Source organism: Myotis yumanensis, unplaced genomic scaffold (genome assembly GCF_028538775.1).
Source record: "Myotis yumanensis isolate MYYU_CA2020_CCGP unplaced genomic scaffold, mMyoYum1.0.hap1 SCAF_6, whole genome shotgun sequence".
Classification (NCBI taxonomy): Eukaryota; Metazoa; Chordata; class Mammalia; order Chiroptera; family Vespertilionidae; genus Myotis; species Myotis yumanensis.
In genome coordinates this window covers 92826614-92967602 of record NW_027223757.1, presented here as the reverse complement: position 1 = coordinate 92967602, position 140989 = coordinate 92826614, and the positions used below count along the sequence as shown (strand labels likewise).

The 140989-nt window shown below is 59.7% G+C and overlaps 1 protein-coding gene across 4 annotated transcripts; it reads right to left on the bottom strand.

The window, feature by feature from the left end:
- Window positions 1-32473: 32473 nt before the first annotated feature.
- Window positions 32474-140174, bottom strand: GRM4 (glutamate metabotropic receptor 4). 4 transcript variants are annotated; one of them, XM_070418739.1, is made up of 11 exons: window positions 140087-140174; window positions 128682-129568; window positions 90118-90334; window positions 66608-66743; window positions 63079-63233; window positions 60934-61074; window positions 51666-51866; window positions 51310-51446; window positions 45359-46294; window positions 39243-39489; window positions 32474-33371 (listed from the first exon to the last, which is right to left on the bottom strand). In XM_070418739.1, the coding sequence occupies exons 2-11, from the start codon at window positions 129528-129530 to the stop codon at window positions 33322-33324; spliced, it is 3069 nt and encodes a 1022-aa protein (XP_070274840.1). In that variant the 5' UTR covers window positions 129531-129568; window positions 140087-140174; the 3' UTR covers window positions 32474-33321. The 4 variants fall into 4 exon arrangements, with proteins under 4 accessions (XP_070274840.1, XP_070274843.1, XP_070274842.1 ...); XM_070418742.1 differs by having other exon boundaries at window positions 39243-39378; XM_070418741.1 differs by lacking the exon at window positions 140087-140174 and adding an exon at window positions 139060-139135.
- Between the last annotated feature and the right edge of the window lie 815 nt (window positions 140175-140989).

The following is a 140989-nucleotide window of genomic DNA, read 5'->3' as shown; positions in this document are numbered from 1 at the left end:
ACGCCTCTACCCCACCCACGGTCCATCCGTCCGTCCGTAGCGTGGGTTAAACCGCTGGGACGCCAGCCTTTAGCCCCGCTACAGGCCACGGGTATCGAGCACGGGGAATCCAAATTCTGAAACACGGGGCCTGTCCCGGACCTGCGTCCTTTTCATGGCCTCAGTCTGAAAACGGGACCCTGACTTTACTGTAATTTCTGCCAGCAAACTGGGAAATGTGACCACATCTCTCTCTCTCAGTCTCTCTCTCTCAACCTCTCTCCATCTCTCTGCGTTCCCCGTCCCTCCCCCAAAGGTCCTTCCGCCATCTCTCCTCGCTCTGTCCGTCCTCCTCCCTCCGGGCTGTCCCTGCGCTTCCCCCACCGTGCACCACCGAGCCCACGGTGTGTGTGGTGTATGTGTGTGGGGGTGGGTTCATGTGCTGTGTGTGGGTGGCGGCGCCGGCGCCGTCACCGTCACCATCATCATCGTTGTCTCCGTGTTCTCCCATTCCCCTTCACCAGACCACCGCGAACTTCCCCCGGCAAAAGCCGCCCATTCTCCTGCCGGCCTTGTGCCCCTGTCCGTCCACACTCTCCCCTCCTCCCTCCCTGCTGGACTCTCCTCCAGCCGCGCCTTCTCCACCGCCTCCGGATCCCGCCTCCCCTCTTCCGCCCGCCCCGCGGCAGCCAGAAACTCAAACCGCCTTTTACAACCCCGTGCCCCTGTACGCTGCGCCGCCAATGCCACTGCTGCCACCGCGCGCACTGTGCCCCATTCCCCGTTCCACCGCCGCGCGGTCTGTCCGTCTGCCTGCTCTGCCCCCACCGCCGCCGCTAACGCTGTAGCCGCTGCGGGAGCCGGAAACTCAAGTCCCCTGCCGTCCCGCTCCTGCCTCCCTCCCCAGTAGGCACACAGGCGTCCACAGGCTCCACCTTCCTTCTGTCCCTGAGCCTTCGTTCTGCCCCGCCCCTGGGAGGTTGCGACTTTAAACCGCAATTGAGAAGCACCGGGTGTCTTTCTCCGCCAACCCCACTGTGTGCATCAAAGAATCCCAGTGCCTCTCCCACGCCCACCCAGGCCACCTCTCCTGCGCTCTCCCCTCCCCTTACAGGCCTGCCTTAGTAACCTGTACCCCACGCAGTACCCTCTCTAAGTTCTAACTGCCCGCCTTCCACTGCGCTCTGCCGAATCTCCTTCCCCATGACTGCCAACACTTTAAATTCACAACTGTCCGGCCAGTTCCCTTTGCAAGAAATTGCAGTTCAGCTCTCTTCAGACCCTTTTAACAAGCAGCTTCCTTCTCCCCTAGAGCCCAAATCCTGAGAACGTTAGCTCCAGAACAGCCTCTTCCATTTCTGCGCCCATTCTACCCCTGAGGGAGGCAGCAGGGATTGAGGGCATAGTCTGCCCCCACTCTCTAAACCCGACCTTTAAGGTCTTTATTGGTCCTCAAACCCAGGTCCGAGATCTAGTGAAAAATGGCCTTGAAAGTTCTTAATGCCCGTGAGGAGAAGGCAGAATCAGAACGGGAGGCCCGCCTTAGACAGAAGGTAGACCTGCAGACGCAAGCCTTGGTTGCAGCCCTGAGGCCGGCAGCAGCTGCGCATGGTCCCAAGAGGGCCGTGCGCAGTGGGAGTGCAACGAAAGGACGCACACCGCCTGGACAATGCTTCAAATGCGGAGATGAAGGCCACTGGGCAAAGCAGTGCCCCCGGCCCCGGGCTCCAGGCAAGCCCTGCCCGGCGCGAGGTCAAAACTGCCCCTGGAAAAGTGGCGGGCCTTCTATGCCTCAGCATGGGGGGGGCCGCCCTTCCAGGCCGTGACCGCTGGCCATGTTGGAACTGGCTGAAGACTGAAGAAGCCCAGCCTCGATGACTCCAATCACCCTCTCACCCTCGCTGAGCCTCGGGTCACAATGAAGGTAGTGGGTCACCTTCCCGGTCGATACGGGGGCTGCCTTCTCTGTCCTGCCCTCCTTTTTAGGGCCCCTTTATCCTTCCAAAATCTCGGACATGGGTATTGACGGCAAATCCACCTGCCCTCTGGCCACCGGACCCCTTCCTGGCCTCCATCATAGCCCTATAACCCACTCGTTCTTAGTCATGCCTTCATGCCCCGTGCCCCTGTTAGGACGAGATATCCTCACCATCCTAGCGGCCACTCTGCCCTTCAGCCTCCCCACTCCAGCTTCCCTGCTCCTTCCACTCCTGGCCCCCTCCCTTTACAGGGACACCGATCCTCCACTGCCATGCGTCCTGTCATGGGGCCCAGTTGTCCCAGACCACAGTCGCCTAGCTCAGTCTCTCAGTCTCCGCCGTGAATGCCTTATCTCTTTATCTCCTCCACACTGTCTCCTCCTTTGAACTGAAAACTGCTCTGATCTCGACCCATCCCCCGCCACCCTTCCCAAAGGAAAAAATGTGGCAGTTTTAAAATCCAAGCGGCTAGAGGCCTGGGAACAGGCTGCGCGACCTGCTCCCTCCCTCCCAGCCTTTTCTCCAGCCTCCAGGTCCCTGGCTTCCACTGCTCCTTCCATTTTCCCTTGGATAACAGCGCATTCTAACATTTCCTCTCACCGAGTGCCTCCCACCATCCCCGAAGAAGATTCTCCGACACCATCCAGGACCGGATGACTCATCATTCCTCACAGGCTCTTACCTGGCAATCAACCCTCCAATTTTTCTCAGGTTTTTCATATTTTCAGGGGAAACAGATACGGAATGATGAGGGAGTCATCGATTCTACTGTTTGGGATGGGAAATCCTCTAGTGTCACTCTCTATTTATGAATCCTGGACCTACTCCTATGCCCACACTCATCAACACAACTTTCCATCTACTCTCTAACATCAATCCCTTCTCTACATCCTGCTGGATTTGTCTGTCACTGGCTCGAACTCTTATCATAGCCACTCAATTCCAACCTATTGGACCGTCTAACTAAACACTCTCTAGAAATTCGCAGCTCCTGGACCGGACCTCCTGCCCATGGCCCCAACCAGAAGTCCGGGCCACACCAAGGAGTCCCACCTTCTTGAGCCCTTTTGACCCTTCTTGCTCAACCACCGTCTCCTTACTGATCCCCCTCCCCTGGGTACGTATCTCCCATATCTGTCTTTACCCAGGCAAGTGCTCCGAGAACATGAGAACAGGTTTCTGCCCAAGCCAGAGCCAACCGACCAGGACTCCCAGGACCAGCCCTTCACCCTGGTGACTCGGTCCTCCTTAAGAACCTAATTGTAAGCCTTGGAGCCTACGTGGACGGGACCTCATGCTGTAATCCTCACAGCCCCCACCGCGGCCAAGCTGCTTGGCGACCTGTCCTGGCACCGCCTCTCCAGACTCAAGAGGACCCCGGAGCAGCATGACTTCTATAAATGTGATGTATTGGGCCCCACTAACATCTGCCTTAACCGCCCTCCCCTCCTCCTTCTCCTCCAGGCTCTGAGCAACCTACACACACCCCCATCCTCTTGTGTGGAGGTTCAAGGTCCCTGAAACCCACTACCAGAACGGCAAACAAGTCACCCGGCAGCGAAACCCAGACAGGTCTTTGCTGGCTGCCGTCCCACTCATGACTTCTCCAAGAACCCAAGGGAAAGGTGAATGTCAGCCTCCCATGGCTGGCATTCCCCTTTGGGAACCTGAAACTCCAGAGCCCACCCTGCCCCCACGGATATGCTACCAGACCAGTAATCCGGTAACTGGGGGACGAGTCACGTGGGACTGCACCCAGAACTACACTGCATCCAGCCTCACCAAGGCCAGTCCGGGTACCTTCTTTTGGTGCAATGGCACCTTAAGTAACTGCATAAACTCCTCTGACCCCGGGCCCTGCTTCATCGTCATAGTAGTTCCCCAACTAACCTTATATGGAGAGTCAGAGCTCGCCTGGCTGCTCCCTCCGTCCCGCCGCCGGACTCGCCGGGCAGCTTTCCTCCCTGTCATGTTAGGGGTGAGTATCGCTACCTCGATAGGCCTTGCGGGGGGGGCCCTCGGGAACAGTCTGGTCACTGCTCAGGACTTTAATGACAAGCTCCAGTTAGCCCTGGAGTCCACTACTGCTTCTTTAGCTTCCTTACAGCGACAGATAACATCAATAGCCCAAGTAGCCCTGCAGAACCGGCGCGCCTTAGACCTTCTGACTGCAGAAAGAGGAGGAACCTGCATATTCCTTCAGGAGGAATGCTGTTATTACATCAATGAGTCTGGAGTAGTGGAGCAAAATGTACAGACCCTGACTAAGCTGAGTGAAGAACTACGTGCAGGACACTTCCAGGACAACTCTCCTTCCGGCTGGTTCCAAAGCCCCTTAGCTACCTGGGTCCTGCCCATGATAGGGCCCCTGATTCTCATCTGTGTCTTTTTTCTCTTAGCCCCCGTGCCTCCTCAAGTTCATCCGCTCCCGGATCGCAGAGATGTCACGGGTGACTGTGAATCAGCTCCTGCTCCATCCCTACACTCGGCTCCCCTCCGACCTGCCTCTGCCTAACCCTGGCCTTTAACCACCACCCCCCCTCGTCGTCCCTGTTCAGCTGGAAGCAGTCAGAGAGTCGCCGTCCCTTATCACCAAAAGGCCGGGATGTTAGGTCGGAGAGAGCCCAGGATCAGATACATAGATACATACAGACATGGGATGAGACAATGGACTTCCTCTGGAATTTCTCACAGATCTGGGATTTCTCACAGGTCAACGTGCCAGACACAGATACCTGCTTCTTCTCCCTGAATCCACATATTCCCCTGCAGCTGAAGCCTCCTCAACTGAATACCTCAGCTCATGTCCCCGCCCCTCACCCAACCACAGTATAAAAAAAGCGCCCCCCTCCATGTTGGTGTGAATCCACGTGCCCTGTCTTTGGGGGTACGTGGGTCTCCCGGGGACGCAGAATAAACTTTCCTTTCCTTTCTTTTCTGATTCACTGAACTCTATTTCTTGCGCCGCCTCCTGAGCCACCTAACCTAACAAGAATGTCCTCATAGCCCTTACGAAGGAAAAGCAAAGTGGTGGAGAGAGGCCTGCAGAGTGTGTGCTACTTGAGACGGGGTGTTCAGGGGGCCCTCTGTGAGGAGACAGCATGGAGCAGAGACCAAAAGGATGTGAAAGCATGAGCCAATGGATATCTGGAGAAAGAGTGGTCCTGGCAGCAGTGACAGCAGGTGCAAAGGCCCTGGGGCAGAGGCTAATTGGCACGTGGTGTGCTCCCTGCATGCTGAAGCGGGAACCAACATAGGTCTCTCTCGCTCTCACTCTGCTCTCCCTCTCTCCAGCAGCGAGGAAGAAACACAGTATTGGATCAGACTCAAGGGGAGTGAATCAGGCAGGCGGCCCTGGGGCCTCCTCTGTGAGTCTCCCCCCCACCCCCACCCCTCCCCCCGGCAGTCCTGGACCCCCTCTGCCAGCCCTGGCCGCCCTCCCGAGTTAACAGGTAGCCACATGGCTGCTTCATGCCAGGACTCCAGAGCACTGCCTTATTATCACGCCAAGTCCCCTGATTCTTTACTCAAAGCCAAAAGGCATAAAGCCTAACTGCCTGTAACAGGCTCCCCAGCCTGGATGCCCTGGGCCAGGAACCGGCCTGGGGCCAGTCCTGTTCCTTAGTGTCCGGGTGTGGGCGGGAGGAGAGGACTCAGAAGTAAGGGCCCTGCCCCAGCCCCTAGGACCAGCTGGTTAAGGAGGCTGCTGCAGGACTGGAGCTTGTCCCTAAAGGCCCAGGGTAGGTTACAGGAGAGGAAGCCCAGGTGCTTCTACAATGATGCCCCTCTGAGGCAGCCATCCAGAAAGGAGACTCCGGGCAGCCGCCAGGACTAGAGGTGGCCCTCGAGGCCGTGGAGCCGGGCCGCCTGGGCTCCATCCCCTCTGCCCCCCCGGCTGCCCACCACGAGCAGGTCAGTTACCCTGCAGGTGCCTCTCACCTGCACAATGGGGGCCAGGGCTAAATGAGATCGATCTGTAAGGTTCTTAGCTCATGACAAGTGCTATAAAAGTGTTTCAGTGCTTTTTTCTTTTTACGTTAATAGGCAAGTGCTTAGCAAAGTATATCTTAAAATCACTCTCTTTCATGTAATTATATTTAAAATGTTCAGAAGGAAAAGGAGTTGCCCCCTTTAAGATTAATCTGGGAAGAAAGTCAGTCAGCACAAAGTTGGTGATTAGGAAACAAAGCAGGAGTTGCCAGCGGTTGAATTCCTTCCTTTTAGCACTCAGGGCGAGGCCTTCAGGCCTGTGCAGGTGGGAGTGGTGACCAGCCCAGGGAGGGCAGCAGGCCCGGAGTTCAGTGACGTGAGCTGTGAAAGAATTCACCACCATCAGAAGAGATGCAGAGAGGAAGTTTATTCTACTGTCCGTGAGCGGAAAGGGCCAGTGCTTTGCTAATCAATACAGGGCAGGGAACAAAGGGCGGCTTCCCCTTTGAAGCCTTGGCTGTTGCTAAGTGACCAGGAAGGGAAGAGGAGTTGGGGCTGAAGTTGAGTTTGTTTGTTTTTCAGGAGACAGTCCAGGCAGATGTCCTAGGGAGGTGTCTTATCAATATTTTCCCCAAGCCTGTAAAACTTGCTTAGGGGAAAAGTTATGAAGAGTTCAAAAGAGGCTTGTTAGGGGCGGGGGGAGGGTGGGGGCGGGGAGAGGAGGGCACTTTCCACTAAATAGAGAGTCCTTGGTTCGAATTACCCCTGAGTTGTAAAAACAGCAGGGAGGAGGAGGATGCAAGAATGTAACCTCGAGGGTAGCTTATCTTGTCTTGCAGTTTGAACAGAGAGGCTGTTTGAATCAGAGGAGCTAACAATCTTCGGGCTTAATTACCAGGTGCTTCTCATAAATTGTGGAAGGCCACAGCAAAAAAAAAAAAGGTCTTTTTTGTGTTGTCCTTACAGCCCCCGACCCCAGCCTTGGCCAATGGGCTGAGCTGTATTGGCAGAGCTGGGGACCTAAGGTCCAGGGTCTCAGGCTGTAGGAATCTGACCCCCAACAGCCAGCGGCTTGGGCAAGGTGAGGGGAACGGCAGTCCAGGGCCTGGAAGCTGGACGGGTGAATAAACTACAAGCAGGTTGTGAGAATGGAAAGCCCAGTGGGGACAAGAGGAGCTTAAAGTCAGCAAGACGCTTGGGTCAGCCCTCCCTAGTCTATTCATCCTTTCTCGGTGGGTATCCTCTTTCCCTCTCCATCTCTTTGATTGCTAAGGTGCACTTTGAGTTTACCCTTAAAGGCGAAAAGCATGGCTGGCAGGGAGGTGGGCATGAGCCTGGTCCTTTCCAGGTCTGTGTCCATATTGGTGGCATCAGACTTCTCTTGAGAACAAAAGCCAACACCAATGTCATCCACTGAGCCCCTAATAAGTGCCTTGCAATGTATGTTCGTCACTCCTGAAAACTGCTCTTTCAAACTGGGACCACACACCCATTTCACAGACAGGAAAACTGAGGTTAAATGACTGATTTCTCTGCAAAATTGCCAAGCTCAGAGCTCTCCTCCCACAGAGCAGATTTTCCTCGGAAGGAGTGCTCAATGGTCAGGACCATGGCTGGGGTCCTGCCTGCCCCCCTTTCCCTCCTCAGCTCTCTTTACCTGCCCCCTCCCTCCGTCGGGGACTCTCCCTCAGTGACCTTTAGAAGGACTGCAGCCAGATAACAAACTCCCTTCAAACAACAGCAATTACAGGGAAGGAAGTTAACTCCCACCAAGTGCCAGAAGACAGCGGGGTTAAAGAGAGGCCGGGAAGCGAGGAGAAATGAAGGCAGACATTCACAAATGGAGAGATATACAGTTTCCCTGGCCCGGAAGACTCAATATGGTAGAGTGTCAATTTGCCCCCAAATGATCTGTAGATTCATTACAATTCCAATCCAAGTCCCAACAGCTTTTATGTGAAAATAGACAAGTCTATTCTAAAAAATATATGAAAATACAAAAGACCTAAAATAGTCAAGACAATGATGAAGAACAAAGACGAATGACCTAAAAGTATCCGATTTTAAAACTTTCTATGCAGACCTCCAAGTAAAGCTACAAAATTAGGACCCTTGATAAAAAGGTAGACAAATAGACCATCTAAAAGAATAGAGAGAATCCAAAAATAGACCTACATGCATATGGTCAATTGATTTATGACAAAGACACCAGTACAGTTCAGTGGAGAAAGGATTCTCTTTTCAGTAAATGGTGCTGGGCCAGTTGGATCAATTGGATCATATAGAAAGAACTGAAGCTTGACTCCTACCTCACCCTAGAAACAAAAATTAATTCCAAGTGGATCATAGATCTTAATGCGGAAAGCAAAACAATAAAGCTTCTGGAACAGCGGTTCTCAACCTGTGGGTCTCGACCCCTTTGGGGGTCGAACGACCCTTTCACAGGGGTCACCTAAGACCATCGGAAAACACATATATAATTACATATTGTTTTGTGATTAATCACTATGCTTTAATTATGTTCAATTTGTAACAATGAAAATACATCCTGCATGTCAGATATTTACATTACGATTCATAACAGTAGCAAAATTACAATTATGAAGTAGCAACGAAAATAATTTTATGGTTGGGGGTCACCACAACATGAGGAACTGTATTAAAGGGACGCGGCATTAGGAAGGTTGAGAACCACTGTTCTAGACAGAAATAGAAGAGAATACTTTCATGACCTTGGCATAGACAAAGACTACTTAAACACAACACCAAAAACCACTACTATAAAGGAAACAGTGATGTCACTGAAATTTAAAACACCTGCTCTTCAAAAGGCAGCCATTCGGGCAGTGAAAAGGTAGGCCAGGAGCAGAAGAAGCTCTCCGCCCCTTCATATGTCCCAGCCGGAACTCATCCATGGAACGTAAGGCGGTCCCTGCACATCAAAAACAAAAAGGCAAACACCCAATTAAAAATGGCCAAAACCTTACCAGCCACTTCACAAAGAAGACGTCCAGATATTCAATAAGCTACAAAAATCACCAGGAAAATGCAAATTAAAGCCCAAAGAAGATACACCCACTAGAATGGCTAAAATGAAGGTCGTCTGGTCGCACCCGTGTTGGTGATAGAGGGGAGCAACTGGGACACACGCACTGCTGGTGGGAACACACTCCGGTACAACCCTCTGAAAACTATTCGCTCCACGTCCCAAACCTATGACCCAGCCATTCCACGCCGAGGCATTTACTCTAGAAAAATATATCAAAATATATGTCTGCAAGAAGACATATGTAAGAATGTACGTAGCAGCTTTATTCAGAACAACCCAAAACTGGAATGTAAAAGTGCGTCAAAGGGAGAAAGAACAGACAAGTCGTGGTGTCATCATTCAATGGAATTCGATTCAACAAAGACAAGGAACAAGCTACCAAAGCATTCAACATGGAGGAATCTCACAAATACTACAGTGAGAAATAGTCCAGACACAAAAGAGCACATGCTGGATGATTCCATGTATTCAAAGTTCAGAAATGCAAGACTAATCTCTGGGATAGAACAGTAGGGGCATGAGGAAGCTCTGAAGTTCTGGAAATAGTCTATTCCGTGACTTGAATAGTGGTTGCATGGCTGTACACATGTGTAAAAGTTCATCACTTAATGTTTATTCAATTTATTGTAAGTTTGATCAAATTTTAAAAATAATAAAAAGAAAGAGAAGCTCTGGGTGCTAGGGCTAACAGGGGCCCCGCTCTCTCCCCTGAGGGCCCCAAAGCCACTGGAGGCCCGGGAGGCCCGGGAGGCTTGCAAGCCCAGGAAGTTGGAAGGAGGTGCCTGCCTTTGCTGAGTCCTTAGCCCTGCCCTGGGGCTCCACGCTCATTGCCCGCCCCCCACCCCCATAGAAAGTGTGGAAAGGCTTTGAAGGTATTGCATAGCCCCGGGCTATCTGATTCCATTGGGCCTCCGCCTTTCCTTGCCTGTAAGCTGTTTTTAAACCTTTGGAAATTGCACAGAGCTGCTGGTTAAGCAAATGAATCTTGTCCTGGAGGTACAAATGACTATTGACCTGTGGCTATTGACCAGCTTCTCCTGCATTTGTAAATGCCTTTCCTGGTGGCCTGTATCTGGATCTGCTCTTCGGGTTCTCCTCGGAACCAGTTGTAACATCTTACTGGTTCCCACTTTAAATGGTAATTTAAAGTCTTTGACGCGCATTTATTTTATATTTATGTGAAAGCAGTATTTTTAATATCCTCTTGGCCCAACCCCCTCTCTATCAGCTGCCCCTCTGGGTGAAACATCTGGGCTTCTCTTCGCATCTCCCGTAAGTTCAGGCCTGGGCTCCCTGGAGCCTCTGGTTTTTCAAGCCCCCCCACATTTGTCGAGAGCCTGCTGTGTGCTGGGCTCTGCAGACCCACAGGCAGGGAGACCCAGCTCTGCCTCCCAGGCCGGGGGAGGAGGCCTGACCAGCTGTGGACGTTGTTAGGTGACCCAGGAAAGCGGCGGCGAGGAAAGCAAAGAGAATCGAGTGAATCAGAAAGAAAAAGGAGAAGTTTATTTGCGTTCTCGGGCGAGACCCACCGGCCCAAAAGGTGGGGCCAGTGAATTTCGCGACTTCAGGGAGGGAGGGACATCTCTTTATTCAGGTGTTTGGTGAGGGCGGGGGCCTGAACTGAGGAAGTGCCCGCAGCAGGGATCATCACACATTCAACTGAGGGAGTCTCGGCCGCAGGGGGTGGGCGGCACATTCAGGAATGGGTCAGTATCTTGTGCGGGGATCTCTGTGAACTTCAAGGAGAAGCAGGTATCTGTGTCTGGCACGCTGACCCGTGAGAGATTCCAGATCTGTGAGAAATTCCAGAGGAAGTCCATTGTCTCATCCCATGTCCGCATGTATCCGATCCCGGGCTCCCTCCGACCTAACAGACGTTTTCAGGGCCTCATCTGAGCCTTGCAACAACCTTCGGGGCAGCAGTCATCCTACTGAGGTTGCTGTTAACATCTCCACGTCACAGGCAGGAACACTGAGGCCCAAGAAGTGGACCCAGGACTCAGAGCAGGCCTTCAAGTCCATTGGAGCCACTGGGTGCCTAAATGTCCCTTTCACACAGGTCAGCAACTCACACCCCGCACTGGGGACCCTGTGCCCGTTCCAACACCTCGTCCATGTGGGCATTGCTGAGCTGAGAGCTGGGGGGCTGGGGAGTGCTGGCCAGCTGGGGAGACCCTGCCATCAGAGCCCCTTCCTGAGCCTTCAAAGGCGGTTTTCCCGAGAGGGACACTGGGTGGTTGCCTTGCCAGGCCGAGCCACACAAATCAATGGTCTCGCTAGGGAGGAGCGGCTGCCGCCACAGGTGTCCTGTTCTCCAAAGACTAGATCACAGCAGGAAAAACACTAGAGACGTCTGCCGCCTGGGGCTCCGGCCAAGGAGATCTGTGACTATAGCCACAGGTCAATAGTCATTTGCACCTCCAGGACAAAATTCATTTGCTTTGGCCTGGGGCTGCTCCCAGCAGACAGAGGGGGCAGGAGCCGAGCGGGGCACAGACCTCTTCCGCTTAAAACCGTGGCTCCAAGTCTGGGGAGTACGCGCTGACACTGGAGGACTTACCGTGCGCCACCCCAGTTCTAAGCACTTTACATACTGAATCATTTAATCCCACACAGCACACTGAGGCCAGCACCATTAGTATCTCCATTTCACAGATGAGATATGTGGACACAAAGGGGCCACGTGCTAACCTGACAAGCCAGGGAGGCCTGCGTGGCGGCCTTGCAAACTCAGAGGCCTAAAGTCACCACAAAGGATGGTCTGAAATTAAAACTATTTTTTAACTAAAAAGCCGCTATGGTGGGTAGTCATGTCCTAGGCTGGGACCTTCCCTGACAACGGTCAATCTTTACCTTAACTGAGCCTGTCTATTGTCTTTTTGCATCTAGAACAACATCGTTGGAATGTCAATGTAATTGGCCTTTTTCCATTTTCCGGACCCTCAAAGCACAGACACCCTCTGCGGAGACCACGAGTCCCCTCGTTGTCATTGAGTTGATTGTTGACTGTTAGCTATGCTGCACCCACCTCAGTAAAGGAAGTGTGTGTCTGTCCTTTTACTTTTCACCCAATCCCAGAGGTTTCCCCACTTTGCTTCCCCGCCTCCTAATCAATCATCAATGGCTTTCATGCAACCCACTTACGCCTCCTCCTCTGATTGTCATGTATAAACAAGGTGCAAAACCTCCCTTCTCTGAGCGTTATCTCAATCCCTTGAGATTCTGCTTCCCGCCATTTGTCAACAGTTTGACTCAAATAGACACAAAAATTCTTCACAGGTTTGAATGCTTCCTGTGTTAACAGATAACGGAGGCTCAGAGATAACGTGCCCAAGACCTCGGGGTAAGCGGTGGTGGAGACGGCATCAGAGCTGGCCCAGCTGGCCTGCTCTGCAGCTCCCATCACGCCACAGTGGGGTCCCCTTCATCGCTGAGCATTCAACAGGCGCATGGGGAAGACCCGCTCGATGCAGTGTCCTCAGGCTCGGGACACAGTACCCAGCAGACAAGGCCGCTCCCCTGGTCACATCACAGTCAGGGGCTCCCCAGCACCGGTGGGCCGCCTTACCTCCTGTGCGAACGTGCCTTGTCCCCCGAGCAACACAGGTTGACAATATATTCCTCTGCCGTCACAAACCCATTCCTCCTCGCCCAATCTTGCCCGAAGCCTAGTACTGGCCTTACAGAGGGAAGCGCTGGCCCAGGTCTCCCAGCTGGCGGGCGGAGCGGATGGAGGCCCCGCACTATGGGCCTCTCACACTCCGGCCTACTGGGTTCCAAGAGTTAAACCATCACCACAGGTGGACAGTGGGTGGGAATACAGTTTGAGGTGCAGTTTAATTGATAAACTCTCCTCCCCTCCCCCCCCCCCCCCCCCCCCCCCCCGCCCCCGCAACACACACTCCAGTTTGCACCTTTGCCCTGGCCAGGGATCGGCGGGTTTCTGAGCTCTCGGAAGGGGTCATGTGGTGGGTGTGGACGACCTATATCTCGAGGGTGTGGACAACAGCGGGGAAGAGAGGCGGGGGCGCTGGGAGGATGCTGGGGAACAGAGCCACCCCAACAGGCCAGCCAGAGTCGAGTTAGGCAGGGTGGCTTCCCGGTCTCCATGGCGACGTAAGGGGGAACAGAGGCCGGGGAGGCGGGAGGAGAAGCCTCTGCTCATTGATCTCACTCCAGTCAGATTCAATCCCGACTGAAATGGATTTTTTAATGCGTCTATTAGCTGCTTTGAACACGCAAATTGAGTTCAGGAGAAATGGAGGCCGCCATCAGAAAACAATTTGGCGTCTGAGGCCCTGGGGGAGTCTGGGATGCCTGGGCACAGGATACCCCACCCCCACCCCGGGAGGAGTTTAGCCCTTGGTGAGGGGCGGGAGGTGCCTGGGGACCTGACTCCCCCCCAGCCCCCAGGGTACAGAGAAGTAGGCCAGCTCTTCCTCAGAAGTGAGCAATCGGGGCCCAGAGGGAGCCATTTTCTGTGAAGGGCACAATCCCACCGGATTCCAAGGGCTCTTTGAAGATTAAGAAAGAATGCCCAGCCTGGACCGGTTTGGCTCAGTGGATGGAGCGTCGGCCTGCGGACTCAAGGGTCCCAGGTTCAATTCCGGTCAAGGGCATGTACCTTGGTTGCAGGCACATCCCCAGTAGGGAGTGTGCAGGAGGCAGCTGATCGATGTTCCTCTCTCATCGATGTTTCTAACTCTCTATCCCTCTCCTTTCCTCTCTGTAAAAAATCAATAAAATATATTTAAAAGAAAGAAAGGAAGGATGCCCAGCCAGCCTTGGCCCTGCACCTCACAATTTATCCCTCGCTTGCTCTTAGTTCAGGCCTCTTAGAGACTATAGACAGCAGATTGTGAGTCCATTTTACAGTCAAGGAAATCGAGGCTGGAAGGCGCCTTGCCAAGTCCCTCAGGCGGGGCCAAAGCTATAAGGCCAGTCCCTCTATAAGAGACTCCCCTCTCTGGGAGGGAAAAGCTGCAGGCGCCCTGGGCAGGAGGGCCTGGGGCAGGAGGTCCTGGGGGCAGGAGGGCCTGGGGGCAGGAGGGCCTGGGGGCAGGAGGGCCTGGGGCAGGAGAGCCCATGCCTGGCTGTGGGTGGGGAAGAGGCTGCCTGTCAGTCAGTTTTCAAGAGAGGCTAAGGAGCCTGGCCCTGTGGCTCAGCTGGTTGAGCATCGTCCCCTGCACCAAAAGGTCGCCAGTTCCATTCCCGGTCAGGGCACATGCCAGGTTGTGGGCTCCATCCCCAGGAGGGGCGTGTGCAGGAGGCACAGGAGGCAGGCGATGTTTCCCTCCCTCTCTCCCTCTGCCTTCCCCTCTCTCTAAAATCAGTAAAAACATAGTTAAACAAGAGAGAGGGAGGCTAAGGAAGGGGTGGAGGAGGCAGGAGGTGGAAGGGAGAGATGTTAGGATTTGGGTCAGATGCACAATTACTTCTCTCTCTTGTCATTCGCTGTGTGTGGAGCCTCCTTTGCATATGCAAATGAGTTCATCCTCCCACAATTACACAGTAATCAGGAACAAATTACCTTCTTGCTGTTTACTTTCAGCATCCTTAATTAATCTGGTTATTAGACAATTAATGAAGCTTGTTTGGCAAGAAATTCATAGCAAGAATGGAGAAGGGTGTCTGTGTGTGTGTGTGTGTGTGTGTGTGTGTGTGTGTGTGTGTGAGAGAGAGAGAGAGAGAGAGAGAGGCTGCACTTATCCAGAAAGCGGAGTCCCTGGGTCTCCCCTCGCCGCCCCTCAGCCTCTCTCTGCCCTGCAGTTCCCTTACACACCCCAGCCTGCTTTTCCTTCCCCCATCCCTCCATCCCCAGCCTCCTCTTATAGCCCATCCCCTCCTCCTGGAGCCTTTGTGGGTTGGGAAGGTGGCCCCAGTGCTCTACTGAGTCCTTCGAGGGCAGAGGCCCCAAACAGAACTGGAGGTCGGGAGTCAGTTCCGAAGCCTCTACGGCCCCAGGGCCCACTCCAGGTGCCCAGCTCTCACACTGCCTCATGCTCACTGCCCGCCCCCCACCTGTGTCCAGGGGCTCCACAGGTGGCCCCTCCTCTCTCAAGGAACCTCCTCCAGCCTGTGGGGCACGCCTCTGTCCAGATGTTACTGAGTCTCTCTCTCTCTCTCTCTCTCTCTCTCTCTCTCTCTCTCACACACACACTGGGCCTGAGACCACCAGAGCCCAGCTCCAGGAAACATTAAAACCATATTTCTTTTAATATTTTGTAGATGAAAAGAGGCCACATGCTAACCTGACAAGCTCAGGGAAGGCCTGCATGGCAGCCTTGCAAACTCAGAGACCAAAAATAACCACAAAGGATGGTCTGAAATTAAAACTTTTTAAACTAAAAGCAGTTTATGGTGGGTAGTCATGTCCTAAGCCGGTACCTTCCCTGAGAAGCCTGTCTGTTGTCTTCTGCAATCTACCAACTTGTTCTTTGGAATATCTGGGTAACTCCCCTTTTCCCAGGCCCCACAGGGCACAACCAGTGCACCAGGGCAGAGACCATAAATCCTCTCATGGTTTTCTCATGTTAACTGTTGACTGTGAACCATCCTGTACCCACCTATGTAAAGGATGTATGTGTCTATCATTTTGCTTTTCATCCAATCCCAGAGGTTTCCCCACTTTGCTTTCTCCCGCCCCCCAATCTATCACCAGTGGACTTCATGCAACCCACTCACGTCTCCTCTCCTTAGTGAATGTATAAAACAAGGTGCAAAACCGCCATTCTCCGGAGCGTATCTCAGTCCATTGAGATTCTGCTTCCTGACAATTGTCGACAGTTTGGCTCAAATAAACGCACAAAAATTCCTCACGGGTTTGAATGTTTCTTACGTGACAATTTTAACAGTGACAGCTGGGGCTCCACCTGCTCGTGCTGGCGATTCTCCTGAGACACGTCCCGAGTAATTTCCAGGCATCCCGAGGACAACTGAGCCATCCTGGGAAAGTCATTTGTAGTCTGACTTTCTAGCTAGCTGCTTTTAAGATCTTCTCTTTGGATTTCTGCTGTTTCACTATAGTGTTTCTGGGTCTCTCTTTATTTACTCTTCTTGAATTCTTCAAACTTCCTTCCCAGGATTTATCATTTGTCTTTTTCATCACTTCTGGAAAACTCCTAATCAACAACTAATGTTGAAAACTCCTAATCAACAATCAATATCTTTAGATATTGCCTCCCCCAATTCTCTCAACTGTCTCTTCTGGAATTCCTAGCTGACGTTTACTAAATTCCTCATTCTATATCCCATGTCCTTTTCCCTTTTGTTTCTGTTTTTCTCTGTGCTGAATTATGGCTAATGATTTCTTCAAATCTATTTTCCAGTTCACTAACGGTCTCTTCGACTGTATCTAATCTGCTGTTTAACCCGTCCATTGGGTTTTTAATTTCAACATTATCATTATCCGTTCCTAGTCTGTTTGTTCATTTTCTATTTGCCTGGTTTTCTTGGGGGCATCTTGATTTCTCTAAACAAGCCAGTTTTTAAACATATTCTGGATCTGATCCTCCCAGTATTTGAAGTGCTGAAGGTCTAATTCTGTCATTTGTTGTTTTTACTCACTCGGGCGGATTGTCTCCCCGCGTGCGTTGTCATTCCGTGCAGTAGACCCGAGCTCAGCCAGGCCATCCGTGGGAATTCCGTACAGTAGGCATTGAGGGTGTGTTCTCCAAACACAGTCTGCTTTTGCCTCCGCCAGGCGCCCCGGGGGCTACCGGAATTCCCTGGAACGCCAGGTAATGCACACGTTGTCCTAAATCCCTTGTGGACAAGCTTGTGGTTTCAGATGTAAAGGCTATTCTTTCTACCTAAAGCAACAACTGAAACAGGCACATATTCTTATCCTTTCTCTTTGCCATGGATGGATTTTTTTCTCCATCCTTTCACAAAGGGTGTAGCCTTTGAGAACCCTGGGTTTTTGTAGAGGCCAATTACAACTCCCCACTGTACAGTGCCCACACCTGCCTCCTCTGCCCCCTGGGACCCTTAACACCCAACGCTCTAGGGCAGTGATGGCGAACCTATGACACACGTGTCAGAGATGACACGCAAACTCATTTTTTTGGTTGATTTTTCTTTGTTAAATGGCATTTAAATATATAAAATAAATATCAAAAATATAAATCTTTGTTTTACTATGGTTGCAAAGATCAAAAAATTTCTATATGTGACACGGCGCCAGAGTTAAGTTAGGGTTTTTCAAAATGCTGACACGCTGAGCTCAAAAGGTTTTCCATCACTGCTCTAGGCCTTTGATTCTGGACCTGGACAACATTGTCCCCCAGGGGACATTTCTGGCTGTCAAGCACTGGAGGAGGGAAGTGCGACGGGCATCTAGTGGGTAGAAGCCAAGGTTATTGCCAAACTTACAAGGCACAGGACAGCGCACCTCAACAAGAAATCATCTGGCCCAAAGTGTCAATAGTGCTGCTGCAAGGTCATGGAGATGTCTGTGCAAATGTCCTGGGGTCTCCCTGCAGCTTCAGAGGCCCCTAGCACTCAGGCCTCCAGGATTCTCTAAGGTTGTTCTTGCAGTCACTCACTCATTCATTCATTTTACAAACAATTATGTATTTGACGAAAGAGTTGTGTTTTGTGGCGCACTCTGGGTGTTCTGTGGTGGGAGGCTTCTCAGGTGTCCACCTGTCACTCCTGCCTGTGTTCACCTCGCTAAGATTTGCTTCCCAGCATCTCCCCCTTCTTATAACCCTTCCTCTATCTCATGCCCCCCCCCCAACCCCCTACCCCCCACCCCCCGCACCAATGCACATCTGCAAGCCTAGAGAGTGGGTTACTGAATGTTTGGGAAAGAATCCAGAGCTCTATAAAGGTGTGACATTCCCACCAGCAGCTCTTAGGCTCACAAAGGTGAAAACCCCACCCTCGTAGGCCCTGCCTGATGCCACATCCTCCCTCCACCCAGGCCTCCAGGTCTCTTCACCTCCTGGCCACAGCCTCAAAGAGTGTCCCTCCTCCCCGCAGCCCGAGCCCAAGCAGCTCCTGCAGCAGGACTGTTCACCCTGGCCCTTGGGGTCTGCGTCAGCCTTGTCCACCTGGTGTCCATGCCTGGGCCACAGGAGGGGCTCGGTACTGACTTGCTGAGTGATGAGTGGATGATGAATGAGTGGTGACTGGATGGTGAATGAGTGATGAGTGGATGATGAATGAGTGATGAATGAGTGATGAGAGGATGATGAATGAGGCCTGGCTTCTGGGCCCAGGCAAGGCAATCTTCCGGGTTATTCATCTTCCAAGTGGCACCATGCGGGGACGTCACAGTGCAGCCTAGAGACTCACATGTAGGGAAGAGGTTTCTCTCCTGCTCCTGGGGCAGGCGCTGGAGAGGCTCCCTATCTCCCCGGCTAAACAGCGCACTCGCCTTGCAAACGGCAACACCTGCACTTCGATTGTGGGACGTTACCGTTTCCTCCAGAACGTGGCGTGGGCTTCTGCGGGGACAAGGCAAAGCGGGCCTGTTCCACCTCCAGAAACCACCTGCCCGCAACCCCAGCTGGCGTCTCCCCAGAAAGAACAAAACAAGGTCTCTGTCCTCCCAGCAGCCCTGGAGTCCCAAGGCCATTCACTCACTCGCTCACTCAGTATGTGCGGTCCATGTGCGGGCTGTGTCAGGCGTTGGAAGTTTAGTGGAAAACAGAGAGGTCCCTGCGGCCCAGGGCTTCGGTCCTGGGGAGAGACGCAGGCAGTGTGTGTGCTGTCGGGTGAGGAGGAGGAAGAGGAACCGAAGTGGGCAGTGGCCACCGACGCAGGCCGGTGATGTGCCCTGTGAGGGCGGTCAGAACCCGCCTCTCCGTGGAGACCACGTAGTGACCAAAATTAGGGGAGAAGAAGGTTCCGGGTGAAAGAACAGGACTGGAGTGGCGGGCGGAGTGGGAGGCCCGGTGGCTGCGTGGGGCAGGGAGGGAAGGCGGGAAGGGATGGGCTGGAGGATTGTGAGGCCCGAGGCCAGAGGTCTGCGGTCTATTCTGAGTGAGATGGGAAACCTGAAGGGTCTTTACAAGGCTGTGCAAGAATCCGACCTACGTGTCTACAGATCCCTCTGGCTGCTGGGGAGCTGTGAGGGGCTCGCACCGAGGCAGGGCCGCCGGGAGGGGTCTGCACAGCCCGGGACGGCGGGTTGGCACGGTGGGAAGGAGCAGCTGGATTCTGAGACATCCAAAGGCGAGCCGCCAGGATTGGCTGCCACATTGGATGAGGGTGGCAGGTAGGGGTCAGGGTTGATCCCAAGCTTTCTGGCCTTGAGGATCCCGGAGCCTTTCATCGATGGGGCAGCAGCGGGGGGGTGGGGGGGGGGTGGGGGGGTGGTCAAGAGTCTGGATCTGCACCAGGTGGAGGTGCCCGGTGATGGGGCCCAGGACGCGCTGCCCCAAATGCGGCACCTTGGCCGTCCCCACCAGCCCTTCTCCCTGAAAAGGCTCTTACCCCCCTGTAAGAGGCGCCCTCCCCGGGCCGGGACAAGAGAGGCTTCCTTCTCTCTGGAGACAAAGGGACCCCGACAAGAACCCTCAGAAACAGCCCTGCCAAGACCCTGCAGTCGATACACCCACACTCTCTAAGCTCCCAGTCCTACGAATGCCTGCTCTGCGTCACGCCCTCCTGACATGCTCGGGCCTAACAGGTCTTCATTGCCTCCTGAGGGCCCCAGGTCACGTGAACTTACCGTAAATACATGTGTGTGCTTCTCTCCTCTGCTCTGTCCTTGTCAGTTTCACTTCCAGACCCCGCCCGGGGCCCTCAGAGGGTGGAGGGACCATTCCCTCCCCGACAGTGGGGAGTGGGCAGGACCACAGGCCATGTCCAGGTGCCAGGACAGAGGTGCAAGGACAGGCTGCAGATGCACATCTGAAGTCAAAGCCGCAGGACCCTCTGAGAGCCCGGAGGGGGCGAGCACCCAGAGAAGCTCAGGAGCCTGCGCCCAGCCCAGGACGTACACGCAGGTCAGAGGTCATTCCGGGTCATGTCACACCCATCCTACTTAATGAAAGCTTTCCAGGGCCTCCTGGCTGCGTGCTGCCGGGTCCAGGGCGGCCTCCCGTCTGGGCCTCTCTGCCCTCGCTTCCCCCACAATCACTGGGCTCCAGCCTCAGCCTCCTTCAGCTTCTTAAACTTGCCAAACCCTTTCCCGCTCTGTGCCTTTGCACATACTGTTCCCTTTGCCTAAAAAGCTCTTCTCTCTCCCCTCCCCCTGACTTTTTCCTTTTCTTTGCTTCTCATCTCAAAGGCAGCCTCCTCAGAGAGGCCTTCCCTGACTCCCCATTTCAATGGAGTCACACACACACACACACACACACACCCTTGTTCTCCTTCACGGGACCCTGGTCTTCCCTTTCAGAGCACTTATTACAATATGTAAGTTTTATGTATGAATGTGTGGGTTTGAGAAACGTCTGCCCTCTCCCCCACTTGACCATAAGCTCCAGGAGACGAGGAGGGGGGCCTGCGTCTCACACTGTGTGCAGTGAAGGCGGTGAGTGATGGGCGGCTGGGACAGAAACACACGGGTGGACATGAGCTGCGTTCTCACTATCGTGCCAGACCTGTACACACCCGACGTGGCGGACTCACCCCGGCGGACCAACGTTTCCAGCTCCCTCTCCCCGAGGCGAACAGGATGGCGGGGCCCCATCTCCTTGAAGTTGGGTCGGGTTGGAGCACTAGTTTGGGCCGATGCAATACGAGCAGAAAGGATGTGTGTTCTCCCAGGTGGAGGCATTTCAGAGCTGCTGTGCGACTGCCTGCTCTCCTCCCCTTCCCGGGGCCCTGCCAGGGAGGCCTGTGCACGTGACGTGGTGACCTCATACGATGGAGGGGCCTCCGTCCTCCGTGGTCCCTGAGCAGCTGAGAGGGCAGAGCTCTCTCCCCCGGGCCCGTGAGGGACAGACAGTGCGAGAAGAGAACAAAAATCTGTGTGGGTTGAAGCCACTGAGATTTGTGGTCATTTGTTACACAGCACAGCACAGCTAAGCCACCTGACTCGTGCAGTGAGCTCATTGGATTCTCCCAGCGGGCCCCGCAGCTGCTCTCCATGCCCACTGATCAGAAGCATTCCATTGGCCAACAAAGAAGAATAAGCTGTGGCCAGCCCCTGAAAAGCCTGCAGAAATGGCCAAGAAAACTCAAAAACCTGGAGTGGAGTGGAGTGGAGTGGAGTGGAGGCCCAACAGAAGGACTGGTCCTGGAGGAAGGAATGCCAAGGTAGAATCCTGACTTGATGGTGCCCAGGGTCCAAGCAGGAGCGGGTGGAGGTGCCTGAAGAGATGGCATCCCTGGTACAGGGACCACTGTAGACAAAGGTCAAGAGTGGGGGGTGGGGGGTAGAAGGGCCCGAACAGCAGAGTGGAGAATCTGTGCATCAGTAGGGGTGCATTCATGCAAGTACATCCCAAGCTGCTCTTACAGAGACTGTAAGCTGCAATGACTTAAACAAGATACAAGTTGAGTTCTCCCACCACAACAGCCCAGAGCAGCTACTCTAGGCCGGAACGCGGCTCTGCCATCCCTGAAACGTGGCTGCAAGCCCTGAGTTCAGTATGGCTACCCAGCTCCTGCCATCACATCTGCATCCCAGCCAGAGGGAAGGGGAAGCACTAAATGGAGCACATGCCCATTCCTTTTAAAGACACAACGGAGAAGTCAAGTCTTCACTCTCCCCTCCCAGCAACTCCAGTATCCAGTCATCCACGCCAGCCTCATCCCGTCTTTCCCCTCCATTCCTCTCTCCATCCAACCACATCCCTCCCCCCAGGTCTTCACCCCTGTCAGGCCCATGGCCGTGGCCTCCTAGCAGGTCTCCCAGCCTCCTGTCCAGGCCCTTCTGCTCAGTCATCCACCGAGGGACTGTCCCAGTTACAGCTGTGAGCAGACCACTCCCTCCTTAGAAGCAAGCCAGGCCCTGGGCCCTCCTCCCTCGTCCTGGCCACCTCTCCAGCTTCAGCTCCCCTCTGAGTGCTCACCTCCCTCTTCCCAAGGTTCCTCCTCAGCCCCTCCCAGATATTGTGTTGTCTATCACCTGTCCCTTTGCTTGTCCTTCACCTTCCAGACTTCACCTTCCAGAACCCTTCAGGTGTTGCTCCTTCAGGAAATGGACTCAGAGAAACTGCTCTGAGCTGCTGGTACATGGACTCACTTCCCCATTATTTTATGACTAGAGGCCTGGTGCACGAAATTCATGCACGGGTGTGGTCCCTAGGCCTGGCCGGCAATTGTAGCATGAGTATCTGATGTGGAAGGGCAGGTCCCAGCTGACTCTGGGCCTGGGCAGCACCTGGGTCCCCACGCACCCACCTCTACCTAAGTCATTGGGCCCTGCCAGTTCCCTCAGCACCTGGGAGCTGGACAGCAGCCCCACCCCCACCCCCATCACTCTCTGTTGGATCGGGACCTGCTCACACCCACCTTCGCCTGGCATCACCTGCTCACCTATTCCACCATCCTGGCGCGGTCCTCCTACCATTGGGGGCTGGCACCTCCACTGCCACCAGCTGCCAGCCTGGTGTTGCCGACGCCTGCCATGGTTTTTGCCGCCCCCTGGTGGTCAGCACATGTTATAGTGAGCAGTTGAACTCCTGGTGGAGGGGACAATTTGCATATTAGGCTTTTATTATATAGGATTATTTCTTAATGCTAGTTGCTCCGCCTTGCTAGTAACTACTGGTGGGCCTGGGCACAGCCGTGCTCGGAAAACAAATGGTAGAGAAACAAATGGTGGAGGCAGAGGCCAATGGGAGCATCTCAGAGAGAGGAGTGGAGGCTAAGGACAAGCACTGTAGCCAATGACATGGCTTCAGATCCCGCGCCCCCCCCCCCCCCCCCCCCCGGCCCCACCGCCCGCTTCCTGGCTGTGTGCACCTGAGCGGCCTAATTAACCTCTCTGAGCTCCGTGTCCACATCTGTACAATGAGAGCAAAACCAGCACTTCCCTCGCAGGCTGGAAAGATGAAACCACCCAACGCCAGTTGAGCGTAGAGCTGGCCTTTCTTGGACCAAGCAAGGTCCCTGGGGAGCTTCTGTGGAAAGTGAGCAGAGAATAACCTGCATGGACGTGCAACTTAGAAAGACAGAAGCTTCCACTTCCAACCACAACCAAGCAGCAGGCAGCCGACTCCTTCCTCCCAAACAACAGCACAACATGACAGAACCCAGGAAGCCGCATTCGCAGGACACTGGGCGTTAAGCAGGGAGTGATGGTCCCGGAGACATGGTGCCCCTCACAGTGTCCAGGGAGAGCTCCCAGGCTGTGCACGGGGAGGGGGATCCAGGCGAAGCCCGAGTCTCCTGTAGTTGAGGAGACAGAGCTGCAGTCCAGGGAGGCCAAGGCGGGCAGAGTTCACAGGTCAGAGGTCAGAGAAGAGAGAGCTGCACAGACAGAGACCCCAGAAGGGCCGTCCCTGAGCATCAGCTGAATGCGGAGCAGCTTCCACTGGGAAACGAGCTGAGCCTGGTTGGGGGGAACAGTCCGGGGCCACACAAGATCCATCAGCAGAGCAGATACCAAAGGTCACAGAGCGTAGGCAGGGGACGCCTAGAGGTTTGCCTCACTGGGGGCCTAATGGGCCTAAATGCTGCTCAGGCCCATCCAACAAGGCTTGAAAGCGACACTAAAAGGATCCACCCTCCCACGTAGCTTAACCGCAGCTGGACGAAGCTCAGGGTGTTCCGTGTGCATGAAGCAGCCCGAGCCCTGTGAGGTCACACACAGCCGCGTCCCATGAGAAGTTGCCAGGCCCACAAAGAAGGAGGGGAATGAGAAGGCAGGTACAATGATTGCAACCAACCCAGAAATCACACGGATGGCAGAATTAGTCGACAAGATATTCAAATGGCTATTATAACTGTATCCCATTGTTCCAGAAGCTAGAGAGAAGATTAAACATTTTACTGGAGACACAGAAGATTAAAAAATAAAAGACCCAAGCAAGCTTCTAGAGACAAAGCTACAAGGCTGAGATGAGAAACGCACCGGCCACAATAGCAGCAGATTGGATGTCACAGAAGAAAAGGTTAGTGGGACTTGAAGACGTAGCAACAGAAACCTTACAAAATGAAACACAAAGAGAAAAATGAAAAGACCAGCACAGCAGTGAGTTACCGGACAGCGTAAGGTTAATGTGTGTGTAATAGAAGTTCCCACAGGAGAGAAGAGAGAGAGGCAGACGGAAGCATCTTTAAAGAAATAATGGCCACATTTTTCCAAATATAACAACAACCACAAACCCACAGATCCAAGAAGCTCAACAAAACCCAGTACAAGAAACGTGACGAAACTCCGGCAAGGCATGTCATAATCAAGTCGCTTAACACAGGTGACAAAGAGAAAACCGTAAAGCAGCAGAGGAAAGAGACACAGACACACGGACAAAGGCGAGGATGGTGGCAGACTGCACCTGGGAGAGAGCAGCCAGAGACCGGGAGCCACGTGTGTCAAGAGCTGAGATGAACGAAGGCTGGCGCTGAAGAGGAGCTGGGGAGCGTGCCTGCGTCCAGGGGGAGGCGTGGCAGCGCGCCCAGAGGCGGCAGCGGGCGTGGAAGAGGGCGTTTGGGGGCTCCTGGTCACTAATGGAGACCACGGAAGAGGAACAAGTTTAGGAGAAGACTGTGGGCTCCATGTGGACGATGGCGCAGCCAGCGGCGTGGGCAGGAGGCTGGGAGAGATGCGTCCACTTGGCAGCTAGCTGCTGATTCATTAGTCAGGATAGGGAAGGCTCTAACTTACAAACAAACCCTGAAACAGCATCGTGGCCTTAAAGTTCACTTCTTGTTCACACAGAGTTCATGGTGGGTTGGCAGAGGGTCTCCTCCACCCAGTGACTAGGACCAGGTGCCCTGCATCTTATGAGCCACCATCTCAATACGTGACACCCAGGGCACCATCGCTCGAGGAGAAAGGCCTGGAGGACACCGCGCCTCGGTTGGGAGGTGACGGATTGTTGCTCCCACTGCTCATTGGCCAGATCTGGCCACATGGCCTCCACCCAACTGCAGGGGTGGCTGGGACACACGGGGGTGGGGGCGGGGGGAGGACATGGAATATCAGGAAGGCACTGAAGCCAGCGGTTTAGATGAGGGTCATGGAACTTTTGAGGTGGAAGAAGAAAACGGTGAATGGACACAGGCCTGGAGCCCCGAGGGAGCCCCCGCATTGGAGGAACGGGTGAAGAAAGAAGCCCACGCCCACGGAGGAGGGCACGCGGGATCGGGGGAGAGGGGAGCACACCGTCCAGGGAAGGCGGCCAAGGCTCCAGTCCCCGCCTGACTGTCTTACGAGGCTTTCACCGTCTTGACATCACCTTCAGTAAACAGTATTCTCTCTCTCCCACAGAAACTGAAGTGGGGGGGCTGACGCTCCAGCGTCTGAGCCACAGACCTGCAGAGACCACCACCCCTGCCGGTGCCTGCAGCTGTCCAGCTGCACCGGGCACACAGACTGGCCCTCCCTCCAAGCTGGGCTCCCTGCCTCCCCACTCAGCTCAGAAGGCCATGCCTACCAGGATAAGTGTTCACGGGGCCTCTAAGAACCATGCCCCCAACTTTCAAGGTTGATCCAAATGGGGGGGAGGGTTTTTCAGGGCCCCTCCAAGCCTGTTTCCTCCGCTACTGTGTGTGGGGGGGGGGGGGCGGGGGGGGCGGGGCGGGGCGGGGTGTCAGTGCATGGTCCTGGGGTCCCATCCAGCTTAGACGTCTAGCTCTACACTTTCTTCATACACAAGCTCATCTACCACATGGCAGAGTGCAGGGCTGGCTCACCCCGCAACCCCACCATCTCTCCATCCTCTCCGACAACCCCAAAACATTAATAAAGCTTGTTCCTCTGATCACAGAGCCTGGGTCCGGGAGGAAGGGCCTTATTTGCATCTCAAGCCCCTCCCCCAATCTTAGTGTGTGCACAGTTGCCATAGCAACTGGCCCCAAAAGACTCTTCTTTGCAGTCACCTCCCCCTCTGTACTGCTGTGATGCTGGCTGCTCACCCAGGTTCTGAGGGCTCAGAGCTCCAACCTTCATTTTACAGGTGAAGAAACTAAGGCCCAGAGAGGGAAAGCAACTTGCCCAAGGGCGCACAGCGAGCTAGCAGCAGAGCCTACCTAGAATCCAGATCTCCTGATTCCAGCTCCAGGGCTGGGGAGGGCAAGCGGGGGTCTGTTCCCTACTCACTGACAAGCGGGCGGTATCCATGCACTCCTCTGGCCTCTGGGGAGGACCTTGGGAAGCCACAGTGAAGAAATGACATTTGGCTTTGGGCAGACTCAGAGACAGAGCTGAGGCCGGGCGAGTGCAGGAGGAGATAAAGCTAGATAGCATGGGTCCTTCTCGGTCTCCAGGCCCTCCCCCATTCGTTCATTCAACAAACATCTCTTATATGCCCTCTGTGTGCCAGGCACTGTTCCAGGCCCCGGGGATCCAGCTGTGATAAAACAGGCAGAAACCCGGGCCCTGGCGGCTGGCACTCTGGCAGGAGGATGAAGATAATGAACGTGACGTCTGCGGCTGGGTGGTATTCAGAAAGTGGTGGGGGAGGGCGACTACTTGCTACTTGAACTAAGGTAACCTCCAAGTTCTTTCTAAGTCAGATCTTTCAAAACTTACCTGCCCCGTCTCACGCCTGGAGGGTCCCAGGTCACCTGACTCCAATAGGCTGCAAGCTGGTGGGCGTGTTTGCTGGTGGAGAGCGTGCCTGTGCCCGGAGCCCCAGGCGGTCACAGCAGGGTTGTAGGCAGCAGAGATGGCGTGAGGAAGGTGTTTGGGGCAGCGGCCTCCCTGAAACATGTGGGCAGCTGCCTGCCTGTTCCCAGCAGGGCCCACAGGCTCAGAGGGTCTCATTGCAGATGCCTAGGGCCACCCACCACCAGGCACCGGCACCCAGCCGTACTGAAATGCAGTGCCTGGTGCACAAAGACAGCCCTTCTCCTCGGAGTCAGAAGCATCAAATCACAAGTGCCCCTGAGAGCGGACACCGGGTGCCGGGCTGTAGCCGACCCTTTCCCGGGAGGGGTTCCTATCTAACCATTTATTATGGCAATTTTCAAACCTGTGTCACAGTACAACAGCACAGGGACTCCCGGGTGGCCGTGCACAGCTCAAGAATTGCCAGCCCCCACCCCTTCCTGCCCACGGGAATACTCTGAAGCCAACTGAGGCTGAAAAGGGCTTCCTCCCACCCAGGCCTGGACGCGGAGGGCCCAGGAGGGAGTCAGCCAGGAGGGGGTCTATGGGCAGAAAGGGCCCTGAGGTTCAGAAGGCCCTGAGCCAGCTGCCCCAGAGCAGGCTCCTGGTTCCTGCCCTGGCTCCACCTCTCTCTGCTTTCTGTCCTCCTCTTCCCCCTCACTCGCGATAAAAACATAATTACCAGCTTTCTGTTTAAAAAAGGGCAAATTATGGTGACATGTTTTAATTATCTGCTGAGCAATGGCGGGCTGAATTACACAGGCAGGGCCTTGGAGGTTACCTAAAAATAAAGCAAGAAGCCTCATTAATGCTAATTGCTGCTTTAGCAGCTGAAGTGAGATCTTGGCGCTGTGTGCCATTCAGTGCTGTGGTACCTTCAGGGCGGTCCAGGCCTGTGAAGCTCAGAGGGCCCATGCCCTGTCCTATGGGACAGCCAGGCAGTGCCGGGAGGCGGGAAGGCAGGGAGAGCCCCTGTATGCGCTCGCTGCTCAGTGGGCAGATGGAGACCAGGCTGGGAGGAGGGTGCAGTGGGCCCCAGGGAGACCACCAAAACCAAGGGGCTGTCCTCTGGCTGGAGGGCCACACAGACCCGGAAGCTCAGCATCCTCCTGCGGCTGCGAGGCCCTTCCTGGGCCTGCAGGCTGAGGCGGGCAGGCACAGGCTTGGTCACAGGCACGGCATGGTCAGGGCTTGGTGCTACTGGCCACTCCCTGGCCCCATTTGCCTCTGCCTCAGGGCCTGAGAGGCGGAAGGGAGAACCAGATGGGGGATGCTGGCACTCAGAGCCGGCGCCTGAGCTAGAAGGGGCCTGAGTTTGTGTCTTCCTCCAAAAGCTGAGTCCCCAGGGTCCTAGGGTTCCACAAGATGTCCACGTCCAGCACACCTGGGAGCTCGGGGGCTCCTGCTCAGTCTTGGTTTTGAGCCCCAACAAGCTCTGGAGTGGATGTTGTTCCCTTTTAATACACACACACACACACACACACACACACACACACACATAAACTAGAGGCCCGTTGCATGAATTTGTGCACCAGTGGGGTCCCTCGGCCTTGCTTGGGGGTTGGGCTGAAACCGGCTCTCTGACATCCCCTGAGGAGTCCCAGATGCGAGAGGGTGCAGGCCAGGCCAAGGGACCCCACAGGTGCATGATCAGGGCCAGGAAGGGAGTGGGAGGTTGGCCAGCCGGGGAGGGCTCCAGGGCATATCCAGCCCATCTTGCTCAGTCTGATTGGCCAGACCCCAGCAGCAAGCTAACCTACCAGTTGGAGCGTCTGCCCTCTGGTGATCAGTGCATGTCATAGCAACTGGTCGACCAGTTGACTGCCTCCTGGTGGTCAGTGCACGTCATAGAGAGTGGTTGAGCAGCCTTAGCATATCATTAGCATATTACACTTTGGTTGAATGGATGACTGGACACTTAGATAGTAGGCTTTTATTATATAGGAGACCATATATATATATATATATATATATATATATATATATATATATATATATATTATTTCAGAGAGGAAGAGAGAGATAGAAACATCAATGATGAGAGAGAATCACTGATCGGCTGCCTCCTGCGTGCCCCACGCTGGGGATCGAGCTAGCCTGCAACCAGGGGATGGGCCCTGACTGGGAAATCGGACCATGATCTCCTGGTTCAAAGGTCAACACTCAACCACTGAGCCACACAGGCCCGGCAGTGTTGTTCCCTTTTGATGCAGAAGCCCAAGGTCAGGTACCACACCTGGGACCTGGCCGCAGTTGGAGGGATGGGTAAAGAAGGGGGCTGGCCGGTGGCCAATGTGTCTAGTTTTCTGGGACTTTCCTGGTTTCAGCTCTGTCAGTACTGTGTCCCAGGAACTCCACCTGTCTGGTAACCCTAGACCTGGACTCCCCCTCTTCCTCCTCAGACATAGTTCAATCACATGCCTTGGCCTTTTGACAAGGCTAGTTTTTAGGTGGCGGTTCTCACACTCAGGCTGGCATGGCAGCGCCCTGGAGGCCTGGGAGACAGATGGCAGGAGCCACCCCAGAGCTCCGGATCCAGCAGCCAGGAGCAAGCCCATATCTGCTTTTCTAACAAGTGCCCAGAGATGCCACTCGGACTTAAAGAAAGGGTTCTGCTGCTGGACCTCCTGGTGCACAGCGGGTCCTGGGTGCACAGTGGGCCCTGGGAGCACAGCGGGCCCTGGGAGCACAGCGGGCCCTGGGAGCACAGTGGGTCCTGGGTGCACAGTGGGCCCTGGGAGCACAGTGGGCCCTGGGAGCACAGTGGGCCCTGGGTGCACAGTGGGCCCTGGGTGCACAGCGCAGCCTGGGTGCACAGTGGGCCCTGGCTGCTCAGCGGGGCCCTGGGAGCACAGTGGGCCCTGGGTGCACAGTGGGCCCTGGGAGCACAGTGGGCCCTGGGAGCACAGCGCAGCCTGGGTGCACAGTGGGCCCTGGCTGCTCAGCGGGGCCCTGGGAGCACAGTGGGCCCTGGGTGCACAGTGGGCCCTGGGAGCACAGTGGGCCCTGGGAGCACAGCGCAGCCTGGGTGCACAGTGGGCCCTGGCTGCTCAGCGGGGCCCTGGAAGCACAGTGGGCCCTGGGAGCACAGTGGGCCCTGGGTGCACAGCAGGGCCCTGGGAGCACAGTGGGCCCTGGGTGCACAGTGGGCCCTGGGAGCACAGTGGGCCCTGGGTGCACAGCGGGGCCCTGGGAGCACAGGGGGCCCTGGGTGCACAGCAGACCCCCTAGGTGCACAACGGGGGCCCTGGGAACTTGTAAAACACACTCCAGCAGGCCCCACCCACAGAGCTCAGGTCCAGTCCTGGGGAGGCCAGCACTGGCTCATCTGACCTGGGATGTGACAGTGTAGGGCGCAGGCAGAATATCCTGCATTCCGCCCTGAGACCAGCCTGGGGGCTGCCACTGAGCTCACCTTGGGCCTCTCACAGGGAGGTGAGATGGGGGGCAGGGGGCACAGAGCCTGTGGAGACCCATCGCCCTACCACAGAGCAAAGGTCTCTGGGGGCCACCAGCTCTGTCCAGGGAGCAGGGACACTGAACCCTCCCAACTTATTAAAATACTAGAGGCCAGGAGCACGAAATTTGTGCACAGGGGTCGGGGGGGTCCCCTTAGCCCAGCCTGCACCCTCTCCAATCCAGGACCCCTTGGGATCGGGCCTAAACCAGCAGTCAGACATCCCTGTCACAATCCTGGACCACTGGCTCCTAATCACTCACCTGCCTGTCTGCCTGGTTGCCCCTAACTGCCTCTGTGTGCCAGCCTAATTGCTCCTTACTGCCCCCCCCCCCCCGCCCGCTGGCCTGGTCACCCCTAACTGCCCCCCCTCCTGCCAGCCTGGTTGCCCCACACAGCCTGCTTGTTCAGTCATAGGCAGCCATCTTGTGAGGGTGTGAGGGTTAATTTGCAATTACCTCTTTATTATATAGGATGCCATTCTGAAGATACTGAGCTCAGTCCTCCTTTCATGTGCCCATATGAGCCCAGGGAATTGATAATAAGGGGCAGAGAGCAAAGGTGAGCAGCCAGCTGGCCCAGGAAGGGCATCAGAGCAGGACTGACTTCCAAAAGGCCTGCTGGGATGGCCCCTGCTCCCAGCCTCGGGCCCACGGAGCCCAAGCTCCTCCCTACCCCACGCTCAGCTCAGGGCTCATACCCACCCAAGGCTTCCCCACCTGCCCTGCCCATTCCCAACCATGTTGCTTTGGCTGTTTGGCTGCAAGGCCTGTGTCTCCCCCGCAGACTGGATGCCCCTCCCCACCTGCACCTCTGAGCCCCGGGCAGGCTGACTAAGCCAGTCTCAGGGATGCCCACTGACCTAAGCCCATCAGGCGCCCACCCTGCTCAGCCCCGGCCTCCCCCTTGGTCCCCACGGGCCTCCCCTGAGTGCTGAGGGGAGGGGAAGGGACAGCACCCCTTGGGAAGGTGACTCCCCCAGAACCCAGATGGAGCTCCACAGGCGTGCGAGTCACCTGAAAAGTCCTGGGCTGAGCATCAAACCCAGTTCCAGGCCCGGCCTGCAGCCTGGCCTTGTGCCCCTGCGAGGCAATCGCCTTGCCAGGGAAATGAGCCAGAGAGGGGGCGAGGTGCAGGCTGGGGGTGTTGTCAGGGAACCCCCGGCAGGGAGAGCTGGCCACACTCCCCTTGTACACACACACAGGCACACACACACACACACACAAGTGCGCGTGCACACACACAGTGCCGAATGGGCCCAGGAGCTTCTGGCAAACGGCCTTGGCCTGACAACCTAGTTCTCCTGATTAGCCTGGGACACTGGGTAGGACCTACTTGGGCCTTAGGGTCCGTCCTGCGAAGGCAAGGCCATCAGTGAGACCCGCCTCCCCTCCTTCCCTCGCACCAGCGTCTGTGAGTGAACACACGGCAGGCCTCCTGAGCGCAGGCGTGCTCACATGTGACCGGCCTCCCCCAGTGAAAGGCTTCTCCAGAGGGCACTGACGCCTGGCACAACGCACTGCTGCCCCCTCACCTCCACACACCCCTCCACACCCAGTCCCTGCCTGAGTCCCGCCCAGGGTCCCCCGGCCCTCAGCCACAGCGCCCACACCCCTCAGCTTAGGAGGTGGCTGGTGGGGAGGCAGCACAGGCGGCCGGGCTCCAGCTGCTGCCTGTGGCCTCACTGTGTCGCTGGCCCTATGATTCAGCCCGGACAGGGCCCGTCCCTAGGCCACACCCAGCCCCCCACCTCCCCACCTGCCAAGGAAGCCAGGCTGTGAACACACACTCGCACCCACTTGGGCCTAAAGAGTCAGAGAAATAAGCATGGAGGTGGCAGGAGCACAACACACACATGCAGCCAGAACAGACACATACATGTGCACCCACCTAGCCCACCTGGACACACACCCATCATCATACACCTGTGGCCTGAAGACAGGCCAAGCAGGAGGGGGGACTGTGGCGGCTGGAAGCCAAATGCTCAAGAGGAGAGCTGCCTGGGAGGAGGGGAGGCTCAGGTTACGGGCTGGGGCTGGGGTCCCAGGGCGCAGGATGTGAGCCAGAGGAGAGGAAGGAAGGGCAGAAATGGTACCTGCCTTGGGGGCTGCAGGGCAGTGGACAGGAACAGATCCTGCCCCCTACCAGCAGGGCTGACTTCTGGAATCTTCCACAATGTCCTGGCCCCTCTCTGCCCAAGGCCTCCCCATGCCCCCACTCGATGCAGCCCAGGGAGCAGCCCACCCACCCCCAGCCTAGTCTCATCACCCAGTTCCTCCTTCCCACTGCCTCCGGCCCTGCGGCTGAGGGCGGAGCCTGGGGTCCCACTGCCGGACCTTCAGTGGACGTGGAGCCAGGGTGCAAAACCATGTGTTTATTTTTATTAGAAATGTTCTTAGTATAAAAAACAATCATGCGCTACACATGTCATCAATAACCACCACCAAACACTCAGGCACTGAACTCCGTGTCATCGGCAGGAGGGGCAGGCGGGCAGGCGGGCAGGCCGCGCAGCGGGCGCGGGGGCAGGCGGGCAGGCTGCGGGCCACGGGACACACAGAGGCCACCAGGAGACGCAGCACTTTGCAACAGACTCAGGGTTTGTTTTTGTTTGGCTTTTTTGTGTTTTGATTTTTTTTCCCTTTTTTCTCTTTTGTGACATGGAAGATTTAGTGACTTGGGAGAAGGTGGCAGGGAGGGGAGAGCAGAGCTGGTCATAAATGAAGGTGGGAGGACAGGCAAGAAAAATGCACGAGAGGGGAGGCCCGGGAGGAGCACAAGAGAAAAACAGAAGAGACCTGGAGACGAGCTCATGAGCGAGAGACGCAGAGGCAGAAGGAAGATGCGGGGAAGCAGAGCACACGGATGGAGACGGACAGCAGAGATAAGAGAAAATAAGGAGAGGATGGAGACAAACGGAGAAGGTCGCCCCCAGGACAGGCAGAGACAGAGGAACTGGCACCGGGGCCCCTGTGATTGGGGGCTAGGAGGGGCCCTGGTCCAGACAGGCTCCCGGAGTGGCAGAAGCTGCCCAGCCCCCGGCCCTCCTCCTGGCGCCCGCCCGGCTTGCCCAGGCTACCCAGCAGGGACCGCTGGGGCTCTGCTGTCCTCAGCACCAAGCCACATCCGCGGGTGTCCACGGGCAGGCAGGACGTCAGCTGGGCCCCGGAGTGGCCCTGGCTCGACGCACCATCACGAGGGTCTCGGGGGGTCCTCCTCCTCCTCCGGTTCGGCTCTGGCAGCCTCGCTAGAGTGCGTGGTTGGTGTAGGTGACGTAGGTCTGTTTGGTGGCCAGCACTGGAAGGAGAGACCGGGGTACGCAGGAGGCAAAGGCTAGCTTCTTCACACCGCCTGCTGCGCCAGCACTGCCCTGCCAGGGCACCAAGTCCAGACCCCAGAGCAGAGCATCCACCTTCCCCGGCCTGGGCACCAACTCCCTGCCCTGGGCCGCCTGCAGCTCCTCCTCCCACCTTCATGCCTTCGCTTGGGCTGGGCTTCCTGCTGGGAGTGCCCGCCCCTTCACCTGCTGCTCTAGGTGTGGCCCCTCTTTGGGCGCTCCCTCCCAACACCGCCACCCCCCCCACCCCTCCCACCCCCCACCCCCGGCGCCCTGAGGATCTTCCCCGGGAGCCCCTGCCACCTCCGGACTCCACCACACTTTAAAAGAATCACTTTTATCAGCGATATATTGTATATTTTTAAAGCTTCGTTGACCCTTAACACGCATTTGAACTTCGAGGGCCCACTAATATTCAGCTGGTTTTCTTGCTTTTGTCTTGTTTTGTTTTGAGTAAATACCTGGTGTTTTCGATCCGCGGTTGGGAGTGTGCGGATGCGGGGAACCTGCTGTACGCCCTGTCCTCAGCAGTGTATGTGGGGGCGGAGCATCTGCGGGGCTGGTGCCCACAGAGGTCCTGGACCAAGTCCCTGAGGATGCCCAGGGGCAACTTAAGTTTTGGGGGGTCAAAGTTATAGATATATTTTCCGACTGCACGGGCGTTGGCACCCCAAAGCCCCTGCTATTCAAAGGTCAACAACATCATCAAGGGAAGTTTTCAGAAGCCCCACCGCACATTCGGGAAGAGCCCAGGCCCAGAATATACAGGGGCTGGCAGCCGACGGGAAGGGAGTGGAGCAGGGACAGAGGAATAAATAATGGAGCCAGAGCAGGCCTTGGCTGAGCTAGGCATTGAGGCATCTGACTGGCTCGGCCTCTCCCCACGCTCGAGGGAAGGGGAAGTTCTTAGGTCCCCTCGGCTCTCCAGGTAGCCACCCTCCCCATTTCTGGGTGCCCCTGTCTCGCCTCAGCCTTGGCCTCCCTTATCTGCACCCATCACTCTGGCCCTCGCCCGCCCACCCCTGGGCCCCAGAGGAGGCCCCATATCTGGGTAGCTCCCATTTCCTGGCCACAGCCTTCACGGGCGACATCAGCTGTCTCGGCAGCATGAGCACTCCCCCAGGGCTGGCCTCACAGCAGCCAGTGAGGAGCTGAGGCCCGAGGGGTGGGCTGGCCAGGTCCTTGGTTTTGTCCTGTCCTGCCAGCGTTCAGGGTCTCCCTCCGTCGCCTGGGGACACCCAGAGGACAGCAATCAAGGGCGGAACTGCCGCCTGGGGAAGGAGGCTGCACCGGAGAAAATGACGGTATCGCTTGTCATAAAGCTGCCCTGACCCTCAGCAGGACCCTGTCGTCAGGAAAGGAGGCACACCCCGCAGGTGCGGCCATGGCGTCTGGCCTGGAGAAGAGGACACTGAGGGCAGCGGTGTGGTGAGCTGGACACTGTCCCCGCGATCCTCTTTCCCATTTTTGTTGGACTCCCAACTGCCAAAGTTAAGGACTACACTGCCAGCCTCCCTTGCAGCAGTGTGGCCCTGCATGGCGACATTCCCGCTGACAGGTGAGGGGAAGGGCCATGTGCGACTTCCATGTCATTTGATTAAAACCGGTTGTTTCCCCTGGACCTCCTCTCTTTTGCCTCCCATGGGCGGAACAGACAGGGAAAGCCACCAGCCTCAGCCATGAGGACAAGGACAGCCCTCCCAGAGCTGATGGAGCAACAAGATGGAAGGAACCTGGGTCCCTGCTCCTGCCGCCACCAGGTACTATTATATCATGTCAGACAGAAACAAACAGTCTGACTGAGCCACTCTGTTCGGGGGCCTTCTTGTCACGGCAGTGTAACTGGAAGCCCGCTGATACAGGCAGGACCGCCGAGTCCCACTCTCAGGGGTCCACTGAGTGTGGGCAGAACCGGTGTTGGGGCAGAGTGAGCAGAGGGGCACACCGGGGACCAGTGGGGGGGCGAGGATCAGCTGAAGGAGGAACTTTCTCCTGGCCAGAGCTGAGAGGAGTGGATGCCCTTCAGTGGTGGTTGGGCTCCCTGTCAGCAGAAATGTGAAAGCAGAAATGTGAAAGCAGAAGATGAACGATCGCTAGGCTGAGCCCCAGAGCAGTTTCAAGTTTTAGGTGCCACCCAGACAGGTGCTAAGGGAAGGAAACGGTGCCCATGGCATCCAGGAAGCGAATAAGAACACGGCACAGCACCTGCTAGTTTACAAAGAATTCCCACCTTCCCCTGTGAAATGTACACCCCGCTCCAGGGAGGGCCACAGGATGAGTCCGTTTCAATGGAGCCCAGTCCAGGGGGGGCCTGGGTGGGTGCCCCTGGGGAAGGGAGCTGAGGGACTAGAGGCTGGAGCCCTGACATGGCCGTGTTGCTGAGAGGGAGGTGGTGGGGGGACTAGCAGATCAGCACTCCCGAGACAGCCTCGAACTCCTCTGGGACCCCAGCTGCTCCTTTCCTGACCTGCTAGGCCTCAGTTTCTTCCCCACCTGTAACAGAGCGGAGGCCGTGTTTGCCTGGGCTTCTCTTCCTGAGGGGAACCCCCCCCCCACCCCATCTCCACCCACCCTGTCCCTCACCAGCAGAAAAAGAGCCGCAGCCAGCTCTGAATCAGCCCTGAAGGCCAGCCGGTGAGAACCAGCTCCCCAGGCTCCGTCGCCCTCGGGGTGAACTGAGAAAATTGTTTCCGAAACTGCGAGCTGCCAGCAGCTCCGGCTCCCAGGGGAGGAGAACCCAGCAGCAGCAGCAGCACCATCTCCACAGGCTGCAGAAAAACGGGAGCCTGAGGCAGCTGATGGCCGGGGGCGGGGGGGGGGAGGGGGGGGAGTGAAAGTGGCCGGGAGCTGTTGTCTCTCTAAGACCACAGCTGTCCCCAGCAGAAAAGCCAGCCCATGGCTTCCAGAACCTGGAAGTGCATTTAGCCCTCAGTTACAAGCCAGGGACCCAAGTCCTTCAGTGGAGCCTGTTTCACCATCAGGAAAATGGGAGCAATGATCTGCCCAGGAGGGTCCCCCAGGAGCTAACTGTGAGGAACAAAAGGAAGAGTCTGGCCAGGACTCGGGAGACTTGGGGGCCAATCCTGCCCTGACCAGTACGGGACCTCAGCACCTGCCGTGTGGCCCTTCCAACACACCGAGCCTCTGGGAGCCTCGATTCCCTCGCCTGTGAAATGGGATGATACCCTTAGTGGCTCTCAGCCGCAGGGTGGATGGAAATACTCTGAAACCTTGCAATATGATGGGCAAAGGGGCAGGGCTGAAATCACTACAGCGATGAGGGGGGAGGGGTGGGGAGAGGGACCCCCAGTCCATCCTCTGGGTCGGGGAAGGGACGAGGGTGTGGGCAGAGGCCCCGAGCCCATCCAGCCCTTGCTGGTGACAGACCGCTGGTGGCTGCTGGTCTACAGGCTCCGCCGCCTCTGATAACAGTTAGCTGGGCAGTGGCGGCCGGAGCTGACAGCCCCATTGCCGTCCCCATGTCTCCGCACCCAATCTGCCTGCAATCAGCCCTGAATTATTTATTCTATTGTTTGTTTAAAGATACGTGGCCTGCCAGCGACAGCGTGAAAAATGTCCCTGTTCCACAGGAGTGACACCTCCCCACTCCTCCTGCTCACACGCCGCTGTCGGGCTGTCCCAGAATTAATCACCCGGCTCCTGCCCGGCCCGCATGGCCCCTGTTGTCACCGAGCTGAGAGACAGGGGGGCAAAGGGTGGGGCCTCTGGCCTCACTGCGGGGTGGGGGTGAGTGGGCAGCTCTCATCCTTCCCTTGCAGGGAGCAGGGAGCTGGAAGCAAGGTCTTCCCTTGCCCACCCTCCTTGTTGGGGGGAAGGAGGGGGGTGACTGTCCCCACCCCCAGGTGACCAGCTGAGCAGAGGCAGAGGTGTGATCAGAGCTCTCCGTGAAGCCTGCCTGCCCTCTGTGGCCCCTAGGATGTCACAGCACCATGAGTGCCACCCTCCGGGCGGGCTGAGCCCCACTCTCCCAGGAGCCCTGGAGCAGAGCAGGGCATGGCCGGGATGGAGGGGCCCGGGAGGGAGGGGCAGGGAACAGGCAGGGGCCCTGCTTGGACAGGAGGGCCAGGTGAGGGGCTGCATTGGGTAGACACGGAAGGCCAGAGGTGGGGAGTTCTGAGGACACTCCGCCCTCCCCCTCTTCGCGTGGGGGCCCCGGCGCAATGAAAGCACCTCCCGGGCTGCAGGCGCAGGGATGCTGGCCTCTGGGAGGAGCAGGACTGGCGAGAACCAGTCATTTGGTGGAGGTGGGTGGCGATCAAGGTACACTACTCTGCAGAGAATGGGGACCCCAGAGACAGGGAGGCCATATGAAGTGAGGGTCATGGGGCCAGCCAGCCACCACCTAGCTGTGTGACTTCAGGAAAGTTACTCACCCTCTCTGAGCCTCAGCTGGGATCAAACCTCCAGCCCTAACCAGGCCTCACAGGACTGCTGTGAAGTTCACAAGTGAAAAATCCTGCATGGATGTGGGGAGGGATGTGGGCCGGTGCTGAGAACGGAGGGACGACACTCCACCCGGAGCCCCAGGCAGGGCCTGTAAGAAGCGCTGCCCCAGCCCAGACACACGGGAGGGAAATCTGTTTCCCCTGAGTTAGCCTGCGTCCCTCCTGCTGCCCTCGATGCTGTCCCCTCCGGCCTCCTCGAGCGCCAGAGGAGGAACAGTGCTCACTCCCAGTCCCACCAGGACCTGATGTCCCCCAGACTTCAAGGGAGTGGGAGGCAGGAGGAGCGGCCACTTCACAGGGCGTCCAGGGAGGGGGCCAAGGTCTGCGGTGGCGGGGTGACCACAGCGACCCCTCGACCCTCCTACCCTGAAGCAAGGCCCATGGAGGCCCCGCCCCACAAGTTGAGGCTGTCCCAGGAGACAGCGGGCAGCGGGGATAGTGGGAGGTCAGGGCCAGCCGCCACTTGGGGCTTGTGACCTGGGTCGTCCCTCTCTCCTCCTCTGTATTACACAAAGGACAAAAATATCTGTCTTTCAAGACGGCTGTGGGGATGAACACTGGTACCTGATAGGTGTGGCACACAGGGTTCAGGAGATGGTCACCGCTGTTACTGGCCCCCGGGGCCTAACCTGTCCCTCCACGGCCCTGCCCTCTGGCCTTCTCCCACCTCGTCTCCTCACACAGGGCTGGCTGCAGGGACCAGGGCAGCTGGCAAAGAAGGTGCCCTGCTCCCTCCCACGCACATGCCTTACCAGCCTGAAGGGCCTGTCCCCAGACGCTATGTTCTCTGCCTCCCTCCCTCCCCTGAGCCCTCAAAGGACCCTCTGCAGCTGAGGTGCCTGCACAACCCCCAGGGCCGCCTGCTCCCTGAGAACGTTGGCCTCTGGAGGCCCCTGCCCCACCCACACCCCACTTACCCATCAGGGCCCGTGTCCCGAGCCCCCATCTCTAGGGTCCTGCTAGGAGGTGGCAGGGCTGGTGCCAGGGCCACGGCCCCCCGGTTCCCAAAGGGCCAGGGATCAGGGGCCATCTATACCACCTGACCCCCAAGAGATGAAGGTCACAGGGCAGAGAAATGGGTCCTCACATCACAGTGTGTGAATCAGGCCCTCATGGCCTCCCTCCCAGTGAGGGGGCGGGGCAGAGATCCCTGGAAGGGCAAGGACAGGGTGGGCATGGGCTGGGGCCTGGGGGTCCTCTCAGCTCCCAGGACTGGCAGGCAGGACGGAGGGTACTAACCTGCAGCCTGGGGTTCTCCCAGGCCCCAACATGACCTGGCTGAGGGGGGAGGGGGGCTGGCCCTCCCCAGGAAGGGGGCGGGGCCTGGGCAGGTCCAGAGGGAGAAGGGCGGGGCCAGGCACTCACCGGGGGCCTCGAGGTTCTCGCAGAGCTCAGACTTGGCCTCCCCGTTGGGCCGGAAGCTGCCCTTCTGCGTGAACTTGTTGGACATGGTGGCGGCGGTGACCACGGCTTTGAGGCTGCGCTTGCGCTTGGGCACGTTCTGCTCCGGGTGGAAGAGGATGATGTAGACCTTGGGCATGTAGAGCATCCCCAGGGACACCGAGGCGCTCAGGCTCACCGACACCGTCAGCGTGGTCGTCTGGATGTACAGCTGGGGCGGGCGGGGAGGCGTCAGAGCGGCTCGCCCGGACCTCGCGGCCTGACCCTCCGCCCTCCCCAGGGGCAGACGCAGCGGGGACAGACTGATCCAAGGGAGCATGGGGGAGAGCCAGGACTTCGGACCAGAAGCCCTGGATTCAAGTCCTGACCAAGTCCGTCCTCCAGCCTCCGCATCCTCAGGTGAAATGCAGGCGTGATGATTACAGTCCTGCACTTACCTGGCAGGGCTGTGAGGAGGAAAGACGGGGCCATGGTAACAGCATGCAGGACAATGCCCAGCTGGGAGCTTGTGGAAGTGTCCCCACTGATATGCGCTGTTTGGAGGGGCCGCCCGCCGTGGGGACCACAGCTGACCCTGCTCAGGAGGGTGTCCCAGCCCCTCAGCCAGGCCCCCCATTCAGCGGCTGCCCCCACGGGCCACCCTGTGCAGAGCAGCCACTGGCACGGGAGCCGCAGCGCCCAGCGCGACGCGCAGGGCAGCACAGTCGAAGCTCATTTCACGCTCGCTCGCCAGCACTAACAGTGACAGATGTTTGGCGAAATGAAAGCCCATTAATTTGGGTGCCGGGTAGTCCATTCTTCACTAGTGGGGGCTTCCAGGCAGGCCTGACGATTCCCACCGCCCCCAGCTGGGATCCCCTCCCCGCCTGCTCCCTCCGGGTCCCCCAGGCCCAGCTGCCCCTCTGGCTGCCCGCGGTCAGGGGAGGCCCCGGCTGTGGCCCCCAGATCTGGCCTGGGAGTCCTGCTCCCTAAATCTGCTGTTTCTGGGCCTGGGCCCCTCCCTCCCCTGGGGCCTGGCTGACATGCCACCTCTTCCAGGAACCTTTCCCTGGCCCCAGCTCTACCCAATCCCCCAACGCCCTTCATTCCTTGTACCCGACCCAGCAGTGGACATCACGGGTCTGGGTTTGCTTCCTGAGGTCCCCAGAGCCCTGGCCTCATCCGGGAGCCCTGGGGGCGCGTCTTTCTGTTCTCATGTCCTCGCCATCTGCCCAGCTCCATAAACACCTCGCGCCCTGAATCTAAAGGCCTTCCTTCCAGCCCTTCCCCCAGAGGAGAGAGCTGAGTGACCCTGGGGAGCCTCATCCCTCTCCGGCCCTCGGTGTTCTCATCAGTGCGATGGGCTGAAAGTGCCTGCCTCACCCGAACCACGAGGCTCCTCCCCAAGCGCAGCTGTGAAGCCGCATGAAACCTGCAGCACGTGGGACAGAGGCTGCCCCATGGCCCACTGATCCCCGGAGCACACACCCTGCAGACGGCCCGCCCTTCCCGTCCTCACATGCACCCACACTCTCAGCCACGCACGGAGCTGTCTCCAGCGTGGGGGCGGGGAGGTCGTGACAGGCCAGTGGGAGGGGACTCGTGGCCGCAGGGAGGAAGGGGGACAGGCTCCAGAGACTCACAAGAGCTCCTTGGAGGAACAGTGGAGGCCCGGGAATCAAGAACAGGCCTGTCTTCCCCACTGGACTGGGGGTGCCCTGGGGATGGGGCGTGTCTCTCTCAGTACATGGGGGTTCCCTGAGGGAGGGGCTGTCTCTCCTTTCACACTGGGGGTTCTTGGGAACAGGAATGGGTTCTAGGTCAGACACCCATCTTAGGCCCTTTGCCCCCACCTTGTTATGGGGGTACAGTGGGCCCATATGGAGGTGGTGGCCAGGGTAGAGGCCCCCTCTCTGGGCAGAGTGAGCCCTGCAGTGGACAGACCTGTGGTAGGGCCAGGGGCCTAGGCCCCAGATCCCACCCTGCCCTGCCCCAGTGTGGCTGCTGAGGCCCCTAACACGAGCGGAGTCGGCAGCATGGCAGGTGGCCTGGGCAGCCACACCGGTGCCGGCGCCTGGCTTAATGCCTGCGGCCCAGTCTTGAATCCTAATAAGTTTTGAACGAGGCCCCTCATTCTCATTTTTCCCTGGCCCTGGAAACTGGAGCCAGCCCTGAGCTCAGTGCGGGCTTCCCAGCCCCGGAGCCTTTCTGTAAACAAAATACAAGGAGGGGTGTGAAGCGAGGAAAGCGATGCCCATCTGCCGGCCCAGTCCCTCCCAGCCTGGGCCCTGGGGGCTCCTCTCGCCATCCCAGGCTGGGTGGCTGCTGTGTGCACAGCACAAGTGGGCCGGCCGCCCCAGGCCCCTCCTTGCCCCAGGCTCTGGGATTCCCACCCCCCACAGCTCGGGCACTGCTCTGAGCCCCCGTGTGAGGGCGCACGCTGTCACCTGGAGGCGGTCGCGTGTTGACCCCAGCAGAGAAGCAGTGGTCTCTACAACCTCTAGAACCAGCGGGCACTCCCACGGAGACGGGCCTGGCACAGAGGCAGGTCTTAAAGCCAGGCAGCGTGAGAGGCCCGTCTCTCTCTTCCACACGTGTCCCAGCCCAGAGGGTCTGAGCGGCCCATTCCTGCTCCCCCTTGGCCAGGCCCTCGCTCCGCTCGCTCGTCCTCTAAGGAAGCAGGAATCCCGCACGAAGCCTCCCAAGTCAGTGCCCTCCAGCGGGAAGGAGGCTGTCAGACCTGGGGCTGGTGGGGGAGGGCAGAGGTCACCTTGGGGTGGGCAAAGGGCACAGTGGAGCTACTTGGCTGTGGGCGGTGGATTTCCTGTTTTGTATGAGGCCTGGTGGGTACAGAATGCGAGGGGCTGGTGGGGGCACCGAGGAGTTCTGCCCGCTCGGCCCTTCTGCCCAGACTGACCCTGTGGCCACTGGGACCCTCAGCACCTGTTCACCGGACAAACTTCACATCCTGGCCGCCTCCGCGGCCGCGTCCTGGCCAAGCCTGGCTGAGCAGTAACCCCACACGGCACAGAAGCTCTGGTCGGCTCGGTTAATGCTGCCGGCTGCGTGGTAAACCCTGGAAATCCAGGCTAATGCTGGGAAATCCAGCCGCCGGCTCACCAGAGCGGCACAGCATGGCTCCACGCCACCAGCACCCGCACCTGCACCCACACCAGCACCCTGGGCGAGCAGGCGCAGCAGAGCACCTGCAAATTGGTTTGCACACAGGCATGCCCACAAACACACACACCTGTGCACTCCTGCGTCTCTGCATTCACACACACCTGAGCTCACAACCACACACTCCCTGACTCACACACACCTGGGTCACACACACGCACCCCTCATGTACCTGGTGCACAGTCGAGTGTGCACATACACAAAGATGCATTCACACATCTGCACACACACCTGACCACACACGTCACCTGCATACTCCACTCACCCTCACACATTTGCACATAATCTGCACACCCTCATACACACACCAGCAGCAATGAACCCCTGGGCACACACACTGCCTCTCCCACTCCCTGGGCACGCACATGCACACACGTGCACGCACATGGCAGCCAGGCCTGCAGCTCCCAGGGGCGTTTTGTAGCTGCCACCTGACAACGCATAGGCGGCCCCAGAGTGTCTGTGCTCTCAGAAGCCTGGTGGTCTGAACCCACAGGACTGGGGAGCTCATCTCCTCACCCCTCCTCATGCAGAAGCCCAGGGGAGGGGCGCAACCCAGGCCCCACGCCATCAGGGGTCGAGCTGGGTGTTGTGGGCACACACTGTGGGAAGCCAGCCTGCTGGGTGACCTGGGGCAAGGCCCTCTCCTCTCTGGGCCTCAGAACAGACCCTCTCAGAGGCTCCTTTTCATAATCAGTGCTGAGGGGAGCCTCCTAAAAAGGGAGAGGCGGGGGGCTGGGGGGGAGGAGGTCACCGGAGAGATGGTGGTATTATTGAGGGAATTCCTCAGGCTGCCAGCTTCCTGGAGTGTGGGGCGCCACCCCCCCACCCCAACCCCGCTGGCTTTGTGGGGCTCCCTAGTGCTGCAGGGCATGGGCCATCGCCTGAACCTGCTCTCAGCACGGAGGGCCTCCCGCAGGCCTGGTGGGAGCTGGAGACCTGGGTCTCAGCACGAGTGAGGCCTGGTGGCTGCGCCGGCTCTGGAGCACCTGGCACCAGGCCTGGCCTCAGACCTCGGGGCACTCACTACCAGCCCCGGTCTGCTACTTGGAACCCCAGCCCGTGGGCCACCCCTGGAAGACAGGCCACAGGCTTCCCTGGGCCTGGCCCCGGCATCGGAATGGAGCTGTTGGAGAAGAGGAGGCCCCTAGGCAGAGAAGGTGTCCCAGAGCTGCAGGGGGCCATGGCAGGCTGGGGACACCTGAGTTAGAGTAGGGTCATGTCCAGCTGTGCCACCCCTGGCTGTGTGACCTCAGACACGTCACTCTGCCTCTCTGTGCCTCCATGTTTTCGTGTATGAATGGGGTGGGGATATCTACCCTCACCTGCGGTTGCAGGGTGAGCCAATCAGTAGGTAAGGCACCTGGCAGATGACAAGCACCCGCCTGCCAGGCCTTTGGCGGCAGCCGCACTGAAGCCACACCCTCCCCGGGCTGACACCAGGCTCACAGCCCTAATGCCATCCACGGGCTGACGACTCCCCCAGTTACGTCCAGCCTGGGCCTCGCCCCCGAGCTCCAGGCTCACCTATTCAGCCGTTGACGTGACAGTGGCACTTGGGCATCGAACGGGCACCCCAAACAGCACATCCAAAGGACCCCGATGTCCGCCCACATCGGCTCCTTATCATCTCCCCCACTCAGTGCACGACACCCCCCCTTCCCAGCCTCACACCAAAAGCCACCGAGTCATCCCTGACTCCTCTGTGTCTCCCACCCACATGCACCCATCAGAGACAGGCCAGCCCCGCTCCCGCCCCCGCCAGACACAGCCAGAAGCCCGCCTCCCCGCCAGCCTGCCGTGCAGCCCCTGTCGGGACTATTCCATAACCTCCTCCCGGGAGCCCTGATCCGGGCCCCACCCAGCAGCCAGCGGGATCCTTTTAACCCTACGCAGCAACGCCTCCCTCCCACTCACACCCCACAGCAGCTCCCTTCTCACTCACAGCAAAAGCCAACAGCCTTCCCACTGGGTCCCATGCCGTCCGCCCTGTGCCCACCACCCTCCTCAGGCCCAGACCCGCACAGCGGGTCACTGCGTCTACACCATCACGCCGTGTGGTTGTCACAACGCCTGTAGGGTGAGGAGGAGGATCACGGCCCTAATGCACGATGAAGAAACTGAGGCAGAGGCCAGCCGGCTTGCCTAGGACGCCACAGTTAGACACAGAGCTCCGACCAGGAGCTGGGGGCTGGGGTCCCCAGGATCGTCCATGTCTCTGGCCTCTAATTCACTGACACCCAACTCTTCAGGATAATCCCCCAGTGCTGTGCTGGGGCGTGGGTAGAGCCCCCGGGGCCTGGGGGTGGGTCCAGGGGGTGGGTCCAGGATGGCCTACAGAGCCTGCAGGAGGCGCAGGAGGGAAGGGCCCCCGGGCTGACGCTGCCAGGCCGGCTCCTGGGCCTCAGAGCAGCTTGGGGCTGGGAGAGGGGAAAGGTGCCTGACCCACCTCCCACCTCAGGGGCCCGGGGTCCTGTGAGGGCAGAGACAGGGTGGGCGGAGGAGGAAGAAGAGAGGGATGGACAGAAAGGACGGTGGGCTGAGTGGAGAGGGAGGTAATGGACCGTCTAGAAAAGAATGAAGAACGAAAGACGGTGCAGCCTCCCAGGCTCAGAGAGGAGAGAGAGAACGAGGAAAGGGGGGGAGAGGAAGAGAGGAGGCGGGAAAGGCAGGGGTGGAGAGACGAGGAAAGAGGAGGAGGCTAGGAAAGGGAAAGAGAGAGGAGGGGAGAGATGAGACAGAGAAAACGAGAGGAGACAGGAAAAGAGAAAGGGAGGGAGGAGGGAAAGCCCAGGACCTGGAGAAAAAACTCACAATGAAGAGAGAAGACGGGGTAAAGCGTGAAAGAAGCACTTCCAAGCCGGGTGGAGGCTGACCCTACTCGGCCCTCCCCCCCACCCCACCCTCCATCCCCCACTCACCTTGTCCGCCGACTGTGAGGTGCCAAAGAAGATGGGGATGAAGGCCAGCCAGACGATGCAGGTGGTGTACATGGTGAAGCCGATGGGCTTGGCCTCGTTGAAGGTCTCGGGCACGCCGCGCGTCTTGATGGCATACACCGTGCAGGTGACCATGAGCAGCATGCTGTAGCCCAGCAGGCAGATGAGCGACAGGTCCGAGATGTCGCACTTGAGCACCCCCCGGGCGAAGCGGGGGTCCAGCGTCCGCTGGTCCTGGAAGTCCACCACCGAGTGGGAGGGGTCCACCACGAACCACACACAGATGCCCAGCAGCTGCAGGGAGATGAGGCTGAAGGTGATGGCCAGCTGCGAGGCGGGGCTGATGAACCGCGGGGCGCTGACCGACCGTTTGCCTTGCTCGAAGATGCGATAGATGCGGTTGGTCTTGGTGAGCAGGGCTGCGTAGCTGATGCTCATGCCAAGCCCCAGGAAGATGCGGCGCAGCGAGCAGGTGCCCAGGTCGGGCTCCGCGATCATGAGGAAGGTGGTGGCATAGCACAGGAAGATGCCCGCCAGCAGCACGTAGCTCAGCTCGCGGCCCGAGGCCTTGACAATGGGTGTGTCGTTGTAGCGCATGAAGGTGACGACCACAAAGAGCGTGGCCGCGATGCCCACTATGGCCAGGAAGAGGGGCAGCACGGCCCAGGGCGAGGCCCACTCCAGCTTGATGATGGGGATGGGCCGGCAGCCCGTGCGGTTCTCGGTGGGCCGCATGTCGTACGGGCACGTCTTGCAGGTGTAGCGGTCCACTTGGTACTGGTACCCAGTGCAGGGCTCGCAGTGCCAGCAGCAGGGCATGCCCTTCACTGTCTTCTTCCGCTCCCCCGGCTGGCAGGGCAGGCTGCAGATGGAGCGGGGCAGCTGCTGCCCACTCCCCGGCCACAGCATCCGCTCCATCTGGCAACGACAGCGCGGAGGAGTGGGCCTCAGGATGTGCCCCAGTGCCCTGTGCCACCCCACGCTGGCACCCTGTAGCCCCACACCTGAATCACCCACTTAGTTGGCTACAAACCCAGTTGCCTGGGCCCTCCCGATCCGCTGAGTCCAACAGCTGGATTTAAACAAGCTCCCCCTGATTCAGACACACTGGCCTATGACAAATCCTGATCGAGTCTAAAACTCCAGGGTTGTAGAGGGGACAGCAGAGAGCAGCCTAGAGCAAGCATGTCAAACTCGCGGCCCATGGGCCACATGTGGCCCCCAACAAATATTTTTGCGGCCCAGCCAATATAACGGTATGTAAGAAACATTTTAATAAAAATCCCATAACTTAATTTTTACAATATCCTGTTATGCATAACTAGAGGCCCAGTGCATGAAATTCATGCATAGATAGGGTCCCTAGGCCTGGCCAGCAGCCCTGATCAGGGTCTTCCAGCTGCTGGCTGGGGCCTTCCTTTGTTCTGTGCCGCCCCCTGGTGGTTAGCGTACATCGTAGCGAGCAGTTGAACTCCCGGTCAGTCAAAGATGAACTCCCAAGGGGACAATTTGCATATTAGCCTTTTATTATATAGGACTAGAGACCCGGTGCACAAAATTTGTGCACTCGTTGGGGGGGGGGGGGTGGTGTGCGGCCCTCAGCCCGGCCTGCGCCCATTTGCAGTCCAGGACCCCTTGGGGGATGTCCACCTGTTGACTTAGGCCCACTCCCTGGGGAATCAGGCTTAAGCTTGCAGTCAGACATCCTTCTGGTAGCCAGGGAGCCCTCGGGGGATGTCCAACTAAAGGCTTAGGCCCCCAAGGGATCGGGCCTAAACTGTTAGTTAGACATTCTTAGTGCTGCCATGGAGGTGGGAGAGGCTCCTGCCACCACCTCCGCCCTGGCCAGCCATGAGCCAGCTTCTGGCTGAGTGGCACTACTCCTTGGTCTGACCTAAACCCTAGAGATTAGTACTTCATTTTACAACTTTTTCTCGGTTTATCAAACTCAGACCACACAGTCAGGTGAGCGCCTGGGCCTTCCCTCCCTCCGATCACCATGGGGATCACTCTGCGCAGGCCAGCCCGCAACCCCGGCCCCAGTGGGGTCTGGGGTTGCCGCCTGGCCTGCGCCCGGGCCCTCCCGCCCTCCGATGCCATTGTGATCCTGGACGCAGGCCAGCCGGCAACCCCGGCCCCAGTGGGGTCTGGGGTTGCCGCCTGGCCTGCGCCCCAGCCCTCCCGCCCTCCGATGCCATGGCAATCCTGGGCGCAGGCCAGCTGGCAACCCCAGCCCCTGGGGGTCGGGTTTGCTGCCTGGCTTTCCAATGGCGATCACCGGCTGGGGGTTGGGGAAAGGCGGCCTTTGCCCACCCCCTAGCTCTTGCCTGCCACCTGGGTTGCCAATCACCATTCTTCAGTCCTTCCCCTTTGCCTCCCATCATTGGGTGTATGCAAATTAGCCGCCATCTTAGTTGGCAGTTGATTTGCATAAGGATATGCTGATTAGCCAATGGGAAGGGTAGCGGTCGTACGCTAATTACCATGTTTCTCTTTTATTAGTGTAGATTATTAATAACTACAATGTCTACTAATTACTGATTACTATAATCGTGTTGCATTCATTTCCCTTACACATCTTACACACCATTTCTCTCCACTAATACCAGCAGCGAATATTTTAGCAGCAGATGGCCACGTCATTGGTCTTGGACTGACTTGTTTGGTGTGCGCGACAGGAAATATTTCACTTTCAGAGAACTAGGAAAATGGGATTACTTGCATTACACTTATTAATTTGTGCAGTTATTCAGTGTCTGGTAAGTTAATCTTCAAGAAAAAATATCAATTTTTATTAAAATAATCTATTATTTAATGTTAATGATTACTCATTTATTTCAGACCTTTGTATTCAGCATGTCTCTATTGAAATAAACCTACGTTTCTATGAAAATCGAAGCTTTTGTTTTTTTGCGGCCACATAAGCTTACACCTTGTTTATTTGGCCCGTGTTAGCCTGTGAGTTTGACATGCTTGGCCTAGAGCAGTGGTCGGCAAACTGCGGCTCACAGGCCACATGCGGCTCTTTGGCCCCTTGAGTGTGGCTCTTCCACAAAATACCAACTTCTGCGCATGTGCCACGAAGTTTCAATCGCACTGTACGTGCGCGCCCGCACGTGGTATTTTGTGGAAGAGCCACACTCAAGGGGACAAAGAGCCGCACGTGGCTCGCGAGCCGCAGTTTGCCGACCACTGGCCTAGAGGCACAGGGCAGAGCAGAGCACGCTCAGGAGGCCTTGCTGCTCAGCCGCGGCCCCCAGACCAGCAGCAGCAGCTCCAGCCAGGAGCCTGCTGGGAAAGCAAAAACTTTGGTCCACCGCAGACCCACGGACTCAGAGCCTGAGTTTCCAGGAGATCCGGGTGCACACAGGCGGGGAGGAGTGCAGCTGATGGCTCGGCCCATGGCCTCCTCCGGCACCACATGGAGCGGGGACCAGCGGAGAGCAACGAACAAAGTTTCCTCACAGGACAGCCACTGCGTGCCCAGGGTCAGTGTTCACATCTCGCTCTAAACTAGTGCTAGTCACCATCCCACGTCTCCAAAGGCAGTCACTGTGAGCGAGCGAGCCACGGAGTGTGGGCACCGCTCTGAGTGTGACAGAATTCTGGAAAGAGAGAGGCCCTGGGAGCTCCAGGCGCTGGGCAAAGGGAGCTGACCACTTGGGAGCCGGATTCACAGCGTCTGCTCTACAGGAAGTGACTCTAAGGAAGAGCCGATGCTTAGAGAGCAGCGGGCCTGCCCGCACCGGGGCCACGCGGGTGCTGGGTGCTTACTCCTGGAGAACAACCAGCTGGCCCCGGAGCGAGGGGCGGGTTTCAGAGCTGAGGAACAAAGCCGGGGAGGGGGAGGGGGGGCGCGGGGGGGGGGGGGGGAGGGCGACAAAGACCGGTGGGAGGAAAACCAGGAGGAAGAAGCTTGTCCTGTGGCCCTGGCACGACAGGGCTGTGTGGTCCCCAGTAGCCAAGGAGCACAGCAATGGCCGGCCAGGGGCCTGCGGGGATGCCAGGCCGGACAACCCCCGAGCCCCGGAGCTAGGAGACTGCGGGGAGGGACCTTTCCCAGAGGACACGGGTGACGGCAGGTGTTCTGGAAAATTCTGGCTCCAGTGGAAAACGCAGTGAATGTGGTCACGGTTCTGCTGCCAGCTGGCTGTGTGCCCTGGAGCAGACACTGCAGCCTCTGAGCCGTGTTGTCCATCTGCTCCAATGATCGCGGACATGAAGCCACTTGCCCTTTGGCACTTAGGGGGTTTCCGCTCAGAAGTCATAATGGAAATGCTTTATTTCACCAGAACGTCCGCCCCACAAGGGCAGGGTCTTGATGTTTGCTTCCCTGCCCCACATCCAGTCCCCAGACAGGGCTGACACCGGGGCATCCAGTCCCCAGACAGGGCTGACACCGGGGGGGGGGGGGGGGGGGGGGGGGGGGGGTGACGGGGCGGGGGGGGCAGTGAGTCTCTGTGGAATCTACAGGAGAAGTCATGAGATCCGGACACTGGCAGGAGAGGCCTCCTCCTCGGCCCCCTGAGCCCTGCCCACTCTGTGGCCCCCACAGCGCAGCCCCAAGTGAGCGCTCAGGGAGAAAGTGGGAAGGTGTGGTCACCTCCTCCCACCCCAACTCCAGGGGGGTGGGGGGGCACGTACAGTGGGAGGGGACCTTCACTTCGCACACCTGCAGCATGGGGAACACCCTGCCTGCCTGCCTGCCTGCTTCTCGGGCTGTCGTCCTCACAGTGAGGGCACATGCTGGAACGGAGCTGTGCACAGCAGGTCTCAGCCAGGGTGAGCTGCTCTGCTGCTGCTGCTGCTGCTGCTGCTGCTGCTGCTGCAGGACCTGGGTCACTGGCCCCCTGCCCCACCCACTGCACCCGAATGAGGCCCGGCTCCATGTGGGGCATGGTCCCACGTTGCCAAGTGCGCCCACCTGCCCTGTTCTGCCAGCCTGCCTGTCTGTCTCCGCTCGGCACTCAGGAGCATCACCATAGCAATGAGCTCCGTCCCGCCGTGCGGTGCGGCCCTCGGCTCGCCCTGGGGCTGGGTTTCCTCAGATCTCTCCTCTGACTTAGAAGATGTGGGGCTAAGTGAGGTCATGGGCAGAAACTGCTCTTCAGGGCTCCAGGGGCTGGTCACCAGGGAGATCATTACAAGAGGGGACGCGGACGCGCTGCGGCTCTCCCAGGACGCGGAAGAAGCATGAGGAGGCCAGGTGTGGACCTGGGCCCCGGGGCCTCTCCGGTCCATCCAGACGTCACACTGTGCCCACCAGAGCACACTCACCTTCACCTTGCAGGTCAGGGACCAAGTCCACGGGCCTTTCCTTGGGGACAAACCACAGGTCCTTTCCCTCTGAAAACACTGCTCCCTGTCACGGCGGGGACCGAGACCAGAGAGAAAGCCACCATGTCCCCACACCCCCGGGAACAACTGTGAGCTGGAAAGCGTGGCTGGGAGGACCCAGGAAAAAGGCGGCCTTCCCGGGGGGTTGCCAACGCTGGAGACCGACTCTCAAACAGCTCCCCACCTGCTACTGACTGCGCCCTTTGCCTTAAACACTGTCCTCTGTCCAAACACAGCCCCCCTGCTCACCCCCGCTGCCCGCACCAGCAAGCCTCGAGCCATTTCACTCCACGTGCGCCTCTCTCCAGAGCTTTGGCCCTGCGAGGGGGCGGCAGGCAGAAAGGCCCAGGCAAGGGAGAGGCAGGGGCAGACACAGCAGGGGCCCAGCGGCCCTGTCCTTCCGTCTCCGCTGGGGGTCGGGGCCCTCTGATGTCTGGGCGGGGGCACGGAACAAAATCCCGACTGGCAGCAACAATCCCAGAGATCGGGGCTACTCAGGGGCTGCCCCCCTTACCCCCCCCCCCACTGAGCTGGGATGGGCCAAGTGACTCTCCACCCAGGCGCCCCCCCCCTCCCGCCCTCCTGCAGGCGCTTACTCGCAGGTGCAGGTGGTCAGTCCAGGAGCCGATGACCTTATACTCAGCAGAGCCGTTGCGCAGCTGGTACTGGTAGATGTCATAGCGGCCGGGCGCGTCTCCGTTCTCGTTGAAGGTCACGGGGTTCCCGGCAATGCCTGTGGGGACAGTGGGAGTCGCACACTCAGTCTCCTTGCTGAGCCTGCACCCAGAGGCTGGAGGACTATGAGCCCGGGGCAGAGACGCCTCCAGGGAGGCCCCTGCATGGAGATTGGGGAGGCTTCACCCTCGACCCCACCCCCGGGGCCCAGGACCCCTTCCCCTGGCTGCACGGCCCAGGACCCCCGGTTGGCAGGTACCACGCACCGCGCTCCCACCTGAGAAGTTGACGCTGCGGATGTACTTGAGCAGCTGGGTGCCGTCCACGGGGTCCATGCGTGGGCAGAGCCCCACGCGGCCCGGACACAGGTCCCGGTGCATCGCGTGCAGCGCGTGGCCCATGGCGTACACGGCGTCAATCACAAACTGCACCTTCCCCTCCTGCTCGTACGCTGAATCCTGCCCAATGCGCTCGCGGTCTGCAACCAAACACCGGAGTGGGCACCCGCCACGCCCGCCACCCTCGCAGGCCGCGCAGTGGGAAGCAGAGGTGCACAGCGTCCAGGCGGCCCAGCTCTCCTGGCTCCTAGCCCACTGCTTGCTCTGCTCCCCAGGAATCAGTCTGGTGGAGGCAGCTGGGGGCCCCGAGGGGTGAAGGGGAGGGCCTGCTGTTCTCCCCACTGTACCCCTGGACCCTGTGCCCCGGGGCCCCAGACCAGCCAGGGCAGGGGGGGCAGGAACTTCGAGGTGAGGACACGGGGCAGGGTGGAGGGACAGGATGGACAGACCACCACGGAAGCCGGGTTCCCCTCCTGAGGCCACAGCCCCTGCGCACAGCATGGCCGCAGCCTCCTCCCTCAAGGCCAGGACAAGGAATGAACCCTCATAAGCCACCCCCACCCATGCCACCTGCTGGAAGGCCTTAGACACCTTCCCAGGCACTTCCCAGCCCCAGGAGCCACCCGCCTGAGCCTCCAGGATCCGTTGTGTGGGGGCCAGGTTGGGCGGGTCAGCACCAGCCCTGACCCCTGGGAGCTCTGAAGTCACTGTCCACCCCCCTCCGCCCACACCGGAGACAGACATGAGTGCCGGGGGCACCCTGCTGCCTGTGGTCTGCTCCACCATCCAATCCCCACACCCAGAGGCTCAGTCACCACCCAACGGCCACCCTTCTCAGCCTGGCTCAGGACAGAGCCCCAGGGACTGCTGAGTGGCAGCCAGAAACCACGGGATCGCGGTGCTGGGTGGCAGGCCCGTGGAATCATCTGCTCCAATTCTGTCATTTACAGATAAGAAACCTGAAGCCCAGAGAGGCGGCCGCAGGTCCAGCGCCAGCCTCGCGGGGACTGGATGAGCACTCCCAGCTCCAGCCTCCCCGCCCCCCCCACTCCCCCCCCACCCCCGGCCTCCACCCCAGACTGCACTTGACCTCCGGCCCCAAGACCCCAGCTCACCCCGGGGGAGGGGGGCCCTGCGTTTTTACACAGTGAGGTCACCGTGCCTGCCTGCCAGGGCTCCTACCCCTGCCTCAGCCGCCGAGACCCCGTGACCCAGGGTGAGCCTGGCTCCCGTTTCCCCCACCTCGGGGTCAGAGCCGAGAGTCATTACTCAGACTGGACAGTTTGGGGCAGATGACCAGTGGCTCTACGGGGGCAGTTTGCTTCAGACAGAGCCCGCCACTCTACGGTGTGGCCTCGGGGCTAGAGATGGGCGGCCCGAGGCTGCCGCCCGGGCCCTCGCAGTCAGCTAAGCCCCTCACCACCCGCCATGCTGCACTGCATGGGCACCAGACTGTCTGGGCTGGAACCCCAGCTCCGCCCACGCCTCTAGCTGTGTGACCTTGAACCCATCACTCGTCTCTCGGCTTCAGTTCCGGGCCAGGATCGGGACCCTGTGGGGACTAATGGTCTAATATTCACAGCGGCATGGAGGCCTGGTGCTTGCCAAGTGCCACAGAAGTTTGTTAAACTCCAGGTACAAGGACGTGGAGGCCCTGCCTGCCTCGGGCTCCGCACAGCAGAGCGTTGCTAACAGGCAAAGCTATTTCTAGGCCAAGGCACGAACAGAGACAGGATGGACGTGAAAGGCAAACCTCCCAGCTTCCGCAGCGCAGCCTGCCTCTGTCCGAGGCCTCTGATCACAAGCTGCTAAAAGCGGAGCTGGGAGAAAAATGCAAGGAACAATCCTGTCCTCAGAGGGCGACAGAGGGGGCTGGGCCGGGGCGGCCTGGGAAGCCCCGCCCTGGACCCCACTCAGCCCCGGGGCCTGCCCTCTGCAGCCTGAAGGAGGTAAAACTCAGCTCCTGCAGCTCCCTCCCCGGTTCAAAGGGACAAGAGACTGAATGCTTAACAAGGAGGCAGGGGAGGAGGCTGTGGCCTCGCAGAAAGGAGGCCCTCCCAAGGCCACGAGCACTGGCCAATGGACCCCAGTGGCCCTCAGCTCTGCTCTCCCGTCTCCCCAGGGGCCCCTCCTCAGCTTCCCGCTGAAGCAGCCATTCCCCACAGGGCACCTCACACTGGGGAGCCTGTCTCTGCCTGGCTGCTGTGCCCCCCCCCTCCCAAATCTCCACCCCAAAGCTGCCAGGGACTTCTAGAAACTTCTCAGCACACTTTCACATCCTTGACTTCTGCTCAAGTCTAGCCCCAAGTACAGATGAGAAAACAGGTGCAGTGAGTGGCCTGCAAAGGACCTTTACCTTCGAGAGCGCAGCAGGCCTGAGCGAGCCACACACACACACACACACACCTCCAACCCCGAGGAAGCCCAGGGACAGAGCCCAGGTGCTCGTGGTTGGTGGGGACGCAGGAGTCACACACAGTCACACAGGACCAGGTGCTCCGTCCAAGCTGTGCCCATAACCAGCTGGCTCTCCTCGCAGCCCGGCTCTCCCCCGAGCCCGGCTCCTCAGCTAATGAGCCCTCCCGAGCCTGTGATGAGCTCTTCCCGGGGCTCAGCTCAGGTGGGAGGTTGCACGGCCCCCCTCCGGAGGAGGGAACCAGGGTTTGCAGATGGCACCCAGTAGGTGTTCATACATCCCTGGGGGTTGGCCTGGCTGGGATTTGAACCCAGATCACTCTGGTTCCAAAAGAGTTTGTCTACCCTGAACTGTCCCTCCCCTTCTCCCTGATCTGCCTCTTCCCCCTTCTGGGGCCCAGGCCCTGTGCCAACTGTCAGGCCAGGCCTAGCTGGGAGGTAAGGCTTGTCTGCAGGGCTAGGAGGTAGGTGGCCGTGGAGGGAAAGGGGTCAGAAAATCCCCTCTCACGGGGGGTAGGAGCCCCAGGCCCAGGCAGGGGCGCCGCGGTTCTGGGAGGAGGCAAGACACAATTCTGCGAGTTAGTGGAAGAGATAAATCCCAGACATACAGCAGCAGTGACAGCAGCAACAGTTTGAAGATGTCCTAATTGTGTCCCGGGGCACAATGAGCCGGAGATGCGCTTGGCTCCTCCGCCGCTGACAGCCAGCCAGGGAACCAGCGGAGAGGATTTCTCCTCAATCCCCACAGCTGTGGTTACTACGGTGACTGCAGCCTTTGTCTGCAGGTTGTAAATTGTAATTGAAATGTGTTTTCAAGGTTGAAATAATAAGGGCTCCTCCTTGACTCCCCCTCACCTCTCCACAACTCACCCGCCCAGCACAACCCTCCTGAGTTACACACACACACACACACACACACACACACACACGCACACCCATGATGCTCACACAGGACACAAAAACAACCAGATATACCCCACATGCTTTCATATCTGCACATATAGACTAGCAACACACAAACCGGCACGCATCTGAACACATCTGTATGCATGTCCATGTACACAATGTACAAATAAACACACAAAATATGTGTGACACACCATTAGCATGACATTCAAACAAGCATATGGTCATTCAGATTAACCCCGCCCTCCTTCAAACTCCGCAATGGCCTGTTCTCAGTCTGTATGAGACAGAATCCTTACAAACTGTCTACAAGGCCCACAAAATCTGCCGCCCCCCCCCCCCCCAATCTACCTGCTGCTCTCTCTTCACCCGCAGGGGCCTCCTCGCTGCCCCTAACCTGCCAGGCATGAGCCTACCTCAGGGCCTTTGCACAAGCTGTGTCTTCTGCCTGGCACCATCTTCCCCAGGTCTCCACATGCCTCACTCGCTCGTGCCTTTAGGTCTTTGCTCAAGTCTCACCTCTCAGTGAGGACTTCTGGCCTCAGTATAAAGGTGCGAGTCCCCAGCACTCTCCATCCCCTCCAAGAGGCCCCTGGTCCTGCCCCCTCTGGCCTCACTGTTAGTTCCTCCCAGGAGGCCCACGGCTCTGACTCCTGGGAGGCCCGGTGTACCCCACCTGTCTGCAAGGTCGCATTGTCCCCCACCTGCAGGGGGAGCTCCGGGGCAGGTCTGGCCCCATCCCCAAGCCCAGCACAGGGCTGGCCACACAGCCTCTTAGCAAACGCTGGTTGAACAAGTGAGAAGCAGCAATGAGGGGAAGGGCCTGGAGGGGAAGCCGTCTGGCTGGTGGCTTGAGTAACTGTGAGTTCCTCTCATAGGCGGCACAGCCTGGCACACAGTACGTAATTCCAAATGTGGTGTCCCTTCCCTTCCCCTCGGGTTCCTTTGGGAATGTGGAGGTGGAAAGGCCCTGCAAAGCCGCTGGAATAGCCAGGCGGGCCCTGGGGACAGGACATCCGCTGGCCCAAGGCAAAACATCTCTGGAGTCAGACAGCTTGGGTTCAACTCTCAGCTCTGCTACTGATTACCTTGTACCCTTGGGAAAGTCTTTAACTTCTCTATGCCTCAGTTTCCTCATCTGTAAAATGGGTTGCTGTGAGGATTCAATGCGAAGCGCTGGAGCAGAGCTCGACAAGTGATAAATGCTATACAAGCATTAGCCGCTGCTCTTATTGCTGTTATCACAGGCTGGGTGATGGGCATCGTCCTCACATCCTCAGCTGCCACGCAGCCGCCCTCCCGCTCCGAGCTCCTGGCCCCCGGGAGCAGCGAGCAGTAAATTCCTCCTATTTCCTCATAAACCGGGCCTTCCTCCGCTCAGCCATCACCTGGCTGGCAGTGCTGTCAAAAAGATGGATGCCACATCTGCCCTGTTTACAGCTTTACCTCCAAACCCGGCTCTGTACTCCCGGGGAGGAGGCGGGAGAGGGGGGGGCAGGCGCTGCCTTCCACAGGCCTTGACAGCTGCAGAGCTGCCCGCTGGGTGACCCCTAGCTCGCTCGGTGCCAGGTGCGGTGGTCGCTGGGCCATCTGCCACGCTTCCTGCAGATCACCTCCATCTTCTCCGGGACCCGTGAGGCCAGCTCTGCTGGGGCCGGGCTCCGGGGGATGAGGACACGGAGGCCACAGGGGTGAACAGACCTGCCCGCAGCCACTTGGCACATGGCACACGGCACACGCCTAGGGAGCCACAGCACCAGACTCACACCCAAGTCTGCAGTACTCTCCCGGCTGAATGCCTGAGGAAGAATGGGTGCCCACCCATACCCCCACCCTTACCACTTCCAGGCACGCCAGCCTGTCTCCAGCTGCCAGCACCTGCCACTCTCCTGAGGCTTCCTCTGGTCACAGACGCCTCATTGCCCAGGCCTGCAGCAGGCGGGGAACTGAGCAATTCCCCCTCCAGGAGAGCTCCCAGTGGTTGATGGGGGTAGTGTCTCCCTTCTGCCCCTCCCCACCCCCCGCTGCCTCACACCTCCAGGGGTGACTGAGAGGCATGCCCCTCTGTCCCCAGAGCCCAGGGATGTGGAGCTCCAGCTCTCAAAGGGAACCTGCTTGGTACCACTGCCTCCCCTCCCCTTCCCGTGTTTCCTGGGGTCCCCCTTCTCCCCTCCCCCAATGAACTGCTCGCTCTCTAATCTTTGTCTCAGAGGGAAATGAACTGAAGACAGCCTTGAAGCTTGGATCCAGTCTCCCCAGCTGGAACACCCCAGGACCAGAGGGTCCACCATCCTCTCAGCAGGGGCGCTGACAGGAGCCAGGGTGGCGCTTGCTCACTGGGAGACCTCGGGCAGGGCAGGCAGGGCCTGGGGCAGAGGCCGAATGTTCGCATCGAGGGGACCAGGGTGGGCCAACCTGAGGCCGGCAGTGAGGGTGGGGCAGGAATCCCGGAGGAGGTGAGGGGGCAAGTGGAGAACACAGAGCTGGCTGAGGACAAGAGGGAGGGGGCCCTGAGGAGCGGGAGGGAAGGCACCAGCCGGCCGGGCAGGGCACCAGCTCTGGAGCCAGGCTCGCTGGGGGGTGCCTCCAGCTCCGCCAATTCTCCAGCGCTGTCGTGTTCACAAACTGCCTCAGTCTCCTCGCCTATAGCGGGTGCAGCTCCAGTGACAGCCTAGACCCCCACCCTCAGGATCCAGGATCCCATAGCCAATACACGTGGGCTGGTCAATTACCCAACTGCCTGCGCATCCCACCTCTCACTCGCTCTCTGTCAACAACAACAGGTCATCAGCACCTCTCGCTGGCATCGTGTTCAGCCAGCTTCTCAGACACTTCATCTCCAACCCTCACAACACCCACCGATGGGTGTGATCTTCCTTGTTCCACAGACAAACATCTGAGACTCAGAGGTTAAATACCTTGTCCAAGGCCACACGGCAGGGAGAAGGCAGAGTCAGATCCAGACCTGGGGGGGAGCCCTCCCCGACCCCTCCCAGGTGCCCGGTCCAGAGCCAGCACTCCATGGGTGTCACCCTGGTCCTCCTGGCCACAGACATTCTCCCCAGGGACCGGCTTGGGAAGGCCATGGGAAGCCAGAGCTGGGTCTCAGGGGGTCTCAGGCCCCACGAACATTCCCATGCTCCTCCGCTCCTCACCTCACCCAGAGATGGACGGGCTCGCCGCACCTGACCTGGGAACACGCAAGGACTCTCCCCAGCCGCTGCTGCGGCTTCAGATGCAGCAAGGATCCAGGTGGCTGCCAGGTGCTGTCCTTCCACTCCTCCCGCCACCCGTGTTCACCCCACTCTGCTCCTTTGCTCATGCCCCCCCTCCAGCCCAGGGTGCATGCTGTCCTCCCTCCCAGCACCCCCCTTCCCTCTGAGCCACCCACGCTTTGCTGCACAGTAGAACACCTGGGGCACTTCCTGCAAATCCCGATGCCCTGGTTGCATCCAGTACCCATTCAATCAGAATGTCTGGGGGTGGGAGTCAGGCCTCAGTCGTTTTAAAAGGTCCCCAGCTGATTCGGTGTGAACAGGCTGGGGGAGCACTGCTCCTACTCAAGGCTCCCAGCCCTGAACATACACACACTCACGTGGGGAGCTTGACGAACTACCGCGGCCCAGGTGGCACCCCCGGCTCTGTGCAGTGGGCCCGGCACGGTGTCCGAGCTCCCAGGTGACCCCAGTGCACAGCCAGGCTGGGAGCCCCGTGACACCGTTCTCACCGTGGCTCCACGAACGCTTCCTCACTCCCCGAGACACCCTCGGGCCGGCTCACCACCAACCCCATTTCTCAGATGAGAAAGCAAAGGCCCAGAGAGGCCTCCGAGCTGGCCTCGGGCTCACAGTGAAGGAGACCCTCCTCTGAATCCTGCTGACGGCCAGCCCAGACCCCCCTGGGGCTGCCCGAGGCGGCCCTCTCCCCTTCACCAGCCCAGGTGGGAGATGGTGGCGAGTCCTGACCTGAGGACTGAGTCTGGACAGAGCCCCCATGGACTGACCAAGGCCTTGTCCCCGCCTGCCTCTCCCAGGCCAACAGGCGACTCCAGAAAGCCCCTCGCCCTGGGCAGGTGCATGTCCAGTCTCACCCATCTCCGCCCCGAGTCACATCTGATGACCTATAATCAGGGTGACCATCCAATTCTCCTTCCCCACTCGGGCACTTGTGAGAATAAATTGGGATGCTTTTATGCTTACACACACGCTCGCACACACCCACTCACACACACACACACACACCACACACACACACAATACACACTCACACACACACACATTCATACATACTCACACCCACTCACACACACACTCACACACACACCACACACACACACAATACACACTCACACACACACACACACATTCACACATACTCACACACACTCACACACACACACACACACACACACACACAGAATAAGCAGGATGCACGGTCACCCTGCCCACACCCAGACACATTGGGACTCCTGGCACCTCTGCCGTGACTACTGCCCGATGAAGCATTTGCTGTGCAGCCCTGGACACGGTGCCTGGGCTCGCCGACTCTCCATATTCTCCTCCATGATGCGGGGATCATAAAAGTCCCTAGAGCTACTGTGAGGGTGACATGAGATGATGGCTTTAAAGTTCCAAAACATAGCAGATGCGCTGTAAAGGGGTGTGCGTGGTTATTAGCTCACCGAGGAACACAGCACCCACACGCCTCTTTTCCCTTAGACACACCGACTCGTGCACACACAGTCACACACACACGTGTGCAAGCACACACCCTGCCACCTCCACCCGCATAGGAACCTGCCCGGGCCCTGGGGGATATCCAGTCCTAAGTGGCCGCGATTCCCTGAGCCCTGGCCACCAGAGGGCAGCATGCTCCCCACCTGCTGCTCATGTCATCATCCCCTCCTCTCCTGGCACTCGTGTGCCACCCCCTGCCTGGGATTCATGCATGTCCCTGTGGCCTTCCTGCCCCCCCCCCCCCCCCCCGGTCACCTGGCCCCTCCCAGCCACACCGACCAGTCCAGGAGGAAAGGGAGGGAGTCCGCCATCCTTGCACAGGCACCTCTCAGGGAGGGCACCAGGGCCTCCCAACGTCACTGTGCCCAGCTGCCCAGACCAGGAGCACACAAGGACCCACATCCAAACCACGAGGGCAACCCCAGGGGGCTGAGGGCCTCGAGCACACAGCTGAGTTCAAATCCTGCTCTACCACCTTCTGCCTGGGAAACAGCCTGTGAGACGGCCCGTTGTCCTGTCCGCCCGGGTTCACTCCGTCCTGAATCCTCAGCATCTGCCCATGCGCTACCTTTGCTGGGAGGCGTACTCTTTCTTATGTTTTTTTGTTTCTACTGCACGGTATCCTCTGGCATAGTCTGTATTTACTTACTGGTCTTGTTGGCTGTCAGTCTCCCCGTTAGATTAAAAACGCCAAGAGGTTTCTGACTCGTGTTTACCACTCTATCCACCTGCTTAGACAGAGCCAGGCACTCCTGGGGGTCCAACCGGAGGCCACAGGGCAGCTGGGGTCGGTTCAGTCTGCGGCTCCAGATGAACCCCAAGGCAGCCACAGGCCGAGAACTAGGAGCCCCTTCCCCCACTCAGCCACGTCACTGATGGCTTGTCTGGGAGAGACCACAGAGGTTTCTACCATCCAAGCCCTCAAACCTTCTGGGACCGAACCCTAAATTAGCTCAGTCCCACCCCCTGGAGACCCCAACTCCCCGCCCAGGCGCCAGCCCATCTTCTCCCCCAGTGGCCTGGACCCGGGAGACTCCGCCCCTGCAGATCTGCCACCTGCTGGGCACTAGTGCCTTTCCCCCTCAGCGCCCCCTGGGGACCCACGGGGGGTTGGGGGGGGGGCCCAGGTCCCGCCCGCCCGCGTGCTCACTGGTGCACTTCTTGACGTGGCTGCCCTTCTTGAGCGCGTGGCGGCTCAGCTTGCAGTGGAAGTTGTCCTCCCAGAACTCGGCAAACCAGATGTTGCGCCGGTTGTTGTCCAGCGTGCGGCTGGAGAAGTAGCGGTCGAAGCCTGGCCGGGAAGCAGGACGTCAGGCCTGGGAACCCCTTCTCCACCGCCCCGCCCTCCTGCTCCCCCCTTCCCCCTCCGCTTAGAGACGGCCCAGGCAGAGGGAGGGAAGAAGGGAAAGCCAGGGCCCAGGTGGAAAAAAACACAAAATGTGGAGCATTTCATTTCACTCTAAATGAAAAGAGCTTATGAGGTCCCAGGGGGAGCATGTGTAATCTTACAAGCGCTGCCTTTACGGCAGGGAAGTAGGATGGGATGCTCCTGCCGCCTCCTTCCTGCCTAATGCCAATGCCAGGCGTCTTTGAGGAGCCACCTGCCGGTCCTGAGATTGGAGTGAGGAGGGTGGGGGAGACGGTGGGGGCGGGGGGCGGGGGGCAAACCTGGAAACACCCGAGCTCTCTGTTCTGAAGAGGAGCCCAAACCAGAGAGGCGGGGGTGACCCGGGCCACAGCGAGATCAGGAGCTGGTCTTCTCCCTTCAAGTCCAGAACTGCCCGCCACTGGCCATGCGCCTCCCCCTCTGCCTGCTCCTGGGAGCTCACCAACTCTGCTCTGAGCCCAGACACCCTGCCCCGGAGGCAGGCTGGCGGAGAGCAATGCCCTGCTCCCCCGATGCCCCGTCTACGCCGATGCCTGTTCCGTGTCATGCGCACAGTGACTCCGCGGCTTGGGAGAGGCCAGAGGCCTGGAAGCTCAAGGGGCCACACAAATGGCGAGCCCCCTGGGTGCCAGGCCCCGGTGGAGGCCCAGGGACTGCCTGCCAGAGCCGGGCGGCCAGCCTGGGCAGGGTTCTCCGCCCGGCACTGTGCCGCTCAGTGCACTGCGGGTGTTGAACTACATTCCTGGCCTCTACCTGCTGGGTGCCAGGAGCATCACCCACCACGTGTGACAAGCAAAGCTGTCTCCAGGCATCGCCAAATGTCCTTCAGGGTCACAGGAGAGTCACTGCCCTAGAGGCTTCTCTAATGCCCAGAAAGGGGGGCTTGTCAGGCCAGTCCGGGGCTCACAGCCCAGCTCTGCCACGTGACGGCCACTGGATGTCACCTAACCTCTCCGGGCCTCAGTGCATCCACCTCCACGAGGCTAGTGGTTGAGGGGGGAGACCAGCACTGCAGGTACCAATAGCCGCGGTTACTGTTGTTTTGTGTTCACTGTGGCTGAGGCTACGGGGGGGGGGGGGGGGGGGGATGTTGTTGTGTGTTCACTATGGCTGAGACGGGGGGGGGGGGGGGGGGGGGGGGAGGGGGGCGGTGGAAATGGCTGCCTGTGCTCCGGTCTGCCTCAGGGAGAGTAGAGGGCACGGCTCTGTGACCTGCCGCAGGTCCCTCCCTGCTCAGGCCTCGGTCTCTGGGACAGCTTGGCGGAGGCAGATGTCCGCAGGCCTTTCCATCAAGCGGAGTGAGAGCAGAGGAGAAGCCCTGGAAGCCTCCCCCATGGTGAGGACAGCAAGGTCCCTGGCAAATCAGGCCGTTAATGGGACGCCACCCCTCACCCACAGCGAGGGTCCAGCACCGCCGGCTGGTCCTGCCCAGGGTGACCAAGAAGGGGTGCTGAGCAGGGCAGGCCCAGCCCCAGGACCACCCAGGACCTGCCCGCCCAGGCCGGTTGCAGGGCGTCCCTGCCCCTCCCAGCGCCCTCTCCTGTGGCCTGCGGGCAGCTCAGGGCCCTTCCCGCAGAGATCCCTCCAGGCAGGGCCAGGGCCTGTTCCAGACGGAAAGGGGATGAAAGAGAGAGCTTGACAAATGAGCCTCTGTATGTGTCCCACGTCTCCCGCACCCAAAAATATCGAGAAGGGAGAGAAAAGCCCTGACTCTTGATTGAGGGCTTGAGTGGGGCCAGAAAGGCCAGCCCAGAGCAGAGAGGCTGCGGGCCAAGAAGAGGGTGGACAGGGTGTGGAAAGGTAGGGAGGGGGAGAGGAAGGGAGGGGACAGTGAGAGGCACAGTGAGGGGCGAGCTGGCGGTGGTGGCGGTGAGAGTGGCGGGCGCGCCTCGGGCCTGCTGGGCCTACCTCGCACCGACATCCTCTTGGGGAGCACGGTGACAGCGCCCTCGGCCACCTCCTCCAGGTGCAGCACGGGCGCGATCTTGGAGCCCCAGCTGTCCGAGCCCATCCAGAAGAAGTGGCCTGTCTGGTTGGCCTTCCGCGCCGCCTGCAGCACACGCCTGTGGGAACACACACCAGCCCGGCCCAGCCATGTCTGTCCATGCTGTCCCCACCCTGGCCACTGGCTGACACCCCCCCGGCCCCCAGGCACACTCCTGGCACAGCCCATGGTGTCCCCCAGGCTATGCCTGGATCCCCCGCCCCCCTCCACCACTGACCCACATGAGCCCAGAGCCCACAGCTGCCCCAGCACCCATGCTTGTCCCCCTATCAATGGTCATCAAACTGCGGCTCGAGAGCCACATGCGGCTCTTTGGCCCCTTCAGTGTGGCGCTTCCACAAAATACCACGTGTGGGCGCGCATGTACAGTGTGATTGAAACTTTGTGGCCCATGCGCAGAAGTCCGTATTTTGTGGAAGAGCCACACTCAAGGGGCCAAAGAGCCTCATGTGACTCGCAAGCCACAGTTTGCCAACCACTGCCCTAGACCATAGTTCCCTCTGCCGCTGACCCACACCTACCCACAGGTACCCCTCTCACCCATCCCACACATGTACCCCCTAGATCTGGCCTATCCCCTAGGCCAGTGGTCAGCAAACTTGTGGCTCGGCAAACCGAAGCTCGTGAGCCACATGCGGCTCTTTGACCCCTTGAGTGTGGTGGTATTTTGTGGAAGACCCACACTCAAGGGGCCAAAGAGCCACATGTGGCTCGCGAGCCACAGTTTGCCGACCACGGCCCTAGGCCCACGCCTGCCTACAGGCCCCATGTGCTCCCCCAGTCCCACTCCTGTCCCCTAGGGCTAACCTGTCCCTGCAAAGTCCAGGCCTGTTTCCCTAGGCATGTACCTGCCCCATGTCTGACCCAGGCTCCCAGACCCACATCTGCCCAACCCCTGTCCTCTCAGGTTCAAGCCACCCTTACCCTAAACCCACACCCACATCTCTTGACGGCTTCTCACATTTACATGCACACACATGCACACAGGCATGCACGCACACGCATGCACACAGACACCCCTCTGCACCTGCTGCTCCCCGTCACCCCCCTCCTTCTGTGCCAGAGTCCAGGTCCTGCACAGAGCTGCTCCCCGCCCCCGGGCTGTGCTTGTCCCCTGCCCTGGCAGTGGTTTTAATCAAGTCAGGGACCCTGAACCCAGCACAGGGCCGAGACCCCACAGGCTTAACAGATGCAGACTAAGTGGCCCCTCAAACACATGTTCAAGGAGAAGAACAGGGAGGCCGGGAGGAATCCCCCAACCGGCTCCTTCCACTGGCGCTCAGAGGGGGCAAGCAACTTGTTCAAGACCACACAGCAAGTCGGAGGCCAGGACCCAGCCCCAGACTCGGGTGCTGCTGGGCCTGTACAGAGGCCACCTACTGGGAGGGACAGCTGGGGAGAAAGCCGTCTCCAGGCCCCAGAGCCCACACCTTCCCCCCTCCCATCTCCTGACTCTGGGCATTTGCGGACCCCCAAGCCTGCTGCTGCGCCTCAGGTTATTAATACCCGCTCGCATCCTGCCAGCCAGAAATGACCGAGCCTCCGGCCCTGCAAAGTCACCTGGGTTATTTTTACTTCTGTTTGCTTCTAGAAATGCATGTGGATTTCCAGAAATGCCCCCACCTCCCACCACACTTCCCCTCCCCCAGGGGCCTCTTCCCTGGGATACATGGCTCAGCGCCCTCACCCGCCCTCCCAGCGCAGGGCCCATCTGAGCTGAGCAGGAGGCCGGAGGGGCCCTGTCTGGGTGGGCATGAGCCCTGACTGGTGCTGGGCTGTGGGCTGGGAGTGGGAGGCAGGAGTGCAGGGACTGTGACTGAAGCGAGGACAAGGAGCTCAGAAGGTGTCCCCTCCCGTCCCCCGCATCCCCTGTCCCTGCCCCGAGACTGGCTGACCCGAGGGCAGCAGGAACCTCCAGAGCCAGAAGTAAGGCGCCTACAAGCTTTGAGGGGCCGTGAGCAACCTCTGTGCTCACCCAGAGGCGTCAGGTGGACTCCGAGGACGCCCCTGGCCCTTCACCGCCAGTGTTGCCTCCCTTCGAGATGGCCCTTGGGTTTTGAGGCCTGAATGATGTTCCAGAACTTAGGGACCCAGCAATGTCTACTGGGGAAATCTGCTTCCTGTCACTCAGGAGTCCAGGGCGGGCTCTTCACCAGGTGGGGAAAGTATGGGAAAGAAGGGGGCCCAGAGGGGACGCTGGTTAGCAATGGGAGGGAGGCAACTCAGCCAGCTCCCTAAGGGCAGGGCCTGGGGAGGCCAGGGCTGCTGCCCCACCCTACTCTGCAAATGCAGGGGCGCTTCCCCCCCCCAGACTCTGAGCAGGGGCTGTGGCCTCCCTCTGACTGGGGCTCCCCGAGGGCAGGGCTGTGTCTCCCCCTCAGACTAGGGAATCACAGAGGCCTGGCCCATCTTGGCCCTGAGGTCCAGTCTCCGAGAGGTGGGAACAGGAAAAAGGCAGGAAGGAGGGAAAGAGGTTAGGAGGGGTTCAGGGGTTATCTTTTTTTTTTAAATATATTTTATTGATTTTTTTACAGAGAGGAAGGGAGAGGGATAGAGAGTTAGAAACATCGATGAGAGAGAAACATTGATCAGCTGCCTCCTGCACGCCCTCCACTGGGGATGTGCCTGCAACCCAGGTACATGCCCTTGACTGGAATCGCACCTGGGGCCCTTCAGTCCGCAGGTCGACGCTCTATCCACTGAGCCAAACCGGTCAGGACCAGGGGTTATCTTTTAAAGGCACCGAGTTTGGGACCTATGCCTCGGGCACCACCGGGGGCAGGTGTGCAAGCTGTGGGCTGGCCCAGGGTTGCTGCACGGCATGGTCCTGGCACCTGGAGTCCACCTGCTCCCATTCTCCAGATGCAAAAACTGAGGCCCAGGAAGGGGACAATACTGCCCACAGTGAGTGTGTCCCCAAGCCAGGACTAGAACCACAGGCCAGGCCTTTCCCCACCACCCTGAGCTCACCAAGAAAGGAGGGGGGGTACTGAGAAATGGCCACCATGCATTAGGCACCTACTGCGCGCCAGCCGCTCTAAGCCGTTGACGCCATTCCGGTATGCAATTTCAAACACCACCAGCAGGCGTCCTTAGCCCAGAGAGGTTGAAAAACTTGCCTGGGCCACAGAGCCAGCAGGAGCGAGAGCAGGATTAGCGAGTAGGTGCTCTGGCCCTAACCCAGGGCCGTAGCCCCTCCATTACAGTACCTGCTTCCCAGCCCTGGCTGGTAGAAGGGATGCAGGACACAGGGAGGGGGGAGAACAGGGGCACCCACTAGCACTAACCCGTGGCCCTGCCTGAGGGGTGTCCCAGCCCCACACTCACTCACCCACCCGACCCCTCTGGATCCCTGTCTGGGGTCAGACTTATACAGGAAGGTCACCAGCAGGGATCCCTGGCTCCCCACCCCTGCCCCGCTGCCCCCCTCACCTGATGTCATCCTCATTGGCAAAGATGATGATCCCCCTGGCGTTCGAGGTCTCCAGCAGGCGCCGGATGATCTTGTCAAACTCCCCCGGCTTGGGCTCCCGCGGTATCTTCACCGACTGGGCGATGCACACGCCCCCTGCGGGAAGGGGGCCGGTCAGCCTGGGCGGACAGGAGAGCTGAGTCTCTCTTCCCCTTTTCCCCCAACTCATACTCCCCCCCCCCCCCCCCCCCCCAGGAGAACAAGGCTGGGAGCGCCCAAGTTCCAATACTCACCCACTGGGTGACCCTGGACATGTCACCTAAGTTCTCTGTGCCTCAGTTTCCCCATTATAAAGTCAGCAAGAGGCAATACAGCATTGTGTTTAGGAGCTAGTCTGCCTGGGCTCAAATCTGGGCTCTGCTACTTACTACTGTGTGACCTGAGGGCGGTTACTGAACCTCTCTGTGCCTCCAATACATCGTCTGTAAAGTGAAGATAATAACACCACTGCTTCATAGGGTTGTTGTACAGCTGAGTTAATGCGTGGAAATAAAATAATATCTGTCAAAACCGGTTTGGCTCAGTGGATGGAGCGTCGGCCTGTGGACTGAGGGGTCCCGGGTTCGATTCCGGTCAAGGGCATGTACCTGGGTTGCAGGCACATCCCCAGTGGGGGGTGTGCAGGAGGCAGCTGATCGATGTTTCTCTCTCATCGATGTTTCTAACTCTCTATCTCTCTCCCTTCCTCTCTGTGGAAAATCAATAAAATATATTTTTTTTAAAAAATAATAATAATATCTGGCACAGGGTAAGTGCTGAGTAAACGCTATCTTCATTGTAACCACACCGTAAGGATCTTAGGAGTGAATCTGAGCATGAGAGCAAAGCGCCCACCGTGGGCCCTCAGTGCCCCCCACGCCCACACCCACACCCTCCTCCCAGGCCTCTGTCCCAGGCCCCATGCTCACCAGCAGGCCCCTCAGAAAGCAGTGGGCAAGGCTGCTGGCTGGTGCCGCACACCTGGGCAGCGCTGCTGCAACCCAGCTCCGTTATCGTCCTGGCTCCAGGCTCCTTTCTGACTCACAGGCCCTGCACTATGTAGGCCCTTGGGCTCCAACTCTGGCCTGGCTGGTGCCTTGACACCACAGCCTCCCTCTCCCCCACCCCACCCTCTACCCCCCACCCCTCCACCACCACCCCACCCCACCACCACACCACACACACACACCTGTGCTCAGATTCCCAGCAGGGAGCTCTTGGGAAGGCCGTTCAGGGCGGTGCTGCAGGAGGGGTGGTGCTGCACAGACAGGGGAGCTGACTGGGGTCAGGGGGTCTTTGGGGGCCCTCCTGTCAGTCCGCCCCACTGCCTGCCAGCTGGGTCCTGGGGAGGGGACCAGGGCCAGCCTGCCTCTTGCTCACTCCTCTGCAAGAAGCCGGACTCACCAGGCTGGCGGCTTACAGAAACCCTGGGAGCCTGTACACCTCACCCAGCCGGTTCCCAGCCCCAGACTGTGCCCAGCGCTGGCGAGGATAGGTATTACCCACGCATTTAACCCCCAGATCTCCTGGTACAAAAGCACCGGTGGGCCTGTGTTTCTAGCATCAACCGCATTTGACAGACGAGGAAACTGAGGCTCAGAGAAGAGAAGCGGCTGGCTCAAAGCTACAGAGTTCCCCCCACCCCCTGGCTGGGGTACAGAGGGTGTTCCCCTCCAGGGAATAAGACCCCAGGGCCTCTGGTGGCAGAGTCAGGGCTCCGTTGATGGAAAAGCATGAGGGATTGTTCTACTGAAGCCAGACCCTTTATTAAGACCATCACCCACCTCTGAGCCCCACTCAGGGGTCTTGGCCCAGCCCCACCTCAAACAGGGGCCCTTCGGGGCCCAGCCAATGCCTCAAGCCATCCACCGTGGCCGGGCACCCCTGGGCCTCCAAATGGCTCCCGGTCGGCTCGGGCAACCTGAGGCCTCCGCACAGGCTCCTCCAGGCCTGGGCTGCAAGGGGCGCACTGTGCCGGGGGACACCCACCCACCAGCCCCATGGGAAAGGGGCCAACACCCAGCTCCACCCAAGAAGAGATTCTACCCATGGGCAGAGTTGGTAAGCAGGGAAGGCTGCCCAGAGGCGGTGACCCTGAGCTGGGTCTTAGAGGGAGGAGGCGTAAGCAGCCAGGCGGGGGCATTTGGGGAGAACAAGGTACAGGGAGTAGAGGGGGCAGCTCCGCGTCAGGTGCCTGCCAGGCCTGGGGCCACATGACACACACACTGTCACATCCCTGTCCCTGGGAAGGGCACCCCTGCTCCTCTGCAGCAGGCACGGCAGCATGCCCCTGCCCCCCTGCCCCTGACCAGCACGCACCTCCCTTCCTGCCTCCTCCAGGCAGACAGAGCACCTCCCTTCTCTCCTGAGACACCCACAGAACTCCCATCCCATGGTCAGGAGCTCACGGGGAAGGAGAGGGGAGAAGGAAAGAGGGTCCTTGGCAGGACCGGGCCCCTCAGTCCTGGTCCCCAGGGAGAGCCGAAGGGCCCCAGTCCGCTGCCCGCAGCGCTGCCCGGCGCTAATGGCAGCCAGGCAGACACGGCTCCAGCTAAACCCTCCATATGGTTGCTTTCCAGTTAGAAAGTGGGCCAATTGCAACATGTCTGCCCCAGCTGGGGAGACAGATGGACAAGAGGAGGAGGCTGGATGGGGTGAGGGAGCCACCTGGCTGCAGGAGGGAGGGGCCCAGGGCCCGGGGAGGGAGGCAGGATGGAGTCAATTGTTCTCCAACAGGGAGAAACTCTTAGCTTAAGGAATCCCTCTGGGCAGCCCCTACGAGAGGCCTGGAAGCCCCGCCTGCCGCCCAGGCGTGTCTTGCAGGCTTCGTTTTGCCGGTGAAGGAAGAACTAGGTGACCACAGCTCTGTCAGCAAGAATGTGAGTCACAGGCACTTGAGATGAGAGCATGGCCTGAGCCACAAGGCGGGAGGGGGGTGGGGGGGGCTGGGTGTGTGTGGGGGTTATGCAGAGCTCAGTGAACTATGGAGCATCTGACCCACATTGAATATCTCCCTGCAGATGTTACATTACTCATCTGAGGGCGGCATCGTCAGCACAGCTCCAATATACAGATGAGGAAACTGAGGCACAGAGGCTCAGTGGCTTCCCCAAGGTCACACACAGTCACAGCAGAGCAGGGGTTGGCGACAGGCCGCCTGACTCCCTCAGCCACCCCTTCAGCCTGTCCACTGTGTCATGACCAAGGCCACGTGGGGAAGGGGTTGGGGTGTGGAGTCAGGGGGGCACCTGGGGGCCGTAAACCTGGGCGTGTCTGGGGACAGCACCCGGCCTGGGGTTAGGGCCCACTGCTGTCCCTGCCCCGGGGTGAGACCCAGTGCCAATGGGGCCCCTTTGCATTGCTGCCCAATTGTCAGCACGGCTGCTCAGGGGACCCCAGAGCAGGCACACGGGGCTGGCTCAGCAGGCTCTTCCCTGGGGGGACACAAGCCCCCAGGAGTGGGTGGCCCAGCATCTGCCTCAACTGCCCTCCTGGCCCCCTTCCCTAGCTAGCGAGGACGGGAGTGGCCCGGAGCGCACCCACTGCATGCTGGCACTCCATGATCCTCACACACAGGGGGGCAGGTGCTAACAGCCCATCCTACAGATGGGGAAACTGAGGCTCAGAGGAAATAAGTCACCTGACAGAGCTCACACAGCGGAAGTGGGACTGCAATGCAGTTTGTGTGCAGAGCCCCAGGGAAGGGAAGGCCTGGGTCCCTGAGTCTGCTAACCCCCATCTCCGGCAGCGCCTCCCCAGCTCTGGAAACACCCTGAGTCACACACCAAGCCCGCCAGCCCTCCTGTGTCAGCCCCTGCAGCGTGGCTCCGTCACCATGGAGACCGTGGCTCACATTCCCCTCAGCACCCTCTTCCAACCTCTGCACCAAGAAGGGGCACTTCTTCACACCCTTCTCCTCCTCCTGGTCTCTCATTGGACAAAATAAGAACCGTGAGTCCACTTGATAGTAAATATGATCCCATCAAACCCGTGCAGCAAGGAGGGAACCTGTCTCCGGGCAGGGCTGGAACCCTCCAGTGTCCCGGCTCCAGCACAGGATCACAGGAGGGGGGCAGGGAGGAGCCTGGGTTCCCCATCGCCTCCAGCCCTCCTGGGTCCCCCTTGGCCAGGCCCTCACTCTACACGCCAGGCACCAGCCCCCTGGCGAGCACCCGGCTGCCATGTGCCAGCTTCAAGCTGCCGCCCGCCAAGCCAGTGCTCCCACTGCAGGGCCAGGGCAGGAAGCCACAGCCACCTGCCAAGAACAGCTGAGCACACGGAGGTGGCAGGGACCTTGGAGACCCCCGGGCCCACGCTGGGTGTGGAGGGAGGAGACTGAGGCCAGAGGAGGGCGGTGCCCACTCCGGGTGAGGCTCTCACCGGCACCCGGGGTCAGCATCCAGGCCAGCCCTCTGACTGCTTCCCACCTGCTTGTCACTGTTACCGAGCCGCAGGACTAAAGCCCGCAGTGAGGCAGGGCACCCCGAACCTCCCAGGCCCCAATCCCCTCTCCCCGCTCCCCGACTCCCACTCCCGCCCTCCCCCAGCCCTGCAGTGAGAGCCCAGCACGCCTACCCCGCCCCACCCCACCCTACCCTGCCCCACCCTACCCCGCCCCACCCCACCCTACCCTGCCCCACCCCACCCTACCCCCGCCCCACCCCACCCTACCCCGCCCCACCCTACCCCCGCCCCACCCCACCCTACCCCCGCCCCACCCCACCCTACCCTACCCCACCCTACCCTGCCCCACCCTACCCCGCCCCACCCCACCCTACCCCGCCCCACCCCACCCTACCCCGCCCCACCCCACCCCGCCCAGCCCCACCCCACCCGGCTGCGGTGGCCTGAGCCCACCCTGGCTCCACACCTTGCTCTCGCCCGGTGCTGCCCACCAGTCAACACTGCCTTGTCCTTGGTCCCACCCCTCAAGGCCCTGCCTCTGCTACAAGAAGGCTGGACAGTGAGATGGACGGTGTCACTGGAAGGCTGACCGCAGAGGGGAGGGGTGTCCTGTGAAGCTGAGTGTGCCGAGTGCCTTCAGCCAGCACATCCCCTCCTCACTCCGGCCCAGAGAAACGCGCCCGGGACGTGAGGACGGTGCACAGACAAGCGCACCGCATGTGAAACAGCAGCATGGAGACAGCAGCACAGGCAAGCTGTGGGATCTGGACACGGGCTGATACGGAGTCTCGGTTAATGAGACAGCTCTCGGGAATCCGCAGGACGGCATCCTGACAACGAAGCTGACTGAAGAGCAAACTGCAGCAGGATCGTCCCTTTCCTGTAGTTTGAGAACCACACGCATTGAGCGTCACCTATGGCCACGCACACATATGAGCAACAGCTACATGAAGGCAGGAGCCTCTGTCTGTTGGAGTCGCTGCCATCTCCCCAATGCCTAGACAGTGCCTGCACATACCAGGTGCTCAGCAAATGCTCCCGGAGTGGCTGACGAGGGCCAGAGGGATCCCACCACCTTCAGGGTCATGGTGGCCTCAGGAAGCGAAGGACAGGACAGGGCTCCACAGGAGGCTTCCAGGCAGAAGTCAGGAGCAAATATGGCAAAATGTACAAGCTTGGTAAATGTGGGCTCCAGGACCCAGGCCAGACACAGCGCTCAGACACGAGTGACAGCGAAGGTGTCCCAGTCCTCACGTTGCTGCCTGATGGAGAAGCCCCAGGTCCTCCCTTTGTCCCTTCATGAAATGGGGCCACTCGGCCACTCCTGGCCCCGTGGCATCCGAAGTAGCCGGGAGCGGAGAGGGGCCTGCCAGGAGCTGCTCTTACCCTGCCAGCCAGCCGGTTCCTGAAATCCTAGCTTCCCCGAGGTGGCTCAGACCTGGCCAGCCCCCTCCCCCAGGTGCACCTCCCCCGGCTCCAGCCACCTATCCTGACGCGAATGTGACATAGACTCCACTACCAAACTTGATCTTGGTTTCCTATCGTATTTGTGGTCTCTGCGACCTTTCCATTTGCGGTCTGGCGACCTTTCCCGGTGTCCTCTGGTCCGGCCGATGAATCTGCCCCAGCGTCTGCCCCCCTGCACTCCCCAAGGCCAGGGCTGGGTCTGTGTGTGCGCTCGTTCATTCATTCAGTAGACAAGTGCCCTGCTCAGTGCCTGGCACAATGGACCTTAGGAAATGACAGCAACTAAGACCCCTCCCGTGGGAACCAGGAGGGAGTCAGCCCGAGGAGACCCCCTGCCCCGCGGGGCACACCTTGGCAGGGAAGGCCCACTGGGCACCAGGCCGCCCCAGCCTCCCCAGACACCGAGCCAGCGTTCAACCACACGCCTGCCCCACCTCACCTCTGCTCTCCTCCACTGGGGCAGCACGCATTTCCTGAAGCCCAGTATGTTTCCGCCGGTCAGACGCTGGGAGGCAGCCGTCAGGACACCCGGCTCCTCCCATGTCACCACGTCACAGGGCAGGAGGGAAGGACACGGTCTTGGCGTCGGGGCAGGGGTGGAAGCAAGCGGGGTGAAGTGAAGCAGGGGCTGGGGAACACCGCCTGGAGGACAGGGCAGTCGGACAGGGCCAGCCGCTGGAGGCAGAGGCAGACCTGCACGCTCTGACGCTCAGACGCTAGGACGTTCCCGAGGAGCTGCCTTGCCTGAGAGCCGGGGACTGGGAACGCTCCGGACTTGGGAAGCCCGCCCTCGGCGAGGCTCTCTGCTGAGTGGCCGCGTCTCCCCGGCCTGGACTGTCCGCAGTGGCCGTCCATCAGCACAGGTGACCCAGGCAGCCTGCGAGGGCGCTCTCCTTCAGGCTCCTTCCAACTCCGTCATTCTCCCTCTCGCCAGGGGACCCACCTTGCCAGGCCCCACGGCAAGGTTTGGGCCTTCCCAGGCAGGAGCTAAACGGCCAGCCTGCAGGAGTGAGGCGGCCCAGGTGACACCATAGGGCACCGCATCCACAGCGCCCAGGGCACGGGGCGCCCACCTCCTTGCTCCAGCGCCCAGGGCCTGGGGCCGCATTCTGTAACCCAGGCTGCTCACTCTGCCCGAGCAGCCCTGGTCTCTGGGCTCAGACAGGGAGGAAAAATCCTCCTCTAGAGCATCGAGCAATTTCCCTGAGGCCCAACCTCACAGGGGGAACCAGGTTTGTCCCATCCCTTCACAGTCTGAGCAAGTGACCTTTAAATTTAAAAAAGGGAGAAAAACAACGAAAAGACAAATTGTAGGAAATCAAGTGGAAAAATCTACATTACAGCAAAATGTGAAGGCAGCATATTGCAATGTGGAGAGAAAGCGGGGAGCTACACAACCCAAGGGGGAGCCCCAGGCTCCCCTAGGTTCCCAGCAGAGAGGAAGGTGAGGGGAAGGCATGAGGGAGTCACTCTGGACCGTGTGGCCTCACACACATGCACACGAATGCACACACATGCATGCACGCACCAACACACGTGCTCACACCGCCCTTCCTTCCTCCCCTCCCACTCCAAAACCAGGCCTTCTCCCCAAATTTGCACTCAGAAAAGGGAGCTATTCAGAGGGGCCAGTGACTAATAAGGTGCTACTTCTTTTTAATATGTTTTTATTTAATTTTTTTAGAGAAAGAGGAAGGTAGAGGGAGAGAGAGAGAGAAACATTGATGAGAGAGAAACAGCGACCAGCTGCCTCCGGCAAGCCCCCTCCTAGGCATGGAGCCTGCAACATCGGGCATGCGCCCTGACCAGGAATCGAACCAGCGACCTCTTGGTGCATGGGACAGCGCCCAACCAACCAAGGCCCACCAGCCTGGCATAAGGTGCTACTGTTGTTTCCACGGGAAAGGAGGCCTGTGCCTAAGTAAACGGAGCTCTATGGTGGGTTCCAGGCACCAGCACTGTGGCCAGGGGGCGAGGGGGGGTAGGAAGCACCCAGGCCCGGAGCGAGTGCCCCTAACCTGAGGCTATTCCGTGGTGAGCAGGACTGTGCAGGACAGTGAGGGGAGGTACAGAGCTCCACAGGGGGCTAGAGGCGGGGCCAGGGTGCAGGCCTGGTTCCTGGCACCGTCCCTTTCTGCTCCTGCTCCAGCCCCACTCCCCACCATCCAGTCTCACTCCAGACTCGTTCTAAAGCACAAGTCTGACATGTGGCTCCCTGCCTCGGTGGCTCCCAGTGTGTGCGCATGTGAGCGTGTGTGTGTGTATGTGTGTGTGAGAATGTGTGTATGTGTATGTGTGTGTGAGAATGTGCGTGTGTGTATGTATGTGCAAGAGAGAGAGAGAGAGAGACCCTCGAGGCCAACATTTCCTCCTCAGGCCTGCAGCATCCATCGCACCCTGGCCCCTAGCAGAATGCACCGCCTTACCACATCTGCTCCCCAACAGGCTTGCAGAAGCTGCTCCCTCAGCAGGAGGGCCGGGGCTGGTCACTGCGACCCTGCCCTCGCTGGGCCTCAGTCACCTCCTCGGCGTCTGCCTCTCCACTTGGGGCCCCGCGGGACCCAGCACGCATGCTGTGCCTGCTCGGTCCCTGCTTCCTGGATGAATTAGCTGCTGAGCGCCCAGCTGGCAGGGCTGGGAGGGCAGCGTAGGAGGAGCTGCGAGCACGGGCGTGGGCAGAGGCTCTGCAGGAACCCAGGACGGGCACCTGCTCAAACCCTCCCACCTCCTCTGCGGCCTCCCTAACCCCACGGCCCACTGCGCCCTCCCGTGTCACCACCTGGCCACGCTGAGTGCCCAGACGGCTGTGTGCACACCCACTGGGCACCCACTTCGCACTTAGCACCTCCTTCATGCCAGGCTCTGGGCTACAAAGATAGTGCACCCAGTGTCTGCCCTGGCAGGACCCACCCAGGAGGTCCTTGCACACACGTGGGCTGGGCCTCACGAACACCTGGGCACCTCTGAGTCCAGCCTTCTCTCGGGATTTTACTTCTCCGTCTACATGTGAACTCCTTGCTGTCAGCGCTGAGGAAATACACATGGGAAGCAGAACAGTGAAGTATAGGGTAGCTGAGCGAACTGGTGGAGCCCCACGGGTCCCTGCCTGGCACCAGCTGGGCCAGCAGAGAAAGGCATGAATGCCAGAGGCAGTGGCCCCAGGGGGAGGGGCAGACACTGTTTCCCACCTGGCCCTGTCCCCCATGCACTCCTTCGAAGGACTGCGCAAAGCATCAATGCGCACGCGTACAGCTCCCCGCCACCCACTGAGGCAGAGGAGGGGGGCGGGGCTCCTTGATGTGAGACTTCACAGCTATTTAGCCTCTTTGGGCATCAGGCTTTCCACCTGCAGGGGAAGGACTTGAAGGAACCCCACCTTGTGAAGCTGGAGTGCGGGTTAAATGTGATGGCGTTTGTGAAGGCCTGGGTCTGCCTCCTGGAGCCTGTGCCTTCGGGGAGTGGGCACAGCCTGGTGGGCGGGGCTGGAACGACAGGGACCTCACCACCCAGTTGGGGTCAGGACCAGGGATGTGGGTGCATGTGTCTGGGGACCAGAGGGACGGGTTGGCCATAGCTTGAGGGCCTGGGAATTGTTCTGGGCAGGACACACATCCTTTCTTTCCTGAACAATCTCAGCACACCCCCAACACACACACACACACACACACACACACACACACACACGGCGACTCACACCCTCACAAATCAAATCACATACCTCACACAACCTCACAGTCACAACCCTTCACACAGAGACCCACGGCCCCACCCATCGCGAGCATAAACCCAGAGACAACCTCCTACAGCCTCACCCACAGGCACAGGGCCACACACAGGCACCCACACGGCCACACCTCTCCCAACCCCACAGCCACAAGCACAGGCAGAAGCCACAGAGCTTCACACAACCACACTCAACACACCCTACACAGCCACACCCCACACAGCCACACAGCCACACCCTACACAGCCACACACTACACAGCCATACAGCCACACACTACACAGCCACACAGCCACACCCTACACAGTCACACCCCACACAGCCATACAGCCACACCCTACACAGCCACACATACACAGCCACACAGCCACACCCTACACAGCCACACCCTACACAGTCACACACTACACAGTCACACAGCCACGCCCTACACAGTCACACCCCACACAGCCACACAGCCACACCCTACACAGCCACACACTACACAACCATACAGCCACACACTACACAGCCACACAGCCACACCCTACACAGCCACACCCCACACAGCCACACAGCCACACCCTACACAGCCACACACTACACAGCCACACAGCCACACCCTACACAGCCACACCCTACACAGCCACACACTACACAGTCACACAGCCACGCCCTACACAGTCACACAGCCACGCCCTACACAGCCACACAGCCACACCCTACACAGCCACACAGCCACACCCTACACAGCCACACACTACACAGCCATACAGCCACACACTACACAGCCACACAGCCACACCCTACACAGCCACACCCTACACAGCCACACACTACACAGTCACACAGCCACGCCCTACACAGCCACACAGCCACGCCCTACACAGCCACACACTACACAGTCACACAGCCACGCCCTACACTGTCACACAGCCACGCCCTACACAGCCACACAGCCACACCCCACACAGCCACACAGCCACACCCTACATAGCCACAAACCTGCCTCAGCACCGTTGGTGCCTCCATTGCTGCTGGCGATGGGCAGGGCTCACTGACTGGGTGGAGAGGCACCACACCTGCCATCCAACTCAGCCTCAGTGGCCCACGTGGGGCAGAGTCCTGTCTCCTCTCAAACCCTCTCCCTAGGCCCATCAGACCTCACTCACCCAGCCCTGCCCCTGCAGGGGAATGGGCTGGATCTGCCAGGGCACGGGCATCAGAGGGCTGGCCTGGTGTGACTCGGGGGGCTGCCTGGGCACAGGCAGGGCCATGTCCCAGCTCAGTCACTCACTTGCTCCTTCATAAAAGCCACTTCACCCACCCTCTCTGAAGCTCCTTTTCTACGTGTATAAAACGAATGCATTGTCCTCCCCCAGACAAAGGGATCACCTGTGCACAGGCCGGCCGGGGCGGGGGGGGGGGGGGGGGGGGGGAGGTGGATATTTTGGGAGGGGAGGTTGCGGGCTTTGAGCGACCCGTCAGAGCAGCTGGGGTGCAGCGCCCCTGAGCCTAGCGGCTGTCCCCTCCCCAGGAGGCGGCTGGGCAGCAGCAGCCTCGTTCAGAGCTGCATTATTCATGGCTCTCAGCTCTGAGCAGAAGGAAATTTGCTGAGTGATCGACCTTATATCTTAACACAAACCCATTTAGGCAAAACACCTTTGAAGCAAGAAACAAGGAAAAAAATAGAAAAGGAAATGAAAGTGTTTTGAGGCAGGTGATGGTGGGAGGGGATTAATGGGGGGCAGGAAGGGGGCAAAGCGCTGAGAGATAGCTGGCTCCTGGCCTGCCCCCACCCCAAGCCGCCCTGGGAGACAACTGCCCTGGCCCAGGCCCCAGGCCCCACTTCCCTCACTCTCGGTGGTGAGAATGAGGGAAAACCACCATTTCTCAGACTTAGTTCAGAGAAGGGGAGTCTGACCCCAGACCACTGAGAGTTCATTCCGAGTCCTCGGCCCAGGAGCCACAACAGTGAGACCCACCACCCCTTCCCCATCTGCCCCCAGCTCCGGGGGCACCGCTGGGGTGAGGTCACACAGCAGCTCCTCGCCGTTCCTCAGCCTCACAACTCCACGCCTCAGCCTCACAACTCCACGCGGCGCCACAGCAGGGCCACTCCCTCCACCTCTCAACTCGGACTCTCCCACCTCAACCGAGCTGGTGCTGGTCCCTCTCCCAGAAGCACCCTCCTGCTTCTCCACCTGCCATCTCCACCCAGCCGAGGGGCCCAATTTCTCCTCCTCCATCTCCCCAAGCATCTCAGACCCGCCCCCAGTCAGAACTCCTGGCTGCCCTCTTGCTCTCATCACACCCTCACAGCTGGCACTCCTGCCTGAGCTGTGGCCGGTTCTATAATTCTCATGCTTCGGGGCGTGAGGGCTGGAGCCAGGCTGCCTGGGGTCAGATCGCAGCTCTGCCGCGTCTTAGCTGTGTGGCTGTGGATAAGTTAGTTACCCTCTCTGGACCTTGTCTCCTCACAACAGAATGTGAATGATAAGTGAGTTAATACATTAAAGTGCTTAAAACAGTGCCCAGCACGGAGCAGCCATTGATTTCACAACAATTTGTTAAGCACCTCCCAGTGCCAGGCACTGTCCTAGACCCGGAGGGTGTGGCCATGAATAGGAAAGAGGAACCCTGCCCTCAGGGAGCAGACATCCATCTGTGAAGTAGATGATGGATGTTAAAGAATGAGTGAATGAATGAATGAATGAATGAACAGATGGACTAGTTAAGAGCTCGCCTATTGTCCAGGTCTTCATGCCCCATCTTCAGCTCCTGTCCCTCCACCTCCTCTTCCTGTCTTCCCATACTCACTCCCTTGCCCCATCCTGTCTTCTCCACTCCCCTCGCTCACTGTCACACACACACCCTGCTCCCTCATCATTCCACGGTCCCTCACGTTCACGCCGCACTCCTCAGTTTAATATTTTTTCACATGGTCTCTCATTAGATCCTCCCCATCAGCCCAGTCTTAAGTATTACGTCCAATGTACAGATAGGAAAACTGAGCCCCACAAACCAGAGCCTAGTCCTGGCTGCCTTTACCTTCCCTTTCTCCAGCCCATCTTCTCCCTCCTTCTCCTTCTCTGCCTTTCTCTCCCTCCCACCTTCCGAGGTGACTGGCAAGTTGCCTCTTCTCTCTTCTCTATGGGGCAGACAGGCAGCCCCTGCTCCACCCCCGTCCAGTTCATTCTCCCCCTCCTCTCTCCTATTGCTGGTCACTTCGTCCTCCTTCCTCTCCCTTGGGCCCAAGACGTCTGCAGATGGTCATTAGCTTTCCTTCCGGCTCATTAAAAATGAGAATTTGTGAAGAATATCCATATGATCGTTCTGTCCACAGGAAATGGAGCACGGCTCTGATGCACCATGGAAAGCTGGGAGGAGGAGGACGGTCACATGGGATGGGGAACCCCAGCAGGAAGAGGCCAAGTGCTCGCCCTTGGGGTCCGAGGCCTCAGAGGCAGCCCCGCCGCCCCCTTTCATGGCCTTTCCGATGGCTAATTCGCCTGCTTTCGTCATTCTAACCACAACCAACAAAGTAGGGACCACAGTGATCCTCATTTTACAGATGGAGAAACGAGAGCCTAAGGAAGAGTGGTTTGTCCAAAGACACACAGCAGCCCGTGGCCGGCCCGGGCAGCGCGCTGCCATGTGTCACTCACCCCCTGGCGGGCTTGCTGCCCCTCCTCACTCTCAGAAGGAGGTGGCATGAAGGACCAAATTCGGTCACGAAGCTCCCCTGGGACTGACCCACCCACTCTATTTTTTTTTATTGATTTTAGAGAGGAAGTGAGAGGGAGAGATAGAAACATCAATGATGAGAGAGAAACATCGATCAGCTGCCTCCTGCACAGCTCCTACTGGGGATGTGCCCACAGCCAAGGTACATGCCCTTGACCGGAATCGAACCTGGGACCTTTCAGTCCGCAGGCCAACGCTCTATCCACTGAGCCAAACCGGTTAGGGTTCTTTTTTTTTAATTGATTTTAGAGAGGAAGGAAGCGGGAGAGAGAGATAGAAACATCAATGATGAGAGAGAATCACTGATCAGCTGCCTCTTGCACCCCCTACTGGGAATCGAGCCCGCAACCTGGGCATGTGCCCCCGACCAGAATCGAACCTGGGACCCTTCAGACCACAGGCTGACGCTCTATCCACTGAGCCAAACCAGCTTGGGCCCCACCCACTCTTCAAGGTTCCCCTCCCACCGCCGGGCCTCAAGGAAGACCCCCTCCCCGTCCCCACCCTGCTCCACCCCCACAACAGTTTAGCCAGATGCAGAGATTTTTGGAAACAACTGCTTCCAAACCTCTCATCCCAGCTGTAAAACTGCATTCAGACTTGCCTCATCCCTGAAAGAATTTGCAGCAGTGCCCAGAAATAAACATATTTGGCTAAAAAAAAATTGATAACAAAATCGAGGGGAAGGGATCCGCACTTTACAAATGAGGCTCTCGCTCAGCGTGCACAGACTGCAGAGCTGGAGAGCTGACCGCAGCTTCCGGAATGTCTCCGGCCTTGGGGGGTGCCGCTATCCGTGGTGCTGAAGCCAGGAGAGCCCGCGCGATGCCCCTCTCTCTGCCCACGGGCATCCTGACAGCAAGTCCAGTGGGCTCAAACGTCAAAGTACACCCCAAATCTATCCTCACCGCCCCCCCCGACACACACACACCGTTCATCACTTCTTGCCTAGATGAGAGCAGAAGCCTCCCCTCTGGCCTCCTGCCTCAGGCCCACATCCTTCTCCCCACACACGGCCAGCGAATCCTATTAAATCCGAGTCCATTCGGGTTCCCCCTCTGCTCACAGCCCTCCGCTGGCTCCCATCTTACTCAGAGCAAAGCCCAAAGTCCTCACAGTGACCCAGAGGCCGTGGGCAACGTGCCCTTCCCCTCCTGCCTCTTGGCTATTCTCCAAATGCCAGGCAGGCCCCCACCCCGGCCACTGCCCTTGCTGGTTCCCCTGCCTGAGGCGGTCTTCCCACAGATCTCCATGCGGCTCACGCCCACACTGTGTCACGGCTGCAGGACGGCCTTCCCTGCCCACCTGCCCCCTCTGCCACTTACGCTGCAGTATTCTGCCTCCTGGCGATGCCCAGGAGCTCCTGTGTGAAATTACACAGCGATGTACTTACTTGCTCACTGCAGGCTGTATCTTCAGTGGCATGACTCAAAGCCTGGCACACAGTAGGTGCTCGATAAATATTTATTCAGCCAATGAGTGAATCACTGTGCTGAGGTGGGCGAGGAAAGGGCTGAATAGCAGGAGACAGGAATGTCCCAGTTCCCTCCTTGGCAGCACAGTCCTGGGCCCCGGAAAACCCCGAGCCGGCGCTGAAGGGGTGACCACTGAAGGAGGGGACGTGTCCTGCCCCACCTCCCAGGCCTGTTATGCCCACTTTATAAGAAATATTATTGATTTCAGAGATGAAGGGAGAGAGAGAGAGAGAGAGAGAGAGAGAGAGAATGAGAAAGAATCATTGATCAGCCGCCTCCTGCATGCCCCACACTGGGGATTGAGCCCGAAACCGGGGCATGTGCCCCAACCCGACCCGACTCAAACTATGACCTCCTGGTTCATAGATCGACGCTCACCCACTGAGCCACGCGGGCCGAGCTGTTCTGCCCGCTTTTAGACGGGGCCCCTCACAGGCTCAGACAAAGCCGCACATGGCTGGTGACTCCTGTCACACACACCCCCATCATAGGAGCCACTCTGCCTCGTGCTTGCCTGGCCCCCTGGGGGCGGCGCTCCTAGGTCCATCCATCTGACTGGCACCAGTGCTTCCCTGGAGAAGCAGGTGAAGGGAATCCGATGCCCCATTAAAAGGAGGGCTGCCTCCCTCCCCTAGAGCTGCAGAGCCGGGCAGCGCTGGCGTGGCCGAGTGCAAACCCCAGCTCTGCCCCCGACAAGGCCTCGGGCGGCCCCGGCCGTGGTCACTCCCCTGTATGGGGACAGTTCTCAGGGCAGCTGTGCAGGAGCCAAGGTGGGGCCAGGCCTGGCAGCTTCTTGAGGACAGTTAATGACATCGTCCTAAAAATATGTACATTGAAACAAAAGGAAGTTCAGGGGTCTTCACAGGCCAGGCTGGCTGAGGGCCAGGCAGGAGGCAGAGCCTTGGGGCCAAAGGATCTGGAGGAGGCCTGGACGGGGCGCACAGAATAACCAGGGCAAAGGGCCATGGGCAGCCCTTGGCGTGTCCACGGGCAGGAGCCCACTGAAGACCGCACATAGCCCCTTCCGGGGCTCACGGGTGAGGAACAGGGGGTTCGGGGGGGGAAGTGCCTTGTCTGAGGTCACCTAGGAGCAGGAGATGGGCTGACACAGGGCCCTCCCAGGACAGTCAGCGGCCACATACCGGCCGGCAGCAGGAAGTCTCAGGTGGGAAGGAAAGAAAACGGTGAGCCCGCAGGGCCGTTCCGAGCAGCAGAGAATAAGAGGGGGGACTTGCCTTAGCTACATCTCCAAGGAGCTCAGCGGGGGGACTCTGAGGCCTGGACCGGGAGGGCAGGGCCTACATGCGCTCAGTGGAGAGGCTCAGGTAAGGGCAAGACAGTGAACTTGAGAAAATGGGGTTCAAACCAGGTTTAGAGATTTATTTGCAAAAGTATTAGAGGTCGAGAAACCAAAGAGGCTGAAAGGGCTGGGAAAATGGGCTGCTGTGGGCACAGGTCTGGGCCCAAAACAGTAGGCACACCAGAAACCAAAGGCCAGCCCTGTGGGACCCGGACCTTCGTGCGGCAGCAGGAAAGCTTCGCCTGGTGAAGGGTGCGAAGACTAGGTCAGGGGGACCTCAGAGGTCCTGACGCATCACCTTCACACTGACGATGAACTAGGCTCAGAGGGGAAGTGACCCTCCCAGGTCACACAGCCACCCAGAGGCAGAGCCAGGGCGAGACCTGGGCCCGGCTCCCAGCCCAGGCCCTCTGTCCCCGCCCCCCTCCGGTCAACAATGAAGAAGCCCACACCTGTGACAGCGTAGTGCCTCATGAGGGCCCAGGCTGTGCTGAGTGCTTCATCAGTGCTGACTCAGTGCTCACAGCAACCTGTGCGGCAGGTACTGTCACGATCCCCACGTCCCCAGATGAACCCTGAGGTCCTGAGACTTTAGGTGGCAGCTCGAGGTGGCACAGCTCCAGGGGCAGAGCCAGCATCCAGGCTGTTAACCACTCCGCTCGACTGTGTTGCCCAGAAAAGGACAGGATTCAGAAGGCCAGAGCCACAAAGGGCTGCAACCAGCAAAGGGAAGCTTTTTTAAAGCCCAAAGAAATCTTCAAGTGTCTGTGCCACAAAGGAGGCCAGAGAGAGAAACGGCTGCTTCCGTCCACGAGGGAAAGGCGGAGCGCCCAGAGCAGCAGGCTCGGGTCTGACACCCTGTTCACTCCCGTCAAGCTGAGGCGACTCCAGATGTCACTCCATCTTCTGCTCCCATCGTGAGGGGCCGGGGCGAGCACCTCGAGGCGGAGAGAGCTGGGAAAGTGACACTCAACCCAGGGGACTCGCAGCATGGAGAGGCCAGAGCGGCAGAGAAGTCAGGGTGGACAGGCGAGATCCCCGCGGCGGGCCAGGCGGGCGCGCGGTTCCTCTTCGTGGCGGGACACAGACTGACCTGACAGCCGCCACGCGGTCACATTAACGCAGCACCTTGCCCGTGTCCGAGTGCCAGCCAGGAGACTCGGCGAGCGTGTGGCAGGCCTCGTGGCTCTGCCGGAGGTGCCGGGCCAGGTCCACTTAATCTCCACCCACGGAGAGTGACGGTGGCACAGGGGAGCTGACGATGCGATGGGTCTCAGGCTCAGGGAGGCCTAGTGGATGAGCTGGAATGGTGGCGACTGGCTGCTGGGCGGGCCCACTTCCCTCCCACACCCTTGGAGAATGCATGGTCAGCGGGCAGGGCGTGCCGGGCGTGCCAGGTGCCAGCTGCCAGGTCCCCGGGCTGTGAGTCCAGGAGGCAACTGGAGGGACAGTCCAGGGGTCTCTTCCTGAGAAGATGCTGCAAAGCATCCCACTGTCACAAACACCAACCCAGTGGCAGGGCCCCCCGCTTCCAGCCCCCCATCCCCTCGGCTAATGCCAACCCCTTTCACCTGGCTGGGGCAAGAAGGCTGCGTGCTCAGGATCATCCCCACCCGCTGGCCCGTCAGCCCTGAGCCAGAGGCCACGCCCTGAGGTGCCCCATTGGACACCCATCCCCTGGGCCTGAGGGACAGTTCATTTCCCAGCTCTGCTCTGAGAAGCCGCCTCAGTAAGGAGTTTCAGCGAATGTCTGAGGTGTTTGCAGAACGAGCCAGGCTCGCGAGAAGAGGCCCTGACAGCCTTTGCTTCTAAGAATGTGGAGTCAGCGCGCTGGAGGACGCAGCCCTCAGGGTCAGGCTGGGCCCTGGGATGAGCTGACACCCACCTGCTGCAGAGAAGAGGAAGCCCGGAAGGGCAGTGACATGCCCGAGGGCACAGGGCTGGTCATCTGCTCACCCATGTGTCCATTCTACAAACACCTGCTGTGTAAGGGAGGGCGAGGGCACACAGTCAAGTGCAAGAAACAGAGGGAGAGGTCACCGCACTGAGCTCCCCGGGGGCGATGCTGGGGAGACCGTCCCCGCCCAGGTGAGCAGCGCTGCTGGCGGGAGGAGGTCAGGGGAGCCTGAGTGAGGAGGGGCCTTGGCACTGAGCCTTGATGGGCAAGGAGACCCCTGGGCCCTGACAGGTTGCGTGGCAGGTGGAGATGGTGGGTGCTCATATAATCTCTCAGGCAAGCAGGTGTGACCCCAAGTGCCAAAAAGTTTAAAAATACAGGGTTGTCCTAAAAGAAACTCTGCTCAGCTCCCTTTCTTTCTTTCTTTCTTTTTAATATTTTATTGATTTTTTTTACAGAGAGGAAGGGAGAGGGATAGAGAGTTAGAAACATCGATGAGAGAGAAACATCGATCAGCTGCCTCCTCCACACTCCCTACTGGGGATGTGCCCACAACCAAGGTACATGCCCTTGACCGGAATCGAACCTGGGACCCTTGAGTCCACAGGCTGACGCTCTATCCACTGAGCCAAACCGGTTAGGGCTGCTCAGCTCCCTTTCACGTTGGCCCCTGTCCTGAGGCCACTAGGACCAGGCCAGGCCCCTCGCCGGGGTCCCATCTGCCTCGTTCACTCCTACCTCCAGACTCTCGCTCATGCTGTCCCCCCACCTGGCAGGCCCGTTCCTTCCTCTGCTGGTCCAAGCACCCTCCCCCAGCCCTGCTGGCCTGCCCTCTGGCTCGGCAGGGCCCCTGCAACCCCGGAGTGTCTCTCTTCACTTCAACAGATGCATCCTGCACCCCTACATTCACTTACTCAGCACCTACTGCTGGCAGGGCAGGGCACCGCGCCTCCCACGCCCACGGAGAGCCAGCAGGCCCGCGGCCAAGCGCCTCTCCGCGCCCGCAGGTGTGAAATAAATCTGTGCGGCTCAGGCCAGCCGGGAGGCTCAAGTGGGTCTGCAGGGCCGAGCCTCTCCCTTTCCCGTCCTCCGAGGCAGGCACCGTGGGAGACATGAGAGGAGGCTGAACCCCACATTTCAGCCTGAAGCCGCTGCAGACGGGCCCTGAGTCCTCACAGCCCTGCCTCTGCCCCCCCCAGAAAGGACTTCTGTCCTCAGTGAGTCGGTGGAGGCTCAGAGACAGCAGGGAGCTCAGTGGGGATGGAGGCTGAGTCCCAGGGCAGCCTGGCCGGACCCCAGAGGCCGATGCTCTGCCCGCCTCAGCCTGCTGTTCGGGAGGCTAGGAGAGCAACCTCGCAGGCCCAGGGGGGGAGGGTGGGTAAAGAAGTGGGTAGTTGGGAGCTGGATTTTGTGATCAATCATCCATTCCACAAACACTTACTGAGCAACTACTATGTGCCCGTCAGGGACTGTGCTAGAGGCTGGGAATGTAGCAGAGAACAAAACAGGCAAAAAGTCTCTGCCCTGGTGGACCATAAACAAATAAAAATGTACTTTTCAAGTGTTTTAAAGAAACCACAGGGAAGAGAGGATGAAGAGTAATGGGCTGGCAGGGCTGTGTGAGACACGGTGATCAGAGGCCTCCCTGAAGAGGGGACACCTGGGAAGACACCTGAATGCGCTGAGGATGTGGGCCACATGGCTATCCAGGGAAAGAGCTTTCTGGGCAGAGGGACCAGCCAGTGCAAAGGCCCTGAGGTGGGCTTGAGCCTGGAGTGTTAGAGAGAGAGACAGAGAAGTGGGAGGAGATAAGGAGGGGAGGGGAGGGGGGCAGCAGAACGGGACTCTCTAAGTGCCTCCCTTTAGGGGTTCTGGATCCTGGGAGTGCCGAGGGCAAATCTCTCCTCTGGTCTCCCAGAAACATGAGCACCCGGAGGGGCTGGCACAGCTCTTTCCAGCTGGTCTAGCTCTTCCCCAGCCCCTCGCAGCCTCCAGGGGGCCCGTGTTCCGTGTACAGCCAGGGAAGCTGAGTCCAGAGATTTCACACAGCCAGGGCCCTGCCAGTCACCAATGCCCACACCGATGCCACTGCACTGACAGGGGCCATCGAAATACAAGTCTGAGGCTCAGCCCTGGGAGTTGGAGCTGGCGGTCGGGCAGCAAAAGGTTGGCTCATCACTCATCGCTGGAATAGCCACGGGGGACGCAGGAGCATGACAGGGAGATGCGGCCTCGGAACTTCCCACTGTGCAAGGACAGGGTGTCCCCCGGGAGCAGGCCTGGGCCCGAAGCTCTTCCTGCCACTCCGAGAAAGGCCATGCTGTTCCCACCCTGGGAGCACAGGCCTCGATGTGCCCAGGGCGCTGGAACTGCTCATGGAGAGGACCTGACCCAAGCCCCCCAGTGAGCCCCCAGACAGGCCCTGCTTTCTTCAAGCCCCATGCCAGTGTCCGTCAGTGCCGGGCGCTCCCCAGGGGCCCCCCACCCAGAAGACAGAGCTGGCCTCCGGTCCCAGCTCCTCCACGTTCTGGCTTCATGGCCTTGGGAGACCGACCTACTTCTCTGGCCTCAGTTTCCTCATCTACAAAATGAGCATAAGTATGCAGGTCCCGGGGCCCAGCACACAGTAGGTGTCCAGGACCTGCTGGCCGAGCTCTGGCCGGGGCTCTGTGTGCACACCCTGCCCTCTGCCCCACTCCCTGGCGCTCCCCTGAGCAACTCACTGATGCTTTACACTTCAGAGGACAAATCAATACCGTATACGGCCAAAGACATCTTTAATCTTTCGCAGGGAAGAGGCTACAAGGTACAGTGGCCTCTCTCTCCTGGCCATTCAATTCTCGTTTCAATTTGGCCAGCTGGAGCGTGGCTTTCTCTCCTGTTCTTTTCACTCACCTAGAGACGGCCCTCCAATCAAACTTCTTTCAGCAGGCAGGGCGCAGGGACCCAGCTGCCCACAGGCCAGCGCAGGCCCAGCCAGCGCCCCAGGGCTATGCACCCTGCAGGGTGACAGCGGGAGCCTCTGGGGACACGGAAGGTGCTGCCAGGGGGGAGGCCAGGCCCTCCACAATGGGATGAGAGCAGGGGGCAGCGGCACTGTGAGGGGCAGCAGCACTGTGAGGGCACCTGTGCCAGGCAGCAGTCCCTGAGCTGGAAGCTCTGGTAGAGTAGCTAGTTCTCTTACTTTTCTAGAAGTCCTCAAAAGTCTTGAGTAGACATTGTATTTTCTAACTACCCAATGTCTGATTACTGTAGATGCTAATGGGAAATTTATATGGAATCTTAGCTTCAGATAAAACGCAATGCCCAGACCTCACCCATATCTCACGCCTTAATTCTGCACACTCGCAGGCACACGTGTATGTGCGTGTGCGTGTACGTGTGCGTGTGTGTGTGTGTGTGGGTGTGGGTGTGTGTCGCACGGCTGGCCCACATGGGTCTCAGTTAATGCAGTGGGAAATGAGCAGAAGACAGAGTGACAAGAAAACAACAGCAGTTAAGACCTCTAGTCCTGGAGCTAGACTTCCAGAGTTCAAATCCCTTCTCCACCAATAACGCGCTCTGTGACCTGCTGCCAGGTATTATTTGGCCTCTCTGTGCCTCAGGTCCTCCCTATAAAATGGGGTACCTACCTCACAGGGCAGGAGGAGTGCCCAGGACAACAGGCATAAGACAGGTGCTCAGCACTGCTGGGTACACAGGGGGCTAGGAAGTACTGGGGGGAGGGGGGCTGCCAGGTACCTCTCAGCAGGGGCTGCCCACAACTGAGCACTGAGATGCAGAACCTCTGCCCCTGCCCCCATCCGGCACCTCTGTCCCCAGATCCTGCCGAGGTTGCATCATAAACAGAAAGGCAGTGGACTTGTGTGGAGAGAAACCTGGAAGCAGGGGCAGGGCCAGCCCAGAGTCAGCAGAGGAGGCGGCTCGCAGATAGCCAGGGCGAGGGCTGCAGCAGAGTCCGCCACTGCCACCATGTCTCAGGTCTCGGGCAGCTGCCACCCACGTGGCTGGAGTGGGAGTGGGCTCAGCCCAGCCCCTTCCCCCTGCAGGCCCGGCTGTGGGAGTGGGCAGTGGCCTGAGATGGGAGTGGCTCAGCCCAGACCCTTCCCCTTGCAGGCCCGGCTGTGGGAGTGGGCAGTGGCCTGAGATGGGAGTGGCTCAGCCCAGACCCTTCCCCTTGCAGGCCCGGCTGTGGGAGTGGGCAGTGGCCTGAGATGGGAGCGGCTCAGTCAGCCCCTTCCCCTGCAGGCCCGGCTGTGGGAGTGGGCAGTGGCCTGAGATGGGAGCGGCTCAGTCAGCCCCTTCCCCCTGCAGGCCTGGCTGTGGGAGTGGGCAGTGGCCTGAGATGGGAGCGGCTCAGTCAGCCCCTTCCCCCTGCAGGCTGGGCTGCGGGAGTGGGAGTGGCCGCAGCCGCAGCCATCAGTCAGTGCCGCCCCACTTCCACAGGCCGCCCTCTGCGCCAGGTCACAGGCACCCGGAGGGTTTGGCTGTACAATTAAAGAGGCTTATCCAAGATTTATAGCGGGATTATGCCCGCAGGGTGTTGCCGATGCCAGCCGCTGGACACTGTGGTCCTTAGAAAAAGCAATTAGAGTGCCGGGTTATGTGGGTATAAATACAGACGCCACCCCAAGGTCGAGGTGCCACAGGAGCTATTTAGAGACAGGGCCTTGGGAGAGGCCAGGAGAGGGGCGGAGGGGCCCTCTCTGCAGGGAAGTGGGGCTGCCTCCCACTGCCTCCCCCCCCCCCCCCACCTCCAGACAGGGCTCGCCTGCTGCAGGAGCCACCGCAGGCAGAGAGGGGCTTCCCTCCCTCAGCAGAGCCACCCAGAGGTGAAACCCTGTTATGTCAGCGCTTACCGCTTACCGCTGGCTGTTAGCTAGAGTTTCCGACGCAATTAAGGGAAAGCAGTGAGCTTAACCCGAAGGAAAGAGGCCTGTTGGGGGGAGGGGGGTCCTCAAGGAGAGCAATTCACTTTCCCACGTTCCTCAGATCCCACCCACAGCACCGACCTCACAGAGGGGGAGTCAGCAGCAGATGTGACCCACGGCCCCACCCGCACCCCACCAGGCCGCTCGGTCTTAGGGACTCCGAGTTCCTGATCCCACAAAGGTGCTTCAAGAACCTGCTAGCTGGCCCCTGACACCCCTTAAATAAGGCCACCTCCTTCCCCTCCCCCTCCCCCTCCCCTCTGCCTGAGAGCAGCGGCTGTTCCACCAGCTCCCACACCAGGAACACTGCCAGTCCCTCCGCGGCCTGGCCACACCTGGCCACCTCTGCTAAGTCATTCACACCCGCCCTCGCCCCCAGGAGCCACCCAGCTCCCGCAAGGCCATGGCCCAGCGCTCAGGGGAGAGGCCGAGGCCCACAAGGGCAGGGCCCAGGGCAGGCAGAGCCCACAGCAGGACCCAGCGGGTGGCTGGGGGGCAGTGCACAGCGTGGTGCTGTGGCAGGCCCCCCCATTCCCGAGATGACCCTGCAGGCGGCACCTGACTCACCGTCCTCTCGGGACTTCTGGATGAAGGCCTCCACGCCACTCTCGCCGTAGCTGCCCTCCGAGGCCAGCGTGGACACGTAGTTCCACTTGAGGGCGCGGACGATGTCCACCATGGCCTGGGCCTGGTACGTGTCCGAGGGCACCACGCGGGAGAAGAAGTCGTAGCGGCTGTTGTCACTCAGGTCCGGGGCTGTGGAGGCGTAGCTGATCTGGGGGATCTAGAGGTGAGAGGGGCCACTAATGGGGGCGGTTGGCACCCCCACCCTGCCCATCCAGCACCGCACCCCGCACACCAACCTCCCTCCTGTCCCCCAGCCTTGGAGCGGCCCCAGCCCTTCCCGCGGGCACTGCCTCCTCGAATCCTGGGGGAGGCCCGGTGACATGGGGGAAACTGAGGCCCAGAGAGGGTGGGCAAATGGTTGGCCGGCCTTGCCCCTGGCTCCAGCCCCACCTCCAGCCCACCCACCTCCAGTCAGCTCTCCCTGCCCCTGTGCCCCTGTGGCCCTCCCCACTCCCAGCAGGAGTGAGGCTGGCATCAGGTGGGCAAGTGCCTGGCATGTCAGCATCAAGCCCTCCTCCAGAAAGTCTCCCAGCAGCTTACCTGGGTCCTGTGGCTGGTGGTCCCCCAACAACACACCACGCAGTCATCGGGAATCGCACATATGCACACACATAAATGTGTACATGTTCACATGTGCACTCATGCATCTATACATATGCACACACATACATGCATGTGTATACACACCCCAGGGACCTCTGGGTGCCTTGATTTACATAAAGAGTTGGAAGATCCCAGCCGGGGAAAATCCCCAGGTGTGTGGGATGGTGTGGCCTGGGGATGGTAGTAAGAGGGGATCCTGAGGGTCCATCTCCTTTCCCCAGGGAGCCCCTGGGTCACCACCCAGCAGACCCTGTCCCCACAACTCCCTCTGGACCCAGGCTCCAGCTCCCCCTGCCCCCCACCCTACCCTCCCATGGATGGAATCCCAGGAGGCCAGAGCGGGTGGGGCCTTTGAGAAATCCCTCTCTCATAGTCTGGGACTCAGGGCCCAGAGAGGCAGGGGCCCACCGCCCCACAGACTCGAGGCCTGCTGCCCCAGCTCCCACTTACCGCGGCCTTAGAGCACCTTCCTGGCCCACAGCCCCCGCCTCCCCACCCCCAGGCAAAGGTGAGATGCGGAGCCCTTAAGCTGCTGCCTCCTGTGGTTGACACCCACCACCTTCAGAGCATGTGGAAGGGGCTGGGCGGACCTCCTGCGCCTCCCCTCCCCCCGGCCCGCACTCACAGCCCCAGTGCCCTCCCCACAGGCAGGCGCACTGCCCAGGCTCCGCAGGGGTGCTCAGTGCTCCATGCTCTCCATGCCCACCTCCATGCACATCAAACGCACTGTTCCTGTACCCTCTGCCCTGCCCTCAGCTGTCCAGGGAGACAGGGTGAAGGGGTGGGCATAGTGATCTGGGCTGATGTCAAACCTAAGATTTATCTGCTTAAGGAATCACTAAGTCAGTCCTGGCCACAAACACTCGTGGCCAGAGCTTTCGTCCCTGCGGCAACTGAGGGTGGGAAATGTCTGGGCAAGAGGCTCGGGGATGCCCCCAGGACAAGCGGTTGCCCACTTAGCCTGTGCCTCTGCCGCCCCCATCCCCAAGGAGAGTCACCTGTGCCTCTGCCGCCCCCATCCCCAAGGAGCGTCACCTGTGCCTCTGCCGCCCCCATCCCCAAGGAGAGTCACCTGTGCCTCTGCCGCCCCCATCCCCAAGGAGAGTCACCTGTGCCCCTGCCGTCCCCATCCCCAAGGAGAGTCACCTGTGCCCCTGCCGCCCCCATCCCCAAGGAGAGTCACCTGTGCCCCTGCCACCCCCATCCCCAAGGAGAGTCACCTGTGCCCCTGCCGTCCCCATCCCCAAGGAGAGTCACCTGTGCCTCTGCCGTCCCCATCCCCAAGGAGCGTCACCTGTGCCTCTGCCGTCCCCATCCCCAAGGAGCGTCACCTGTGCCCCTGCCGCCCCCATCCCCAAGGAGAGTCACCTGTGCCTCTGCCACCCCCATCCCCAAGGAGCGTCACCTGTGCCTCTGCCGCCCCCATCCCCAAGGAGCGTCACCTGTGCCCCTGCCGTCCCCATCCCCAAGGAGAGTCACCTGTGCCTCTGCCGCCCCCATCCCCAAGGAGCGTCACCTGTGCCCCTGCCGTCCCCATCCCCAAGGAGAGTCACCTGTGCCCCTGCCACCCCCATCCCCAAGGAGAGTCACCTGTGCCCCTGCCGCCCCCATCCCCAAGGAGAGTCACCTGTGCCCCTGCCGCCCCCATCCCCAAGGAGAGTCACCTGTGCCCCTGCCACCCCCATCCCCAAGGAGAGTCACCTGTGCCCCTGCCGCCCCCATCCCCAAGGAGAGTCACCTGTGCCCCTGCCACCCCCATCCCCAAGGAGAGTCACCTGTGCCTCTGCCACCCCCCATCCCCAAGGAGAGTCACCTGTGCCCCTGCCGCCCCCATCCCCAAGGAGAGTCACCTGTGCCTCTGCCGCCCCCATCCCCAAGGAGAGTCACCTGTGCCTCTGCCGCCCCCATCCCCAAGGAGAGTCACCTGTGCCCCTGCCGTCCCCATCCCCAAGGAGAGTCACCTGTGCCCCTGCCGCCCCCATCCCCAAGGAGAGTCAGACGCACCTTCCACTGAGGAAAAGGGCACGGCCGGCTCGGCCCCTGCGATGTCCCCAGCAGGCCCCACTGAGCTCACTCGTGGGAAGGGACCCAGTCCCTGGGAGGCTTGGGGAGGCCCAGGGGAGGGAACCAATGATTGTTCTGGATTCTGGGCAACTGAGCCCCTCTTGGTGCAGTTCTGTGCTCATTCACTGCAGCACCCTCTGTACAGCAACACTTGGGACACAATCTGGCGGAAGAAGCTATGGCCATACAAGGAATACTATGCAGCTGCGAAAAAGAACAGGCAGCTTTCCAGGCACTGCTCCGGGCCGCTCTCTGAGACACGGGGTCAAAACAACAGCGACAGAGGAGCAGGGTGCAGCCCTGGCGCCCCTATTGCGTGAGGGGCCGTGCATACCCGGCTATAAACACACAGATCTGCAACAAAACGGTGAAGGCGTCTCTGGGGGGGGAACCATGGCTGGGGCAGGGTTGGGCAGGGACCTTTCACCTTATACCCTGTGTGCCTTTTGCATGTGGAATCATGCAGACATAGCCCTTAGAACACAAGCACCTGTGAATCTTGGTGAGCACGTGGGCTGCTCTCCCGCCTGTGCCAGCAGCGCCTCTGCCTGGGAGAGCACTTAGCTGAAAACTGCCCCTCTGGAGTGACCAGGAGGCTCATGCACAGCGGAAAGACAAAAGCTGCTTCCGAGCTTGAAACACAGTGAAGATGAATGCCAAGTGCATCTGCGTGAGTGTGTACGTGTGGGCACGCACAGGCACACATGGAAGCCTGTGCCCTGAGCTCACAAGTACACAGCACACTCCCTCTTTACCCCTCCTACCAGTAGTCATTAGTGATGGCCTGTCACGTGTAGCTAGCGCTGAGGACTGGAGACAGACGGTGACCACTGCCCTCATGGGTTCCCGATCTAGACAGAGACGTCAAAGGAGGTGATGCAGGGCCATTAGAGGGGACGAGGGTCCAGAAGAAATGGAAGATGGGAGGAGCAGGGGGCTGCCAGAGAGAGGGGTCAGGGAAAGCCCCTCTAACAGGTGACACTGGAGTTAAGAACCAAGGAAACAAAGGTCGAAGCCACATGGGTATTTGAAGGAGGGCGTTTCATGCAGAGGAAATAGCCAGTGCAAAGGCCCATGTGCATGCGTGCATGTGGGTGCACATGTGTGAGCAGGCATGTGCATTGTGTCCATGCACACACGTGTGTTTGGAGCCTGACTGTTCTCAGCTGCTGCACTAACCTGCAGCCACACACACCCGGTCTGGTGGGTCTGCCAGCACACACGCAGCCCCGGGATCACTGGCTCCCTGACTGACAGCAGCCAGTCCAGCCCACACCGCCCTGAGAGGAGAGGGGGCGTCTCGGCCCCCTGAGGGCTCAGTCTCCTGGCCGGTGCTTTGTTCAAGGCTTTTCCGAAAAGGCAGGAGTGAACCCCTTACCCTGACCTGCACGAGGCCGACACCCCAAGCCAAGTGGGTGGATGTCCACCACCGCAGCTGCCCCAGGGCCACCTGACAGAAACCACACCCTCCTGCTGTGAGCTTCAGCGTTTAGAAGCTCCTCCTCCGTCCCCTTCCCCATGCTGGCACGCACGGAAGCTCCCAGCGAACTCTGGAGCCAGCCTGCCCGGGGCTGGGCCACCCGCTTTGTCCTCCGGCGAGACCTTAGGCAAGCGAAAGGCCTCTCCAGGCCTCAGTTCCCCCTCTAAAGTAGTCATAGCAACAACAGAGAAGACCGCATTAGTGAGTACCCGCAAAGTGCTTAAAACACGGGGCCCTCAGCAAACACTAGAGATTATTACTGGGAGGGAGGCAAGGCTGGGGCCCTTGTGCCCATTTTACAGATGAGGAAAATGAGGCTCAGAGAGATGAAAATGTCCTGAATATCAGAGCCAGGAGATACCTGCAGCAAGGCACAGGGAGCTGCTCCGCCTCCCGGTTCACCATCCGAGTCTGGGCCTCGGGCGCTGCTCACCCTCCCAGCTGACCCTGCTCCCTCTGCTCTACCCACAAGCCAGGCCCTCAGCATCGCTTTTCTTCAGATGAAAGGCAGCCGGGCTTTCAGGTGCGTGACAGGAATGTGTGGGTCAGAGAGCCGGCCAGAGGCCAGCTTCCAAAGGCCCAGCCTGCACGGTCCCCACCGACAACCCTCACCCCCGAGCCAGAAGGGCCTCCGCGGCACAGACACTGCCCTGAGGAGCAAGAGGTGTTGCCCTCAGGGAGGGCTGTCCCACTGAGAACCCGCACAGTCGGCGCAGCACACCCATGGAGCATAGCACCTCCTGCCCGCCGGTGCCGGCGTGGACGCTCGGCATGGACGCTCGGCATGGACGCTCGGCCGGACGCACCGACATAAACAACCTACCTTCAGAGAACTAGCCTGGGGAGGGCGGGCAGGAAAAGGAGGTCCTCCCGGCTGAAGCGCTGGGTGTGGGGCACCAGGAACTCCTGGGGCCTCAAAAGGCAGCTGGCGAGCGTCCCACTGCCCGATGCCGAGGAGAGTCAGCCCTGACCAGGCCCGTGGTGACAGCGTCAGGAGCAGAAGACAAGAGTGACCCCAGCCGCACACCCACACCCCTGGGCGCCCCCACAATTACTAAGAACAGAGAAGGGACTTCCTAAGCTTGGGAAGTGGAGGGGCCCCGGGCAGGGCACTGGGCTGGGGGCCGGGCGGCCTGTGGAAGGACTAGGACAGGCCCAGACAGAACTGCCTGCCACCCACCCCACAGCCTTCTCAGGGCCACACACTAAGGGCCTCACCCAAACTCACGGAGCCACTGGGGGCTGCCGGCCCCTCCCCTGAGGGCATGCGGGTCAGGTGTTCTCGTCAGTCAGACCTCATTACCCTGCTCTGTGGACACAGTCCTGCCGTGACTCCCAGCCCGAGCATCTGGTCACCCGGGGCCTGGCCCTGGGCCAGCAGACCTACGCCCCAGTGCCATCGATTGTCTGCCCAGCCAGCCACTCGGACAAGCCCTGACTGGGCCTTCTGCCCAGAGCTGAGCCTGCCGGTCTTCCCACCCCAGGGTGCTCAGCCTCCCAGCTCTGCCCCTCCCCAGGCCTGGGGACTGGGGGCCCCGGCCTCCTCTGCCCATCGCACAGGCCCCTTGCTCTCACACGGGCCTGCAGCATTTCCTGCTGTAACTGAGAAATGGGCATGAGAGTCTCTGAGGCGACAAGGCTCTTAAAAGACAATACAATTTGCACACAAGGCTCATGAGGTCCCTTCGCCACAGCTGCTCCCACAGCCACCAGCCTCCACCTCCCACACGGTCCCCGCCACCCACACGCCTCAGACACTCTGTTGATTCATTCACACAGTCACTCCTCAACAATGGTTTCCTGAGCACCCGCTAGGCGCCTCGCGCAGTCTCCGGCCCCGGGGTAAACACACAGACTGAGGCCGGCCGTCAGGGAGCTGTCACTAGTGAGAGAGACACTCAGTAATGAACGGATGTGCACACGACACGATGGTGCTGGTCCAGAGCCATTTCCAGCCCCTGCCCTCCTGGCACGTGGTTACATCCCACTCCCTGGCCCTGAGGTTCCTGGGACCGCGTGGCCTGTTCCGGCCAATGAGCTGGGAACAGGAAAGACTATCACGTGGAGGCCAGAGCACTTCCCTGCAGCTGTGAGTCCCACGGGGCCCATGCTCCCTCTGCTGCCAGGACCAGCCACGCTCGGTCCCTGAGGAGACGGGCAGGGCACCCAGCCAGCCTGGAGACGAGTAAGGTGGCGGTATTGCGTGCACGTATTTTCAGCCGCAGACCTGGGGGTGGTTTGCTCCTGCGGCAGCCCCTCGCCGGCGCTGACACACACAGGTGGCACAACGCTCTCGCTCCCGGAGAGCCGGGAAGGGCTCCCATTTATCTCCGCCCACGAGCCTGGCTGTGTCAGGCTCACCCTCCTCACAGGCCGGTATGAGCTGGAATGAATTCAATTCACCCAAACAGACACACACACATGCAATCAGCACCGTGGGAACTCGCATTTATTGAGTGTTATGTGCCAACAACGGTCCCAAGTGGCTTTATATGCCTTAACACTCCAATCTTATGCTCTCCATTCTCCCAAAACTGAGGTACAGAGAGGTTAAGTAACTTGTCCGAGGTCACACAGCTAGTGAGTAGCTGGCTGAGCCACGAATTGAAACCAGAGGAACTAGCCCAGAGCCCATGCTACTATCTGTCATGTGAAACCTCAGCCTCCCCTTACACAAGTGGGCTGCACACACACACACACACACACACACACACACACAGAATCTAAGGGTGAGGGCAGCAGTGACAAGGAGGGCCGCCCACATGTCCTGTGGGGCAGGGTTGTCAGGGCAAGCCCCCCCGCCCTGGGGCTGCAGCTGTCTGCCTGATCTCATAGCAACACCCAGAAGCCAAGCGTTGGGGGGACCGTCCCTCGCCCGACTCTGTCCACCCCGCTCCGGGGGCTGCCCAGCCACTTATCAGGAGAGCAAGCAGACACTTGGGTTAATTTCCAGGCCTGTTCTCAGCCAGCCCCACTTCCTCTCAGGCTCGGCCCCCACCTCCACTCCTGGCTGCCACACGAGGGGCTGAAGGGCCCCATCTGTCTCCAACACAAAGGATCAGACGCAAACCTCTGTCTCCCAGACGAGATGAAATGATTTAATTAGAAACTCCATCATCAAGCCTTTTGGACCCAAGCTTTTAATTAGGATCACCAACCCCACCCAAGGCTGCCAGAGCGTGGGCTCGTGGCCCCTGACTTCTCTCCCTAAGGCCGCAGGCACAGCCAGAATGTGTGGGCATCTCCACAGTCACCAGTGCCCCACTGGCCAGGTCAGGGCCCTCGCCAGGCCCACTGCCGTCACCCCCACCCCACCGCTGGCCCCACAGTCACAACTGGCCTTTCTCCTCCCGGCATCATAATGGGGAAGTTCGTATCATCGTGCAGCCAGAAGGACTGGGGCGCTCAGGTGGGCAGGAGAAGGAGAGAGAGTAGGTCTCTCCTCTTCCAGCAAAAGTCACATACCAGCCTTTCTTCGGGAGCCCTGCCAGGTGCTAATAAAATGCCCTTTACAGCTCAGTGTAGGGCAAGCTGTCAAATTATCAGCAACACTTGGTATTTTACCGAAGCATTTTCACGTATATGACCTCTGACCTTATCTCTGACCACTCCCACCGTGGCCTGGCTCTCCTGGCCCCAGCCACACCAGCCTCCTTGTTGTACAAGGAACATGCCAGGCACTCTGCCTCAGGACCTTTGCACCGGCCATTCCCAGTGCCTGAAGGCTTCCCCCAGGTATGCATGTGGCTCACTCCCCCACTTCCTTCCCCCCAAGGCTGCTCAGTGTCACCTCAGGGAGGCCTTCTCCCACCACCATGCCCTGTGCCCATCCCCACATGCCTGCTTAGATTCCCCCCATAACAATGGTCACTTTCTATATTTACGTACTTATTTCCTCTGTTATCCACCTCCCCCTAAAACATCAGCTCCGTGAATCCAAGGACCATTTTGTCCCCACTGTGTCCTCGGACACCTGGCACAGCACCTGGCACAGGGCAGGTACTCCATGAAGGAAGGGGCCACTTCCTTCGTTCCAGGCTTCCAGCTTGAGGACAAGTCCCGCAGTGAACACCTCAGACGGGTGAGGAAACAGGCTCAGAGCCACGGGGCCTCGTGAGGTCACAGAGCTGCCAGTGGCCACGCTCCGGCTCTCACGTGGTCTGACGCTTCGCCCGGGCACGCCGAAGCCTTGTTCTGCGGTAGGTGAGCCACTCCACGCAGTGCCTGGCACACGGGCAATGCTCTCAGGTCCCTTTCCTCCCTCCCCAAGGCAAGCCTCCCTCCAGCATCGCTCACCTCCTGGGGCTGCAGCTGTCTGCCTGGTTTCATAGCAACACCCAGAAGCCAAGCATTGGGGGGACCGTCCCACGTCGTCTCTGCCCACCCCACTCCAGGGGCTGCCCAGCCACTTATCAGGAGAGCAAGCAGACACTTGGGTTAATTTCCAGGCCTGTTCTGAATTATGTTTTCCGGGAGAGAACCAGACAGATGCAGGCAACAAGCCTTTGAACAAATATTTCCCCAGAAAGCACTTTATTCGGTTCCTTGTCTCACCCTTTTAAGCATTATGTTTTCTTAGGAGTCAGGAAGAAAAGGGAGGCCGGCCGGCAGATACGGCATGGAGGCCAGAGAAGAATAGAGGGCGCGAGGAGAGCCTGGCCGGCCCGAGGAGGCGGTGCTGATGCGCTGGGAGGATTTACCGCACGTCAGAGGCCAGGAGAGCGGGCGGGGTGTGGGCAGCGCACGGCCGAGAGCAAGCGAGATCCTCAAATCAGCACTTGTCCTATTTCATAAGCGAAATGTAGATCAATAAATTACACTCACTTTTGCAGGTTTTACATGCTGACTCCGTAACCCTGTCAGAGTGATACATGTGGGGGAGGCCAGGGATGGCAGCGCTCAGAGGCCCGGGGAGGAGGGCAGAGCCCAGGGGGGCCCCAGGGGCCATAGCACTGTGCCCCGTTTTCTTTGGAAGCACCTGGCAGGGCTGCCAAAGAAAGGCTGGTCTGTGAATTTTGCTGGAAGAGGAGAGGCCTGCTCTCTCTCCTCCTCCTGCCCACGTGCCGGAGGTGAGAGGCAGGCTGCCACCCCCCTGCCCGGCTCGGTGACCAGGGCAAGTCACCTCTCCTGTGAGCCTCCGTCGCCTCATCTGCTGAGTGGGCACAGGTGGTGAGCATCTGGGTCTGCCAACCTCCCTGAGGGGCTCACAGGGAGACTGGATGCCAAAGGGGCTTGGAAAGAGGGCAGCAAACCATCCTTGTGCTCTGTTAGCAGCAGGTGCGCAGTTAGCGACGCAGACGCTCCTGCTGTTAGTCCGCAGGCCTGAGGCAGGGAACCTGAGCCCGTTTAGACGGGAGAAGACGGGGCTCAGAAAGCTGAGGCACACGCCCCGGTCACCAGCACTGGGACCAGAAGTGGCTTCCAGGCCCTCCCGTGGGCCAAGGATCCAACACCCCCCCACCCAGGTGGCTGCAGTCCCAGGGGCCAAGCTGAAGGTGCTGCTGGGCAGGGCCTCAGGACATGTACCGGATGGGCCAGGGCCAGGCACCTTGATAGCTGGGGCGGGGTGGGGAGGGGGGGGGGGGGGCGGCGCAGGCATGAGGCTGTTCAGGTGTTGTGGTAATAACACCACTAACCAGTAGCTAGCGTTTCATGGGCACTTCACAGGGGCTATCTCATTTAATCTTCACACAATAACCCCATGACGGGAACACTATTACCTTCATTTTTCAAATGAGTAAACTGAGGTCCAAGAAAATACAGAAACAAACTCACACAGCAAGTGGCAAAGAGGGGCTTGGAATCCAGGGTTGGCTGACTCCAGCCCCCGAGAGCGCTCACCCCGATGGCCACCTGACTGGCACTCCTCATTCATTCCTGCCCCCGGCCCTTTGCTCGCACCACCCCGCACCTGGGAGGCAGCCGGGATAGGGAGTCAAGAGTCCTTGCCGGGCCTCTCCCCGTCCCTTGAGCATGCGGCTTCACCACTCAGCCTCACTTTCCACATCTGTTCAATGGGGGCTAACGACCCTGCCCCACTGGACTCACAAGGTAAGGACAGAAAGAGGGGCCCTCACTATGTGGGTGTGACATCCGAAAGCCTCTTCCACAAAACCAGCGACCTGCGCACAGGCTGCAGGCGGGCCGGGAGAGCTGGGACAACCTCAGTGAGTGGGGCGCCCTGGGGTGTCTGTAATTACACCCGCGTCCAGCAGGCCAGCGCCAGCGATGGGGGCGTGGCCAGGCTGCGAGGACATTAACCACGGTGTCTGCCTGGTGCTCTCCAAGTTCAGTTAATGTGCTGCGCTGTGTGTAATAGATGGCCCTATAGTAATATAATGGGATGTATTAACATTATTGAACACGAGCCATTAAAAGTCACATCGCCGTCACTCGGGTAATTTATACCACAGCCGGGCAGCCGGGCTGGCAGGAGGCAGGCCCCACTGGAGCCTGGGGCTTCCGCTGGGAAGGGGCCTGAGCCCTGGGGGGACGGAGCCGAACCCAGCTCAGAAGGAAGGTGCAGCCAAGCAGGCAAGGCCAGGCGACCCTCAGGCCAGAATGCAGGCTGTGGTTTGGGGGTTCCCAGCCCAAAGCCCTCCAGCCAGGCTCCACACACTTGACCATCCCCCCCACCCCCAGCACTGACCATGCGGCCTGGCTCTCCTCCCCCAGGGCCCTCCTTCCCCTCGGGCAGCCCCTCCTCAGACTCCTCGCTGGTCCTGCCTCCTTTCCCTGACAGAGCAGGATGGGGGCTCAGTCCTCCAGCGCCTCACCTCTCTCCACTGCTCCCAGGGCACCGGGACGACACGCCCCTGAACCCCAGGCCCCACCCACTGCCTGATCCCTTGGCCATGGAATGGGCATGTCAAGCTGCAAAGGCCCAGAGCTGAGCCCGACCCCCAGATCCTGCCCAAGTCCTCTCCAGCCAGACCAACGTTGGACACAGCCCTGACTCCTTTCCCTCAGGCCCCAAGTCTGACTTAGCAGCAGATACTGTTGGCTCTTCCTTGAAAACATCCAGAACCCAACCACGGCTCCTCCTCCGCTGCTACCCGCCCTGGTCTGGCACCAGGGTCTCTGGCCCAGACGTCACAGCAGCCGCCTCACTGGTCTCCCACCTCCCACACTTACCTCCCGCCCCCACACACAGGCACAGCCCACTGCCCACCGGCAGCCCAAGGACCCACCAAAGCCCACTTAGATCCTGTCCCTCCTCTCTTCAGAGTCTTCCATCTCAGCCAGAGTGAAAGCCAAGGTCTTCCATGCTCACTAGGCCCTCCTCCCCCCTTAGCTTCCTGACCTCACATCCCTCTCCCTTCCCCGGCTGCTCTGCTCCAGCCACTCCGGCCTCTGTGCTGTTCCTCCCGACGCACCAGGCAGGACCCACCGCAGGGCCCTGGCACTGGCTGATCCTGCTTATCACCACCTACAACACTGAACAGCTCCTTCACGTGTCCTCCTGACCCTCCGCCTCCCCTCTGGAATGTCAGGCCCATGGGGACTCGGTTTTTTGTCTGCTTTGCTCACTGCGATAGCCCGGGACTCAGGACAGTAGCTTGCAGGCTCTGCAAATGAATGTGAATGATGAATGAAGGGGTGAACCAGAGTAGAGTCTGCTTTTACCTGATTCTCATGAGTTCCTCTACAATATTCTGTTGGGAAAACATCTGCTTCTAAAGAGTGTGGACACCACTGGCCTGGTCCACGTGGCAGCGATTCAGCCAAGACCAGAGGGTGGGCTGGTGGCCAGCTGCTTCTGGGGGCCACCTCTCCCCTGCGCACCCCACTAACCAGCACTGCCTCCGGTGGCGCCTGGGGCTGAACCGGCTGCAGAGCACCCAGCCCGCAGGGCACCCCACCCTCCATGGGCTTCTGATTCCTGGCGGCCCCACTGCCTCCTCACGCACGGTGGCCCCTTGCTCCCACCCAGCTCCGCCAGCAGCCTCAGGAAGGGGCCACAGCACATGCCCTCGGGTGACACTCCTCCCCAGCGTTCCCTCTGGGGGACGTTTGCCACAGGAGCCCCATCTCCAACTGCAAAATGAGGGCTTCTGGCCCCGGGCAAGGCTGCGATGACAGGGGCCTCCCACTCCATCGCTCACTCACTGAGAATGTACTACGGGCGCTGCACTCACTGCTCCAGAGCCGTGGTGGGCACCGGGCGCAGTCCAGGGAGGGTTGGACTTCACTGGATGTGCAGTCACAGCCTCTGGGGGGTGCTTGGCAGAGACCGGGGCTGCGAGGGCCTGGAGTGAGGGTCACGGCCCTCTTCCTGCCACACCCCAAGTGTCTCACCGAATGGTCATAACGATACTATAACAGCTTCCCTTTCCTGAGCGCCCACTCCGTGCTCAGCACCGTCTGTGCATTCACGCACTTAGTCCACACAGCCGGCCACACACAGGTGCTAGCACTCGGCCTGTTTTACAGGTGAAGGAACTGGGGCCCAGAGATCTGCGTCTGGGAAGGGGCCAATGGGATGTGGGCCCTCGCAGCTGGGCCCTGCCTGCCAGCGCGCTCAGCGCCTCCCTGTGGGGTCAGACCGGACCGATCACCTCGGAAGCCTCCAGTCCATGGAAGCTGCGTGCCACGGTCTCAGCCAGAAACCGGGCCTCTCGCCAGGAAGGCCCCGCTCCTCCTGAAGGCGGGCAGCTAGGGGTTGGGGTGGGTCTCCCCAGACCCTCCTACTTCTCTCCACCTCCGCCAGAAACCTCCAAATGTTGGTTCGGTTCAGCGACCACCTTCCACCTGCCCACAGCGTGCCAAATGCTGGGACATGGTGGGGACAGGGCAGTGCCTGCCCAGTATTGAGACCTGCCCTACATGGTCCCCAGCAGCCCCAGTGGGGTGGGCCCTGGCCACCCCCGAGGTAACCTGCTCACTCAGGCGCCTGAGCAGCTCCTCCTTCTCCACTGGTGCATCCGAGGTCACTCCCAGGAACGCTGCCTGTGGCCCTCCTCTCAGGCCTGCTCCGGGGAGGACCTGTGATGGTGCTTTCCACCATCTCCTCGCTCCATTTACTCCCAACGCCTTCACAGTGCACACAATTAGCCCTGCTTTACAGGGAAGGCGTAGAGAGAAGTCATCCATGCTCAGTGGCTCAGTTGCTGATTGAGCTTGGACCACTGATGCCTGAGGCAGAGACCCCTCCCTGCTGCCTGGCCTCCCTGCCAGTCCGGGAACGGCTGCCAGGACACCTGGGTCCCCAGGGGACCGGCAAGAGATGCCCACAGGCTCTCCCGGCTCAGCCCAGTGCGTCTGGTTTCCAGCAACTGGTGATCTAAGCTGACACTGGCTAGGAGGGAAGCCAGGAGGGTCTGGGCCCCTCCCACCCTGTCCCACCCTGTCCTATCCCTCAGGCTCCTACCCCAGAACCTCCATAAAAGCCAGAGGGTTAACAAAGCTGGGCCCCAGTCACTCCAGGCCTCAGCAGGTCCACTGGGCAGCCTCTGGGAGCAGAGCCGGGAGAGGGGCCCTGGCACCCAGTGCACCAGCACAGCCGGTCCTCCCTAGGTGCCAGCAGGCAGTGGGCACCTGCAGGGTAAATTCCGAGGAGCCCCAAGCTTGGCCCTAGGCCCCCAAGCACTTCCCCACGGCTGCTTCAGGGCCCAAGCCCCCATCACTGGCATCAAAGTGAGTCTCTGCTCAAACCCACCACATTCCCTGGAAGAAGGGGCCTTTAACCAGAGCCTAGGTGAGGAGGGCGGGACTGCCCCCACAGCGGCCCCGACAGGGGCTGTGGCCTGTGCTTGCCTTCCTCCGGTGATGGGCACCTCTCCACTCCAGGCCGTGGCCTGTCCCGCTCCAGCGCCGCGGGCTCTTCGGAACTCCGAGCTGAAATCGCCTCCCTGCCGCTTACACGCTTCTAGGTCTGTCCTCTGGAGCCACAGACCCAGCCTCCACCCTCAGCTGGAGGCCCCCAAGGCTCCCTTCTACAGTGACACCCCATCTGCAGCCCCTCGGCGCCTGGCCTGTCTCCTGCACTCGGGGCCCAGGTCTGCACATGCACACGTTTGCACACACAGGGGACAGTGCACATGCTGAGGCAGGATCATCACTTAAAATGCGAATCTGGGCACAGCGCTCCCCACCCCAAATCCTCCCCACCTCGAAGAAAAGCCCAGCCCGAGTGAGCCTGCCACCTCCCTGACCTCCGCTCACCACCTCCCGGGGGCCACGGCTGGGGCCACGCCGAGGGCCACGCCTCCCCCAGCAGTCCCTGAGCACCGATGCCAGTCTCCCTCACGGCCTCTGCAGGTGACCTGTGGTCTGCCTGCTGCCTATTCTGCATGTTCTTTCATGTCATTCACGTCCCTGAGCACATGTCACCTTCTCAGAGAGGCTGTCACTGAACAGCACATGTAAGGCAGCCCCACCCACTTCCTGGCTCCTTACCCAGGGCCCTTCACCCCACTTCATATAATGTCTCTCTCTGGGCTGTGCCTTGCAGAACTGGCAGCCTGTGAGCCGCAGGAGACAAGGTTTGCCCCACACCTGGGCACCAGCGGTCACGATGGGGCCCCTCCCCTGGCCCAGGCTCCCAGGCAGCTCAGGCCTGGGGATGGGGGGACAGCAGGATAGTCCCCGAGGGCAGGCCTGGGCCTGTCTCCAGGGGCATCCTGAGCCCCACGAGCTGCAAGGAGCAAAGCAGGGTCAGGCCTCCCCACGGTCACCCTCAGGCTGCCCAGGCCAGGTGACAGCTCCAAATAATTCAGCCTCGTGTGCCATGTACCGGCTGGCGGCAGCAGGACCAGGGAGGAGGAGACACGGCGGGACCCAGCTGTGCCAGGGACAGGCAGGCCCAGTCCATGCACCCAAACCGAAGGGCCTGCACACGTGGGGGTGCCGCAGGGACGTCCCAGGAAGGCTCACACACACCCACACTGCAGTGCTCACACACCCACTCCACGTGCCCCCAGGTACACACGCACACACAGACGCACACAGAGAAGTACATCTGAGTCACAAATACACTAGGACACAGCGTGCTCTGAGGCAGGCGGGCACACTCAGGTACACACATGCACGCCCACACTTGCAACGCCCACCCCCGCATGCAGGAGCACCAGCTCATCGGGTGCACCCAGGAGGCACTCCCTGAGGCCTACACACATCCCTGAGCACACACATGATGAGCACACCTGCCTGCGGGTATACACACACACACACACACACACACACACACACACACACGATACTCCCCGGACAGCCAGCACTGCCAGGGCAGCATCCACAGTGCGAGTGCCCATAACCTCCGGATGCCACCACTCTGCCCGGCTGTCTGTCAAGCAGCTGGAACTCTAAACTGCCCAGAGTGAGAGTGTGGGCCTGCTCACCCCCATTCACACTTGGCAGGGGGCAGTTCTTCTGCAGATCCAGCTGATGGCATCCAGCCGGGCAGGGGCTCCGGCACCAGCTTGGGGCAGCCCACAGGCTCTGAGCCAGCTCGCTTGTTCACCTGCTGTCCTGTTCCCTTGGACACCATAGGTGGGAGCAGGCCTGCCCCTCACCCCAGGCACCAGCCCACCCAGGCATTTGGCACTGCTGGGGGGAGGGCTCCTGCCAGCACCCCCTTGCTGTGTCTCCTAATTGTCAGATCTTCCATGAGGCTGCAGAGACCCCCTAGCAAGAAACAGGGGTCTTGCCTGGAGACCCTGAGGTGGGGAGGCCTCCCCCAACACCCCAAGTTTCACCTAAATACCTGTAGTGGAAAGGGGGCAGGATCACTCCCTATGAGCCACGCCCCCTCCAGGCCAGGGCGGAGAAAGCACTGTCTGTAATTTGTTTTAATAATCCTGCTGAGCTGGGAGAAAATTAACAAACGAGAAACCAGCTCAAAATTAATCAAACTTCTCCCTGTCCATCCCCCACCTCCCATCGTAATGAAGCTTATTTATCCAACAAGCAAAAAAAACCCACAGAATTAAGTTAAACAGGCCTTTTCTTTCTGTCCCTCCCACCCAGGGGAGGCGGCATCTCCCTGCCTACAGCTCTGTAAGCTGCGCCCAGAGGACCAGGATTCCTGGACGCCAATCACAGGGGTTTCCCCAGAGGGAACCCCTCAATTAGCACTCTCCCGGCTCCCAGCGTGGGTCTCACTGCCAGCTCTCTGCCAAAAATATGAAGCACAGTTAACGCAACCACCCTCCTGAGGGGGGACGAGGGAGGAGGTTCCTGTGGTTGGGCCTTACTCACCAGCTTCTGTGAGGGGAGGAGGCCTATGGGGGGGGGGGAGTGGGGAGTGGGAGCACCCCCACATGAGGAGGTCTGAGTGCCCACAGCGGGTCCAGTGGAACACTATCCTGGCCCCATCCTGGTGGGAGGGCTAGAGGGCGCTGGGACGATCCAGGCTCAGGCTCTCAGCCCAGGGCTCAGCACCGCTGTCACTGCATCACCCGCAGGCCGAGGACGTGCCCATGCCCTCAGGCCGTTTGTTGGGCATCTGGCTCCTCAAATTTCTCTTCCCTGCAGCTTTTTACTGCATTTATGTTGCATCCGGGGCCACCTTCTGGTCACCGGTTCCCAGTCACCACTCCCAGGGACGCCTCAATCCTTGGCCTTCCCTCTGGCTTTGAAAGTTACACTAATTGCCTTCCATTGGCAGCTTTTACATGCGTTCTCCCATTTAAACCTCACGCCAACCCGGTGAGGGAGACATTGTCAGGGTGCTCCCCTCACGGGTGAGGACAACTGAGGCTCAGAGAGAGCCCTGCCCGAGGTCCGCCTAGCAATGGCTGCGGGTCCCAGCCCAAGGGAACCAGGCTGCAGGGTAGGGGGTGGAGAAAGACAGAGCTGCCCCTGGAAGCCTCTTTAGGGGCCACGGTGGAGAGGGCTGCGGGTTGATTGCCCCCGGGAGGATAGGAGGGGAGGGAAGAAGGAAAGCCGGGGAGGAGAAGAGGGAGGGGAGGGGAGGGTTATTACAAAAACTCCACAATGCCCACAGGAGCCACTGACAAAACTACAAATTCAGTCTCCATGGGCAGCCAGAGGTGGGGAACGTCTGCCCCGCGGGCCATATAAGGCCCATGAAATCATTTGGTCTGGTCCTGTCAAGGCATTAGGGGTGAGTTAATTAAATGTTTGACCAAATACAGCAGGCTAATTTTTAACTTGACAAATCTATATGGCCTGTGAATGATGATATAAACATACAAATGGCCCTCGGCAGAAAAAAGGTTCCCACCTCTGATTTAAACCATAAATCTGATCCTGTCACTCTGCTTAAAACCCTCCAAAGGCTGCCCACTGCACCCGGAGTGCACCGCTCTGAGCCCAGGGGTTGCCGCGGTCCAGCCCTGCCACCCTTCTCTCCGAGCGGTATCCCGCTGCTCCTCAGATGGGCCAAGAGTATTCCTGCCCCGGGGCCTTTGCACGTGCTGGGCCCTCCACCATGCAGACGCCTGGCTCCCTTCCTTACCTGCTGGGTCTATTCAAAGGTCCCTTCCTCGACCGCCCTGCTGAAAGGAGCCCTTCCCTCCTCTGTCCCCCTCAAAACCCCTGACCCTGGGCACTCTTCCTCCACGGCAGGTACCAGGACTTGAATTATTGCGTATCGTAGTCCCGGTCTCTCTCCCCCTCGGAAGTCAGCTCCCTGTGGGCAGGACTGTGTTCTTGTTCACTGTATTCCTAACCTAGTCCAACATCTGATTCACTATTTGACTAGAGAGTGAATGAATGAATGAGTGAATGAATGACAAAATGCTTAAGGCCATCATTTGGGCCACCATCATTTCCAGTCTCAAGTTTTCCATCTGCCCCCTAATCGCTCTCAGCCTCAGGCCTCGGCCTGCAACCAAACCTCCACTCCACACCCAAAGGGATATTTCTAACCCCAACTCTGACCAGGACACTGCCCTGCAGGATCAAGTCCACACTCCTGGCCTAAGCCCCCCAACCCACCCCAGCCGGGTCACCACTTACTCCCAAACCGACCCTCCTCCATGCCACACGCCCTGTTGCCTCCATACCAGACATGCCTTCAGTTCCAGCCATGCATGCCCTCCCCACCTAGCGCTGTCATGGCTCCCGTCTGCCTGCAGGACACCGACCACCTCCTCCGGGCAGCCACCCTGCATCCTTCAGAACTGACCTCCCCCCCTCTGAGCCCCCAGTGCCCGACCCTAAATTAACCGGTGGCAAATCACAGGCGTGCCACACCTCCCCATCCAGGAAGGACCCAGGTTTAGTCACCACACCTGCCTGGTATCTTGCACAGACTTGGAGCTCCAGGTTTACTGAATCAAATGCAACCAGTTCAGACACAGCCCAGGGAGGGTGCCCATTAGGAGGGGCCTTTCCTCCAGGCTGCTGGCACTCAGGCTGGTCTGAGGACGAACGGACCTTTAAGTGCCACTGAATCACAGCACACAGGAGACGCTGGCCCCACGTGCCACTACCCTCTCCTCAGGGGTTGCCGGGAGGACACTGATTCACCAGGGTAGAGGCGGCAAGGGCCCTGTTAAAACGGCGATGCACTGCCTCTGGTCCAGCCGCCAGCCCTTCATAGTAGCTCCTGGCCCACCCAGAAGCTTGCATGTGGGAGCACACGTGTGGCCACCCCCTGGGGAGGACAGCAGGCGCAGCACAGCCACCACTAAATTATTTATTCAGTACATTGTTAGCACAGTAGACAGAGCAACCGTGTCTCCAGGCTTCAGAAAAATATCAAGGCACCCACACTGTCTGCCCGGCAACATGCCCAGCTGCCACCAAGACTGGTAGGAGAGTACCTCCTGGGGAGCCATAAGTGCTCCCCTCTTCCCCTCCCTCCTCCCCACCCCCACCCCCATCCCTCGCCGGCCAGGCCAACCCTGCTGCCCCTCCCCTGCCTCCCAACAGTGAGGCCCTGTTTCAGGACTGTGGACAGCGGCCCAGGCCTCGGGCTCCTCTGGGGCCTGAGGTTAACTTATCCCAGAGGCTGCCCCTGAGACACCCGGCAAAGCTTTCAGGGCTCTAAAAGGCCATTTATAAATCGATGCCCTACAGGAGCCTTTCCAGCTTCCCAAAGCGGCCCTGGGACAAGCCTCGCCGGGTTTGAGCCCAACTCCAGTCCTCCCCCAGCTCCTGCCGGAAACGCGTCACAGCAGGCGGCTTGAGGGCAGGAGTTCAAGGCTTTCGCGCCAGCTTTTCGCCAGGCTCCGTGACAAACTCGGGCACATCCCATCCCGGGACTCCAATCTTGTCACCAAAAAAATGCAAATGATGACAGGCAGGCTGTGACCTCCAAGACTGTCACAATTAACGGAAGGGACCTTTGAAAGAGTACAAATAAAGTACAAACGTTGGCCCTGCCAGGGGAGGCTTTAATTACATACGAGGGGGTTTCTGCGGCCTTCCCATCCCCACCCCAACCTGGAAGTCCCCAATTCTGGGGCACAGGCTCGGCATGAAGCAAGCTGACAGATCTTTCCGGAGCTGGCTGGGTCACAAGCTAACTAGGTCACCCATGAGATTTAATTCAACAACCCCCGGACTAGGATATGAGGCCAAGTGAAATCAAAGTGGGCGAGCTGAAAAAGAGCAAGAAATTCCGAACACATGCCGCCGCCGGGAGCTGTGGCGCACACAGCCTCCGCAGGCAGCACTCGGGCCTCTGCTGCTGCCGGGCGAGCCTCAGTGTCCCCGCCTGCAGAATGGGGCCAGTGATACTGAAGTCCTAGCCGGTGACCGGCATTAGATAACCTACGTGAAAGTCCTGACCCGGTGCCAGGCGCATAAACTCAACCACTGGTCTGACTGAGCACCCGCGACGCTGCAGGCCAGGCGACTGGGCAGTGAAGAAGACACATTAGCTTTGCCTCGCAGGTAACGCCCGAGCAACCAGTGCTTACGCACCAGGACGACGGAGGGGGCATTCAAGATGGGCCGGCAGCACAGGCAGAACTTCAAAGCAAAAATCGAGGTGAGAAGAGGTGAGACCTCTGGGCGACTGTTGGGCAGTCCTCCTAAAGCTCATCACCCCGCAGCCTGTGAGCCGGCAGATCCCCGTGAAACGGGCATTTATGTCCACGAAAGGCGGACACACACGCGTTCAGAGTAGCTTCATTCGCAATAACCAAACAGTGGACTCAGCCCTGCTGTCCAGCAGCAGAAGGGACAAATGAACGAGAACTGTGCAAACAATCACACAATCGAATACTACAGAGCAATGAACAGGAGCAGATCACCGACAGACCCCCCACAGCGGAGACTCCCAGACCGGGCAAGTGCAGGAAGGAGACACAAAAGGCTTGCCACGGAATGCTGCTTATCTGAAGCTCAAAGCCAGGCAGAGCTGCTCTGTGCTGTTAGGCATCTGGCTGCGGGCTAGCCTGGGAGGGAGGGGGCCTGGGAGGAAGGGGGCCTGGGAGGGAGGGGGCCTGGGAGGGAGGGGGCCTGAGAGGGAGGGGGCCTGGAGAGGGAGGGGGCCTGGGAGGAGGGGGCCTGGGAGGGAGGGGGCCTGGAGAGGGAGGGGGCCTGGGAGGAGGGGGCCTGGGAGGGAGGGGCTCTGGGAGGGAGGGGGCCTGGGAGGGAGGGGGCCTGGAGAGAGAGGGGGCCTGGGAGAGAGGGGGCCTGGGAGAGAGGGGGCCTGGGAGAGAGGGGGCCTGGGAGGGAGGGGGCCTGGGAGAGAGGGGGCCTGGGAGAGAGGGGGCCTGGGAGGGAGGGGGCCTACCGGGGAGGGGCTCACGGGACTGCGGGCACTGAAACGCTCTCCATCCTGATGCTCATACGGGTACACGCATTCATAAAGGCTCTCAAGTCGTACACCTGAAACTCGAACACTTCACTGTGTGGATGTTATACTTCAATTTTTTAAAAATATAAAGCAACGGTGGACAAAGCACTCTTCAGGGCAGAAGGAACACCGGAAGCAGAGGCTGGCCGGCTGGACATTGAGGGGCAGAGAGAGTGGCCCAGGGGAACTACAGAGGGAGTGACCAGGGCTGGAGGGAGGGGCCGATGGGCAGCCAAGGGCTGGAGGTGGGCGAGATGGCAGCCAAGGTGATGCCACCCTGGGCGCCCCGGGGCCTCTGCCTCCTTCCCCAGGCCCCTCCTGCCTCATCTCCCACCTGTCCACAGCAATGGCCCCAGTGAGGTCACCTGCCCTCCCTGCCCGCCAGGCCCCCTGCCCCCTCCCTCAGCCGCCACAGTCAGCGTCCGGGGCTTTCATCCTGAGCAGGAATAGAGGGCAGCCACACCCCAGCCCCCAGCCTGCAGCCCAGCTCAGCACATCTCCCCGGGCCCCGCGTCCCACGCCACAGCATCACCGCGGACACCTGGTCCTGCCTCCCACACTCCACCTGCTGCGTGCACCTTCCGCCCGCTGTCCCCGGAGCTCCCCTGAGCACCGCCTCCCTCAGGATAACACCCCAAGCAAGTAGGGCCCTCCCGCCTGCTGCTTCCCACACCCACCCAGCCCTTTGTCACACCTCCTGGAGAGAGAGCCACGGGAAATGCGACACGGCCGAGGGCAGCCACCAGAGAGCCGTGGCACATCCAAGGTGGCAGCGCCCCCATGGGGGCTACACACCCATTACACACCATGTTCCCAAGACTCATCGAGGTGCGGGGAAACGCTCCCAGCGGTGGTCCGGGGCACAAACGCCGGCAGAACCACGGAGACGTTGGGATGCCAACTTCGTAAATTACACAGAAGAGGGGCCGGCAGGCCACACCACCCACAGGGACCCGAGGCTGCTGTCCCTGCTCCGTGGGGCGGAGGGAGGGTCGGCCTGACTGGCGCCTGCAAACCACCCTGCACACCACCCCCAGCTCCTGCAGCAAGAGCCGCTGGCCTAAAAGGACCCGCCCGCGGCGGCCAGCGTGGAAGGGCCAGGCACTGGCTGGGAGTCTGGGACCCGGGCTCTGAGCTCAGCTCTATACTAAGTGCCAGGTGGCCTCCCAATGTTAACTTCATGGGCCTCCGTTTCCTCGCCGGTGAACTAGGGACCTGTCCGGACCTCGCTGTAGGACTGCCGTGCGCGATGACCAGGAAGTGATGTGGAGGACTGCGCTGCGAGCTGTTGGGACTGAACCCGAGTCCCGTCCGTCCCCCGCCAGGCCCTGGGTCGCTGCCCAGTGGGTAAGAAACGCTCAGAAGCCGCCCACAGCAGGCACCCAAAGGTCCTGAGAACCGGGGACCATAGTCACATGCTGAACCCCAGCTGAACATAAAATACACACATTTTCGACTGAACTGGAAGCCAAGCAATGGCGAAGGGAAAAGTCACTTCCTCATTCAACAGCGACACTGGGCCTGCAGATCTTCAGGAAACGTGTCAAATGCATACACCGCGCGAGCGGGAGCGAAACCCGCTCACGAAACGGGGAAATGGCCAACGCTGAAGTGGTACCTGCTGGCTCATTCCAGCAGGTTCTGCGCCTGATTTCTTCCAGGAACAGAGGTGTTTTTCACATGGACACCTCTCTGCTAAAAAACACTGTGACTCATCCCTCTGGGTTCTGTGGGAACCCACAAAAGAAATGGATAACATAGTCTGTAACCTCAGGACCTCTCTCTCTCTCTCTCTCTCTCTCTCTCTCTCTCTCTCTCTCTCCCTCTCCCTCCGTCTCCTTCTCCCTCTCTGAATGGGGAGACTAGAGGCGAGAGCTCAGCGGCCAGCACTGACCGTGAGGGGTGGGAGTGAGAGGAGGTGAGGGCTGGTATGGGCAGGGAGGGTCCAGGAGGAGGAGGAGGTTTGAAGCTGGACTTGAAGAACAGGGAAGAATGGGTAGGGTTTCAGTAAGGGGAGGAGCCATGCCTTTTTCAAAGGAAGTTGATGAATTATACAAAATAAATATGTGCAATGCTCCAGGTGACATGCTCTCATCTCTCTCACCTCGCGGTGCACCTTCAGGTAGGAGGAATGAGGCAGTAGATTCCCTGATACTTAAGACCATGTTTTATGTGGAAAACAAAAAAGCAGTTTCAAGCCCCCCGGAAGAAGAGTTTTAAGGCCCTCCAGGAGGAAGTGGGAAAGCTCCTTCCTCGCTACCCTCAAAAGGTGTCCAGTAAAATGTGGCCTGGGTGCATTCTGCAGATGGGAACTGAGGGGCAGACGGACTGAGTGACTTTGCCGGGTCCCCAGGCTGGTTGGCCAAGGGAGGGCACGCCCAGCAGAGAGGACCCGATGAGTCACCCGCTCGCAGAGGCTCGTCTGTGAAGGGGATGAGGCAGCGTGGGCTCCGAAGGAAGCGGAGTATGGGCCTGACAGCGCTTTTGCTAGGATTAGTCACACCACAGTGATGGGGTGGGGGGGACAGCAGACAGACAGCCTAGCCCAGCCAGTGACTGTCCCCACCCCGCCAGCTCTCAGCATCTTCCCGGGGCATTGGGGGGGGGGGGGGGGGCATGTGTGGGGGGGAGGGGGCATGTGGGGTGGAGGAGGCATGTGTGGGGTGGAGGGAGCATGTGTGGGGTGGTGTCAGCTCCTGGATGCAGGGAGGGCCTCCTGCCCCCGCCCCACAGAGACCCTGGGTGAGGAAAGTGCACTCACCACTGGGCAGCTCCTAAGCTGAGGGCCAGGCCCTGAGTCCAGCTCAGCCCCACTCTCTAACCCCCTACACGAGGCTGCATGGAGACCAGGCCAGGATCAGCCACAGGGCCTCCCCACCACAGGGCACTACGCCTCCAGCTCTCACCCCTCTGGTAGAAGGGCACGACATTACAAACACAGGTCCCTCTGCCCAGCACTCTGCTGGGACCTACCCCACAGGGAGGGCACACAGGGAGGACACACAGAGGGCACACAGGGAGGGCACAGGGAGGGCACACAGGGAGGACACACAGGGAGGACACACAGGGAGGGCACAGGGAGGACACACAGGGAGGCACACACAGAGGGCATACAGGGAGGGCACAGGGAGGGCACACAGGGAGGGCACACAGGGAGGGCACACAGGGAGGGCACACAGAGGGCACACAGGGAGGGCACACAGGGAGGACACACAGGGAGGACACACAGGGAGGACACACAAGGAGGGCACACGGGGAGGGCACACAGGGAGGACACACAGGGAGGACACACAGGGAGGGCACACGGGGAGGACACACAGGGAGGGCACAAGGAGGGCACACAGGGAGGACACACAGGGGGACACACAGGGAGGACACACAGGGAGGACACACAGGGAGGGCACACGGGGAGGGCACACAGGGAGGACACACAGGGAGGGCACAGGGAGGGCACACAGGGAGGGCACACGGGGAGGACACACAGGGAGGGCACAGGGAGGGCACACAGGGAGGGCACACAGGGAGGGCACACAGAGGGCACACAGGGAGGACACACAAGGAGGGCACACAGGGAGGGCACACAGGGAGGACACACAGGGAGGGCACAGGGAGGGCACACGGGGAGGGCACAGGGAGGGCACACAGGGAGGACACACAGGGAGGGCACAGGGAGGGCACACAGGGAGGGCACACAGGGAGGGCACACAGAGGGCACACAGGGAGGACACACAAGGAGGGCACACAGGGAGGGCACACAGGGAGGGCACACAGGGAGGGCACACAGGGAGGGCACACAGAGGGCACACAGAGGGCACACAGGGAGGACACACAGGGAGGACACACAGGGAGGGCACACAGAGGGCACACAGGGAGGGCACACAGGGAGGACACACAGGGAGGGCACAGGGAGGGCACACAGAGGGCACACAGAGGGCACACAGGGAGGGCACACAGGGAGGACACACAGGGAGGGCACACAGAGGGCACACAGGGAGGGCACACAGGGAGGACACACAGGGAGGGCACAGGGAGGGCACACAGGGAGGGCACACAGGGAGGGCACACAGAGGGCACACAGAGGGCACACAGGGAGGGCACACAGGGAGGACACACAGGGAGGGCACACAGAGGGCACACAGGGAGGACACACGGGGAGGACACAGGGAGGACACACAGGGAGGACACAGGGAGGACACAGGGAGGACACAGGGAGGGCACACAGGGAGGGCACACAAGGAGGACACACAGGGAGGGCACACAGGGAGGACACACAGGGAGGGCACACAGAGGGCACACAGGGAGGGCACACAGGGAGGACACACAGGGAGGGCACACAGAGGGCACACAGGGAGGGCACACAGAGGACACACAGGGAGGGCACACAGAGGGCTCACAGCGCTAGCTCTAGGGCCGGCTGAGGCCTGTGCTTTGGGTCCTTTGAACAGCTGGGAATGTTGACCATTGGAATGAGGCGCTATAATTGAAAAGGAAAGGATGCCTGGGGGCTCCCAGTCCGCTAAAGGCTCACTCAGGAGAGAGGCATCACCAATGGAGACCCTCTGTCCCCCCACCCCTCTGTCCCCCCTCCCCACCCGGCGGAAAGGCCTTAAGGAAGCCTTGGGAGCAGCAGGTGCCGTGGTCCGTGAGTCCGAAAGGTTGGCAACCGCTGCCTTAGAGGGAAGCCAGGACTCCAGGCCGGGAGAGCCCAGCACAGGCTGGTGGCTCTGGCCTGGGCAGTGAGCGGAGGTCCAGGCTGACCCCAGGCCCCGGTGGACGTGGGGGAGGCAGGCAGGTGAGGGCTCCTTCCCTCTGGTTTGTTGTACTTTCCTAATTGATTTTGTGTCCGTGTCACTGGGATATTTAGGACCATCTCAGAAACCACTTAAGCAGTTTAAAATAATCAAAGCACTACACTTATCAGGCACTTAACATCTCCTCGCTCCGCGTCTCATAAACCCTCCAGCTGCCACCCGGCCAACAGTCCGAGCGTCACTGAGGAGCGCACCCCTGTGTCAGGCCCAGCTCCTGCCACCCCCCCACCCCCCACCTCACCCCGAGCCCCAGCAGCCCCAGAGCAAACCCACCCAGAAAGCACATGCGGTCGACGCACACCTGCCTGGACTCACCGTTCCCTCCGCCAGAGCGCCCTCCCTGCCAGCCTCGGCCCCTCCGAGTACCAGCCATGACTCTCAACGAGCTGTCTCCACAGGGAGCCTTCCCTGCACCGCCCCCCCCACCCCACCCCACCCCATCCCACCCCCACCCCCCCGGGCCGCTCCCAGGGCTCCTGTCCACCTCCTCAGGGCGCCGGCTCACTGTCCTGAAGTGGCTGCCCTTTCAACCCCGACCAGGGTGCTTGGCCTGGACTCTGTCCCTAAAGCCTAGCTGGTCGCACACAGCAGGGGTCTGAGAGGTTCGAGCAGGACTTCTGAGCCAGCCGGAGCCAGCCCTCCTGGGGATGACGCCAGAGCCCAGCAGGCTGCAGCCACCTGAGCTGCCCGCCTGGCCCTCACCGTTATCCTCATCCCCATTTTCTAGCCGAGGACACCCTAGCCCAGAGAGAGCCAGAAATTCACCCAAAGTCACACAGTGCGTGGGGGCACCTGCAAATTCGGGTCCTGGGCTTGAAGACACGACTGCACCCCGAGTCTCCGTAGCACGGCTGGCCTAGGCGCAGGCTCCCCTCAACCTGGTCTAGCAGGCCGGCTTCACAGGAGAGGCAGGTGTGGAGGCAGCAGGAGCAGCCCGGCAGGCAGCCCCTGGGGAAGTCCTGGAGGCTCATCCCCCACCCCCCTCTGCAGTCCCCTCGGGGTGTGAGCCCTAAGAAAGTCCCCAAGAGCAGCAACACCAGTAAGGAGCTGGGGGGGGGGGGGGGGGGCAGGGAGACCCACACAGCAAGGAAAAGGAACAAGAACTGCGTCTGCGTGGCAAAGTGACACTGAGCAGGCTGCAGAACACAGTATGACCAGTTTTCATCAAGCTTCAAACACGCACAGCTAGGGATTATCTGCGGAGATTGTACACACACACACACACACACACTCACACAGTCACACACTCACACACTCACACACACACACACACAGACACATACACACTCACACACTCACACACACACATACACACACTCTCACACACACACTCACACACACATACACGCACACTCACACACACACACTCACACTCACACACACTCACACTCAACACACACACACTCACACTCACTCACACACTCACTCATACACTCACACACACACACACACTCACACAACTCACACACCCACACACTCACACACTCACACTCACACACACTCACACACACACACACACTCACTCATTCACACACACACTCACGCACACTCACACAGACACACACACACTCACACACTCAAACACACACACATACACACACTCACACACACACACTCACACACCTTAAGTGCCCACGGGACAGGGCGTGGCTGCCTGAGGGGAGGGAAGTGGAACTGCGGTGCCTGCAGGGGCCTCCAACTATATTTGCAATGTTTTCTTTCTTAAAATGGAAACAAAATTTGACACAAAATTAGGGCAAAATGTCAATATTTGACTAAGCTAGCAGCGGTGCCGGGCAGCTTATTATATTATTCTCTATGATTTTTATAGGCTTGAAATAGTTTGTTACTAAAATCTATGCGAGAAGCCGCTCCCCTCAGACCCACACTGAAGACAAATAAAAGGCGCACTTGGGAAAGCTGTGTGCACCCACTTCCTTCACACCCCTCACGTGCCTGCCCCCTCCAGGCCAGAGCCCCCAGGATCTTGGGGGGGTCTCCCACACCCTGGATTCCCTAGCAGCTTCCAGAAGCTGAGCTCAGGAGGAGGCCGTGGCTCTAGGCACAGAGTTGGGGGGGTGGGGGGGGAGCCAGACTCCTGAGCGGCCCTGCCAGAGGTTAATGCTGCCTGTCCTCACCCCTAACCACAGCCCACAGCCGGGGTGGAGAATGAGGTAAGTGCTGCCTTTCCAGCCCACACCACAGACCCATTAGGCCCCTCTCTGCTCCTGCCCAGGGCGCGGAGGGGTGGGGGTGGGGTGCTGGTGGGCTCCCTCCCTCCAGGAGGCTGAAAGCAGGCAGGGCCTCCAGCCGCCATGGCCTGGTTCCACCCGCACTGTGCCTGCTGGGCCAGGGCAAGGCTGGGCTGAGCAGAGCTTCACACCTCCTGGGTCCTCCTGGGGCATCTCTGGGCAGACCCTAGGGAGAAACTGAGGCCTGGGGAGGCCGGTCTGATTGAGCCCTCGCCGTTCTCCTCATCCCCATTCAGGTCCATGAAGGAAGGAGTTAAACGAGGGGACGGGGAGAAGAGTCCAGCCCCTCCTCACACCTGAGCACACTCCACAGCGGCTACTGTTTCTCAAGCACCTACTATGCATAGGCCCTGTGCTGGTTACACTGTCCCGTTTAATACAACCACCTGCCCATTTCCCAGGTCTGCAAACTGGCTCAGAGAGCCTACCTGCCCTGCTCAAGGTCACAGCCAGGCGGCGGCAGAGCCGGGAGTTCCCTTTCTGACGGCTCGTACCCCAGTGATGGGCCTGGTCCCGCACAGCCCAGGGAACCTGCAGAGCCGGCCCTGGTCATCCCGCAGGCGGGCAAAGCAGAGCCCAGAGCAGGAGCGAGACTTGCCCACGGTCAGGTCAGTTTCTGGGGCTGTGGGGTCAGCCAGAGTCAGGGGAGGGCCTGGGCGGGCGGCATGTCCACTAGGTAGGGCTCGGTACTGAAATGCCATGCCATGACCAGGTGTGAGGCAGGCGGGTGGCCAGAGTGGGTGCAAGGCTGGGGCACCTGGCCAGGGACAGGCAGGCTCACCAGCTGCTTCTACCTCCTGGCCTTAACCCCAGGCCCTGGGATGAGGCTGCCCGTCACCCAGAGAGAGTCTGAAAGGGACCAGGGGGAACAGAGAGATGTGGGAGGACATGAGAAAGCCACAGCCAGACAATGAGGCAGGGGCTGGGACAGAAGTTCAGAGAAAGTTCTTCAGACAAGGGGTGTCCCTGCTCCCCTCCCCACAACACTGCTTCCCACCATGATTCTCCGACTCTCCGTGGCAGCCCCAGAACCAAGAATGGAGGCCTGAGCCTGCAGTCGCCCTCCCGCTCCCATCCCCACCCCGCCTCCCCCAGCCCAGGCCCCAGGGCGAGTGGCAAGCATAAAGGTCAATTGGAATATAAAGTAGAATGTGCCTTCTTTTCATTTCCAACATGTCTGAGCCATAAAATGCTAGTTTAATAAACTGGGAGGACGCTGAAAAGCACAGGGCCCTCAGGGCTGGGCAGGGGGAGGCCAGGGAGCTGAACCCTTCAGAGGGTGAGCCCACCACTGCGGCAGCACCGTGCCGCACACTCCCCGGCCTGTCTGTCTGTCTGTCTGTCTGGTGGGGGGATGACAAGAGAGGCCCAACCCAATCCTGCCCTCGGCGGACTTTGGGGAGATCCGCGAGCGCCCCACACACCCCAGGATCACTTCAGCCTTCGGAGGGCAGGAAGGTCTTGGATTCTGAATCAGAGCTGAAGGAGGGGTTGACTATCCATCAGACGTCAAGAAAGGCATTCCAGCCCCACTGGTGTGGCTGAAGGGTTGAGCGTCGACCCAGGAACCAGGAGGTCACGGTTTGATTCCCCGTCAGGGCACTTGCCCGGGTTGCGGGCTCAGTCCCCGGTGTGAGGTAGCCGATCAATGATTCTCCCTCATCATGGATGTTCCTATCTCACTCCTTCCCTTCCTCTCTGAAATCAATAAAAAATATTTCTTTTTTAAAAAAGGCCTTCCAGGAGGAGGGCGTGGTCTGGCGCAGGCGCGGACACAGGTCTGGGCCGGCAGGGAACACAGGTGCAGAGATGGCTGGGAGGCCGCTGCTGGCCCCGGGAGTGAGCCAGGGCCCCTCTGCAGGAAGCACTGGCGTGGGCCAGAGCCTCCCTAACCCAGTGCCCTCACTGACAGGGAGGACAGCCGATCCAGCCAGGGCCACGAGAGTTGGCAGCGGAGCCAGGCCCAGAAAGCAGGTCCCTGGGCTCTGGGAGGCTTCTGGTAAGGGGCCCACAGGCCTCCCCGAAGTGGGGAGCCAGAGATGGCACCATCCCCCACACCTGACAGTGTGAGGGTCAGAAGGACTGAGGGCCATCACACAGGAAGGTGCAGGGAAATTCACCAGAGTCACCCTCTGCCAACCGCCAGCGAGCTGCCCCCCAACTGCAGAGCTCCCCCCGCCCCTGCACGCTCTGCCCTGGCAGCCCCGTGGGTGCTCTGGCAGCAGGAGACGAGGGCTAACGCTGCTGAGCCCTACTGTGCGCCCACCACACTGCCAGCTCCCATGGTGCACTTCTGTTTCCACACCTGAAAGGCACATGCGATTCTGCCCATCTCACCAGTGAGATGAGAACTGTCCAGAGAGGCCGAGTGATCCGGGGCTGGGATCTGAGCAACCTACTGCACGCTGCCTCCAAAGCCGGTGCTCTGGGCTGCCCACCACGAGCAGGCACTCGGCAGGCGTCCACAGGCTCCGTGCCAGGCAGTGCCCTGAGCCCTCTCTACGTATCCCTCGTCTGGTCCTCACAAGCCTACGAGGGGAGCTACAGGCTCCCCACCTTACAGACAAGGCCGCCAGGGCACAGAGAGGCACCGCCCAGGTAATAAATGGCAGAGCAGGGGGTGAACCCCGGCCCTCTGGTCCCAAGGCCCACACTCCACCCACCGCCTCGGAACTCCTAGCTGGCCCTGCCTCCCTCCGGTCTCCAGCACCCAACTCTGTTCACCTCGGCCGGGAAATAAAAGGGAGGAGTTGGAAGAGGCTCAGGGTGGCCTGGGTGGGGGTGGGGGGCAGGGGAAGAACGTGCCTCTCACACACACTCTGCCCCCTATCTCCTCCCCATCACCGCTGTGGCTTCACAGCCCATCCAGCCCACTTGCCTCTTTTACAGACGAAGAAACTAAAGCCCTGACAGGCCCAGTGACTTGTCCAGGTCAGAATCCTGGTGACCCTCCTCCCACCACCCCCTTTGCAGTAAGAAGGAGCAGGATGCGGGTTTCGGAGCCGCCTTGATCCTCCTCTCCCTGCTCCCAGAGCCTCTGGTCCCCCCTAGTGAGCTCCCAGGTCAAGTCAACAACCAAACACAGTCCCGCCCCAGGGCCTTTGCACTTGCTCCGTCTGGAACACTCTGCCTCCAGACATCCATAGGGCAACCCCTGCACTCTATTCGGTTTGATCAACAAATGCCCACTCTTCTTATTGTCCCCACGCCTAGCCATCCCTTCTAAAGGGCCCCCCGGCCCCCACAGCTCTCTAGCCGCTTCCTGCTTTGTTCTGCAGGGACCTGCTCCCCTTGACATTGCATATTTGTGTGTCTTGCCTGTTCACTGCCTGCCTTCTCCTTCACACATGGAACCCCACCAGGGCAAGCCTCCCTCTGTTTGTCTCCCGCCTTATAAAGTTGCTCAGAGTGGTGGTTCTCCACCTGGTTTGCACATGCGCCTCACCTGGGAGCCAGGCCCCATCTCAAACCAATTACCTGGGGTGGGGCTCTCGGTGACTCCCCTGTGCAGCCACATGCAGAACCACTGCTCTAGTGGTGAAAGGCTCAGGGGTGTTCAATTCAGATTTGGTGAATGAATGAATGAATGAATGATTTTCACAGATGGGCAAACGGAGGTCCAGATGGGAGAGTGACAGCCAGAAGCCAGCCATTATGACCTTGAGCCTCCCCAGACTCAGCCCCACGTCAGCCCCTCCACAATGTCACACACCTCACCGAGGGGCCTGCTCCACCCTGGTCTCCAGGAGCCCACCAGCCCTCCCTCCAGGGCAGCTCTAAGAAATGGCCCCAAAGGCCGCTGCTGCCTTCTTTTAATTCCACAATAATGAGCCTATTTGCCAGTCTGTTGCCAGAGCCGAACCCCTCCTGCTCCCACGCCCACACCTCCTGTATTCAGAGAGGTTCTGCCACCCCAGGGAGCACCTCGAAGGAAGGGGGCTGGAGAGGCTTGCACAGCGAGCGGGGGCACTCCCTGGAGAAGCCGCGTGGGCAGGACAGGGGCACTGGGATACGGAGGAGAAGTCGGAGCATCCAGTGGAGCCGCCACCGAGCCTCCCAGCAGGTGTCCACACACAGACCCGGCCAGTCTCATCGCCGCAGGTGGCTGTGGTGAGCCCCAGGCTCCAGAGCCAGGGGTGCGATGCCACTTCTACCCCAGCGGCCCGTCCACAGGGAGGGTCCTGCCAAGACCACAGGAGAACCGGCAGGGAGCTGTCTGGGGGCTCCAGACCCCCAGGGCCGCTCCCCAATGCCACATTCCCTCTTCCCAGCTCCCTCTCCTCTCTGTTCAGGCCTTGCCTGACCCTGGGTCTTGAGGTCACCTCCCCAGACCCCCTACCACACAGGAACATCTGGGCTTAGGGGAAAGAGAGTCCCCGTAAAATCAGAGGGAGGTCTGCGTGGTCCTCACCCTGAGAACAGCACCTGACAGCCACCTCCGTCCACGCCCTCCCACTCCCTGGGTGCCCAGCACTTCACAGCACGAGGGCCTATCAAACCTGCTCAGGTAACTCCGCATCCCCGAGCACCTACTCAAGGCTTTGCGCACATTGCTGTTCTACCAGGTGAGCCATTTTACAGATGAGTAAACTGAGGCTCAGAAAGGCCACACAGTATGAGGCCAGATCTCAAACCCAAGCCAATCTGATGGCCAAGAGATGGCAGAGCAGAGTGGTGAAAGGGTAGGTTTAGGGCCAAACAGTCTGGATTCGTATACAGTTCCACCACTTACCTGCTGTGCAACCTTGGGCAAGTTGCTTAAGCTCTCTGTGCCTTAATTCCCCATATGTGAAATGGGGATGACAACTGTACACCTAGCCCTGTTGCGAGGACTCAGCCTAAGGGCACTGGTGGGCCCCGGTTTGAGCCAGTGGTAAGGTGGGCCCTGCTGCACCCACCCGCACAGCCAGAGCGGGCACAGCCAGCCATGGCACCCTTCTGTTGCTGCAGAGTTTTGAGGGATGTGCCGGCTGCAGACGCTTTATTCCCCATGAGTCCATTCGGCCAAAATTTCCGGAGGGCCCCACTGGGCCTGGCATCGGCTGGGGGTCCTAGAGGTGCAGCTGGATTCTAGTGGGGGTCAGCTGATGGTCTGCCTCACCCGCTCAATGCTCACACCCTGAGAGCAGCCTAGGCAATACGTACATGAAATTTGAATTTATAAACTTTCCTGTTTCGTTTTATGATGATTTTGATTTTTTTTTCAATCATTCGTTAAAAACACAAAGACCATCCTTAGCTCACGGGCCATACAAAGACTGGAGGAAAAGCCAACAGCAAACAGAAAGACTAATACGGACATGCCCACAAACTGGGCAGAGGTGAGGGAGGCTCTGAAGAAAGTCCAGCTAAGCTTAAGGTTACGGAAGAAGGATCCAGCCTCAAAGAATGGGAGAGAACATTCCAGACAGAGGGACAGCAGGGACAGAGGCCCTGGGGGGAATAGCATGGTGTCTCCAAGTGACAGGAAGAACACAGCACCACCACGGGTGACATGCACCCAGAAGAGACAGAGGGTGTGGCCAGGTGGCTTGGAGCTTGGGAGTTTGCATTTTAATCTAAGAGCAGCAGGAAGTCAACAGGGCACTGAGCAAAGATCTGCTGCCCCATTTGGAGGCCCAGGGAGAGGCAGGAGGAGCTTCCATGTGGCCTGGGTGAGACCCAGGGTGTGTGGGGCGGGGGCGGGGGGGGGCGGGGCGGAGAGGGGAGTCCTCATCTCCAGGACACACTCTGCAAGGAGAGGCTGTGGACAGTAGGAAGAGGGTGGTCAAGTGCCGCCAGGTTTGCTGGCCCGGGCGCTGGGAGGTGGAGCTGCCTTCCAGGAAGATGGCCAGGCTGCGGAAGAGTGCTGGGCTCTCTCGAAAGTTTCTCTTAGTTGTGCAGTGGAAATACTTGGAAGACACAAAACCCACATCCTCAACAGAATAGCTGGTGTTAGCTAAGCCGCAAAGTATCCCCAGGAGCCCTGGGCTAGGCGCTGAGCAGCAGACAAGCTAAGCACCAGGCGGGCAACTTTCTCTAGAGCAGCCGCGAACCTTTCCAGCACTACGGTCCCCGGTGGGACAGGAGGCCTCGCATGGCCAGGCTGGGGTACAAGGGGAGGGGGGGCGGTGCACAGTGGGCTAATGTCAGTCACCAGCATCCTGGCCAGGCCGCTCCTGGGAAGCGGGGCACCTGCCCACCCACCCGCTGGCTGGCGCTCCTCCATCCTCTCTGCTGCCTGTCCCTCATGCCCGCCCTCCACTCCTCTCCGCCCACTGTTGTGACAGCAAGAACACTCATTATCCAAAAGTTACGTTGGCTGCTCGGTCTCAACACTCTGCAGGAGGCACGGGAGGCCCAGCAGATGGTGGGCGCTCTCCAGGATCAGCCTCAAAGGTCACCGTCTGTCACTGCCCACCCGCTCCAGCCTCTTCCGCACGGACGAGTCTCCCATGCTGACTTCAGGCCCAGCTACAAGCTGTGCAGTGACATTTCCTGTGGGCTGACTGTGTGCCAGGCACTGCACTAGGCCTTTTGTGGACATGAACTCTTCATTCCCACACCTGGTCTAAGAGACCATTGTCATCCCCATTTTACAAATGAAGAAACTGAGGCACAAACTAAACAATTGGCCAAGGTGGCAAAGGCTGTCTGGCTCCAGCATCCAGATTCTTAGCCAGCACCCTGTGCCATCTCCCCTTCTTCGAGCCTCCGCTTTTTTCTCCACTGTGAAATGAATAAGGGACACAATGAAATGATTTCTGGATCCTTCTGTGCTCTTACAGGTCCAGGATTTGACAAGTGCTTCCTTCCAAGGCACTTAGTGTATGTTCTTCTCCCCCACGACAATGTTTGCTCTCGGGAAAAGATCTTACTGGCTCGTTCACACTATGGTGTAAATGACTGCTATAGTGAGTGGATATGGTGAGGTAACTCTGGCAGAACAGAGATTCAAACCCAGGCCTCGCCCTCGCCAGTTTGGCTCAGTGGATAGAGCGTCAGCCTGCATACTGAGGAGTCCCAGGTTCGATTCTGGTCAAGGGCACATGCCCAGGTTGCGGGCTCGATCTCCAGTATGGGGGCATGCAGGAGGCAGCCAATCAATGATTTTCTCTCATCATTGATGTTTCTATCTCTCTCTCCCTCTCCCTTCCTCTCTGAAATCAATAAAATATATCTATAATAATAAAAGCATAATATGCTAATTCGGATGTTCTTCCTGATGAAGCCATGGCGGTGGGGGCCGAGGCAGAGGCAGAGGTGGGGGCTGAGGCCCCTGCATGAATTTCGTGCATCGGGCTTCTAGCATATATATAAAACCCAGGCCTCACTGGTTCCAGAACCTGGGCTGTCCCCACAACATAGCATTGTACAGGCCACACCCTCTGGGCTTAGGGTCTCCTCCAAAAGGTGTTCTTCACACCCATGATATTCCCTCTCCTAGGAGAACAGAGCCAAAATGAGGATGAGGGAGGGGGTGGGAGCGGGGAGATAAGGGAGATAAGCTGTCAGATCCATGACCTTCCAACGTCCGGGATTCTGATCCCCAAAGAAGGCCTGGGATTGAGTCCCACTTCCAGCCCGGCTCATTTGCGGGAAGGGGCGGGGCGGGGGCATTCTGCAAAGAGTCAGGCCTGGGAGCTGGGGACTTGACTTCCCACCTTGCCTGCCACCTAAGCAGGGCTGTTTCCACATCTGCAGGATGGGGAGTTGGCCCCTTCCAGCTCTGCCAGTTATGAGTTTTGTTCACACCCTGACTGCACCCCATTAGCTTCCTCTAGGCAGGAAACCACCCCCAGTACCCCCCAAGCCAGAGCTCTGCTTTGAGCCGTGCCCAGGAAATCCACCTCTTGGAGGAAGAAGAGCCGTCATCACAGCCTTTGGAGACGTTCCCAGCAGGCCCCGTAATGGCCTGGGTGGGAGCAGGAGCGGGGCTGGGACAGCTATGGTGCTCTTCGAAATAGATACCTGACACGGCAGCTCCCCAGGGGCCCCCTCCCTCATCCTCTCCTGCCTGAGGCTCCTGCTCCTGACCTCCCTCCCCAAAGTTCAACCTTTTTCCTCGGTAAATGGCTTTTAAGTTTCTCGCCCAGCCTCTCATGTCTATCCGTTTAATTATTGAGGAGCCTTCGTGTCGCCAGCCTGGAACATTAACACTGTTAAAAGGGACCCAGGGAGTGCAGACCACAGCCATCAGTCTCCCTCCGGCTCTCTCCCCACCGCTCCCCGCCCCCTCCCTTTCCTGTCTCACCTGTCCCCTCCTCGCAGCCTGGGGGACTCCTGATCCCCACCCGACCCACTCATCTCTCCGTAACCTGAGGAGGCACAAACTGAGGCCCCGGCCAGGCCACGCTCTCTGTGACCAGATGAGCAGAGGAGAAGGCTGGTGAGGCACCTCGGCCTCAGGCCCCATCATCCCACCTAGACCTTCTCCGTCCAGGGAACAGTTATCACAGAAGTCACAGCCCACCATATGGGACGCTGGGCACCTCACCCCAAAGTACCCATGTTCCCAAGAACACGCTTTAAGGTCTAACGCTGACAGTGACCTTCCTTAGAGCCTTGGCCATGTCAAGTGACCCCTCTCAACTCCTTTGATCTTTCCACCTCCCCCTAATGTGGGCACCGCCTCCCCACTGGGAGATGGTGGGGAGGGACCCTCACCAATGTCACAGTCCCAAGGGCCCAGACAGGCTGTTTACCATCTTTCTGCAATGGCGTGTGATAAAAAGCTCAGACACGGAAGCTGCCCCAGCCCCACCCAAGCCCTGGCCTTCTGGGAGGCTGGGGGCCTGTGCCCCACCCAGACAAGCCGACAAGGAGTCCGGGCACTGCCCCCTCTGCTACATGACCCAGTTCTCACCTCCTCGGCAGGCAGGCTGATGTGACCACTCAGGTAGCCCTGGCCCCACCCACTCTGGGTCTCCCAGCCTTGCAGCTAATGTGGCAGGTGGAAGGACTGGACCAAACTACCACTCCCAACCATCCCACCAAGGAACGGGCCAAGCAACACACCTCCCAGTGTCTGCTCAGACTGTCCTGGGCAAGGGCAGCGTTTCCTTCAAGTCTCCTACTTCCTTCATCTTCGTTTTGCATTCTTCATAATGCACCCACTTGTTCTCAGATTAGAATAGTGTTTTCATCTGGATCATCGAGTAAAACCAAGAAGAAGGTGCAAAGGCAAGAACCACATGGCACAGGGGCCCACGCCAGCCATGCAAAGTTCCGATCCTACCCATGCGGTGACAGGGCTACTCCAGCCTCCTTTCTTCCCCACCCACTCCCAGCCCCAGCTCAGGGATCTTCGGCACTATTCACCCCCACTTCGACCCAGCCCCCACAACACAAAGGGCTGATGCATGCTGGGACTGGGCAAATGGATTCCAGAAAGGGTACAGGAGAGAGGGCTCTAGGCTCAGCACTCCCCACCCTGCTTGGGGCCAACAGCCTCTCTCAATCCAATCCCTAACTCTGGAGACTGAGGAGAGAAGGGGCCGAACCCACCCAGAGGCTGAGAATCTGACACCAGAGTGAAGGAGGGACCCAGTGGCTTCCTCTCTGCATCCCTTCCTCCTCACCCTCCGCTCACGCGCGCGCGCGCTCTCTCTCTCTCTCTCTCTCACACACACACACACACACACACACACACACGCACACGCACACATGCACATGTACACACACACAAACACAGAGCAAAGAAGGAGGCTCCGAGAGAGGAGCAGGCACATAATTATGGGTAAAATGCTTGTAATGTTTTTCTCTACGCGGGAGCTTTCGGTTGCTTTACCAGCTTAGCGAAGCACTTGGCTCCAATTGAATTGCAAATCAGCAGCTCCTGCCCCAGGAAGAGAGGAAGGGAGTTGGCAGGGAGGGGGCAGGGAGGGATTCCAGAAGGAAAGGGAGAAAGGTGTGCAAGGAGGAAGGGCAGAGGGAGGAAATGAGTGAGGGAAGCTTGGTTCAGGGCCAAGGGCACCAGAAACAGGGACCGCCTGCTCGCTCCAAGCCTTTTCCCATCTTCATCTCCATTCTCTGCAGCTCAGCGGCCCCACGCCAAATCAGCACACATTTCCTAACCACGATCTCGGGGTGGAGCGGGAGGGCCACTCGGGGCTCGCGCAGTGACCCAGAAGAAAAACACATCTTTCTTGGGAACTGCAATTATTTGAAAACAATGTCAAAACAACAGCCTTCCTTTCCTCTCTGGAAACATCCCTACTTCCATCTGTCTACCTTTCTATCTGTCTGTCTCTTTCTATATCGGTCTGCACATCTCCTCCTCCCTTCCGTTGCTCACAGGCACTTCCTCTTCCCTTCTTAGTTCAGAATTCCCCGCTGAGGGGAATTGATCAAGGAGCTGCCAGCGGCCGGTGCTGTTTCAGCACCACGGTCAGCACCACCGCGCTGGGTCCCGCCCCCGACACCTTCACTCTGCTGGGCCTGTTCTCTGCATGGGACAGGCCCCAAGTTTTCAGCTACTACTCCAAGGAAAAAACTCTTCCCTCTGGGAGTCAGGAAGGGAAGAGGAGAAAGGAGCTGGCCAGGCCTGGCACCGTGTTTGTGGAAGAAACCTCTGGAGCGAAGCGGCAGCCACTAACCTTGAACAGACGAAGGATGTTGGCCACCATGATGGAGACTGAGCTCCCCGAAGCACCAATGACACCCACCACACGTTCGGGTTTGGTGATGATGGGAGGGCCGCCGCTGCCACAGCGGACCTCCGTACCATCCTTCTCGATGAGCGCCTGCACGAAGGTCAGCGACTGCTCCAGGGCGTGGGTGTCCCTCGAGCAGGTGTCCAGAATGCGGGCGCCCAGCGTGATGTTGGGCAGCAGGTCCGGGTCGTTGTTGATGCGGTCCAGGGCAAAGAGCATGGCCTCCAGCCGGTGGATGCCCTTCTCCTTCTTCAGTTCCCCACAGGCCTTGCCCTCCGAGCCCCGGCCATGCACCGGAAACAGGCCCCCCAGGGTGATGTCCCCATCTATGCGGATGGAATTCATGTGAGGGTGGCCCTTGGGCTTCCCCAGAGAGGAAGGCACCCAGGGGCCATAAAGGCTGAGGAGCAGGCAAAAGGGCAGCCGGGCCCACCACCAACCCCAGCCTCTCTTCCCAGGCATCTTGGAAATCTCTAGAGATCCATAGACGGCAGCCCCACTCCTAGCCCTGGCAGGCCCCGGGCCCCCCAGCCTGGGTGAGCATGAGCAGAGCAGCCCCCACAAGTCTCTCCGGGGTGGCTTCAGCAGCGGGGTGGCCGAGGGCTGCCACCGGGGTAAGCCATGCCGGCGCTCCTTGCCGTCCAGGCAACGCTCACTTGCCCCCACAGGCCATGCCCACAGACGGGGCCACGGGGCAGCAGCGCTCGGGTCTCGGTCCGCACGTCCTGCAGGCCTGTTCTTGCTGGATGACTGAACAGAGGAGCGTGCTCCTAGCTTGGCATATCTTGGCATCAAAGAGAAAACAGCTCCAATGCTCTCCTCCTACCAACCTTAGAAGGGAGAGAGAAAGAGAGAATCAAATAGAAGCCCAGAGAAGACATCAGCTGTTCTGATCTCTCGTCAGGAGCCTGCGAGGAGACGCGGGAGGTTATCGCCAAAGACTCCACAAATCTCATCCGGTTTCCTCCTGGCTGCTGCTCAACTTGAGTCAAATGGGAGAGCTTAAGGCAGAAACTGGGTCATGTTTGAACATTTCTCGAGGCCTGTACCCACTGCCATCAGGAGCCTGGGCATCAGTGAGCACGCGCCCCAGGGGCAGCCTGGGCTGGCCTGGGAGGAACAAGGGCCTCCCTCAACGCTCTCCCACACGACAGAGAAGCAAGAAACCAGTCCCACTGGGCACAACCCCGTTTTAGAGATGAGGAGACTGAGGCCCAGGGCAGGAGAGCATTTTGCCCAAGTCACACAGGTAGTGACCAGCAGAACATCGCCTAGCACCCGGCTTCCCAGCCCCCAGCTCTGGGACCAGACACTCAGGCTCCTGGGACTCGGAGACAAGGAAGGCCAACAGGGCCTCCTGGAGAAGGAATCAGCTGGGAGCTGCTCCTCTGAGGGCTGCGGAGAAACTGGGGGGCTGTTGGGGGTCAGGATTCTCCTCCAGACGCAGGGGTGGACCCTCCTGTTTCCTGTTTCCACCCCAGCTGCCCAGCAACACCAGGCAGAGAGCAAACCCTGGGCCTCCTGAGTGAGCAGCCAGCCTCCCTCTCCTGGTGGCCTCCCTCCCCCTCCCTCTCTCCGCCCATCTTTATCTCTCAATTTCTCCATTGCTCCTTCCCTCTCTCCCACTTCCTTCCTCTGAGAGTGGGGCTCCGGTTACGGCCTGAGCTACTGCACACTATTAGGATCATCGTCATTATTATTATTGTTGTGATTAAATATTTATCTGCAAGGGTAGAGGAGAGAACACCAGCTCTTCCTCATCTCTCTGCTAATTTGGGCTAATTTCCCCTGGGGTTCCTTCCCTCCCCAACCTCCCTGCTCAAAGCCAGCAACCTCCCTCCCCTCAATTTAGGAGGCCACCGGGAGAATGCTGGGAGCTGAGTCAGGGCTGGGCTGGAGCGCCAACCCCAGGCCCCCTTCCTCATGAGGTTGTCAAATGAAGACCAGGAAGCCACCTGCCCGGTGTGTGCCTCAGTTTCCCTAGCCGTTTGGAAGAAGGGCTTGTGTTTGGATTAGGAGGTTTCCCAGGAGAATGTGGTCTCAGAGCCCCTCACCTCCCACCTGTAAGCCCCCCACAGAGGCCCAGGCTGCTCCAGTTCTGGGACAGGGGAGGATAGGAGAGGGTGCAGAACCTGGGAGTCTAGCCTCAGCTCCTGGGCTTCTCTGGCAAGCGCCTCCGGACCCTCCCATCTCACCCCCTCATCAAAATGCTCCCTCCCATTAGCTCCTCAGAGGCCAAGGACACACTGTGGATCCACCTTAGCCCCATTCTGCAGGTGAACCCGGAGCCAGTGGCATCCCAAAGGCACACAGCGAGTCAGGGTGGGTCCGGGACTCAAAGCCAGCACCAGTCACACAGAGGCCTGGGGGAGCCCGCAGGAACACTCCCTGATACCACCCTCACCCCTGAAGCCAGGACCCTGTGACCTAGGGCTGGCGTCTGTGCTTTAGGGAGGCGTAAGAGCTGCTAAAATACAGGAGAGGGGGTGGCTACAGCTGAATGGAGCTGTCATCATCCCTCACACCTCCGTGTGAGCTCATCAGAGCTCTTTCCCAGGTGGCTGTGGGGACCAAGAGGATGTGGGGACCTAGTTACTGACGCCAATACTAGGCAATTCAGATAGAGAAACTGGAGAAGGCTTAGACAGATGCCACAGTCCTGCCACTGCCTGCTGGGGGCCAGGCATGTCCCCTGGAGAGTCCTCAGTTTCCAAATCTGTAAAATGGGTGGGTTGGAGGCAAATCCAGTCAGGGGACACACTGTCCCTGCAGGGGCATTTCCAATTGTCACCATGATGGGAGGGAGTCACCTACTAGCCTGCATCCAGACAGCGGTCAGAGATGCCCTGGGCACAGCCGCACAAGGAAACACGGTCTTGTCCAAATGCCAATAGTGCCCCGAGGAGAAATAACAGCAAATGACAACTTACTGCTCTGTCCAGGCACGATCCTAAGTGCCTGCTTACATTTCCTCCGGCGATGCTCGCCTCCCTGTGAGCGAGGGGATACTTCTGTCCCTATCACCCAGCGGAGGAGGCTGAGGCACCGAACCTCAGCTGGTGACACCGAGCCCGGGGACACAGAGCCTGTGCAGGCTGCCCAGGCCCCTGCCACGCCACCACACGGGCCACTCCCAGTTCTGACAGCCTGGGAGCTCAGGCCTGGTTTTCCTGAATTTCCAACACGGATTTGGAGCATCATGGCAGACCGTGTGCACTCAGGCCGGGAGGCCCTCACGCTGCAGCTGGCAGGCCCTGCTGAGGCTCAGGTCCTCCCCGAGGGCTCACGCTGGCTTCTCCTTGCAGCCTGAGCACCTGTGGCTGGGCAGCGTGCACACACAGGCACCCCATGCACACCATATACCACACACACACACAGACACGGAAAGGGCACGTCCACATGGGGAAGGAGACCTCAGTGAGGCGAAAGGCAAATACCTGCAGGATTAGAATCAGGAGCCCAAGCACAGGGTCCTGCCCAAGCTGGGGGGGCTGCCCCCAGCCTCCCTCCCCAGGGACGGGCCCCACCCTTCCCTCAGGCCCACAGGCCTGCCTTTTCTGAGCTTCTCCAAAGAGCTGAGCAAACCGCTGCCTCTTTCAGCCTCTCCTCCTTCCTTTGATCATGTAACAGGAACCAGGGAAAAGGGAAAAGTAAAAATACCCTGTGAGTGAAAGGAGTCGGGAGAGCAGGGGGCGGCTGCCTCCATCAGCAGGGGGAGGGGCGCCGGGTGGGGAGGCTGGAGCCCTCAGACCACCACCCTCCAAGTCGGAAACAGCCAGGAAAGCTCACACCTGGGACAGCTAGGGGACCCCTCTCCCGGGAGCCCGGGCGGCTGTGTCTGCAGCTCCACCCAGGCGGTCTCTTCTCCCTGACCTTCCCTCTCCCTCCCGCACTCTCTCCCAACCCCGTCTCCACCTCCCTCTCTAGCCCTTGCTCCAGGGGAGGGCAGACTAGGCAGGAAGGGATGCTGAGAGGGAAGAGCACACAACCGTCTCCACACGGCAACAGCTCCAGGGCATTTCCCAGAACATTCTCTCCTGTGAAAGGGGAATGAGGGGAGCTGGGGGGGTGGGTGAAGCCCACTCGCCCTCCCCGGCCACCACCGGCCACCTCCACCACCGAGGGCCACAGAGAAGGCTCGGGACCTGCCTCGGGCCCTTCCCAGTCCTGACAAGCAGGCGCCCACGCTTCCCCCAGGTCTAACCTAATCCTCCCCGGCAACCAGGGCCTGAGCCAGGAAGAACCACAACCACAAAACAACCAGATCCAAACATCGCTGCTGTGACTGACTAAACTCCGATCCGGTTCTCACTGAGCTGCGTTTTATTCTCCCAAACCTAAGGGAACGGAATTTTCCCAAACTCCAAAACAAAGGGCAGCAGCAGAGGGCCTGACCCTGCACGGGGATGGGGCGGGGGCTGGGGCTGGGGGGACCGGCAGGCTCCCTCCTGCTTGCAGCCTCTGAGGGGCTCTCAGGCCCCTGGCTCCCCAGAAGGCCAGCCCCTCAGGGCTCAGTGAGGACAGCCAGGCCCAGGGAGGACTCCAGGGCCGCCCCAGGCCCGTCCTCTGCCTTCCTTGGGCCAAGACCCCTGACCTGCTGGGACCTCATGGTCCCGGTGTCTCCATGTTCCCTTCAGCACTCATTTCAGTCCTGTCCCCTCTGCTTCTGGGGGTCCCAGCCCAGCCCAGGTGCTCGGCAGAGCTGGGGAATGTGAGTCTCTTTGGGTCTGTCTAGATGCCTCCACCTCCCAAGGGGAAGGTGAGGGAGAACCTGAGGTCTCTCCCTCCTTCCTATATGCCCCCCACTCACGGCAGCCACCCCTGGGGCCCGCGCTGGCTGCACAGTGTGAACTCAGGGAGCAGTCACGGGAGCCATGCTCCGCCCCAGCTGCCAGTGACTGTCTGGTTTCCACCTGCATGACTCCCGTCCTCGAGGAAAGGGGTTGACCAATTAGCTCCCACAAACCCTAGCAAACCCTCTCCCCACTCGGACTCAACTTGAGGGGAATCCTGTCCTACTCCTCTTGATATTGCTACATCCCCGCCTGCAGTGCCTGCAACCCCTGCCCGGTTCACGGAAATAAATGAATGATGTGATGTGAGTGAATGGTTCCTGGGCTCTGCCCACCCTTCTCTCCCAGGAAATCTATTTCTCTATTAATAGAAAGAGCATCCCTGCTCCCAGTCCCTCACCCAGCCTGAGCCCTGTTCTAAGGGCAAGGAGGAGTGCACCCTGGGGTGGGGTCCGGGCCACAGGCCCCCTTCCCTGCACTTCCTGGAGCTGCTCCAGCTCGCCACCCTGGGTCCTGAACCCTCCGAGTTCAGAAACACCACGCCTCCCCGTTCCACCAGAACAAAAGAGGGCCTGATTCAGAAGCGACTGGTTCTGTGCTGGGCATGTGCTGGGCACTGCGAAATCTGTGTGAAAGGAAAGGAGAGAGAGGAGAAGGGAGGGAGGGAGAAAGCAATTCTTTAGCTTAATGCCAATGGACACGAGGGAAAACTCTGAGTCAACTGCCTGTGCTTCCCCCACCCTGGTTCCCTCCAGCTTCCTCCCTGTGACACTCAGCCCCTTGAAGAGATCCTTCCTCCTCCAGGAAGCCTGCCCTGATTATTCCAGTTCCCATTGTCTCCTTCTTCCACACCTAGTGCCATACAGCAACTTTCTGTTGTTATTTGTCACTGAAGAGCCTGGGAGCACATTAGGGCCTGTCTGAATAGGACCGCCCTTACCTCTGTCCCCAAGCCTCGCCCAAGGCTCAAAACACAGGAAATTCTCCATAAATAATAAGACAAAGCCAGGTGCCTGCCCAGAGCCAGCATGGCAGCCACCCCACCCAGGCCGAGCCACGAGCAGGGGGTCTGCAGCAGCATCGGGTCCACAGAGAGGAGTCCCACCTTCCACTGAGTTCTTACAACCCTCCATGTGGTCGGGCATTGAACACAGCCCTTCCTGCCACCCCATGACTCAGTGTGCCACTCACATGCACGCTGAGCACCTGCTGTGCGCCAGCTCTGCTCTGGGCACTGGGCACTGCTGAGAGTGACACGGACATAAACACCCGCCCAGGAGGCGGGGGCGGCACAGGAGGGACAATAAACACACCTACACACAGATGTGCGGCACTTCGGGGAGACAAGGGGCTGTGGAGGAAAAAGGCTGGTAAGGGGGCAGGCAATGACCCAGAGGGGCATCCTCAGGGGGCAAGGGGCAAGGAAGGCTTCTCTAGGGAGGGGGCACTGAGTAAAGGTTAAAAACAGGAAAAGGGCCCGACGGGTGGCTCATTGGTTGGCGCGCGGTTCTGTACAGCAAACAGGCTGGGGGTTTGATTCCCGGTCAGGAAACATACCCAGGTTGCAGGTTCAATCCCAGTTGGGGTGCAAACGGGAGGCAACTGATAGATGTTTCTCTCTCACACCAATGTCTCTCTCTCTCTCTCTCTCTCTCTCTTTCTCCCTTTCTCTCTAAAATCAATAAAAACTTACCTGGGTGAGGATTTTTTTAAAAGCAAAACAATAAAAGCTGGGGAGGGAGTCAATTGGGGGGAAAGGAGACATATGTAAAACTTTAGACAATAAAATATATACGTACCACTAAAAGCATGAGCATGTATCTGGGAGAAAAGCATCCTAAGTAGCAGCAGCGAGAGCAGCAAGTGCAAAGGCCCTGAGGCAAGGGGCAGAGCAGGAGAGGAGGTCAGAGAGGGCACCGAGCACAAGCTCCATGGTGGACAGAGAAGCGAGGGCCCACTGGAGGGCTCAGAGCACAGCGACAGGCAGGGATTCCTGACAAGAAACACCTGAGGCTTACGGAGCAGCAGCCTGCTAAGGCCACAGCAGTTCACAGCAGTTGTCGGATAAAGCAAGCACCGCTCCTCCGCCCTTGATTCTACCAGTGCAGCCCAGAAATGCCCAGCCCTGACCTTCTCCCTCACCCAGAGCAGGGGCCAGCCACCAAGCTCAAATTCGCCCAGATCTTCTCCTACCACCAGCCCCTCCTCTCGTGTAACCCCAGGCCTCTCCTTCCCCCAGCTTGCCCCCCAACACGTGCCGCCACCATCCTGTTTTCCCACACAAGACCCAAGTGGGCAGTATCTTTGTTTGCAGCTGCTGCTGTTGTGGGCTTCCCTGCTAATGCTTTCTTCCTCTTCTCCTCCTTCCTGCCACCCCTCCTTCATCAGAGCTTCCCCACCCCAGCACTGCCTGGACAGCTGGGGCCCACAGGCTTAGCAAGTCAACACCCAAACTCTACCGTCTCCCACAGCCGTGAACACAGAACCAGGGTCGTGGGTGGGACTTCCATCCCAGGCCACACTGAGGCAAGGTACGGAGAAGGGACAGGGACACCTAAGAAGCCATCACTTACCAGAAACTTCAAAATCAGGCCAAGGCCCAAACGCTTACTTCAATATTCAGATCTAAAAACCACCCTGTAGCAATGACAGTGTTTTTACTGGAAGTCGTGGGCCCCGACCAGCAAACAGGTCCAGGGGTGGTACCTGTCCTGAGGAACGGAGGGGGACCTGGAAGGGCAAGGGCGAGGGACAGGGCAGGACACACAGCTCCTGGGCCTGGTGCAGGTGGCCGAGCCGGGAGGAGCAGCTGGCGGAGCTCCCCGGGGACTCGGGGTCCTCACAGCGACAGGCGGCCAATGCTTTCTCCAGAGCTGGCTCGTCAGCGCGCTCGGCCCAGAACGGCCTGGGCTGTCATCGGGGCTACTTCCCAATGACTGCCGATAATCTCTCCTTAATTGAATGGGGTCCGGATAATGTCATTATGCCCCGCGTCCTCGATTTATTTAATATACGTGTGTGCACATATTTAAGCCTCACTGCTGCCGCGAGATTGCTAAACGGTGAGATTAATAATAAAACATTTTGACAGGCGTCCTCGGCTTTAATTGAAGGGGTGATCTTTACTATCCCTGTGGTGCTCGTTTTTCCAAGAAGCCGAGAGAGACACGGACAAGCTGGAAGAGGCGCTCTCGGGCAGGGGGCTGGGCGCGGGGTGGGCAGGGCTGCAGGGCAGGCCTTATCTTCCCTAAGCAAGTTCTGTTACCCATCTCCCTTTTTGTTTTCATATATGTTTACTGATTTCAGAGAGGAAAGGAGAGGGAGAGAGAGACAGAAACATCAATGAGAGAGAATCATTGATTGGCTGCCTTCCACACGCCCCCCCACTGGGGATCGAGCCCGAAACCAGGACATGTGCCCTGACAGGGAATCCAACCGTGACCTCCTGGTTCATAGGTCGATGCTCAACCACTGAGCCAGGCCGGCCAGGCTCTATCTCCCTTTTAGGGGCAACCTCAGGCAGTGAAACAGAAGTGGGGGGAACTGAGCCAGGAGCCCCAGAGTTTGAGTGGGGATGGAGCCTAGAAAGAGAGCTATAAGCCTGGGCTGGGTGGGCTGGGAGGCCAGAGACTCAGCAGAGAGAGAACTCAGTGGAGAGAGAACCAGGGCTGCCAGGAGAGGGAAAAGGCAGCCTGCATTCTGTAAGGGCCAAAGGCAGTGAAAGCTCTAAATTAATTTTTGATGGTCCCCTGCTAGCGAGGGCAGAGTTAACATGAAAACAAGCCGTCCCTGCTCTTTGCAGGAGCTGGCACCAGGCTGGGTGGGAGCAACAGGAAGCTGGTGTCCTCTGCTCCAGGCCCGCTGGCCACCTGGGGAGGCCCTCGGGTTGGCCTGGTCAACCAGCAGCTCCTCTGCCAGCCAGTGAGCAGGGCAAAGCCCAGATGCCAGCTCCCCCACACCTTCTCCGGGCAGCAAAGGCTGCTACCATTCTGCAAAATGAGATAACCTTCCAGCCAACAGGCCCAGCTGCCCAGGCTGCCACCGGGCCTGCCCGCTGGAGAGCTGGGTTCTAGGCCGAGCAGAGGAGGACAGCAGGGTGGGCAGATGTCTTGGGGTGGGCGGTAATTAGGGACTGCCAGCTCCACACTTGTCTAGGGGAGAGGATGTGTCTGTTGGCTGTAATTATAACCCACATAAGCCCGTGGGTCTTGGTCCCATCTTTTCCTGCCAGCTGTCCCCATGTTGTGGGGCGGTTCTGATGTGGCCACGCATCCTAGAGTCTGAGCTGGGGACCTCCCAGGAAGGGGGTGGGGGCTGCAGAGCCCTTTGCCCTGGGTCCACCCTCTGACCCTTAGGGCTAGCACAGTGCTCACTCACGCACCCGCTCCTCACTCACTCACAGGCGGCCTCACCTACCTCTGGCTGCCTGCCTGCCGCTGTGCAAGGCCTCCCTCCAGGAGACGTCACACCTCCAACAGATATGAAGCCTGAAGCCACCCAGAGGAAGGGAGTGGGGAGAGGAGGAGCCCATGCTAGGCCACTGAGGCCAAAAAAGCAGCTCGACTCCTGCCACACTCCCACCTCCACTGCCTCCCCCGCCTCCCCTTCTGCATGACACGCTGCATGCCCCCTACGTCCCATACATCTCTCCTGAAAACCCGCCACCACCATCAGCAGAGCGTTCCTTTGGGTTAGGCATTGCCATCTTCCTCTCTGGGTCTCTCTTAAATGCAAAGGTCCGTGGCAGGAGTGGCCCTGAGGTGGCTAAGATCTCAGGACGGGTAACTGTTTTCGGTCTTCATCTCTGCGGGGTGTGCCGGTGTTGACAGGTGGGGGAACGTTGATGGCTAAAAGGACAAAAGCTGGGGGGGGGGGGGGGGCGGTGTGAAGAGAGTGGTCACCTAATTCACAAGTGGGCAGGCATGTTGTCCAGGGCTAAGCAGAGGCTCAGAGGCGCCATCCTCAAAGGCCCCCAGCCCAGCCCAAGGGCAGAAGTCTGCCTAAGGCCCTCTAGAAAATGGGGATGGGAGGTGGGGGGGGGGGGGGGGGCTCTGACCCACTCTCCACAGTCCCCAGGACCTGCCTGGTGGGTGACCACACCCAGGAGCCTGCAGAGCCCTCGGTGGGGACTGTCTGCCACCTCAGGGAAAGCACCTGAGATCCTCACCTCTCCATGGAGTTCTCCCACCACGGAGGCCCTGAGCCACTAAGAGCTGAGACTGCGTACACCGAGCCTGGGGCAGCCCAGCAGCCCGTGTGGATCCAGGGGGCGCGGGGCGGCCCCGGCACAGCATCGGGAGGGGGAGATGGGAATTAGAACAGTCTTCACTTCCACAGTGAGGGCCCCGGGGCTGCGAGGCTGCGGGAACCGGATGTGCATGGGGAGACTCAGAGCGCTCCGGCTGCCTGCCTGAGCCCCATTCTCACCCTAGAAGGTAGCAGGGAGGGGCTATGATGGCGCGCGCGCACAGGCCTCCCCCATCACGGAGGCCTTTTTGCCGGACTACAAGAGGGGTCGATGGACTCACCGCTCCATCAGACACGTGGCTCCGGGCACCCCACTAGGCAAACCCAGCTCAATCCTGCAAAGCAGCTTTCTCCCGCACGAGGGGCAGAGATGCTGACGGGAGAGGGGAAAGCAGCAAGAGCCGCCTCCAAAAGGGACCGAAAGTCTAAAGGCGGGGGTGTCACTCGTGGCCTGGGAGCAGGGGGCGCTCGTACTTAACGTTCGGGCCTCAGGACTCCCTGCCGCCGCCACTGCCTCGCGTTTCAGCACAAACAGCCTCAGACCGCCCCGGTGCGGGGGCGCCGCGCAGGCGGGTCCTCCACCTCCCACTCCGCCCGTGCGTCCACGGAGGGGCGCTCCCAGCTCCGAGCGCCGGGGAAGCCCGACCCCAGAGGGGACCCCAGCAGCACACACACACACACAGCTCATCTGGGTCCCGGAGAGGTCAGTCCAGATTGTCCGAGGAGCACCTGACCCCGCATCCCGGGGTGGGGAGACCCCAGACCCTGAGCGCCCTCCCAGCCCGGCCGCGGCCAAGAGCGAGCGGGCGCCGGGCTCTGGCCGGGGTCTCAGGCGGTGCTGGCGGCCACGGGAGCGGGACGCGGTGCGGGAGCAGCAGCCGAAGCGCTCGAGGTTGGCGCTGCCCTCCCGCCGGGAGGCGGCAAGGAAGGGGTGCAGATAATGCCCCGCTCCCCGCGGCCCTGCCTCCCCGCAAACGGGCGCGTTAATGCCGCCGCCCCCACCGGAGAGCTGGCACGACCCCCGCCCGGTAGAACCTGACATAACCCCGGACACCGGGACACTTCCCCCCAGGCCCGCAGAGACGCCGCTGCCCGACCCTCCCCTGGGGGCACTCGGAAAGCCGGGCCAGCCCCGAGGGGAGACCCTCCAGCCCCGAAAACTCCAGGCGGCCGGCCTTCCTCCGGGAGCCGGGAGCGCGGGAGCTCGTCAGAGGCCACCTCCCCCAGCCCAGGGTCCCCGCCGCAGCCCGTGCCCAGAGGCCGGCGGGTACCGTCCCCTCCGCCGGGTCCCCGCGGGCCACAACTCACCGCGCACCGGCGAGGTCTGCACCGCGCGGAGGGGTCGGGGGCGCGCCCGCCCGCCCCGGGGGCGCGGAGAGGCGGCAGCCGGCGGCCGGTTCTCGCGGTGCCCAGAACCAGGGCCGCGGCGGGCGGCGCTGACGCTGCGGACCGAGCCGGGCGCGGAGCCGCCGGGAGTCCCGGACGACGCGGGGAGGAGCTGGCGGCCGGGCTGCAGCGGCTGCTCCGCGAGAGCGAGCGAGCGAGTTGGAGCGCGCCGGGCAGCCCTGCTCCGGCCGCCGCGGAGCGCGGGGTCCGAGCCGGAGGGAACGGGCGAGGCGGCTCCGGGAAGCGCGGTCCGACCGGGGGCTCCGGGCTGGGGAGCGAGTGGAGCGGGAGCCGACCACTGGCGCAGCCGACCGAGGTGCGGGCGCAGCGGCAGCGGCAGCAGGAAAATAATGAGAACGAGCGAGAGAGCGCGCCGGAGAGGGAGCGAGGCAGGCAGAGCCAGGCAGGCGCGGAGGGGAGGCTGCGGGAGGGGCGGGAGCGCCCGGAGCACGAGGGGGCGAGGGGACCGCAGCCGCTCAGCCCCGCGCCCGCGGCCGCACGCGAGCAGGCGCCAGCCCAGCCGGCAAGTTCGCGCTGCGAGTGCGGGCCGAGCGCGTGGCGCTTCCGCCAGCCTTTTAAAGAGAGAGCACCTAGGAGCCCACCCGACCCGCCGGCGGCTGCCCCTCCCGCCGCGCCCCACGGGCGCCCTCTCCCGGAAACCCCTTTCTCCCCCCTTCCGCCGTGCGGGTGTCAGCTCATCCACCCCTCCACCCAGGACGTGGGGGGACCCCTCCTGACCCCAAAGGTCGGGGTCGTAGAACACAGAAGTGCAGCAAAACAGCGGTGCAAAGGGGTTGCGCTCCTCCCCACCCCTCCCACCTCCGT

What these genes read in the sequence shown, in the direction of transcription:
- GRM4 (XM_070418739.1), bottom strand. Translation starts at nt 129,530, where the DNA reads ATGCCAAGATATGCCAAGCTAGGAGCACGCTCCTCTGTTCAGTCATCC. An exon ending in CCACGTCAAGAAGTGCACCA is followed by an intron (nt 51,867 to 60,933) that starts GTGAGCACGCGG and finishes GTTTGGTTGCAG; the next exon opens with ACCGCGAGCGCATTGGGCAG. An exon ending in CCTCACAGTCGGCGGACAAG is followed by an intron (nt 39,490 to 45,358) that starts GTGAGTGGGGGA and finishes CGCCCGCCCCAG; the next exon opens with CTGTACATCCAGACGACCAC.